The 124,170-nt window shown below is 46.0% G+C and overlaps 3 protein-coding genes across 3 annotated transcripts; 2 read left to right on the forward strand and 1 right to left on the reverse strand.

Moving 5' to 3' along the window:
* Positions 1-26,470: 26,470 nt before the first annotated feature.
* On the forward strand, positions 26,471-77,826 carry LOC311199025 (kinase suppressor of Ras 1-like; the record flags this gene model as incomplete). The annotated part of the gene is made up of 5 exons (XM_084273070.1): positions 26,471-26,731; positions 62,909-63,049; positions 73,628-73,775; positions 75,846-76,317; positions 77,700-77,826. The coding sequence occupies 5 exons, from the start codon at positions 26,471-26,473 to the stop codon at positions 77,824-77,826; spliced, it is 1,149 nt and encodes a 382-aa protein (XP_084129196.1).
* Positions 77,827-79,460: 1,634 nt separating this feature from the next.
* Positions 79,461-95,019, forward strand: LOC311199139 (kinase suppressor of Ras 1-like; the record flags this gene model as incomplete). The annotated part of the gene is made up of 14 exons (XM_084273184.1): positions 79,461-79,597; positions 80,471-80,554; positions 81,107-81,168; positions 81,275-81,381; positions 81,671-81,839; positions 84,022-84,076; positions 84,749-84,794; positions 85,749-86,128; positions 86,874-86,970; positions 87,451-87,584; positions 87,977-88,108; positions 88,399-88,534; positions 88,856-88,989; positions 93,034-95,019. The coding sequence occupies 14 exons, from the start codon at positions 79,461-79,463 to the stop codon at positions 93,110-93,112; spliced, it is 1,752 nt and encodes a 583-aa protein (XP_084129310.1). The 3' UTR covers positions 93,113-95,019.
* A 1,442-nt stretch (positions 95,020-96,461) lies between these two features.
* On the reverse strand, positions 96,462-113,490 carry NOS2 (nitric oxide synthase 2; the record flags this gene model as incomplete). Its single annotated transcript, XM_084273243.1, has 26 exons — positions 96,462-96,959; positions 97,517-97,711; positions 98,448-98,596; positions 99,194-99,315; positions 99,737-99,824; positions 100,161-100,371; positions 101,090-101,253; positions 101,878-102,056; positions 102,460-102,538; positions 102,789-102,921; positions 103,394-103,568; positions 103,658-103,707; positions 103,864-103,968; positions 104,224-104,368; positions 104,679-104,761; positions 105,112-105,306; positions 105,953-106,054; positions 106,786-106,960; positions 107,540-107,679; positions 108,064-108,205; positions 108,600-108,691; positions 109,120-109,282; positions 111,214-111,362; positions 111,450-111,572; positions 112,155-112,251; positions 113,384-113,490. 26 exons carry the CDS (start codon positions 113,488-113,490, stop codon positions 96,846-96,848), a joined length of 3,477 nt encoding a protein of 1,158 aa, XP_084129369.1. The 3' UTR covers positions 96,462-96,845.
* Positions 113,491-124,170: the final 10,680 nt, after the last annotated feature.

The raw sequence follows: 124,170 nt of genomic DNA on the forward strand, positions 1-124,170 counted from the left end.
GCCTACAGACCTCAGCAACGCACCTGCCAAACACCAAGATAGCCTAGAAGGGCTACAGGCCACATGGCACCAAAGGGAGGTCTCAAATGTGCCAAGTGACACCAATTCAAAGGCACTGTTCATTCAGCCCTATTAATCAAGTGAAGCAGCTACAATTAGCACTCTCAGGAGAACAAACACATTTTTTCTGCTGTTGCTGTAAATCAGCACTAAATCTGCTAAATTTGCTAATGCCATTTCTCTGGTCTCACTGCTGTCACAGGTGAGTTTTGTCTACTCTGTAGAGAAGCCTCTCCTGACTCTGCTCCAACACAACCCAAGCTCAACGGTGCAGTGTCACAGCAACTGGATCAATGAATGACCAGATCCTAATGAGTCACATTCGTAGCAAAAAAATACCTGCCATAAAGAAAGGGAAGCTTGATATATTGATGTGGGGATGAGCGTCTTCATCCACATGTGCCTGTGGGTCATACTGCTGGCCACCAAGGTTTATTGCCTGAGCCTGGGAAAAGCTTGGTGCTTATGCTGCTGTACTTGGCACAATAACCTTGTTTCTGGAGAGGCGGCGACTGTGTGGGTGTTCACTGTGGTGTCCCAGGGGAAGGTACAAAGACCACTTGATCCATAAGGTGTATTTACTGTGTCCAGTGGCTCATGAGATCTGGAAGTGGACTGACCTGCTCACAGGTTTGTGTTTGGTGAAGAGTTGCCAGAAGGGCACTCAGCCAAGGAAGTGCTGCATGTTCTGATGTGAGCCACGTGTGCTAAAGGCTTGAGCCGCCCAGTACCAGCAAGCGCCCTGGCCTGGCTTGCCTGCTCACTGCTGCACTGCAATGAATACACATGGCACAGACCAACCGCCTTGTGCTGGCCAGGAAGGGGCTCTCTGCAGCTCATCTGCATAATCAGACCTGGAAGGCTTCATTTAAACAAAACTGCTACTGTCTGCAGAATGGTATGCAGGCCAGATCATGAGCTCTTTTGGCTACAGACTCTAAAAGAAATTAATTCAAGATGTCCATCTGTGTGGATGTGGAACTTCTTAAATTACCCTTTTCCTATGGAGTTTTCTGCCCACAACAGCAAAGCCAGCACCAGAACCCGGATTCCCCTTTACAGAGAGTCTCATGTTCAGCTGGGAGGATGCTTTGGGCAATGTGATGCATGGTTCCCTCTTTTTAGTATCAGTTCTGTCTAGTAATTCCTAAGAAATGTGGTGTTGAGGGTTTTTTAGTCTAGTCTTTTTCTTTTATCTATAGTAGTTGTTGGCTTCAACAGCAGACGTTATTAACTGCTTATTAATCAGAGATAAAACAGTATTTTGAGTAACTATCTCCAATCATACTTCAATCAAAGTGCCAGTAGCATAAATGGAGAAATGTAAGGATAACAGCATTGAGAATGCTTATGGAAATCTGTAAACATTTGAAACATCTCCGTTTGTGCAAGACAGTAGCATCCAAGCCTTTGATAAACAAGTCTCTCTAGTCCAAAGAACTCCTAAGTTAAACAGACAAGAGACAAAGCTGTGAACAGAGATCATAATCCCTCACTTACAGGTCAATAAATGAGGCACAGAAAGGGAGTCCAAGGAAAACTCTGGCCAATCTCAGAATCTGATTTCTCTGCCTGCTGTGGTTGGACAGTACCTTTGGCACATGCCTGTTGTGCATCTCAGAACAAATATCAAACACAAATACAGTTCTTTAAAGTCAGTCCACAGGGAGTGCTCCAGAGATTCTACTTCATCCATCACAGATGTAGTTTTGCTGCTGGCTTGATTTTCTCTGGGCTTTCAAAACACTAATCTTATGCTGTCACTCCAAGTATCAGTGCTTATAAAACCTCAATTTCCAGAGCAAAATGATCTGAACTGACCCTCATCTCAAAGCAAAAGCAGCAAATTTTTGTTGTATTTCTAGATAAATGTTTGAGAACATGGTATCTAATTACTTCTGTACCAAAATCAAGAGGTAACAAGGTACCTGAATTGTGTTGTGCTATGTTATTTTTAAGGCCACGTGCTCTTTCAAGTTAGGCTCAGCACCGTACACTGACCCTCACCCTTGAGATGAGTGCAGCTGGTAGCCCTGCACCCAGCTCTGACCCTGGGTGCATCCTGCTGAGTTTGTACTTTCACGTGTCACCTGGGCTGTGACCTCGTCAGCTTCTCCTGAGAAGCTGGCACCGCTCTGCCTTGCTGTGTATTCCGTAGTCAGGAGAAAGGAAGGAGAAGAAGCCCTCTCTAAATAAACGTCTGAAGAGTTACAAACTGTTAGGATCCGTGTGTGCAAGGCGCCTCCTGGCCAGGCCGGGCCCCTCTCCGGGTCTGCAGTGCTCTCTGCTGGGTGACACACGCTATTGCTCACCGGTGGGACATGCAAGCGGCCGCTTCGGTGCAGACGAGAAGCTGCTGCCTTCCAGCGCGTCCCTCGGCTCGCAGTTCAGAAGAAACCCGGGGAGCAGCGCGCTGGCGACTTCAAGGTGCCACCTGCCCCTAAGCGCAGCACAAAGAGAAATGCAGCCCGAAGCGCAGCGTTCTGGGGGCCACACGCGGCGGGACCCCGCGGCTCCTGCCCGCCGCCGCTCTCTTTAGCTGCTCTTGGCGGCCCCGCAGCTCTGCGTGGGCACCGGGAAGTCGGGTGCAGAGCTGGTTCCTCGCTCACCTCCGCGGCTCCTGGGAGAGGCCCTGATGGTCACCGGTGACCACCCCGTGGCTACACACGCAGGTGGAGACCTTGAAGTTAGAGTTTTATGACCTCTTTGGCAGGTAATAAAACCCCAAGGGTGTGTTTGCTGGGGATTTGCAGCTTGGCCTGGCTTTGGAGATAGGGCTCCTGCAGCAGCTCCACTCTGCATCCTAACAGCCCTTTGTGCCCCTGATCTGTCGGCTTTAGAGAAAGGAGACGAGCTGTGTGGGATTCTCTATCCTGTTAGTGTCCTGGCTTCTTGTAAGTCACAAGCTGCTTGTGTGCACTGTACAGCACTGAGTAGGAAAGAGTTCTGCCCAGGCTCTGACTTCATTCCTCCTGTTTAATTTGGAAAGAACCAATTCACGAAACACAAGCTGTCCCAGCAAACCAAGTAAGTGTGAGACTTCACTGCTTTCTTTTCCTCAACACAGCTCTTCAGTCTCTCACCCTCCTGAGACTAAAGGTCAGTTGGGCCACAGGTGAACTGCTGCCCTGGCAGAGGAAGAGGGAGGAGATCACACGTGATGCACACCTTTCCAGCCTTTCTTAATACACTGTGTGTGTGACTCATCAGAGTGTGACAGCAGCCTGATGGTGACTAGAGATTGGCATCTATCAAAACTTGCTTTCCTCTTTCAAAGTTGTTCCCTGCCATCTGCAAGCAGTATTTTTATTGGCCTGTGAATAATCGTGCTTTGTTTGGTGGGGCAGTATCGAGAGAGTCTTTTTGCTGTGATGTGTCCAGAGAGCTCCAGCTAAAGCTGCTTATTTTCATCACTTCTGGGAAAGACCAGCCTGGCTCCCAGCCTAAGGAAAAGTGGAAAAACTGCTCTTCCAGCAAGTATTGAGGAATTACTTTCTGAAATTGTCCCAAACACAATGAAGCCATCAGTCACCACTTTATAGTTTCCAGCTTCATCATGACTCTGTTCCTCTGTGACACACAGATGACATTTTGGTAAAGAATAGATGTTTTGTTGCAACTTTAACATCTTAATGTTCTGTTTTGCTCATCATCCCCAGCCTAACTCTTGTAAATAACTTGTTTCACTGCTATAAAGTTCACAGTGCTTTTTCCAGCATGACAACTGTGAGAAAAGGAAGTTCTATTTTTCATGCAGGTAATGGAGTTCCACTTCCATCTCTGCAACCATCCTCCTGTTTCATGTAGCCTCAACATCCCGGTGACTCAGCTCTTAATCCCATCTCATCACTTTGTATGTGACCTCTGAAATATGTGCATTCAAATGACTGAAAAGTGACAGGAAGCTGACTTAACTAACACTGTGTTCTTGGTTGCCTTCTGCTGGGACTCATGCAGTCATTACCTGCAAGCTTCTTTTATTCTTTTTTTTTTTTTTCTCTGAAGTTGTGAAGAATTTGCTTGTTTTCTGTTATTAAAGTGAAAGCTGAGGTTTGCATGACACCATGTGACTCCAGGAAATGGGGCTTTTAGATGAAAACATGGTAACACTAACTGTAAGGTTGTGAGACCAGGCAGAGGAGTATGAGGGACTGAGTTACTCAGGTGACAAAGGCAAGGTCTGGAGGTCAGGGCTGTATCTCATATGCAGGCACTCTCTCTCTCCCTGTTCCATCACAATAACTTTCCATAGGAATAATGATTTTGTTGCTTTTTAAAGGATACTGTCACTTAGATTTCAGCATCGAGCACTTTCCAGCATTGAGTAATGGAACTCTGGCCAGTAACAGGGAGCAAGAATGTTTGCTTCCATCAAAAACAAAAGTTAAGGGCTTGTGTTTTTTTTAGTAACCAGTACTGTCACCACTTCTTTCACACCTTATCTGAAGTAAGCCAGGCGGTATGGCACTGATCTCATCTGATACAATGCTGAAATGTCTGTGCTGAACAGAGATGCAATCAGGGTTGTGCAGACACTGCCCCAGCAGAACAGTATGACAGGAGGTCACGGAAGAGAGCAGAGCACCCCCTTTTTGCACAGAACTAGCACATCCCCACAGCCCTTGCACACCTTCCAAAACAGCCCAAGCAGCCTATTTTTTTCTGTAGGTACAAGGTACTTCAGGGGGCTTACATCTCCTGGAGGCAAAAAATGGCAAAATTATTCATCACAAGGGCTGTATTTTCAAATGTTTCTTTGGGTTTTTTTCTAATATGGCAGTGTGGATGTGAACAGCTGCTTCCCAGGCTTCCAGGCACAGGGCTGGTGCATTGCTGCTCTGATAAGAGAGGAGCAGTAGGAAACACCATCAGTGTGAGGAGACAAATGAAAACCAGGCGGAGTAGGAATGCAGAGTCTCTTGCAATACCTGCATCAATAACGCTGTGTTTTGCTCAATGCTTATCACACTCACACATGGGGACAAAGAGCCTCTTCCTTGTTGACAAAGCAACCTCAAGCTTGCAACATCACACCCATCATTTCTCTTTTAGAAGTTTCCTTAGGGAAGTGCATTTGGGAAGGGTTATAATTGGGCAGTGCTCATGGTCAGGAAAGAAGTTCCAGGAATAGCAGGTATGAAATCATGTCCCTAGCCCACATGCAATCCAAGGGCTATTTTTAGGGAAGAAGCCTAAACCTCCTTCTACATCATGATACCTCTGGGAGACGGAGAAGTTTGAAACACAGAGAAGCTGGGGAACTAATGCAAAGACACCAAGTTTGTCACATCAGAGATGTAACCGTATGTTTCCTGTATCTCTGGTTGATACCTGCGTGGAGGTGTGTACTGTGCCTTTGGGTGACATCTGCACCACAGAGCTGTACGTTCTTCCTCTAACAACAGAACAAACAGGGCTGGGAGGGAAAAGCCAGGATTGTAACAATGCCTCGTTTCTAGGCAAATGTGCTGATTATTTGCAAACCCTTAATTTATTAATTGAGAAACAGAATTAATGAGACTTCTTAAACCACTCACCTACTAAGAAAATGCTAAGATCCATGTAAGATAATGCTTTCCTGTTTTTCTTGGCATTTTAACTGAGGCCCAATACTGGTCACCATAATTATTTTTTTTAGTTAGAACTTTCATTTCTTTACTTTTGCTCAGGACTCACCTGCTGGGCCAGAAAGACCTGGTGTGCCTGCTGGAGGTCAGCTTCTTTAAATAAAAAAGCAATCCAGATCAATGTAGGATTACAGGGGACTAAATCTCCTCATAGCTAATCAGGGTCAGTGTTCTTATATGGCAAAACTGCCCTGAGGTTTTAGTTTGCAATGAAATACCTGGCCTCTTGTTGGCTGCTGGGTTCCCCTCCCAGTAATGGGCTTGCCCCAGGACTATTTTGCTTGTCACCGAGTAGTGAACTTGGTCTGAAAGGTTGTGCTGCACAGACACCCAGGATTCCAGCAGTCCCAGTCCACTGCCTGCATAGCCACTGACTCAGGAATACAGATGCACCCCCAGGTGCTGAGCCCCAGAGAAAACAGGAGCTATTCATTGTCTCCATGCTTCTGACAGAAGTAGGAACCCTTTGCTTAGGCTGAAGCTCAACAGAGGCACTGAGTCAAAGCAAATGCTCAGAACTCAGTTCAGGAAGAATCTTTACATCAGGATTCCGCCCCCTCCAGACACAAGAGGATCCCATGGGGTGCCACAGATCCCTTACCGCCCCAAGAAAGGATGGATGCTGAAAGTGACTGGGGACTCTGCCTGTGGCTTTGACCGACACATCTGCCTGCTAGAAGTAGACTTCTGATGAACCCACTGAGTTGTGAGCGAGCTCCCAGCTGGCTGCCAGCCTGAAAAGACTTCAAAGCTCTGAGCTAGGCCCAAGGGTCCAACATCCTCTTCCTCCAAGCTCACACAACACCTGTGTTTAAGCCACGGTCACCGCCAGGAGCTCCCTTTCCTGACCAGAGAGGCTGAGACCTACACATCAGGGGCTGAAGGCAAAGCTGTGCCAAGAACATCAAAGTCAACTTCTTCTGGCAACTGTAACTTTGAGGAGAAGAGGATATGGCTTATGCAGGACATTAGCACTGATTTTAGAATAGCTGTGTGTAACAAAAATAACAACTTCAACAACAGGAAACAAAGAAAGCAAAGATCTAAACCCAAAGTTCTCCAACAGAGAATACATTACAGCATGGGACTCCGTGACAAGACTCAAACCACTAAAGCACCACCTGAAAAAATATTTCATCAGGACATCAGAGGGAGTAGATCTCTCTTAGAGACTGTTACAGTGTAATGGAGATGGTTTGAGGTCACCCCTCATGTTCATCTCCACATTTTCACTATTGGTAGGGGTGGAATGGATAGGTGGGGATAGGTAACATTCCCTTCAGCACAACTGATCCAAATCACCTGGAAAGCATCTTATTTCACTCTGACCACAGTGGGAGAAACTGTACACTCACACAAGCAGTGCTGAAAGGAAAGTAGGTTTGACAATGGTTTATGCAGGTTTATTTGTCAAAACCACTGCTGATTTACTCCATCTTCTTCAGCACCAGAGTCTCTTGCTCCTAAGCATGTGATATATATATAGAAAAGTGTATGTAGAAAACAGTATACATATATCTGCTGTTTTATATACGTACACAGAGTGTAAATACTTAGGGACAAGAACCATTTTCTTACTCTAGATCTGTCCATAAATATATTCCCCAGTGACTTAAACAGCAGGAGGCAGTCCCTGACAGAGGATCTTAGGGCAAAACCATGAATAAATGCATGGCACAGTGAAGCAAAAAGAATTCAGGTTCATCCACAACAGGTCCACAGGAGATGCAAGGGGTTTGTGTAGAAGAGGGACTGGATGCAGGGAGAGCAGCTCGCATTTTCCCACACTGTGACTATTCCCTGTGCCTGAAACAGCATTTGGATGCAAGGGGCAAGAGGACAGGGAGCAGAAAAGGTCTGTCTGACTCTCAGCTTGCTTACACTGCTATTACTCCAGAGGTTGCAAGAGGGCTGCTCTTGATTTACGTGCATTTAAAGAAAGCAGATCCTTTCTCTGTCCTACACATGGCTCAGTTAAAGGACAGAGGGGGATCTCCAGTTGTATTTTACAGAATTCATGGACAGAGGTAGATAAAACACTGAATATAAGGGGGAGAAAGATGTACACCCACCCTCTCCCTCCAGCCCCGTGGGTACACACACGCATGGAAACTCCGCGGCTGCATGAGTCCCTTTCTCGAGGCAGCGGCCCCCGACACCCGGAACACCAGCGTGTTAAATTCCTCTCATGAAAATAGCTGTCTCCCGGCTGGATTACATCTTTTCATTTCCTGCCATTGTCTGCAGTTCCCGCTGGGGAGCCCCGACCTCCACCGCCCGCCCTGAGCTGCCGCAGCTCCCCGCAGCAGAGTGGAGATCGCTGGGGCACTGCTGGGGCGATGCTGGGGCGGTATTGGGGCGATGCTGGGGTGATGCTGGGGCAATGCTGAGGTGATGCTGGGGCAATGCTGGGGTGATACAGGGACGCAGATGGGGCGATGCTACGGCGATGCTGGGACTGCTGGGGCGCTGCGTAGCCCCGCCGCGCCCCCTCCCCTCTCCCCGCCCGGCTGCAGAGGGCACCAAAGCCTCGGGAAGAAACCCCGCTGCAGCTACGGGAAACGCCGCTCTGCCGGGGGGCAAGGGACAGAGCCCAGCCCAGCCGCTGCTGCAGCTCCCAGCTGTGTCTGCAACCGGACGGGGATATCCTGAATCCTGTTATGAAACGCTCCTGCTCCAGCACCATCTGGCAGCGCTGCTAGAGCGGAGCCTGTGGTACCAAAGAGCCTACGCCGCTGTGCAAGGGAGGAGAGAAGAGGATTTACAGCCCCGAGGACTTGGTTCATCTGAGTAGTGGCTGCACGCCAAAACCAGTAGCAATAAATGCACTGGCCCAACCAGCTCATTCTTACTTAAGTAATTTCCCGGACTGGGAGAAAATGCAGAATTGTGCAATGTTATTGAGTAGCTGTTTTCTCACTGTTGTGTCACCTCAAGGCACAGGGGATGTCACTAAAAGCCGTGTCTGCTCTGTATCTCTGAGAGAGCTGAGGAAACCTCAGCAACTGTGGGTTGCTCTGACCCTCTGGCCTAGGGAGGCAGAATCCTGGTGTGAGAGATGAGCCTGAGGTAGGGGCTGTCACCTCCACAACACTACTGATGGTTTGCCATAGCAATGAACAAAAGCTCCCATAACATCCACAAAGGCATAAAAGGGGGTTAGGGGTTCACACGCGCTGTTTTTCAGTGAAAAGGGGGATGCTGTCCTGACTACTCTTCTTACCTGTGCAGCTGAATGCACTAGGAAGCAAAATGATCCCCTCAAGAAGGACTATCTCAGAACACATCACAGTCACTCTTCTGACAAACGATGACACAGCTAACTAGCTTCCCTCCTGGCTGACCAGTGCTTGGTCCAGCAGAGAACTAAGCACTTGGTGTGAGGGAAACCAGCCCAACACAACGGCTGAGAGTCTGAGTCTGGTTTTCTCTGGGTTACTGGAGGGTGCTCTTCAAGCTATATGGGAGAATGGGTGAATAAACCACATCTGCATTTAGCAGAAAGACAATAGTTTAGAGACAAGTCAATCGGGGGCCTTTTCAACACTTGAAGAGACACTGGATCAAGCCCATAGGGAGCAGGAAATCACGCCACTCTTATCTGCAACATCAGTGCTTCGTGTTTAGCAGCCTCCATAGATAGCTAACAACTGTTCTGCAACTCTCCATATGGTACAGAAGTGTTTATATGCTTTTCCCCAGCATCTTTAAATAGCCCTGTTTTGTGTGAAAATTATTGAACCCTTTACTACAAATTCCAAGTGGGAGCCAGGTAAGATCTTGGTGCTGAACATCCCAAATGTGCCAATATTTAAAATTTTCACCTGAGCTTAGCAGCCAAGGACCTTCATTCCCAGTGCAGAAAAGGACTGCATTTTCCATATGACTTCATCATTTACTCCCTTTGTGACATCACAGCAGAACACTTATCTAAGTAACTTGATAAATCCTTCAGGGTTGGGTTGGGGTTTTTTTCCACTTTTAAATCAGTAAGAGCTCCATTGTTGCTACAGATAAGCAGCTATTTTGGGTTATTTGAGTGCAAACTGCAGATAAGATGTCTCCTGGGGGCTGCTGTTGTCTCTTTTTGCTAGTGGCTTTTTTTCTCTCCCCCTCTTTAATTGAGAGTTCTTTATGAGGTTGTTCTGATTGTAAAGGGAAAGTACAGTGATCACAATGGCTTCCACAAGCGTTTGTGGAATCTGTAGTGCTCTGAACACCCAAGTCTCGCATCCATGTGTGAGCCAGCACACCCTGGCTAGCTCCAGCACTCCTGCAGAGCGAGCTGGAGGCTGAACACATTCTGAAATGGCTCCTGCCTCTCTGTTAAAGGTGGCTGTGACACAGAAGCTGAAAACCAGGGTCCTTGCATCATGAAAATGGATCCAACTCTGTATCAGCCCTGGAAAACACTGGTTCTGTGAGCTTGCTGCAAGATATATAGGAAGAGAGTCCTTCACCTTCTACGTGCTGAAGTTAAAAAATAGGAAGTCTAGGTTTTGACAAAGATAAGAGGGACTCAATGTCAGTGTTAGGAATGGAATAGTCCTGCAAGCTGTGGAGGAAGCATTAGCCAGAAACACCGGATTCATCCAGCAGGTCTGATTCCTATGATCCAGCTGTGAGGAGGTCACTGCGCCTCCTTGCTTCCCGGCTCTCCGCAGTGCAGGCTGATGTTGACGTGCCTGGCCTAACGTGGAACCAGCTGACTTGCTGAACACTAGCAGAGAGCTAAAGGCCATTATTTCTGGAGCTTAGAACTCTTCAGCTGAACCATACAGACCACAGTCTGAGTCAGGTGGATTTCATGTGTGTCCAATCACTTGTTTTTCCTGTATGCCAAGTAATGTCAAATCACAAAAGTAGCATGAAGAGCTGGTCTACAAACAGACATTTCTCTCTGCATATGAAGTTTGTGTCAGAGTTATACCATGCTACGCTGCTTTTCATGTTTTGTAGGACCAGAAGGGAGCTGCTCTGACCACCCAGCACACATTCCCTGGATAACTCAGGTCAAAGCTTTCCCCAGTGATGCCCTGACTACATTCCTGTCCTTTGCTATCATGGTCCCAGGTAATAATCAGAAGGGAGTGCCCACAGTCACGTGGGGGATGAGCCAGTCCAGTCTATTTCCTGATTTTCAGGGTCAACAATTCCTTACATCACATCTCACTGCACGCAGAGTGCATCCCAGGCTACCAGGTGAACTGGCTGCAGACCACATTCAGCTCTTCCAGAAGCTGGCAGCTGCAGACAGACAGACAGCTAGCTTCCCCTCCTCTCTTCCCCAGGTCCTGTAAGGTTTTGGACAGCACTTGTCTCTGAAGTCAGTTTAGGGACTAGCCTACTAAGACCTCTGAAAAGCTCCTCTAAATAGGAGTCCTTGTGATAAATCACTCCTAATTAAATAATCAACCTTTTCAAAAACCTTGTGAAAGAAATAGTGAGGTAAGCTTTATCAGCCCCAGTTTACAAGGAGATCACAAGATTACCTGTGAGATATGCCCAGAGCTACATATCACATACATCCAGAAGGCAAGCCAGGACTGCATTCCTCTGTCAATGCCATGCTGTAATCTCCAGAGAGTGCGCTGCCTCCAAAACCAGCCTCTATCATCAGCACCTCACTCCCTTGAAAGAGTTCTCTCTGTTCTTCCCCTTTCTACATTACAGATTCTGCTCCTTTGAAACACACTGGAAAAGACAGCCCTAGTACTGCACTGGACTATGAGCAGGTCCATCCTCGTCTCAGGTACCTGCAACACATAGCAAACCTGCTTTGCACCTTTGTAGGGCTTACAGTGAGCACCCATGAGAATCACACTGACCTCCAACCACAAATTCTCCCAGCATCCCCTGATTCAGGCAGTTTAATTGAGCACTGAAGATAATCAATTTCAGTTGGTTTGTAAGCATCTGATTTGGGAATTCTCGTGATTTGCTGATCTCTTTATCTCTGTCCCACAGAGCCCCATGTGCATGGCTTCATGCCCTGTTATTTTTCAGCCTATTTTTCCAAACTGCTTTCCACTCTTCACTCCCACCCCCACACCTGCCATCAAGGAAACACCTTCTATATCTGTGTATCTCTTGGTGCCTGCAATATTTTAACTTAATTCATCAGGGATCTGTATTTCCTGATAAGAGCAAGGAAAACTTTTCTTCTAGAAGGGTAGTGTTACAGGAAGTGGAGGTGATGCACTGCTGCAGCAGTGTTCCCTATATCCCACAAGATAGATAGCATTTCTCATCTCTCCAAAGGAGAAAAAACAACACAACAAGGCTGTCTTAACACGTTTATAACTCTGTCTGCATCCTAGAAAACAGACACCCTGGGGAAAAATAAAAACCCTAGCAGATATGTAATATTTTTGCATCTCTTGATATTATTTCTTGTTGTGCTATCTTTTTTTGATTTCTCTGCATGTAATTGCCTCAATGTATATACCTTTGAAGCACCTACCTATTAAAAAAAAAGGCTTAAATAAAAATACTCTGAGCAGCAGATGCACATTGCGATGACTTTGCTAAGTGTTATGCCTTTCTATTATTCACAAGCTTCTACCAGTCTGTTCTCAGCAGGAATGTCGTCTGTAGGATGAAAGGAAGCAACAAAACAAGAACAAAAGTCAAGTTTCCCTAGCAGCAGAGTTTATGGGCCTTCTAATGTGTTGCTTTGTCCCTCTCACAGAATAGTGATAGTCCCTGCAGAACAGAAAAATAAATTATGCCTAAATTATGCACTTTTATTGTTTTTCTTGTGTCCCCAGTGAGGGAAAGCTATGTCACTCTTGACTGCATCTATGTAGAACATGTAGACTTAGAACCACAGACCCTTGGGAATATTCTGTAAGGCAGATGAGTCCCTAACATAACTGACACACTGCTTTCCACATGGTTATTTTTCACTAGCTCGAGGTGCAAAGCCCTGCATTCTTTTCCCACCTCAGCTGCTAATACATAACTTCACTTTTGCTTCTCCTCTGTCACTCCCAACAGCTTCTCTGGGAGCACAGCTACTCTATTTGAGGATGCTGGCTTGTGCTGACTGCAAAAGCCTGGATAACTTACTCAAGGAACAAGCAGAAGAGGGGAGAGCCATTCATTTCCAGTTTACCTCTGATCTTGTGACTGAATATGATTAGTTGGGCTAATGTCAGATGTGTCCTGTAATTTCTGTGAGCAAAAAGCGATTTGGATTTTGTGGTTAACTGCATGCTCCCAACAAAGAGGGTTCTATGGGCAAGACATTATTGAGAACTTGTCTCTGGTGTCTAATCAGTAATGAGTTCATGCTACAGCTCGGCACTTTCATCAAAAGATCATCTTCCTCAAACAGGCAGGTATTTAATTATCTCTAATATCTCCACCCTTCTAGGAAATTTGCTTGAAATTAATAAATACTTTATTAGGGAGTCACAGAAGCTGGCTTGATTTACCCAGTGCTTCTGTAGGGGTAGGCAGATACCCCGTGGAAGAGAAGTTCATGTGCCTCTGCACCGTGTTCTGGTGCCCAGTCTACCTCTTACCCATAATTCTGACACACTTAGTCAGTGGTTTGGACTGAGAACTGCCTCTGTAATGACTAATGTAATCAGAAGCCAATCTTGATTAGTCCCTCTACACATCACTGTATGAAAAAAAGAGCATTAAGTCTGGACTGCTAAAAGCTAGGTTGAAATGCTTTGACCGCATCAGAGTAACAACAATTAACAAGGCTAAACGTCTCCTGTCATAGCCTATTCCCAGCCTTCCCTCCACTGCTGCACTAAGCAAAGCAGCCTGTTTGTTTTTCTAGCACAAGCTGACCTTCTGTGCAGTCAATATCTAAAACACATTGTCTGAGAAGAGGGAGTTCACAACATTGAATTATGCAATTATCTGAGTGCACCCAAGCGTTTAGCAATGCAGACTGCATCCATTCCTGCTGACTAGTTGTGATTTTCAGATACATTGGAACCGGCACATCTTGAAATGCCAATTCTTTGCAGATGGCTGTATCTGCTCAGCAGAGCGCTGTAGGCAAAACTCCACTGTGATATTCTGAACAGCTCTCCCGTTGTGTAGCTCTGGGGCACATGAGTGAGGGAAAGATGTGAGCAGAAAGACATCTACAGCTCCAGTTCTGCTGTTTTCCAGATGGGCTGAGACTGATAAGTGAAGCTGGGCAAGTATCTGTAACCACCTGAGTGTGAAACCTTCCCGGTTTGAAGGGTATGGAGGGGTCAGGGTACAAAGAAAGTACAGTGAGCATTGGCTGGGCTACAATTCCTAGCCTCACAGCATCGATCAACAGCACATGCTATTTCAAAGATGTCTAAGGCAGCCAACAACTGCTGAAATTCTACAGACATACCACTTTTTAACAGAAATACAGAACTGAAAAGGACCATATGGGTTCTTTCATAGCTTCAACACCTACACACAATTATTAGCAAGTCCAACATCCCAATCACCCTTCATGGAAACACTTGAATGGTCATGGCTTTGATATTTCAGATTTCCTATTTTAATGTGCATAGTTTAGGGTAAATTACAGTGTTAATCGTTTAAGAGCAGCTTTTTTTTTCATGTTTTGGTAAAAGACAGGCAATATGACTGAACTAGGCTTTTGGGTTTGGAGAAGCATGCAAACCTCAGAGATGGTGCAGAACTACAGAGCTAACAGCTTGAAAAGGCAAAGAGTTTTGAGGATGGATGGGAGCTGTTCTGTTTCAAATAGCTATGACTGCAATCCTGTCAAAGGAGAAGAATCTACTATTAGAAGTCCTGACTTCATGTAGCTCAATGAATATGTGAAGTAAATCCACTAAACCAATGGAATTATTTTTTATTATGCTCACTGACCTTTGCAAAGGATTCTGGGAAGTATAGATGTGGATTAGATCTGCCCTTTTCATCCTTGTAATTTAAGATCCTAAGTGTTCTATATGGTTTAAATAGAGGTGTCAGACAGAGGAACCATTATCATCTCTACTTCATGGGGGAGGCAGACAGATTAGATGATCTGCCCATGGCTATTCTTTCTGAAAGAGCCAGGAACTGAACCAGACTAGTCCAGTCTCAAAGTCTCAATGTCTCAACCACAGGGTCATCATTCCCTTCCTTGAAATGGTTTCTGAAATCATGATTATACTGACTCGAGGCCAAAGTAGTGGAAACATGTACTTCCAATAAACCGCAAGCTACAGTTACGGGCTCTTTCCTTGCACTGCCTAAATAAAATTTCAGAATATTTCCCTTAGTTCTTCAGGGCATAAAACCATATTCTGACCTGAAGAGGAGACAGATTCACCAAGATGAATCTGTTGGTTTTTAAAGCCATTTTCAGTTTTTAATGAACAGGACTTTCCCATGGGAAAAATACACAACAGGCTGCTTTGTGCCAACATCTTCCTTCCCTACAGCTATGACTATTCACAGGGAAGAAGGGAATGAATCTGAGCAAAGGACACACAGAAAACTGCATGGAATGCTGGAAACATGAGCACCTGAGATGTGAGAGACACCACGCCAACCCACTGGTTCTTCAGTCCAGGTAGCTGACATATTCGATTCCTTGCACTCTGTCACATTCCTCTCATGGCCTAACGTTATGCTTTGGGTTACTCCAGTAGTATCAGTAAATTATGTGGGATATCACTTGTTGCATTAGTGTAATGTCAGTGACCAGAAACTGCAAAGCTGGCAACTCAGAATCTCACGTGGAATGTTTGGAAATATATTGGCTATAAAAAGAGTTGAGAATAAAAACAAGGAAGGAAGCAGGAGAGGCACGCAGATGGCTGCTGTACGACTTGTGTCACTTCACTCAGAAACAAATTCCTCCCTGTTTTTTTTAGATATCTTCACAAAGAGGATGTGCTAGTATTACTTCCTGACACAGGCGGCTTGTTATCGGTGTGTATGACGAGAGACAGCATTCCAGAGAGGCAAAGGGCTGTGTAAACTACTTGTCATCCCCAAGTACCGACAGATCCAACTTTCCAACTGCCTCTACATGATGATCAAGCAAAGACTAAGTTTTTTCTCTTCCTTCAGATGAGTGTCTGAGCTCCCATAGGACACAGCACATGGGAGACAAGGAAAAACTTTATTTTCTTAAAATAACTATTTTCTATGGGGTTTTTTACAAGGTTTTTTTCCTTCAGAGAGATTTGCCTCTCCCTTGTTGGTATGCTCAGAAAACAGAGTGGCACCAATTTCAGGTCCCCCAGAGTGCCTGATTTCTCAGTCAGCAGCTGTGAATCATTTGGTATTTAGTGATATGCAGGCCATTCAGCCTTGTGGCTTCTGCTCAGAACCTGACCCTGAGCCAGCTGAAGGCAGGGGGAATGTTTTCCCTGGTTTGAATTGGACCTACACAGCTACTGATGGACATACTGAGAAGGTAAGTGCCTTATGGAATTATGAAGTCTTCTGTGTTAGCTTTTTCAACTCGCACTTCTAATGAAAATAACTCAAATTTTGGGGTGCACAGAGATTATTTCAATGGCAAAGGCTGAGTTTCTTCCACCTTTCTTCCATGAATGGAGTGAGACAATAGAGATTGCAAAAATGTACTACAACAAGCATTGTTTTAGCAAAATATTTATGCCTGTGATCATTTGTGTCCTCTCCAAGGCCTGAAAGTGTGCTCAGGCAAAGCCTGAGAAGCAGTAATTAAAATTAACTCAACTTCAGTGTAAATGTTTCTTTCTAATATTGACTACTGTAGCACTTAAGTATGGACTTAAAATTAACTCTACGCTTACGCAATGTCCTGAATAAAACCACTTTCCTGCGCTGAGACCTCTGTCCCTACTGTGATTGTGATCAAGTGCTCAGGTCTTGAGTGTGATACTCTCCATCAGAAAACAATGGGGACTTTTACCTTGTGAACTGCAGAAGCAGGACGTAGCCAGGGCCAGCTGACTATTTCTCATCTGATGAATTCTTTGATTTTGCAGTGAGAGCAGAGGCAGAGAAACATGTGACCTGCTGGATCGGCTAAAACTATGCTCAAATCTGAGGGAAAGTGGTAAGGGTTTACTTTGTCCTTTCCTGTACGTTTGCCTGCCATGAATGCAAAGGGTTTCCTACTTGGTGCTGTGGGGTGAGCGCCAGAATTCTCAAAACTTTGGCTCAGCTTCTGCTAGCATTCATGTTCTGCTTATCTCGCTTCCGGTGCAAACCATTTCCAGAGATGGTGTTACTGAGTTGATGATTGTGAAGGAAACTGAGGAAGAAGAGTTAGCAGAAGCCCAAGAGACTGAATTCAAATGCTGACAAGAACTGGCCATGACCATTTTCTCTCCAGACATTAACAGCAAGATCAGAGTGTGTGTGCAGAACTGGGGCTGCTGAGCCCTACCACGCAATAGCAGCTAGAAATAGGGTAGTGAGACAGGCTGTGCTTTCTAGCACTTTCTGTCTAAGGAGATTTTTCTAAAACCAGAGCAATGCCACTCATCCCAGATACCCGTATGAGCCTCAGCAACAGTCAGCTCTTCTTTTCTGGGAAGCAGGCAGAAGAGCAGGACTGCAGTGCTGGGGTTGCAGCAGGACTCCACACCAGACCGAAGCTGCAGAATGCAGCTCAGGAATTAAAGCTTGACCACAGCAAAATGAGAAACAGTTCAGACCTGGATTTCTATACCACCTTGTTATCTATGTGCCCTGATTCAGCAAGACACAGAAGTGTATCTCCAAGCCTGATTTTAGCTTGGCAAATCCAGTTTAAAAACCTTGGCTGAGTCAGGGCCAGTATCAAGAGCTATTATAGCTCAGTTTTAGAGCCCTGCATCCCCAGAATGTTCCATAGCACTGAATCAGGACCAGGAAGCACTTGCAATGATCAAACATCAATATAACTAACAGTATCTGCTAGTCCCTGCTGCAGGAAAAGACTAGGAAAAGTGTCAGCCCCAACAGCTCAAAGGCTTTCTGACACCAAAGGGATAAAAAAATCAGCCTTCCTGGCGATGGTTTTAAACTGCCTCTATTTGGCTCAAATGGTCTGTTCTACAAGACATCATTCTGATTATCATAATTACATGTTTAGGAACATACATTATAACCACAGAACCAAAATGGAGAGTATTTCTAACATGGCATGCTTTCAAAATGAGAAACTTAAGTCAAATGTTAATGCTGGGTTTTATAAAGACCTTTGCTGTGTTCCAGTAGACTGCAGAATATGTGGCTCACTGTTTTCTGTAGCATCATCAGAAAAAGATTCATCTGCCTGTACGTTTGTGCTTGGTGAGTAGTTCAGGTTGCAACTATCTGCTGTGGGAGAACTAAGCATCTGCATGAAGCCCTGGCTCTTTACACTGAGACAAATGCTTCCATTTAAAGGAAGTCTTGCATAAGTCTTTCACAGAAAGTTTAGGCTCTATTACTACTTCTTGTGCTCATGCTAAGGTATGCTATTACCTGGTTAAGTCGTGGCTGCATTAAATAGCTTAAATATGATAGGACTACCATAATGCACAGTCTGAACTGTCTGTGGAGTTCAGGCAGGATCTGGATGGTACACGCCTGTAACGGCAACTTCCAAAAGATGAAGAAGAAAAATATATTTGTTCACTAAGAACTAAGGTGTACAGAAACAGCCTAAAGGTATTTCAAGGATGTCTCTTCACTTCTCTTTGACCTGACAAACTCCTGTCTGATCAAAACTGTTTACTATTATAAACATACCATCAACCAAAGACTCCTGGTATAAACATCTAGTGACTGTCAACTCCCTAATGGAAAGGAAGTATCATGTGTGAATATGAATGGTACCTTATTGGCATCTCTTGCTACCACAGTCAAGACAACAAAAAATTTGCAATTCCCAAGGGCTCACAAACCAAGACATAAACCTCCTTTATGTCAAGAATTTGGCCTGCAACTCAGCAGAATAAGAAAGTTTTTTGCCTTCTACTTCCAAGCTAAGATGGCAGATTCTTCCTTCTGCCTTTGTTTTCATTTAAGTCTTATGTGCCCTCTCCTCAGTCATTCTTTTAAAAAAATGCAGTGGTCCAGCAGATGCTCTGTCACAGTTTCTCTGTGCCCTTCAATATTTTCCTCTTAAACTTGACCCTCAATGCACTGGCTACCTTGAGACCTGACCCAGTTTTACACAGCGTGGTACACAGAACCCCTGTTCCCCAGGGACCAGCACTGACTTGAGCAGAGCCCTACACACAGTTTATATTGCAGCTTTGGGTCTCTGTGTATTTCATTCCACCTGCCATGTGGAATGAAAGGAAGGGGTTAATGTTTTAGCTACTTTGGAAAAACAGGGTGCCACTGTGAGCCAGAATTAAAATGAGAATGAATCCAGGCTACAGTTCTTTAGGACACAAGGTATTTTCTATGGATCCATTTTTGTCTCTTCTATTCAAAATCCCACTGTAATATACATTGCAAGTATTATATTGTTATGAAAAAAAATTAATGAAGTTCAGCACTGTAATGAAATCTGCTGGATCAGAATCGAAGAATCTCCCCTTAAATACATTTCTCTACCAAACAACTAAGCACTACAGTAATCACTGTGAACAAAGAAAAAATGCCAGACCCTAATCAGCACGCAGCAGGGATGGGTCATGAACATTTATCTTTCTTCTCACAAGCCTCCCGTGGATAAAGGAAATGCCCTAATACTCAAGGCATCTTGGACACCAGATGGCTGATTACTAGAAATTTTATGAAGAGGAAGGAAGTAAAGAGAAACAGCCTGAATTTTCATGGTACTGTAGGGACAGAGGAAAGGAAGGCAGAATGAGGACCTAATCCAAAACTTACCGACTGTGAAGACAGTGATTTCAAAGGACTTTGAATTGGAACAGAAGACTTGTGTTTGCTTTTCCTTCTACAGCTGAGCCAGTTTTTTTCAGAGGACAAGTTTGGGTTTTTAAATATTTATAACAACATTGCTAGCTTTCTTTGGACTATCTAGAGGCTTTACATAGACCTGATCTCCAAAAGCTCAACTCAGTAGATTGTGCAGAATTCCACCTCCTATGAAAGAACTCAATCAGATGCATTTGGGATGATCCTCTAGCAATATGATTTGGTCCAGCCTGGTTTACGGTGTCTCCAAATTAAGCAAGGTGTGAAAGCCAGCTCCTTCTATTTTTAGCTTCTGTGGGCTTTGTGCAGCTCTTCTAGGACAGAGATGTTAGTCCCTAGAGATGGCTACATTACAGAACTCAAGACACGTGCACAGGAACCCCTAAAGGAAAGAGACCTCACAGGTGTTTCACAAGTAGAAGATGGCAGTAGCTCCTCCCCGGTACCACATGCTCAATGGAGGGACACAGCAACGTCAGAAGTGCAGCTGAATCCTGGGAAGAATGCGGATGTTGGATCCAGCGGTCTCTGTGGTCCTGCTCCTCCCATGGAAAGGGATGTCGATCATCCAGCAGGCCCTGCTGATCCCAGGACAGCCCTCTTGCCAGGTATGTGATGAGAGACATAATGAATTGCTTGAGAAATGTATGTGGCCACCCCACTTCTGAGGCATTGCGCATGCAGATGTGGAAGAAGGGTTGCAGAACTGGAAGTGAGGCCTCCCACAGAGCCATACAAGAGCTGGTGGTAAAATCTTTGTCCACACAGAAGAGGCAACGTCAGGAAAAAATTGGCGGGTTTTTTCCCCTTTTATTAGCAAAACTGGCATTGAGTCAGAATTTTGCTGACAGAAGTAGGCACACAGGGGTGTGAGGAGTAACATAACTACCTTGCCAAAACCCCAAGTGCAAGACATGCCTGACACAGGGCGTGCACAGCTGAATCTGGACTCCTGTCCTTTCTATAGGCCTGGCACATCAAACGAATCCCAGAGCACAGGGTATAATGTGAACAGATGATTAACCGGTCCAGGTCCTTTCCCTTTATTTAAAGCAACAAGAAAGGGCTTGGGGGAAATGAAGCTAATAGTCATGTGAGGTAACAGCTCTGAAAAATGTAATGATGGACCTGGAGCCTTTTTTCACATGGATGAAAGAGGGGCTGTTGTGGTGCAGTTCAGCAGCGTGCTAATGACAGAGGCAGCGGCAAAACCAACTAAAACCTTCAGCCGTGTTTCAGTCTCAGGGCTGTAATCTCCTTATGCAATTCACTTGACAAAGCTCTCCTGTGGAATGAGAGCCTGCTTTTTCCACCACAGTACAGATGCCATCCCTCACCAGACTGTGGGTGACTGGCATTCATTTATTATTTTTATACTTATAACATTTAACCAAATAAACGGGTTATTTCACTGCAGATAACAAACACAAGGCAGCTCTGCTTGCTGGGATGGGGATGCTTTTTTTAAGGGAAGAGCAGCTGCTCACCTGCTGCAGTGTTTTGAGACGTAAAGCTGCCTAATTATTTTTTATTATCCCTGTGTTGTTTTGTTAACCAAATATTTGTCTTTTTGCCTCACACACAGCTAATGCCAATATACAAATTGCACAAGGGGATTATGCCAGCATGAGTCAATCTTGGGTGTGTTTATCCTCGGAGAGACATAAGCCTCTGTTTCTAGAGGCGGGTGTTTCCTATGCTTGTTAGACCTATGAATATCTTTCGCCAACAAAATTTGTCACTTTTCACTGTTGGCATGCCTGCTGCTAGAACAAACCCCGCAGACTGGCAGGCCTCCAAGTGGGGTGGGGGCTAAGTCCTCGCTGACTACCATTATTTAGTATTTACATTACAGCAGAGCTTAGAGGCTTCTAGCTGAGATTCAGGCGTTGCCATGCAAGCAGAGAGTAAAAGACACTTCCTGCCCCAAACAGTTTATAGTCTAAACAGAAGAGACTGGTGATAAATAGCAGAGAAAAGGCAGCGTTATTGCAACACTGCTAATGCTAAAGCAAGCCTGCAAAACCCACGAGATTGTTCTAAAAATAAATGTGATAGGGTTTATTTGCTTTACAGACTATTAAAATTTGTGTATTCCAGGTTTCTTAAAGCTATAAAGTTTTTCTTTGCTGTAACAGCTGCAATTCTTGCTTACTCACGTGACTCCAGGAGGTGACGTCTTGTAAGATGAACACGTCAATCCAATGATCCTCCTTTTCAGTCCCATTTCCAAGCTCCTTTCCATTGACCTGTCTACACAAAACATTGAGTGAGTGTAGCCACACCGCTAGTTTCTTCTGTCCTCCATTTGTGGAGCAAGAGAAAATTAATTTAAAGAATGACAGGAATGTTTAATTTTCACACCACTACATTATTCTCAGCATACAGTTGAGTTTCTTGTATCTCCCCATGCATGGCTCATTGGTATGTACTACTGTCAAGCCTGTGGATTTTCTGTTATATGCCTTGAATTTGAGCTTGTCATTTTGACTGGCAGAAGACTCCTATTAAATTCCTGGGTTCCCTGATGACAGGTAATACAAAAGAAGGAAAAAATAAGCAGACAGAAAGGAGGGGGTGTTTTGTCTGCCCAAGGTGGCCTCTGCTGTCATTTGTGCATGAGGCTCACCTAACAGGCAGCTGAGCAGTTAAAGGTCTGTGGAAGAAGTGGACCTATTCTAAAAATTTTCTTCAAGCTACAGGCCGAATCTTAAACTGGTGTGAACTGGTTTGGCTCGGTTGCAGACAATTTAAAAAGAAGAAAATGGGGAGGATTTGTCCCATGACCACCATGTCACTATCTGCACTTTCTCTGTATATCCTACAAAAGAATATCCAGCAGCATGTCTAAAAATAGGTTGCAAATGTCTCAACTTCGCAGCAGACAAGCATGCCAGAACTACTGTGTGTTATTGTGCTGCGCTGCAAGGAGAAAGGAATACTCTTACTGTCTGTGTAGGAGGAAGCTTTTGAGGGGAAAATCATCGATAATAAAGGCCTCTTTCATCTAAAACGCCTAACATTTCAGCTCTTCAAATCCTAACAGTGCATTTTCTTAAAACAGGTTTCTATTATGTGTTAAACACATCAAATAGGGTAATTCAGTCTCATCATCTAAATTCAGTGTTGTGATAGCTGAATGAAATTGGGGCAAGCTAGCTAAAAAGGTAATAGAAGCTTTTCAGAAAAGCAGCATGTGAAATGCATCAGTGCTTTTCTCTCTTTGGAAAAAAAAGAAAAAGAAGAAAAAGGTCTTTGCTTTTGTCCAGTGAGCTTATGGTACTGGGCTGAACACTCTTGATATGGTCTACAGGGCAGGACTTCCTAGAGACAATGAGCAAGGTTAGGATTTTATTGTGGTGGTTTGCAAAGGAAAATTCTTGTTCCTGAGAAATTGGTCTGTGTGCTCAAGAGATCTGGGTGGCAGTGGGGAAGAGAAATCCTTTCAGTTCTTTGGTCAGTGGCTGAACCAAGGATTTAACAGATTTCTCTGATTCAGTTTAAGCATTCCACGTTTTATTGTTGTTTTCAAAACCACTGTTGTTTTTGATATGCAAAAAAAAGCCAATGTATACGTCACACAGGAATGAAGTACACAATGTGTTTGTGGTTCCCCTATTCAATAAAATAGTGGCTGCTTTCCTCTGCAGAATGCAGTTCTTACATCTGCCACACACGCTGTACAGTCAAGAAAAAGTCCTAGCAAGGGCATCAATAAATGCGTAATAAGTGGCATAAGAAACGTCACTTCCCCGAATCTCTGGGCAGAACAGCTCATTCAGTTTGCTCACACAGTCCTTCTACCATTGTCCAGCCAATGTATTCTCTTCTCTAAATCCCTGATAAAGCACAGTGGTTTTATCCCCATTTTCTTATAGATAGAGAAGTGTGATTCTAGACAACTAAACTTTAGATTATACACACAATTTGTGGTGAAGCAGCATAAATTTAATTGCCAAATGACATGCTTTCCTCCCATTTCTGTGACTTGGTTTTCAAAGAAAAGAGCATGAAAATGAATCCAAACAGGATCAACATAGTCAAATTTTAAATTGTCTTTATGAGGTGCAAGATGCTGGGAAATACAGCTCACTAGGCACAAACAGCAGCTGGAATCACACCCCATTCTGAGCTGCACTGCCCAATACATGTTCTCAATACAGACCTCATACAAAACAGTGTGTTTAAGAAATTAAATAAAGACTCTAACATAAATGTATGTGACAGGTGAATACAATCTGTGTCCCATCATAAGAACAGTATATAGGGATGCTCTGTCATGGCTGGTTTTGTGGGTCTGGAAGGAGGGATATGCTCCCTGTGAAATGCTGCTGGCCTTATCCACGAAATCACAAAACTTACACTACTTCCCCACCCCTATCTCCACAAATGTCTGCTCCTGGCACCTCAGTGTCACATCTGTTCAGTGGTCACCCTGGATGATGGAGAGTGCAACTCTGTGGGACACCCAAGATTGCAGTCCTGTGCTAGCACAGGTTCATCTTGGCATACAACAACGGCTTCCCCGCGGTTCAGTGTGTGCAGCTCTGCCTCCTTCAGCCTTGCTTCTGGAGTCACAGCATTTAGCTAGAGTGAGAGCTGCTCACTCCCACATAATCTGCTTCCACTGAAGGGCACTCAGAGACTCCCCGTTTCTCCTGCAAATGCGCTGGCCTGGGGAACATGCAAGGCAGCAGCAGTGCTGAGCAGGGACGTGAATGCATGGCGTGTGTGGAGTGTTTAGTCAGCACATTTTTCCATGCAGGCCCGGAGGGCAGTCTTGTACGCTGGGACTGGAATGCTGCCCACTTATGGTAGCCAGTTAATGAGGCCGGCACTCCCAACGCAGTACACAAACACTTGCAGAGAATGCCAAGTATCTTGTGATGCACAGCCCACAATTTTCCTAGTTTGCTTTCTTACGAAATACACTCAGTTTCTTGTCTATTAGCAAATGGATGTTCTCAGATGGGTATACCAAGAATATCCGTAAGAATAACATCCCTGTTGTCAATGTTTCCCAGTCCATGGTGACCTGTATTTTAGGATTCCAGTCTGTCAGAGTTCTAAAAACTAACATTTCCAGTGCTAAACTTCCAGTGCTCCTAAGAGACGAGGGGGTAGATAAAGACTTTTGCAAGGTCAGAAATATGGAGGTGATAGGCAAAATAAGTTACTTTCCTAAAGCCATGGGACTCGTCAGATGGCAAACTAATTAAATCCTAATCCAGGAGAGCCCTGAGTGTGTATGAAATTTACAGCATGTGAATAATGACAAGGAAATCAAATACTTAACCTGACCCACATTCATAAGAAAATTACTAAACAGCATATGCCACGCTACTTGATGCAAGTGCACATGAACTAATGTTGATACCAGTATCCATCTAATCATGAGAAAAACAGCTCAGTGTCAGCTGATTTGCCCTGCTCCACTGTCCCATGTCCTATATATTCATATTGTTTCACTTTTTTTTGCATAAAACTCTCTTCTGTATTGCTACATGTGGCTCAGATGTTACTTCAGCTTTTAAGATCTGGTGTCAGCCTAGTCCATATTAGAGTCTATCTTCTTCTGTCAGCAAGATGCAACCAAATTGCCTTTCTGGATCCCTCACATCAGATCAACAGTCCTAATTCTTCTCATAATTGGGAGATGTATGATTCCTGCACTGACATCTCACTTCAGTGCAAGTCCATCAGTTGGGGTATGCGACCAAATGCACCTGCAATACAGTCACCTGTGCCACTTTTCTAGTGTTTTTGTTGTGAAAGCTGAAACCACAGTGGTCCCAGGAGGCCATAATAAAGTTCTCTCCTGCTCATGATATGAATGAACCTGTATGACTATTGCCCTCAAGTGTTTACGTTCACTAAAAGAGGTTTATAATAATGCCCACTAGACCTGCGCTTATTCCTTACTAGGTAAACATTTATGTCAAATAAAACAGGTACCTCAGCAATTTATAGAACATTTGGGAGAGGCTATTTTAGGAAAACTCCCTGTGGCCTTAGTAAGTGGCTTGTTTATAGCTAGCATTTGGCTTGTGCTGGTGCAATGGCACAGATGTCACCAAGTGTCAGTGAACTTCGTAGCTGCTCACACCATGCCACAGACTCCAGCCCCAAAGGCTTCTTCTGTGCATGGCTGCAGCAGGCCACACTAGCTGCAAGCACACAAGGGGCTTCTGTGGGATGGTGTGAGACGCACACAATGCCACTTAGTGCTGTTTTTTACCCCTGGACCTTCAGGTTCTTGTGGTATTTAGTGTCCACAAACACACAGATTGTCTCATTGTGCTGTGCACCATCGTTCCTTCCAGTGCCATGACACACGAGGGGCTTTGCTGGACCCCTCACCCATGGTGTGAGGCCGCATGCTCCAGGCCAGGCTCTCACACCCCCGGGTGGGCTGGCCAGGCCCAGCACTGCCCCAACCCTTTTTCTTTCAGTGAACCAGTGTCGGGGGCTTCTCCTACACGTCCTAACATAGCTGCGGGAAGGCTGAGGTGGGCTGAGAGAGTGGTGAGAGGCTGAGGCCGGTGGAGGGAGGCGCGGTGGTAGCAGTAGGAATACTGGGGTGGGTACTCAGGGGCTGAGGAGAGCGGAGGGAGACGCTGAGAGGGGCAACGAAGGGCTGAAGCGCGGGACGGAGAACTGAGGCGCGAACCGCAGGGCTGAGGCGCGGGAGGCGGGCGCTAAGGCGCTGAGGCGGGCGGAGTCAGGCGCTGAGAGGCTGAGGCGGGGCGGGGCGGGGCGGAGCGGCCGCCGCGCCCCCTCGCGGAGCAGCAGCCGCCGCCTGCGCGGGTCGGCCGCGCCCGCGGTGCCTCGCCAGCGTTAATGCGCGGTAATTGCCCGGAGAGGGGAGGCGGAGCGAGCTGCCGGTTGTCCGCCCGCCCGCCCTCGCTGCTGCTCCCCCCGCCGCCTCTCCTCCCCGGCCTCCCTGATGCCGAGGAATGGATAGAGCGGCTGCCCTGCGAGCCGCCGGCATGCTGGAGAGGAAGGAGCGGAGCGGTGGTGAGGCGGCGGCCGGCGGCGGCGGCGCGGGGTCCCGGGCGGGCGCGGCGGCGCGGGGCTTGCCGGCCGTGCGGAGCACGCTGCAGCAGTGCGGGCTGCTGCAGGACCTCATCGACATCTCGCTGTCCAACCTGCGCGGGCTCCGCACGAAGTGCGCCGCGTCCAACGACCTCACCCAGCAGGAGATTCGCACCCTGGAGGTACGGGGCTCGGCAGCCGCGGCGGGGCCGGAGGGGAGCCTCGCTACCGTCCCCCGCTCCTCACCCTGGGGCCGAGGCCTGCCCTTTCCCCTCAGCACCGGGAGCAGCGCGCCCTCCCCGGTGCCAGGGCCGTGCGGGGAGGCGCTCGCCCTCCCATCCTCCTTCCCTTGCTCCTTCCCCCGGGTAGAGGGGGATGCGGAGGAGTCCGTGGAAGGGAAGGGCAGCAAGGGAGGATCCCCCCAGCCCCTCTGCAGCCCTGTCAGTAGAGGGTTGACCCCCTCCCGGGCCCGGCTGGCCGTGGCAGGCCCCCGCGCCCAGCCCTCCGCCGCTGGAAAGGCGTCCCGCGGAGCGAGGTGCCACGGGAGAAGGGGAGGGCGCGCCCGGAGGGCGGGCGGGGGAGGACAGGTGCGGGGAGCCGCCGGGCAGCCCCGCTGGGCCGCGGCGGGCAGGGGGGCGGCCCGGGCTGTGCCCTGAGGGGCCGCGGGAGCTGCGTGTTGCTCGGGCGGTCATGCCCTGCCGCCCCCCGCCCCACTCTGCGCCCCGGGGCCTGTAGCTGGACTGTCGTGGCGCTGCGCGGGCAGATGCGGTGGAGCTGGGATCACAGGTGACTTGAGGCCCCGCAGTAGGAGGTGGGTCGCCACCGCGCCTGTCCTGGGAGGCTGGATGGACCCACGTTTTCCCTCAGGTCTCCGGTGTTTGCTTTTGAATGCCCCTGACCGCTTCCCCCGGCCTGGCATTATCCCTGGCTCGGTTTCACTGGTCGAGTGGGATCCTCCTTTCCCCTCGGTCGGTGTGGCTGACAGGCAGCATCACGGCCCCGGCTGCAGAGACGTTTTGCTGTTTAGAAAGATGATATGAAACTCTTTAAGCACAGAACATGTGCTGTTGTGATGCTTTCAAAGAAGGGTTGAATCTTCACGAGTCTGCATAAGTGTTTAGAAAGGCGATGCAGAGTTAGTTTTGCTTCGCTCCTTTGACCTTTGGGTACTTAAATAACATTTCCTTTTACCTTGTATGCAGGTAGCATTTCTCTCAGCAGAGCAGACAATCCCACCCCCACCCCCTTCTTTGATAGAAGGTTCATGTAAAGGCTCCTGGTTCTTTATTCCAGCCTGATACTGGAGGCTGTGGAGCTACAACACTGGGCCTTTAGGAAGAAAGATCATTACATCAGCGTAACGGTAACAAATGTGTATGCTGCAGAACCCACCATATGAGATATGGAGGTTGGGGGGAAAACATTGCAAAACAATAGGTGGTAGGTAGCATTTGGCACAACCTCTTGGAAATCTATCATTCTTCCTTTTTTCTTCCTCTGCCTCTTTTGTGGTTTGTTTATTTTGTGGGTTGTTTTGGTTGGGGTTTTTTTTTAATTTGTAGCACACTTTTTTTCTTTCCTCATGTCACATCCAAATAGTGTTTAAAAGGCTATTCTTTTTAAAACAGTGTTTGCGTATGCTTTTGGCAGCCCTGCTGCCAGCATTTTTAGTATTCAAACAATGTCAATCAGCATAATTTTTGAAAATGATCATCAGTATTTTGCTGGTGGACCTGTTTTTAAAGGAAGCCTTTATTCACAAAGGTTGAAGTCCTGCTATCATCTTCAGGTTCTTCTTAAAGCAACAAAAACTGTTTCTAGTGACAGTTGTGGAGCCTGTGCATGCATTCCTCTTTAACATTTATCTGGTTAAACAAATGGGAGTCAGATTCACTGGTGATCATAAAATTTATGATCAGGAAAAAGTCTTAGCTGAAAAAATTCTCTATGATGCATGGTCCAGTACATGAGTTCTCTGGGAATTCAACCAAGTACTGGATCTCTGCCAATATGCGAAGCTACAGGCATGGATATAGACTCCATGCCCTTTGCTCTGTTCAGTTGCCTGTACCAAAATACATGTTGTTGAGCATAGCCTGAGCCTCGTGCTTAACTCCCCGTGCCAATGTGCAGTGGGTTTGTCCGCAGGCACAGAGTAGAGAAGCAGACTGTAGGAGGTGAGGGTCTGTGGTTGCTTCCCAAAGCTGTTATTTCCCATGGTGGACCAGAGGGTGGTGGGCTGCCTGTGGCATGATGCGGTGTAATTATTGTGCCTGATTAATGTGTCAGAAATACATGTGTGGCTGGAGGCGTTTGCCTGTCGGACCATGTCGGTAAGGATGGGTGCTCCCACAGTGCAGGGAGCCAGTGGTGCTGATGGGCAGACTGGTGTGCGGCTCTGGACAGGCTGTAGGCAGCTCCTCAGGAGTCAGCAGTTTAAGCAGAAGCTTGGAGGTCTCTTGCCTTGTGGTGGGTCTCTGGGTGGCCTTGACACGTTGCCGAAAGGCTCTGTGGGTCATGGTTAGTGGCTGCTGGTGGGGTGGTTGCGGGGACTGCAAGCCTCGTCTGTACTTTGGGTTTGAATCTACACGTGTCTTCTGTTCTCATGTAGAAACTTTATCATGGGAAAAGAATGATGAAGACTTAGATGTGTCAGTATAACTGGTAAACTATAGCAAAGCCACAGGGAAATGATAAAACATGAGAGAGAGAAAGGCAGCAGACTGGAGGCAGGAAGTTCCAGTTTGGGAAGGGAGTGGACTTGACTCTGGAAGTTGAATAAGCAGCTCCTGTGGCCAAACACCAGGCTGCACATGGGTGATTTGAAGACAGTCCTGTATGAGGAGGCAAAAATCAGTTTATTGATTTTACTTTTTTGTTTTTATTCAAAGGGAGGAAAGCTTCCATGATAAAATTTGTGTACAGCTCATACATCTCTGTAAGTTTTGTAATGTCCAGTTTTGGTGTCAAAACTGTGAACTTAACAGGTGAAGGGATGCTTCCTTGAAGACCGTCTTCTGTGCCAGGGACCCACAGGGATTCAGACCACCTGTGCACAGGAGTGAATGCCATTGGGTTAACGTGGCTGTCTGAACCCCACACCCATGTGGGTCAGACAGGGTGGGTGTTCATTGCCACTTCTAATCCCAAGGTTACCACAGCCCTGAAGTAAAGTTCTGAAAGTAGCTGTAATGTGAAGGGAATCAGTAGTTTAAAACAGCAGTGCAAATCCATCAGAATGGCTGTGTCACTTTACACTTGAGATGCTAGCTTGGTCTTTGGCATTGCTTCCCTCTGTGCCTGTTCCCAGTGTAGATAGCTGTCACCTGTACCGTGTGATTCATAATGTGCCTCCTGTGTTCCAGAGACAAGAACACCAACGTAACCAAAGGTATTTGAGTGCATGCTTATGGCCCTCCCTATTTACTGAAGTGCTTTAAGCCCTTCCTCATTCCTCTTGCCTATAAGGTATTCTCAAAATAAAGCACATGGTAGATAAGGATTTCAAGCTGGGACCTTGACAGGTAAAGATAAGCACTCACAGTGGCTCAAGTGGGTGCAGGGAGAACTTTCTGTAATACAGAAGTAAGGTGGGGGGGAAGGGTGATGGGAATTGCTTGCAAATAATGTGTTACGTGAGCTGACCCTGTTTCACATGTAGGAAGGCCACTTCTTAGAAGGGCAGGGAGTTTCCCTGTAGTGGAAAGTAGATTGTGTTAGTTTGGTTATTAGCAGAGTAGGTTCTCTGATGCCACAAGGTCTTGTATTTTTTTAAAAGGCTTTATAGGTTCTGCCAAGTAAGTGCTTGAGTGTTTTTCGTTTTATGCGGTGCTTTGGTATATAGCTTGCTTTCAGTTCTGTCCTAGCAGGTTTACTCACTTCTCCAGTCAACTACAAAACTGAAATGGAAAATAATGGTAATTTTAACCCATATGTAAGAGAGCAAAAAAATGTCTTGCCATGTGGTGAGCATCCAACATTGCTCCAAGTATCCTTGCGAAGAAACAGCTCAGTCTTCACTCTGTCCCTGGGCTCATACCTTGCGTGACTCTTAAACTGGTTTTGCAATATTAGAAGCATCTTATTTTTAGCTGCATTTCTTTGTAAAAGCAGTTTCTTTCTGCGTTCACTTCCCTGGCTAAGAAGCTGACAGGGGGACTGGATCTGACATCTGTAGTGAAGCAGATGACACTTTAACACTGCAGCTCTGTAGGAGGTGAGGAGGAGAATGCAGCCCTCGGTGCTTGGTGCAGGGAGGGTTCCTGTGGCTTCTCTTGGCTTGGTAAGCTCTGGCAATTACCAAACTAAGTGGCACACCTTTCTCCCTGCCAGCCTTTAACTGTAGCACAGATGGAGCAGGACCAGGCTGAACTGAGACCTGGAGCGTACTTAGGTTGCGGATGTTAATGACCAAGGCGGAAAGAAAATACTCCTGAGAAGCAGCTACAGTGTTTCTGGCATGGGAATTGCCTCTGAACTGGTTATGGTTTGGAGTGTTGGGGTGGGGTGGTAGCATGCAGTGCTGCCATCTGTCTCCTTTTCAAAGACCCCTGTTTTCCTTCTCTTTGGCTGGACTGTCTGGGGTAGAGACATTCTTGGCCCTATGTGCAAAGATGACTTTGATTTCTTCCTCAGGAATGCCTTCTGTTCAGCACCCTCAGAAAACATACTGCCAGGTCAGACAGCCTGACTCCAGCTGTGCTGTGTCACAAGTAAGTCAACTACTCCACAGATCAGTCCTTCATACTGGCTGAGTGATACCAGTGGAGTGAGTGTGTTTGAACTTGCTTTGGCATTATCTCGAGTCATTTGGCAATTTGGCTAGAAAAGGCTTATCTCCTCCCAAGTGATCCCTAAGCAGAAACAAATGCTTTGGAAATGGGGGGGAGGTGTGACAGGAGAGGAAGAGGAGTTGTAGTCGTCCAAACTTGCAGACCGAAAGCTGGGCATGTGGTACACGTAAGGAAAGGAAGACTGTAAACTGGAAGTAGTGGGAGTAGTGAATTTTTCAGGCCAAGCTGCAACCTGTAGCCACATGTTTATAATCCTTGTTCAACTCAAAATACTTCCTTTTCCAGCAGGTCTTATGTAAGAGAAGAAGAAAGTCTCTTACTTCATCTTAACTTTTTGCATCTATGCAACCCACTTGTTTTTCTTTAAGGTGCTTTTTAGGGCTCTTTTGGGTTTTTTTTCTTCAATTTGTGTGCTTGATTGTTTAAGATTGGCCTCAACAGAGGTTCTGTTTGACTTGGAAGGAGGGGAGCTGTGTATTATGTACAAGTTTGTAGACATCTCTTCTTTGTTACAATGTGCCTTTGTATATGATCACATCATAATGGAACTTCGCTTATCTCCTACCATTGATTTTGTATAAATGTTGACATAAAAAGTCAGCAGTAGTGTTTTAACTTACCTGGAGCTTCCAGGACAAGCTCTGATGAGTAGGTTATCATAATTACAACAAGGGATTCTTCACTTTTCTGTCAAGGTCTGTATGTACTTCTCACCTTGGGCTGGGGTCTGCAATGTGCTGTTTGGGAAGCAAGAAGGGAAGTATCAGGGTAAGGCTTTGTGCAGCCTTTGTCTCTCTCAGACTGTTTCTGCGGTTGCTGGATTATGTTACAACAGATTGACTCCTGCTCATCCTCATGGGGAGTCTCAGCTTGGAGACCCTTTTTCAGCAACTGAACTCCAGTGAAGAAGTTCAGCAGGGCCTGGAGTAGGTGCTTCTGTATGTACACGCCTACACACACTCATGGGAACCCACAGTCTCCTGTGCCAGACAAGCCTCAGTCTCTGTGTGCAACTCCTGATATTTATTGCATGTTCAGAATTGATCTAATCAGTGAAGCAGCAGAACTTGAACCTCAGCTGTATCTAGCTAAACTCATGGATGTGACCAAGGTTGCACAGATACCTACTGAGCAGAACTTGGTCTGCTACTCAAGTTCACAGACTAGCTGTTAATTGCATTTTACACCAGGAAAACCCCGATTCGTGTTACAGCTGCATACTAGTGACAGATTTACAGCTATGAGTCAGCATGGTGGTACACAAATTTATCACCCAGTTTTATGCAGAAATAGGAGCACTTAACAAAAGAAGTCATGTGACACTAAATTTAGGAAACTGTTAGCTTAAAATTAAATTTTTAACATCAGACCATATAATCTTTCAGGTGCTTGAGGGTAAAACCTCACGTTTCCTCTAAGGCTAAGATTTCTTACTCTTATTTTCAGCCTCTAGGGAATTTGATATGTATATATTTTTAAACTAAAAGGAAAATTGTAATGAAAGTGAGCCTGGCTAGCTCTCAGTGGCTTGGGGCTGGAGGATGTATTGTCCAGATTACTGCTGTGGATAAAGGCACAGAATGATGTATAGATGACACCACCCAGAGATACTGACTCAGACATCTCTCTGAGACTTCCCTCCCTACTCATTTCTCACTCCCATGGAGTAATCCCACACAGTTGATGCTACCAGCAGTGCAGTGTTGCCATGGCTAGTAAATCAGGGAACAGGGATTTGTTGCATCTGGAAACACACCTGTTCCAGCTGAAATGGGTAGTTCTTCCAGGATTGAACTTCTGAGGTGTCATGGGCACTCCGGCTTCTTGGTGGGAACCTGGACCTAGTCAGAGGCTAGCTTGATGTGATTAAGAAACAGTTTGGCAATCTGGCAGTTATTCCTTCTTGGCAGAGCTTGGGTAAGAGCAGGCAGGGGGTTGTAGTCTGTGTCCCAGAATCTAAGACAGGATCGGTTCCAGGTTCAAGTAGAGAAAGGGTACTGGATGTACACTGGGAGGACAGCTGAGCGCCAACAAAGCGTGCAGGTGGTCTGGTAAGTGTTTTGCCTTAAGCCGTTGCTGCACAGAGCTGCTGTGCCACCCACAGGTCCCAGAGGCATGTCCCAGCCCGGCTGTACTCCCACTGTACACTGAAAACATGAAGTCATCACTGCTGCAGTTGTGCTGTTCACTTGAACCCAGCCTAGCTGACAGCTGCTGGTTCTGTGGCTGAACCTAGGTAAAACTGCTTTTTTGCATGAGTTATTCCTGAGCTGGAAACTCAGACTCTAATCTCAGGTTTTAATCTCTCTGGGCATGTGAGTGTAACAGCTCTGTCTGGTAAGAGGTGTCTTTAATTCATGTTTCTCTTAAGTGCAGCGCATGTACCTTAAGCCTGAGCTATTGGAGCTGTAGGTAGATGGATCTTGTTGGACAGAGGAACCTGAGCTTAAGTCTGTTCAACTAGCAGCATGACCACAGAGTGAAGCTTTAAGCTGCTGCTGAAAGCAGTGTCGCTGTGGGAATGCACAGGTGGTGAGGAGCAGGCTGGTGGCTTTGCTCCTAAGAAGCGAGTGGGGTTTTCTGTTCTTGCTTTTTGTTTTTAGGAGTTGGGGGAAGAGATACTAGATGGACCTAGCTGGCTGCAGAAGCATGCAAGTGTAGCCTTAGCAGAGGGATCGTGATGTTTGGCGTAGCAGGCAAAGCCCACCATAGCATAAAGATGCTGGGGTGGAAAAGACTAAACTGGAACTCAAAGCCAGAATGCTAACTTACTTTGGCTCTGCTTGAGCCTTTCCAAGCATTATTCAAGGTATCATTCAAAATACCTACAATTACTTGCTTCCTACAAAGTGAAGCCAATGGCAGGTACAAGCAGCCAACTTTTGAATGGAATTCTCCCCACCTAAATACAGGCTGAGAATGTTGTAGTTTGACTGGCAGTGCTTTTGGTCAGCCAGAAGTGACTTGGGGAAGGGGGCGTAACAGATGGTGCATGCAGAGCGTTGCTTAGGTGGCTGTGACTCAAACACACTTTCAGTGCTTTAATGAATGAGAGGAAAAAAGAAAGAAGCTTCCTGATGTGGTGGGGTTTTTTTGGTTGGGTTTTATTTTTTTAGTGGTGACTTTCCTAAAAAGACAAAAGAAGCAATTTCGTGTGTTTCTTTTGGTTATCCTTGGGAGGTGGTTGGAAGGGCAGTGTTGAGGCTGGGGCTGAACCTTGTTGCAGGCCCAAAGCATCCCCTGTCTAAGAATAAAATTGGTGGCTCTCTGTCATTGCCTTGAGGGTTTTGTTGGGTTTTTTGTGAGTGTGTTGTCGTCTTCATCTCTGTCCCCTTAGACAGAGATAAGGGATGCCCTGGCATATCACAGTGGAAAACAAGCCACTGACCAGCATGTCCTAGTTTTGAGTTTCAGTAGGGAGAACCTGCCTTGATGCTCTACCTTTCGAAGGACAATTCCAGGTCTGCTGAGACTCCTTGCTGGGGCTGTGATGTGTTTTCCTCTGTGCCCAGGGAAATGCTACTTGCCCGAAGTTAGGGCTGTGCCTGTCCAGGAGGTAGCTGAACAGTAATTACTCTTCTAATGTCAGCGTAAATGGAATTACAAATACTCTTTGCAGAACCTCCCTGGATATTTGCTTGTATAACTCAGAACAGTTGCAGTGAAGCAGCTTCATACCCATTAGCTGTTCCCTGTCTGCTTTCAGGGTTCTGCCTGCAGAACGGGACCTACTGCATCTATCTTGCTTTTGGTACTTTCAAATTAGGATTTAAAGTTAAAATACAGCTGTCTCATCTCAGGAATGTTTTCTAAAGTGAACAGAGGCTAGGACATGCCTAGAAAGAAAATCTAATTTGTACCTTGTGCGTCTTGGGGAAACATAGAAGAATCCCAGGTCACTAAACCAGTAGAATAAAGAATGGTGCTTTGATCAGAGGCTACTGAGTGCTGCTGGTACAATGATGATTAGCTGTCCTGAATGGAAGAGCTCTAATAGCAGTGGCTGTGAGATGGACTTCAGAGCAGGGATTAGCATGACAGTGAGGAATCTTGCTGGGATGCAGCAGAGCCAGGCTCTGGTCTGGTCTGGTCAGCCAGTGCCCCAGCCCGACACTTTTCAGAACATCCCTGAAGATTTTCAGAAGCCTTTTGCAAGAAGTTTAGCAGTGCAGGGAAGCACTATCCTGCCCAGTTCTCTCCTTACGTGATTCTAAACCATGGGTTTGTTGATTTATCAAAGAACTTTCACTTCTGTTTGAAGCAATCTAAATTTAGAAAGGAAGTCTTCAGCTTCTCATTGCTGCTGTGCGTGTGGGCTATTGTTGAGGCTTGCAGACTCCAGTGTGAGTTTTATTTTTAGCTATTAATGATGCTGAATAAACTGGAAAGAAGAACTAATTGTTTTACAGATTGAGAACTTCAGCCAGGCATCACCACTGAAAGAGATTAGATGGTAAATGGATCTGTCAGTAAGTAGTTACTGGAAGATGTGTGTCAGTGCCCCTTAGGCTGCCTTATGCTGCTCTAGGAAAACCTCTCCACACCTGTTTCTCTACCCATCCTTAAAGCATGGAGAATTCTCCAGGAACAGTTCTCCAGAGCAGTGTTTTCATTTTGCCTTCAAAGTAACATAGAGGACTGCATCTCCTGCTTCAGGATACAGTTGCACGGCTCCACTGCAATAAGCAGAAGTAGTAAGTCTTCGTTGCTTAAAGCTTCCTGACTCTTTTAGATTTCTCCTGCTTAAAAGCTGTTCATCTGCCAAGCAAAACATTTAAGTTTACAGGCCTTCTGTCTTTCTGACTAGAACTGAAACTTTCCACAAAGTGAAACACTTCTTATGAAGACTTGTAACTTTAACCCTCCCACAATTTCTGTAGAGACAGTTCAGAGCACCTCCGACCAATACCAGTGTCAGACTCTCGTAGTGCAGGTGCAGATCAGATGCAGTATATTTTCCCCTCTCATTGTAGTGAATTCTGGAAGATGTGCCCTTGCCTATTCTCCCTTGTTTTAAGGAAATAAATGCCAAAAACACACATGAGACTGATCCATCTACAGAGGTTTGCATAGGCCTTCAGCGTGCTCCTTTTGGAAAATGGTAGGGTTCTTTTGGTTTGGTTTTTTGTTTAGTGTTGGGGTTTTGTTTGGGGTTTTTCTTTTTCTTTCGAAATGCAAGGGTGTCTCTCAAGTGCTCTGAAAGAGGAAGGAGGTCATTGTGTTGAAGTCAGCCGAGGTGAGCACAAACACCTAAGACTTCTAGCATTTGCTCGTACAGCTAAGCTGAAGAAACCTCAAACTAGATATCATAGGGCTTGTCAACCCCATTTGTATTAAGCTAGATTGTGTGTTAAAACTGGTTTGGTCTTGCTTTGTGGGTCAAGCATAATATATGTAGAACCACTGGCTGACAGCTAGAGGCCTGATTTAAGCACTGCTGTATTGGTGGCGTTTCCTATAGGTATAATGAGGCAGAGTTTCTATGGGTTACCTCTCGGTGCACCCTAAATCCCTGGGCCATTTGCTGTCGTGGCTGGTGGCTTGAATGCAGCCTGTGTGAGCCAAGGTTTGGAGGCAGCAAGGGGAAGTGCTGTGAGCCCAGATCTTCAGCTACGGCACTGAAACACTGGCAGGATTTGTATGGAGACCGCATTTGTAGGGAATGCAGTCCTGTTTTGGGGGAAGATGGCTTTTCGAATGATGCTGAGTGCATCTCTGTAGCAGTTGTTACCAGTTTGCATCTATCTAAACAGGCCTTATCAGTTACCGTCTGCCAGTCTGTAACGAGGCATAGTGAACTTTGCACCAACTAGCTGAGAACTTCACTAGGGTGACACTAATACTTCGTTTCTGATTCTTAGGGTAACTAAATCTCTTAACAGAATTCTGCTACTAAGGCATGCCCCAGTTCCACTGATGTCTTCTCTCCTTATGTTTTTTCTATTATGTTGTTCAAATTATCTCAGCTACCGAGAATAACTAGTCTGTGGTCTGAGGGAAAGAGCTTTGAAGTTAAAGGACAACTTGCAAACAGTCAAATGGGAGGTAGTAGCGTCTGTGCTTTGATCTGAGCAAGAAGAGAGTTCTTCGGCAGCAGCGATGCAGTGGTGATGCAGCACTGCTCTGGGCTGAAGTCAGCGGTAGTGTTGGGATATTCCTTCCAACTCCCTGCTGTCGTGGGGTCAAGCTGCCTTTGCTGTGTTGCTTAGTGAAGGATCAGATCCTGCCTGCAGCATTTTATTAACAGTTTTTTCAGTGTCCTTTTGAACTGTTGTGCCAAGAAGGGTGAATTGAGAGAGATTCAACTTCTGGCTTCAAGGCACCCAATTTTTCGTGGCAGCACAGGGAAGACAGTGCAGAGCTGACAACGGCAATGTATTCCTTCTTAAAGCCATGTACAGAAATTACTTTGATTGTTGCTGTGGCAGTCAACTTTGTGATGTAGTGGTGCAACTAGGAGATGTTTAGAATGGGGGTTGAGGAAGACTGAGGAGAGGAAGCATCAACTGGTGCTGGTGTCTCTGGTGGCATTCTTGGTCCCACAGGAACTGAGCAGTAAGAGCTCTGAAACACACTGACCACCTTCTGTTGCAGATGCTCGTGCCCAGAGTTAAGGATTCACACACACAGGTCTTTGGGAAGAGAGGGAATTAAAATGCCTGTTACCTGTCTAGCTCCAGAGGCTGGGCTTTTTTAACCCTTCGCTTCACTGACCTCAGCAGCCAACTAGGGCAGTTGAAGGTCTGACCACGATGCTGGCTTTCCCTTGCAGGGGCAAACACAAAACCCCTTTCCAGGTAGACTGGAAGTGGAGCTTCAGGACATGGCTCTCCTTGTTAGAGACTGCTGCTGTAGGTCAGGAGGGCTCTGAGCAAGCTGCTGGGGAGCTCGCAGGTGCATCGATGCTTGCTTCAGGCTGCTTTTGTTGTGTGAGCTTAGCCAGGACTAGCTAAACCCTGGGTCCTCTTCCCGGTTCTCTTAATGTCAAACACTTCTGCTTCTTAACCTTTCCCAGGCTGGGCTCCACTGTGTGAGCCTGTGCATCCTGCTTGTGCCTGCAGTCTGTGCATCCTACCCCTTTGCTGTCTACCCCATAGGCCTATCCAGCTGCTAACCTTTCTGCGTAGCACAGGGCTTTGTCCTCTGGATGGAATCTCTGGGACAAGCAGCCTGTCCAGGCCCCTCAGCAATGGCCTGACTCAGCAATTCTGCATGGTTCTGGCTTGATCTTTCCTGCAGCTGTAAAGCCAAGGTGCAGGGGGGAAGGGGAAACACATGGTCTGATCCTGCCCCTCCCCTCCGCTCCTCATGGATCCTCTACATAAATAGGCTGTCTCAGCCTTTTCGGTTTTCCTGTATTCCTGACAAGAGCCTGGTGTGAGGTCTCTTCCGTGCCAAGCATGGCCCCTTTACACTGCAAAGAATAAAGTCTCTGCATTCAGACTGTGTTTTTCAGGGTGGGTTAGCAGCATTGCCTTTGTCAGCTTTCCTGACAAAGCCTCTGTGGTGTGGGAACAGTATTGGCAAGCGCTGCGAGAGTCTCCACATTGCTGGAATTCTTTAGAGAGCTGCGAAAGTCGGAGCCTTCGGCCCCCAGTGCAAGTAGCTGTGTCCCTGGGATTCCACTGGCACAGGACACAGGGACACTTGGAGTGCTACCCCGATGGGTGAGGGATTTAGAAATTTATCAGTAAGAGAGGCTCATTTCTTTGGGGGAAAAAATATTGTGAGGGTTTTTCCTCTAAGAAGTCCTGGCACCACCTTTTTGCAGTACTGTGGATTAAATACTGAAGCGCCTTCTGTTTACCAGAGGTACGGTTTCCATGCTGTTGTGCAGATGGTTTACAAGCTGTCTAGGGATAAGACTTTCCAAAGTAGATGACCTTTCCGTCCTTAGATGATGGGCACTCTGGGAGAGGTACTTCACAATTAACTTGCATGGCAGCCCTTGAGAACTGCCAAGGAGAAGGTTGAGTTGGCTGTGTGTGAGGTGGTCTAACCATTTCCCCCTTAACAGAAATGAGCATGTACTCGATCCCTATGCAACTGACTGCAAATAAAAACTGATGGCAGCTTCTTTGAGATCAGCATGGATAACATGGCAGAGCTTCGCTTTGGTCCCATCTAGCTGCATGGAATTGTGTTTTGATTATTTTGAAAGCTGGTCTCTGAGCAATAGATTCCCTTACCCTAACTGGGACAGGCAAGCTCAGATACAAAGCTGAATCTTCATTTCTGCAACTAGTGGAGGAGTACTGTGGTCTGTCGTCCTCTGAGGTTGCAAAACAGTGGGGAGAGCTTTCACAGCTTAAAAGTGAGAAGTGGGCAGAAGGAGCCTGGTTCATCAGTGGTCTGTGCCCTCAGGAGGGATGGCTCAGTTCTCCTGAGCTTTCCAAGGCACTTAAGCAGTTGCTGGGGTACAGGAAGATTTATTTGTAAAATGAGGACAACTGCACTTAGTGCTAGCAGAGCACCCTTTGTTCACCCATCATAGTGGTGACACAAAATAATTTCATTCAAGAGGGTTCGGATCCTTTTCATGTAAGGATTTCATGTAGATTTCAGGTCAAATAGGACCTGTTTGCTTTAGCTAAGGAGCTGACCCCAAAGCAAGAAGCATTTTCTGCATGGTCTCTGATAATTTGGGCATCACAGTGCCCCGCCATGGTTCCAGGTGCATGTCCAGCAGCTCACTCCCAAGTGAGTGGCTGGGAAAAAATCTCTTTCCTTAATGACTATTGTCCACTTGAAGGGCTGTCTTCCAAATCTGTCTAGAAATGGTGTGGGTTGGGTACCTGCCAGATCTCGATTTTAATATCTTCTGATGTTGCTTTCATTTCCATTTTTGTTTATGCCTTTGCTGTTGGGGAATGGGTAAGCTGGTTAGTGATACATCCTCAAAATAAACCTGTTTCCAGGTGCTGGCAAATTGGGCTATAAATACGCATTTGTGGCCAAAGGCTGGCATGAACTCTGTATGAGGAAGGGATCCTCAAATGTGGGCTTACATGAGCAAGAGCTATTCCTCTGGGTGCCTGCATTGCTAACTTTTTGAAAAATACTGAGGATCATATTGGAGCAGTGTCTACCTGACTTGACCAGAACTTTGCTGCTCAGAAAAGCCAGCTCAGTTTTACCATGCCCAGTGCCTGGGACCCAACCTGGAGGCACGTTTCCCTTGATCCCAGGCGGGCAGCAGTAAGCATGACTTCCAGGCTGGGCTGGCTGTCTCATCTGGAGCTCCGCAGCGTGTCTGGGGCTGCTGCTCTCCAAGTTCGACCTACTTCTAGAATAGGATTTAGGGCTGGTGGTGTGACATGGCAGAGTGCAGTCTGCTGTAGTCTGTAGCATGCTGTGGTCTGTAGTTATTAGGATTATAACATTACTCCTCTTCAATGGCAGCAGAGAGACCTAAACTCCTTCAGCACATCCTTAAGAGACGTGCCCTGATTGTACCCTGGGCTGCAGAAACACTTTGTTTGGGGGGGTCTGTGTGGGAAACAGCAGTGTCAAAGCACGTGTGGTTCATGCACGTCGTGTGAATTGCACATCATGCAGTGGAGTACAGAATTCTGTATATTCTTCAGTAGGCTCTTGGTTTCAGAGCAAAACCCTGAACTGGGCGATACACATTGGAACTTTGGGGCTACTGTAGGTTGATACTTAAACCCTGATGTACATGTTTGCTTTTAACTCAGGGGTAAGAAATAGAACACTTTTCTTCCTTGAAGGCTTAAAGGTGTGGAGCACATCTGCTGTGAGCCGTGTTCCTTTATCTTAAAGCACTTAGGATTTGCAGTAAGGTAGTTATGTTCCTGTAATGTATTTTCCAACCATTCTTTAATCCCTAAGATGTATCTTTCACAGCAGCTTTAATGCTAGTGGCCTTGCAAAGTGTTACAGTATCAGGCATCAAGTACTGTACTCTGGAGTGGCTTGACTGCCACTGACAGTCCTCTCTGCAGCCTTTATAAAAAAAAAAGTCTGCTGTTTCTGACCTGCTGTCTGCTGCTCATGACTAAAACATGCAGTAAAGACTTTCTAACCTGTTTGCCTAAAAGATTAGGTGCTTGCTCTACAGGTGCCCAAATGCCACTCATAAGGACAGCCAGTACTCTTGCTGTCACTTCTGCATTCTGCCTTTGGGCATCTGGAATGACGTCCAGAACAGCCAGCAGCAGACAGGTGGAAATTGCCACAACTCAGTACAGATAAAGGTACCTTTTTCTAAATTATTTTCTCGTGCTCTGATGAGCTTCTGCTTGCCATCTGCCCTTTACACAGTTGTCATATCGTTATCTGTTCTTTCAGAGACAATTTAATTAGATCTTCTTTCAGTAGGTTTTAATCAAGTGTTATGGGGTTGCTGGTAAATTATTTACAGCCATATCACTTGATGGAACACTTGGTCTGCTAAAGGTATCACGTAAGTGACACATCCCTAGCAAAGAGTACAGTTGGCTTGAAGTTAGAACCCTGCTTGTGTTCCTTGGGGTTATCCAGTTGATGGTAGACCAATGTCAGGTCATGTGAGCCCAATTTGCTTTACAGTAGCAGAAACTGAATGTGGCTGTGCTGAAAACAAGGGAGTTGGAGCAGTTTAAAACTAGGGTAGGAGCTGAATTTAGCTGTAGTCTCTGCTGGCTCGGTTCTTTTATAAGTGCTTTTCAAGGTTGAATACCTTAAACAGTGTGGCCTTGACCCTCACTTGAAGCTCCAGCTATTTTAACAGAAGTGCTGTTGTACTGTCTTCAGACTTGGTCTGATGTAAAGTGAGTGTTTTTAGAAGGGTACTAAGAAACAACACGCAAAGAGCAGAGGAAAATAACCTGAGAAAGTGGGTATTTTTAGAATACAGAAGGATTCTTTCTCTGCTTTATATCACCTGTGTCTTAAGGTGAACATTTAGCAGCTCTAAGATATCCTTTCATTGTGTTGGATGCTTGCTTCAGCAGCATTACTTTTTTCCCAGTTCAGCTCACATTCTTTGTGAGAAAGCCCCAGCATGGGAGGACACCAGCCTGCCTCCACCCAAGTAAACCTGTAAGTTTACAGCAATAACCATCTTCTCTTCATTGTTTGCACAACCTCTGAAGTCAAGTGCAGTTGGAAGATGTATAATCAGTGTTACAGAACTCTCACTTACAGAAACCTTATTCCAGGTAGTTACTATACTTGTTTGGCATTTACAATGAGCAGAAGCTTGGGTGTGTTTTTAGCACTTAGTTCATCTACAGCCTGCACACTGGGGTTTCATTCATTATTGGAAAATTACTAAGTACTTCTGAAGATGTCTTTCTTGCTTCTGTCAAATTCCTTCTAGTGTAGGATTTAAAGGAATAATTTTTCAGGTTCTTGGTGGTCTCTTCCTTCGCTTGATGGACTCATAGTGCTGAGGTAGAGAAATACAGCTCAGTTGAAGCTTTGTCATCTTTTGCAGAACAGAGGACAGTAATATAGCTTCGTTTTTAAAGCACCGATCTCAACTGAATGTATAGAGAAAGGATAGTTGATACACAATGGAAGGCCATATCTGACATCAAGCCAGTGACCTGACCCTAATTTTATTTCTCCCATACATATGGTAAAGAAACATGTCTGGGTTGGCTTACCCTGTGCATCTGAACTATAAAAGCTGATGCAGAAGTTGTCCAGGCTTTTAGTTGTGCAACCAAGTACAAAATTTGATGTAGTGATCTTGCACAATATTTAAGACTGGGCTTAAAGGGGAGTGTAATGATTGTTAGAGTCCTGTTTCCAACTACTCTGCCATTGCTGGTTGTCTTCCTTGTTCTTCTCTTGCAGTGTCAGCATTGCTGCTCCAGCTCTTTCAGCCCCTTCATGGCATCCAGAACAGACTAATTTGTGTTTCTTCCTTTTGAGCCATATATATGTCAAGAAATTTCTCACGTGATGCTCTCATCCGTGCACCAGTAACATGCACCTACTGCTGCCCTTGGCCTAAATAATACTCACTGTGTAAAGATGTCGTTTGTTCACACCTAGCTTTAAAATCTCTGCCACTGAAATGATTACAGGAAGGCTTTCAAGTCCAGTGACTCCTGAGGTCTTTCTGTGCATTTTTTTGAGAGTTTGAACCTTTTCCTGAGGCTGCTGATGAACTATCAGTATAGTTAGGAATCAAGAACAGCATGTAGGAAAGGGACTCTGATTACTCTTTCAGTGGGTAAGTGCAGATGTCTGACTTAAGGAAATGGTGTTCAGGGAGGTCCTGGAAACCCCCCAAGAGACCAATAGACAATTTAGCAGGTCATTATATCTCCTGTGAGATCATGATTTGTCATGAGCCTTTTGTGAAGGAAAAGGCTAATTTACAGTCTTATTGTGTAGCTCACTGGAAGTGTCCAGCGTTTTGAAAGGCTCAGAATGAACAATGTGGGTGAGAAGTTGTGTACTCCACAGTTCCCCCGGCAGTAACAGGGAAGACTGCCTGCAATCAACCCATGCTCTTTGATCCTTCCTCATTCTCCAGAAAGACCAAGGACAAGAAGGAAGTTGTTTTTTTTAATGGTTGTAGGTGAAAGCAGAGCACATCACTCTGGGTTGACTGGAACTGAAAGCAGTCCACCTATTCCTGAGAGCCTTGCTACTAGCCACAGTCTGTGTAACCTCTCTTGGCGAGTAGCTCAGGCTCACACGTTTTGGAGAAAGTGCTTGTAGTCTTTTTGTTACTTGGTATTTGGGAGACAGGCTGATGTGGAAGTTGGGGTAAGAAGGGACATAATACAGTAAAACCGCAGTGGTAGTTCTCACCTCGGAGTGGCAGTTAGAGATGGGTGGTTATGAGACACACAGAGCCTCAGCAGCGCTTATTGGGATCAGATGTCTGAAGCTGTATAGTAGCTGGCTTTATAGCCTGGTCCCTTCCTTTCAGCTGTTGTGTGATCCAAAAGTTTTCTCCTCTCTTTCTCCCACTGCTGTGCTGGTTGGTTTCACATCTATCATGATGGGTCTGAAGCTTTGTGCAGCTGCTGGAAGAGTGTTTGCCTTTGCAGCAGAAGGCAGGTCGCTCTGTGTCACTGAAAGAGTGCTCCCCTCCCCCAGACTTGGCTGTTATTTATGCAACGTGATCTAACCCAGAGTGGCTGGGAGCTGATGGTCCAGAGTTCATTTCCAGTTATTATTGTAGTACAGTCAGTCTGGTTAGAGGTACTCATTTCCAGCACGAAGCATATACCCTTTGAAAGCATAAACAAACTCCAGATCAGTTTTACTTAGCTTCATGGACAAGTGTTTCAGCTAAACAGGAAGAGCCAGCTAGAGTTGGAAGCACTGCAAGGAGCTGATTCAACAGTCATCCATACTCCACTAAGTAAGGTCCCTTCCAAGAAGCACTAAGCTCTGAAACAGTGGTGGAAGATTGTCTTTTTAGTCTCTAGACACGTATTGAGTACCGTTCTTGGCACTGCCTCAGTATGTGTTGGAACTCCTGATCTAGGGCATGGCTGGCTAAAGCATACGTGGAATGACTTTCTAAGGTTGGGGGTCAGACCTCATGGCCCAAGCAGATGTGGTTATTCTGTCTTTAATGGCCTGAGCAATTACACCTGCTGTCACAGCCCTGTTATGGTATGTGGGTGTAGCTACACTGGAGTTCCGTCACCCCAGCTACCACTAAGCCAGCTAGTCATATTAACTCCAATGTGGGTTTTTTTTTCCTTATTTAGGGTACTACTGGAAATCCTTCGTAGACAAGATGATCCAAGGCCGCAGCCTTGAAGGCAAATCTGTTCAGAAGTTGTTGGTGTGGCCTCCTACTTTGGAGGTTAAAGAGGCTGAACTAAGTGAAACGCTACCAACTAAGGTCCAGTGCTGGGGTCCCACCTTTGGTGTTGGTGTAGTCCCAACGTCAGTAATCCGATTGTAACTTTAGCCAGCGCTGAGTCAGTAAGGGTGCTTGGCTGCTACTGTACAGCCTCCCTCAGCTCTTATTTTGCTGTCTGCCAGTAGAGTAGTCTTTAGATTTGAGGCTGCAAAGACACTTTGTACAGCTCCGTTTCGGTACTTGGAGATAACATTACTTGACAGTAGTTGCCTTTCATTGGCTTGTTCCAGGTATAGTAATCTGTATGCTGCCCTGGGAAGCAGGGGGTCAGGCAGCTCATGGAAACAGTCAGCACGTAGGCTGTTAAATTCAAAGGCAGAATTTAATAGGGCAGCACAGCCCCAGTGGGGAGTTGGGCAAACAGGTCTCACAGGTTCCCAGACGCAGTCCTGTGTGAGCAGAGCACCAAGGCTGCAGGACCTGGATGCTTTGGTAGGAGCTGCACGGATGCTTTGTAAAATGAAAGTTTAGCAGTTGAGGCTCCATCAAATACTAGAGTGTTTAAGCTTTGTTTAACAAGAGTCCGTTGGAATAGTCCCTAATTGGAGTTCTTTGCAGGTAATTAAATTCCTCCTACTGATCCATGAAATTCAGTTTCTAACCAAAGCTAAAGAGCTTTGCTTTGGTCTTTTCTGTAGAGAGACACCAGCTTGGATTTTGTGATCCAACCATTTCTGCCCTGTTCAGGGAGCAGAGATCACATCCTGCTTTGTCTCTGTAGAGGAGACTCCTACTCTTCCTGTTGCCTCCCTCATTCTCTTCGTGTTCTTGCAGAATAGCAGGGGGAGTAGGAAGGAAGGAGAACTGGTCCAGTACAAAACCTCATTCAACACACAGTCAAAGAAACCCTGCAACTGAGCAGCAATTTTATAGCAGTGAAATGGTGCAACTTGGGCACATAGCTTGCCTTGATAACTTCAAAACAAAATCAGGAAAAGGCAATAAATACAGCCTTTCTGCAACATCATCCTTCTGCCTCATAGCATTTCCCCACATCTTCACGTTAAGCCTGAACTAGTTCAACTAGTCCTTTGTTCTCATTACCACAATGCTGACTCCTCAGCAGGATGGTCCTGGGCTTTCAGAGAGGACTTCCTACATGGAACCCACTGCAGGAAAGTTCCTCTGCTGTTTTCAGCTAAGTGGAATGCTGTTCTCCCTTGTCCCTAGTAAATTTCTCAGGCTGTTAAATTTCCCAAATCTTCAGCCTTCTGCAGACCCTAAAGTGAATGCAGTAGGAGTGCGAGTACTTGTACACCAGGAAATGAGGAGTGTTTGGGAGAGGATGTGATTCTTCAGTTGAGGGTACCTTGAGCAGTGTTGGAATTTGTGTTCATTGTACTGTAGCCCTGATGTGTGATGTGCTTACCACGTTGCATGGGAGTTGGTCTGGGGATGCATGGCTGATGCAGGGCATGTCTTGGACCTCGTGGCCCAGGGTCTCTGTTCCCTTATGCTGTCTTTCCATTTGTAAATCAACCACACCTCACGGAAGTTTGCTGGATGTTCCTGCTACACAGGGAGCAGTAGGAAAACCTGAGGGCACCTGGGGCTGTGGGAAGAGAGGGAATTGCAAAGATAAGCTGAACGGGTTTATATGTGTATTTTCTGAGAAGGAAACAAACTCAGTGTGATTCCCCTTTACTACTGACATACCCAGCCCTGGAGGAGAGATAACACTTGTGCAATCCACTGACTCCATTTTATTTTTGAATTGTTTTAAGAGTCTTTTCTAGAGCTGAGCTGGGGGTGACCCGCTTTCTACTTGGCAGCTGAATCTCAGTTATGCTTGCACAGAGTTTTTGTGCCTGTATTTTGTGCTTCACTGCATAGTACGTAGCGCTCCAGAAGCATTCTCTAAAATTGATGAGCCAACTGAAAAATGTCTGATCCCTGCTGCATGGCAGAACACACCAAAGTTTTTCTTTTTTCCTCTTAAAATCTGAACTATGGAAGCTTGCTTTCTAACTTCAAAGCATTCTGAACAGAGTGGGCTTTAGTGTGTTTTGTTCTTTTTGACAATCCTAAAATGCAATCTCATCGCAGCTTGTTAAATTAAACCTTTTTTTAAAAGATACTGTCAGAGAACGTGGCAAGTTGCCACATTCCAGTTAAGCAATTTCCTATAGCTGACATTTTTTTTAAGAAGAGCATAGTTTTCTCAGCCATCTCCCTCCCCCATTTCCACAGCAAGAAGCAGAAAAACCCTATAATGCAGAAGCCCCCCCACAACCCCCACTCCTATTAATACTTCAGATTGGGAGTGAGTGCTCTGTAGGAAGCTGTGGATGGCTGATGTCTGTCAGTGCACACTCTGTGTTGTGATTCATTGTGTAGCGTGAAGATCTCCTGATTGTCAACCTCTGATCTCTTGGAAACGTTAATACAGAGTGGGGGGAATGTCTGATACTGAGTGTGGTGTAAATATAAAGTACTCTGTTTTAGTACTTCCTGAATGGATTGCATGGTTATAATCCAGGTATAGAGCAGAGCCCAGAACTCTTATAGCTGCCTACCTCTTAGCTGCTCTGGAGAAATGTGTTGCTGGTGTATGACGTGCCCGTACAAAAACAGCGGATGAAGGATGGGGTGTGCAGTAGTACAGAATCTGCTCCCAGGGGCTAAAGCCTGTCCAACTCTGTGATGCTAGTTCTTAGGCTTCTAACTGTTGGCAAACAGCTTTACATAAGGGAATAAGGCTTTTAGTGAAGAGTTTTTGGTCTTTTTCTCACTCTTATATGGCTTCTCACGGGTCTTTAGATGCATTCAAAGAATCCACTGCTTTTTGCAGAGAAGTTGCAGTGGAAGTAGCGCCATTGGCAGTGGCTTGGAGCAAACCCTGCTTCTCATCATGAGAAGAGAATGTGGAGCCAGCACTGCTGTATCTGATGCAGTGGTTCCACTTGAAGGCCGTGCTCCTTTTTACTGGGGCGAGGGGGTCTCAATAACTGTGCCGCTGAGTTGAGTGGGTGGCTGCTTGTCATGTGAAATCAGGGTTTGGCAGGTGCATTTAGAAACTGGGTAACTGATTTAAGAGCTGAATATCTGCTGAGTAATTGAAAAGGAAGAAGGGCAGGCAAGTCCTCAAGGTAGTGAGTAATGCTATAGTTTCCTATTTTAGGGTGACTACGCTCAGTCCCCTCCCTTTCTCTTGTCAATTGAAGAAACTGATTGGCAGTGGCAGTTTCGTAGAGACAAGATTCAGCATGTGGGTTTTTGCAGACAGGATATGGAGCTGGACTCCAGAACCTGAAACACGAGGCTGAGGACCAGCTTGGGCAGCCGTATGGCTTGTATTGAGCTGCCAAGTACCTGTGCTTCAAACCTAACTAAGCAAAAGGCTGTGGTGTCAGCTGTGCTGTCAGGGTTACAGGTGGCACAAACAGGACCTAATCTGTCATCTGGGAAATGGCTCTCAGATGGCTTCAGTATTCCTTGAATCAGGTCACAGCTGGAAAGCTAGCAGTAGTCTGCTGCTCATTATTTGCACATTCAAGATGATACTGTAAGCAGTCTAGCTGAATTTATAAATTCCTTTTGCCAAAACACAAAAAAAGGTAAATAAGACTTTGAGGAAAGGATGGAGGTTGAAAGCTGGAGTGGTTTCTTTTGTTTTAAGACACTTTGGGTTCAGAAGTGGAATACTAAAGAAGGATTTCTGATACTGAGGGAATCCTGGTGGTTTGTTCCCTCATTGTGTGACTGAGCAGACGTACGTTTTGTATCTGTGGAGATGCTCGGAACAGAAGAGCTTGGGAGGAGAGCTGATTCACTCTGTTTTCTAACTACTGTCTGAACCAAGTGTTAGGAAGGCTGTATGTGGGCACTGGCTGTGCTGATGAGATAGGGAAGAAGCTGTCTGCTGCGCTGCTGGGCCTCTCAAATGTTTGTAGGGCTTCACTGTATTTCTGGCTGTGTTACTCTGGAGAAGGGCTGTAGGAAGAGTTGCTCCCAGCAGTGCTTTATATCGTGCTGGCAGGAGCTGTGGTAGAGTACCAGCAGCATTTAGGCTTCCACCATGCAGATGTGGTGTCTCAGTTGTGAAACGCATCCTGGGGATGTTAGTGTTTTCAGTAATGCTTAATTGATTCATGTCCCTTCTGGAAGGATCAAGCCAGAATACTGTAAATTTGAGAAGTCTGAAAAAAGCATTGCTGTATAATGGTGAAAAATCTCAAATGAATTTGTATCCAGCACTCAGAACTGTCAGTTTGCAGGCAGGAAAATACAACATAGAATCCCTTTGTCTTTCCCCCTCCTTATTTCCATGACAAAATGGCATACAGGCTTGTTACAATGGCTTTTTATTTTCTCATAAGCAGTCATGGTTTTTTTCTTGTTTCTGGTTGCTGTCGCTCAGTGGAGTCCATGCTCAGATGCAGTCATCTGAACAAGAGATTGAGCACAAATCCCCAACCCAGAGGCTGCTGAATTTATTCTCCAGTGGATAATCAGAGGAGATACTTTAAGGCAAAAGGGATATAACTAAGCGCATGTAATATGAAAGGGCGGGTGAAGGAGTGTTTTAAGAATGTTTCCTAAGGAGAGTGTATGGTATAAAAGCTGAGTTATGTACAAGTTGTGAAGCTCAGCAGATGAGTTGATTGAAGAACAAGTCTATAAATCTCGTGTAAGAAATGTAGCTTCAGGCTGATGCTGGGATTGTTTTCTGTGTTTTGGGGTAGTCAGGAGGTCTGGGTAGAAGTGATGGCAAATACTGTCCACAGGCCTTTTCCCTGTCCCCATTGGAGAGAGAAGTCAGGCTCAGATCTTTCACAAATTCTGCCTAAAATCATTTTTGACCCACCCCCACAGCCCACCTCCTTTTCTGGCGAGGCACAGACAGATGTGCTCTAGGGACTTTCGGGGAAGGTCACAGCAGTAATGGGTATTGTGTCCGGCTTCAAGATGCTAAACCTGGAGCCTGTTGTCTTGGTACATGTGTGTCGATTTAGATCTTTCCAGTCCATCCTATGGTGCCAGGAAGCTCTTGTAGTATTGGCTGCTGTGTGGCTGTTGGCTGCATACGTCTCCTCTGGACTTTTCCTTGTAGAACTGTTTCTAGGTCAGCAGCTGGATTTTCCCCACTTTCTAAGTAGGTTTTGGTGAAAGTCTCAGTCACACAAACCCTTCTTTTCTGGGGTGGGAATCTGGATTCAGGTGTGTCTGCTCTGAATACTCTATTTGTACCTCCCCACGATTGAAACCCCGTGCGGTTACTGTAGGCAAATGTTTACTGGTGAGACAGAGCCGCACAGAGATTTCTGGAAGAACAAAAAGCCAGCACTGAGCCATGGCAGCAGCTTTCTCATGCAGTGTCTGTGAAAAGAGAAACACGATCTCAGGCTGTGCCAAAATAGCTCCATTCTTTCTAGCGGAAAGCTAATAATTTGGAGCATTGCACGGAATAAGGTTTCTTAGCTCGGATTTCCCAGGGTGCAGAGACACATCGCTTCAGCTCGGAGACCTGCAACCTGCTCCTACCCACAGTTTTAACTTTTTTCTGTGTAAACCTCTTCCCCAAAGCCCAGCCCAGCAGCAGTTTGGGGAAGTGTATGTGTGTCGGAGGGAGGGGGTGGAGGTAGAACTCTTGAAGTGCTCAAATAATTGATTCAAAGGAGCAGAGGATTTGATTTTGTTGTGTTTTCCTTTCCACTGCTGATAAGCCCAAGTGCTGCAGAGACCAAGCTGCTGCTCTGTCCCTTACCCAGCCAGTACTGGAGGGAATGGAAGAGGCAGGAGGCTTGTGAATGTTCCTTAGTTTATTGAGGCTTCAGAAATAGAACTGTGTAAGGCCAAAGGGAGATGGTTGGGAGGGCAGCGGGGAGAGAAAGGTGGAAAAACCCCTTTGGGATTGGGGACAGCATCCCGTGGAGGGAAGGAGCTCAACTCCTTCAGACTGTGTGCTAGGAACTTGCAGGCTGGCCATGCACGGTGTTACCCAGTCCCTCCTGTCTGAGAGCTGTGGGTACTCAGGACCTTGCAGGATGAGGCTTTCAATGAAGAGGAAAAGGAAGTGCAAGAATGTGACGGGGACCTAGAATTAGTCATTCCCTTCCTGACCTTGCTGAAGGAAATGTCTGGCTTTATATTTTTTGCTGTAAACTACTTCTTATTTGTGCTGCAGGTTCACACATGCACAGGTGGTTGGCTGCTTCTCTCTCTCCTCCCACACTGTACAATCAAACATTGTTTGTATGTTCTTGTACAGATAGCGAGAACGATCAGTGCAGCCGTAGAAATGATGGAGGATGTTGTCTTTAAAGGCACTTTAAGCATTGAATTCTATATAGATCCATGAGTTGTAACACAGCCTGTACCCCCCAAAACATGACCTGGTGTTTCCTCTCCAGATTCTGGATGTTTTGTGATCTTTTCTCTCTGTCACTTGCTGCTTTCTGGCTGCAGTCACTGTAAAGCCGGCGGGGGACGTGGGGTCATTGTTTTCTTTATGGGCGGAGAGATACAGCAGGTTTGCCAAGACACTGAATAATGATAGGGAGAATCACAGTATTAATAGTGTCTTTGGTTTGCGTTCACCTCTGTCTAGCTTCATGGGTTACTGCAGGCAAATTGGGCAACTAACAGTTTACCTGCAGTGCTTGGAGAAGCCTGTGTTGCACTAGGATCTGAGCACCTCACAAATTCCTCCCTCCTCCCCATCTCACTGAAGTAGTAGTACTGTGTATGCTCTACAAAGCCAGGGGCCGAGCCTTGAAGACTGTAAGATGTGGAACCATCAAAGTATGTAAGCTCCTAGCATCACTGTTGGATGATACAGGGGATGTGGCCTGCTGTGCTTTGCTTTGGAGCGTGCAAGAAGGAGAGGAAGGACCTGAGCCTAGCTTTCCCCAGCTGTTACGAAAGTTTATTCAGGGCTGATCTTTGCTTGGAGCAGGGAGAGTGAAGTCTTTGATTTGTTGAGGCTCTCCAGGTTTTTCAGCACTGTTACAATTCAGGTCAGTGTCTCAGTGGATGTAGAATCCCTGGAAAGATCTCAGGAGATCCTTTCTGCTGTCTTGCTAAAGGCAGGAGCAGCTCTGCTTGGTCACCTTCTGACAGATGCTTGTTAATGTATTGTTAAAAACCTTGGTTGAGGGCCAAGGCTTGGTTGAACTAGGCTTTGCAAAGCCTCAGCTGTTGAGGACCAGGTTCCGGACTGAAGGTGATACTTGTCCAGATGGTCGCCCAGTTTGAGCTGGCCGAGATTTGGTTCTGTGTGAGCAGACACAGGATGTGGGGACCCTGTAGAAGGAGTCAAAGGAGTGAGAACAGGAGGTGTGCTGTTCTTGGACAGAGGATTCTTCACTGCAGGGCAAATCTGTGTGCCTGTGAAATGGTGCGCACACACCTATTTCATGAGTGGGTGTGACCCTGGACAGGTCTGTGGGCCAGCCCAGAGTAATGATCTCCTTCAGTGTCCCCTTTGTGCAGGAGGAAGCATTAGTCACTTGTGCTCCATGTGGGAATACAGTTAAGCCTGGTGAAACATGGCTGAGCTGAGGAATCTGGATGGGTGCTGGAGAGAAGTCTGAGCTGGGAGGGTGCCGAGCTGCAGATCTGATGTGGCAGCTGCAGGCTTGTGCTCAGCAAGCGGTAAGTACGGCTCTTAGTCTTGCAGAGCGTGCTCAGAGTTCTATTGCAGTTGCATGTCCTCAGGTTATAAAGGAAGGGGAAGGGCTTTCATTTTTAGTGTGCAGTGGGTGTGAAATCTGTGATATTTAAGCAGAGGACTGCTCCTGCAGCTGCATCAGGCTCAGATGCCTCCCTGGGATGAAATCTTTGAGGAGAATCGTGTAATCAGGCACAGGGAACCACTCGGTTGTGCGGTTTCATCCTCCCGTTCCCGCTTGTAGCTGTGGAGGCCTTAACTGAGTGTTTACTGCTCTGTCTGCTGGGATTGTGAAAAAGAAAGGAGGGGAGAGAAAAGGGGTGGTGTGTGGCCTCCAAGTGACCCAGAAATGATGCTGTCTGCATCATCTGACAAAGCAGAAATAACACTGTAGTGTTTGGGCAGTGGCTATTGTGTCAGCCTGGGGCATGACTGAAGGTTCAAAGGAAAATCCATCCATCTGGTGTTCATCTCCCTGTCCCTCTACCTCTCTGTACTTTCATTTACTAATTTCTGGGTTTTTTTCCTCCCCCAGACCAACCCTTGCCTGTACGCTTTTCTGCTGGCCTCTGCTGGGTCCTGTTTTGCAGGGTTTGTTTAGCAATGCATTGAGAAACTATTTCCTTTTCTTTTATAAGCAAAACCAAAACTCCTTTAAGTCAGCCCAGACACCCAGGTTCTGCAGAAGCAGCAGCTGTCGGTTGTGTCTCTGCAGAAGCTGCTACAAGCAAGGCTGGCATTGAAGCTCCATGCACAGACCCTCAGCACAGTGCCCTGTCCATGGCATGGTCTGAGGGTGGTACCCCCATCGCACAGCTCGTTCCCACCTGTGTCACCCTTCTGATTTCTCTGCTGTTCAGAGGACTCAAAGTTCAGTCTGTCGTCACTTGTTTTTAGAACTGCTTCTTGACTTTGTGTGGATTGGTTTAATCCTTCCTCCTCTGACTTTCTTATTTTTAATAAGGCCCTACCACATGAGGTCTTGTGAGTTTGTTACTGTTCCTAACCTGGTTTTGGCATTCAGAGCAGTGGCAGCGTTCTGCATGCTGGCCTTTTCAAAGCAGGCTCTGTCAGTGGCCCAGCACAGCGGTGACCTCCATACTGGCTGCCTCTGATTGCACTTTCATAGTGGATGGAGAGGTGGATAGGAACAAGACCCAAGGAAGTGCATACTCTGGCTGCTGTTGTAGCAGGACCAGACCTGGAAGCTGAACTCATGGCTCAGGCAGGAGTCTGATCACTCTGCCACACTTCTTGATGAATGAGTCAGCTGGGTTCAAGGAAGTGAATGTGGATTCCAGAGACTGCAAGTCAGAGTCTGACATGTATGTGAGCTCCTTTTCTCAGATACCATCTCAAATAAGCAAATTAATCTGCTACCAGATACTTCTTCGTAACGTCTTATCTGCTAGCTTGGTTTTACTGATGCATGCCTGCTGAAGATACATGGCAAAATATCATTCTTGAATGGATTCAACTCTTGTCTTTGGGGGCAAAGCCATGTGGGTGAGAAATACTGACCTCATTTTTTTTAGGATACAGATAATTGCTTGCAATTTGTTGTGCATCTTTGCTTCTTATTTTGCGTTGTGAATTTTGTTCCTGTGCAGCTGTTGTATTGCATTGGAAAGAGCTGCTTGAATTCCATGCTGGATTCAAGGTGGCTCTGAAGTTTGTGAGATTAGAAGGCTCTCCAGCCACATCTTGCATCATCTGAGTGTTCTTAATAGAAGCGCAGATGGGAAGGATGGTTTTCTGTGTGGTCGAACAAAACGTTCTAGGAAGAGGTTTGGATGAGTTTTCACTGCACAATCAACATATGTTAAAAGGGTACAGACCCACTCTCTCCATTTCACCAGGGAGATTTTGTTTTAAACCAGTCAAAAAAAGGCATTGGGTTAGTTCTTCCTATACTGGAAAGGGAACAGTCCACGTTGTCCTAAGGCACCTTTATACGTATACATGCAACAAGCTAGTCCTCTGAACACAGAGGGGAAATGAGAATTTCATGGGACTTTGCTCCTCGGTGATGCTGCGATCAGATGATGATAACAAGTCAGATAGCTGGGGGCATTCGAGTGAGTCAGCTGCTTCAAACTTCAGATCACAGAAGGAACGGCTCAGTGTTGGGTTGTGCAGCGTGCAGGAGTTGCAAAGACGGTTGGTTTGCTGTTGGTTGGAGGGTGTTGTGGGCTGTTAACTTTGAATCCGAACTGTTGAGGACGGGTGGCTGAACAGCGGCTATGCAGGCGTGCATGAAGAGGCTTGCCCTGTGTCTGCACATCCCTGGCCAAGCTGAGACTGGGAGCTGTGTCTTGTGATGCTTCATCTGTCAGCTCCTGGCTCTGCGGAGTCTGAGGGACAGACCAGAATAACCGCAGCACTATTTCCCACGGTGATTCTTTGGCCTTACTCTCCTCCTCTCTGGTCGGCCACTTTGTCCTCCTGTGTTTCTCTGTGTCCCTGGCCCCAGATAAATGTTGAGGCTCAGCAGCACTCTGGTCACAGATGGGGATGGCCATGTTACTGTGTGCCAGGGAAGGTTCTTCTCTGGGATTGCTGCATTTCAGGCCAAACTGGAGAAACCAACCAGCTTTTGTATTACTTCAGTGTTTGCTGCTTTGCACCAATTGGGAATTCCCCCCAACCCCCCACCCCATTCCTGTGGTGTGTGGGTCCTGTGGCTCTCTGGTGATCATCTTCCCAAAGCCCACGAAAGAGGGTCTCTCCGTATGGCAGTTCAGAGACAGGCCTCTAAGGCTGAGAGGGAGGTGACACCCGTGTTTCAGAAGTGCAGGACCTTGCCCTGATGGCTGCTGGGCTGTACTGGGGGGCGAGCAGCCACATGAGCCTTGTGCCGGCTGGCTCAGGAGGTGGTGGTTCGTTGTGTGGCCGTCTGCATGGGCACCATGAGTGTACATCACAGGTTCATCCCCAGCTCTCAGCTTTCATACCTCAAAGCAAGCAGCCTTGCATGCAGAATGGCTTGCTCTGTGAAAGTGAAACACAATTCTTTCCCTTCCATGGGCCAACTCAGCTGCACATTTTTTTTAACTCTGCTGCCTTTGAAGTAGGTGTCCTGAAGTACACTCATGCTGCTGGGCTCTGAATGGCTGCTGAGATCTTTATCGGTTTCTCACATGGTTGCTGAGCATGACTTCAGAGACAAATTTGGCAAGTCAGATTCTGACCTTTTTGTGTTCTCTTCAGTGCTCAGGTTGCTCAGGATTATTTTTTTGGTGTGTCTGACTTTTTGGGTTTGTCTGTATGATGGCACTGGGGAAAAGAGAGACGAGTCAGCCAAAGGTGTGAAGTGAATCCACTTTCACTGGATGCCTTAAAATGACTCATCTTACTTTCCCCAGTGTCCCATGCAGATAAACTCTGAGCTCAGAAGTTTTGCCCTCTGTTTCAGGAGGTAAAAATGCAGAACCTGCCCCGTGGTATGAGACACTGGTCCAGCTAGCACAGTGTCCCATGACAGAGGTAGCTACTGCCTGCTCCCGCCGAGAGCGCACTCGAGCCCTCTGGGTCCTGTTCTTGGCAGGAGGTTAATAGAGAGGTTCCTTCATGATTAATTCCTGGCTGAAGATAGATGATTTGCGTTTCTCTTAGCCACGTGTAAGAGCTGGGTCATACATTGATCTGATCCTTTTAAAACTTAAGCTGCTGGCTCATTAAATTGCAGGCAGTAAGTGGTGGTAGCTCGTCTTCAGCATCTTTCTAAGTGCTGCTGGAGTCCATGAGATTTCATCTCCTGGGAGAGGAGAAAATACATTTGATTTAGAACATGTGCTTGATTTGTTGATTAAATAATGACAGCTGTTTGTTTGGATATGGGAAAAAAACCCTCTTCTAAGCCTTGCGTATGTTTCAGGTCATGGAGAAAAGTTGCAGGCATCAGTGAGCAGGACATTGCAAGCCCTGTGAAAATGTGAAAACAATGGCTTTTGGTTGTGAAGGGCATGGCTGAATCTGACTTAGTCTGCAACTGTTGATACTCTGAAGGACTCTGCTATACCAATGTGTCAGCAGAGTCCCTCTGGCTGTCCCTGGGTTGTTTAAGGTATAATTTCCATTTTGTGCCTCAGTTTCCCCTTTTTTCTGAATTGAAAAGACTTGTTCTCACAGCATATACAGTGTATTCCAAGATATGTGGATTAAAAGCATGAGGATAAGATAGGGGAGACTTAAAAGTGCAAACTCTTCAGTACTCTGCTCCTTTCTCCGTGATTATTTGGATCAACTGCATTGAATTCAGACCGATGGGTGCTGGCCAAGTGCAAGGGCTGCAAGTAGGTTTAATGTCCCTGCCTGTGAATGACTTCTGAGGTAAAGTACCACTTTGTAAATGTGAGTAAAGCATAATTGACAAGGAACTGAGGGACAGTTTACCCCCATGTGCATGAAACTTAACTACTCTGCTTCAGGGCCGTAACTGGTGGCATTCTCTGGCAGATTTAGAACATAACTCCTGTTCAGGTAACCAGGGGTCAGACATACTTGGGCTGCCATTTGAGGACTGAGCTCTTCCAGCTCATGCTTGCAGTACCTCCTTGTTTGCCAAGGACTCCCATGTCCTGCACCCTGATGTCAGCAAACTAGGGGTACAGATGCTGTTGCTTTCTTGTGATGTGCCCGCAGGAACTTGGGCGAGTTTGGGATTTGTTCAGTCACTAAAACTCCTGACTGCTGGCTTGAGGTCATGGATACAGGCGAACTGGTATCCCCAGAGATCTGGTGTTTGCTTTGTATAAATCAATTTTAAAAAAAACAAGCCTGGCAGTTTTTCTCCTAAGCATGTTGGGCCTGATCCTCACATGAACTGTAAAGGGATATCCATTAAAAAAGTGCTCTAAGGAGGAGAGAAACGTGCATCCCAGCCCGTACCTTGGTACCTTGCAATGTGTGTGCGGTATGTAAAGCAGAAGGGGACCGGGCACCCATCTGTCAGCTGCACTGGACAGAGGAGGAGGGCTCTAGATGGGCTCCAGTTGCTGCAGGCAGCGATGTACTCCAGCTGCTCCGTATCCTGCGGCTGTTGTGGTTCCTTCCCACCTCTGTGGGTTCAAGGCAGTTGGAGAATTGCTGCTTCTCTTGGCTTTGCCATTTGCAACGAGTAGGATGTGCTGTTTGGCGGACAGGCAGTGAATAGCTTACTACTGGCTTTATCTCTGTCTACTTTGTGGTTGGAGACCTGCATGTTGTTTGTGGGTTTTTATGTGCGTCACTGAACCCAGAAGTTTTATTATATTCTCAGAAAAGGGTTTTGTAACAGCTCGGCTATTCAAGCCAAACCATGTAGTTTAGCTAGAAGTCTGGGCAGGAAATAACAAAATGAAATTCATCCTAGGGGAGAAGCGTGGTGCACGTAGGGTGGGAAGAGAATGCAAATACGCTATTTATAGGACATGGGGAAAACAAATTTGGACTTGAAGAGTAAATGTGAAGGAGTTATCATGGGAAAACCAGGCTTGGTGATCTGAGATACTCAGCTCTGTGCTGTCAGACTTCTTTTCCATTTGTGAGAGTTATATTTTTGTTCTACCCCAATGAAGAAGAGAAGCCTGACATTGAAATCTGTGCTGCACAGTGCAGCATGGCCCTTCCAGCAGTATCCTGATAGGAGTTTATGCCACGGATGGGACTTGTCAAGTGAAAATATTTGAACCTGTATTTTTTTAAGCAGTATGAAAATAGTTGAAGACAGCTCCTGCTCCAGGGAGTTTATGCAGTACAGGCAGAGCCACGCGCAGGGGGAAGAGGAGGCAGATAATTGAACTTGCTCATGGCCAGGCAGCAGGTCTGTGGCAGAGCTTGGAGTGGCATCCGGCTCCCTGGGGCAGAGGCCTGGTCTCTTACTCGTTAAATGTGGTGCTTCTGGTCATATGGTGACACAGGTGAGGAGATCGTCTGTGGGGAGGGCAACAGGAAGGTCCTTCCTCAGAACAGCGTGCTGTCCCTGTGATACTGCAGACTGTCAGAGGATAACATGGGGCCGCATAGCTATTGGTGTAATTTCTTTAACTTAATTTGTGCTTTTTAGTTTATAAACAGACGGTAAGTGCCCCTCGCCTTCCACTGTGGCTCTGGGAAGAGATTCCCGCACCTTCTCTTGCCACTGTCAGTGTTTGCGGTTCCCTGCTTTATCCTGGGCTTTATGTTACTTTTAAGGCATTTGCATATAATTAGCATTATGTGTAACTAGGCATGGAGTTCTGGCTTTATAGAGTATGCTGATAGCTCATCCTTCTTCCAGGAAAGTAGATCGTGCCTGGTGGGAGGCCCTGCGTGGAAACAGCAGATGCCAGTCGGACTGAGGAGCCAAGCTGCTGTTCTTAGGCATCAGCTTGTCTTGCCAGGCAGTGCCAGCTTCAGAAGCACTTTGCAAACACTCATGCTCCTTTCCCTAGGTGCTCAGCAGCCTTGAGGTATATGCCCAGGAATGGGGAAGGGGTCAGGTGGCCCAAGGGAAGAAGCGGTAACATACCCCAGAACCCTGGGAATTCTGCATACCACCACCTACGAACAGCTTTGCCTGTGGCTGGATTTTGTGGTTGCAGTTTGTATATCGAACTGCATACTGTCACAGACCCTCACTTAGAATGGCCTCCAGAAAAGAGAGTGCTCGGGTGATTTCTGCCTGCCTTCCCCTTTCCATGAGGTATCTATGGCACAGCAGGGAAGCTGTTTCTGATTTACGTAGGCTGGCTTGTGGTGTACTGGGGGCTATCGAGTAGTCCTCAAACTTCCTGCAACCTCTGTTTTCTGCCTCTTAGTAGGGCAACTTCCCCCTCTATTCCTACCGGTTCTTCACCACTCTTATTGCCTCCATCCCTGCTCAGTGTTCTTTGTGAACTTCATGTGTAGCCCACGGCTTGCCAAGATCCCCCCTTCTTTTCAAAGAGGGGCACATGTCTTCCCTCGTTTCTGTCAGGGCTTCAGCTGTTCTGTTCCTGTCCTCAACTGCAACAAAGTCAGCTCTTTCTTGTTCTTGTCTCTTCCTCCCTAATGTCTTTCAATAGAAGGAGCCAGAGTTGCAACATGGTACATTTGAAACAGAACCAATAAGCATATTGAGTGGAGTGAAGCCCTAATGATGAGAATGCCAGTCTTTCCTGTTAAAAACTGATTTTTAGGACAGACAGGCAAAACTCACAGTCAGGGTCCATGGTCATGTTCAGTCTAAACCATGGAGCAATTGCTTTAACCATCAGAGATGGTATTCCCAGTGTCTCACCTGGCAGGGGAGTCACCTCCCAGCTGCACACAGGCTGGTTTCTCATGACTGGGTAGGTCTTCAGGCAGGGCTGCACTGCGTCTCTTGTGGGCCAGCCGGCAATACTGCATCAGAACGTGTATGATATGAAGCCAAACGGCAGGGAAAAACTATAGGGGGAAGCAGGGATGATTTAAACCAAGTGCTTAGCAGGAACACACTGGGAAGAGCATCTTCAAGTTCATTTCTGACCTGAGTGAGAGAGCTCATCGGGTAGGTGCCTGTGGCGAAATACGTATGACAGTGAGAAAGCAGGAATTGAGGCTGAGCCAGGCAGGGACCTCGTGTGTGCCCCTGGCCTGCCCAGAGCAGAGCATGCTGCAAAAGAGACGTCCTAATGTATGGGAGAGCACAGTGGAAGGCACAACTGTGCAGGAGCATGTACCTGGCAGCAAGTTGAAGGATACAGGTACAGGCAGGACAAGCTGCCACAGTGGTTAAGTTGCAGTCACATTAGCATCTGGCATGATGCTGAGGGCGTGAGTGGGCTTGTCCCTAACTGGCAGTGTACAGGCACAGGAGCAGGGCTGTCCATGGTGCCTGGGCCTCTGCTGAGCCTCACTAGCTCATCCCAGCCCAGCTGGCTTTGGCATTACCGTGGCTGTCCATGGGGGCCTGTCCTCCGCTGCTCTGCAGCATGGTGTCTGGCTAGAGAAAGCAGACAAAGGGTGGAAAAAAGGAAGTGCTGTCGTCCCCTTTCTTTAAAAAGAGGTACTGAGAACAAGTGAGTGGGATTTCCAAGGTAATTTCTTTTTGCATCTTGTGCTCCAAAGCTGCATTAGGAAGTTATGGTTTAAAGGTTCCTCTGATTTCAGCTGGGTGGTCGGAGCGTGAGGGCAAAGGGGCGGTTGGTTCTGCTGGGACGCAGCAGTCCATCCATCGCACAGCTGCCTCTCCTGAGACTGCTGCTGCTTTGCATTTCTGTATTCATCACATGAAAAGCTTCAGTCACTTTTGTATTAACCCACAGTTTGAGAAATCCCAAACATGATGGCACTGCTGTCTGAATTCAGGAGTGTGTGGGCAGAAAAAAACTTCTTGTTACACCTTATAGTTGTGAGGAGTCAGATTGCTCATAAAGCAAAACCCTCAGGTCCCTTGACAGGAAAGCACAGGCAAGAAATGCTTTATCAATAGCTGCTGGCTTTCTCGTCACACAGACCTGGTGGTTCTGCTGCAGCCACCCTCCAAGAAACACCCTGTATCTTGGTCTGGGGCTGCCACCACCACTTGTTCCCCACCTGCAGCTGAAGCCAGCGGAAACCAAGTGATGCTTCACCTGGAAATAGCTTCATTTTGAGGTTGTGGCCACAAACATCCAGCTAGATGTGCTGGACTGTGATACCAAGGTGGGGGTCACTTCAGTCAGCCCTTGCTGCAGCCCACTGCCATCACCAGGGTGGCTTTCAGGGGTTGGCCTGTGGCTACCAGGCTCTGGCCATGTGCAAAGACTGATACCCACAGCAGTTTGGGTCCCAAGCTGTGGCTATAGCTATAGCTGTAATCTCATCAGCCTGTTTTAAAGAACAGCATTAGCAATGTGGTAACTTAGCAGAGTGTAGTTCCCCTGTGTGAGTACTGGTCAGTGCTTGTTTATGGTTTCCTGCGTTCCTGTGCATGGTCTGGTGTTATCCCCTGCAAAGCCTTTGCTTATTTAGCAGGGTTGTGTCTAAGAGCATGTGGATCAACCTCATGATTACACATTTGCAGGACTGGGTCGCAATAAACAAACTGAGAGGGAGAAGGAATTTCCCCCTTGAAGTAAAACAAGTGCTTCCCATATACTGCAAAGGCAGAGCTGTGTTTGTCCCAGGACAGTTACTATGAAGCAGCTTTCCCAAACTGATGAGCAGGCCACAAGTGTTACGCTCCATATGGGGGTTGTTCTGTTGAGATCAAATGCAATGTCTATATTCCCTGTTATACCTGAAATATTTTGAGTAGAAGCTTAATAGGAGAGATGTTATAGTAGTTAGATAACTTGTTTGTTTTTTTCCTTTTCATCTGTAGTCCAATCTTGTCCCAAATGCTGAAATGTGTTGGCTGAGAACATGTTTCAGTTTATCAACCCCAGATCAGCTAACTTTGTTTTGAGATGTTAGTTTGTTAGGAAGGTTTTGAAGCTTAAGGCTGCCCCATGGGAATGTGTGACATAGTGAGAAATCTTTTGAGAGTTTGATAAGCAAACATAACTTACAAATAATAATCCTTGTTTTACTTCTCTCTGTCTGAAGTGATGCTCAGGTGAGGAAAGCTTCCAAACACAGCTTTAGAATAGAAGACGTACAATGGTCATCTGATCCCACTGGCCTTAAGACCATTGTTTTTCATGATGATTTTATAATAGGAAAGCCCATCAGATAACAGGCTTCGGAGTCTTTGGGTACTTCGGCTCTTCCAGCCCAAATGAAGGCCAGATGTGGGACAATACAACGACCATACGGGATGAGAGGCAGTAGCCCTGCCCCTTAGGCTGGCAATACCTGCAGCACCCAGAGTGTGGTTGCAGGTACATGTGTAGTGCTTTAAAGTGAATGTAATTAATGGTTTCAAATGCTTTGGATGTGCCTTTCATATTTTGGCATGGCACCCAGCCTCTGCACAGAACGGGTTTGGAGGAGAGTTCTGCAGTGTCCTGAATTTCAGCAGAAGGCAGGAGTCAAGGTGCTGTGTGTGAGGAAGGTGCTGCCCTGAGTGCACTTCCCTGAGGCCTTGCAGGAGTGTGTCATTTATATGTGGTGAAAAAGCCCTGCGTACAGACCAGCATCCCCTTCAGCTCGGACCACATATCCCAAGGAACTTAACTCTTTCCTTTCTGTATCCCAACAGGTGAAACTGATTGACTACATCCACCGGCAGCGGCAGTGTAAACTGAGTGTGCCCCTGAACGACAGGACAGCAGAGCTCAACAGCTATCCGAGGTTCAATGACTGGTTAGACATTGTCAATGTGAGGAAAGAAGTTGTACAGGTAAGGGGAACACAACCCTTGGCACAGAGCGTCCTGTCCTTTAGAGTCGTTCTAGCTGCCTGCTGGGCTGAAGTTGTTTTCCTTGACTTGCTTTCAGGCAAGGTGGGAGTGTGTGGGCACACAGAGGGACCTTTGGTGGGAAAGTGCTTCCTCTGTTCACATTTCTTGATTGGATGTGTCCAATATACAGAGTTGTTACAGCCTAGAATGTTCTAATTTCTGAAAGCATACGTACCACAATTGTGAGTGAGTAAAGGTCCAAAGATAGCCACTAGCTCTGGGTCCTTCTAAACTTAGACTAGCCAGAGGGGTCAGAGTTTATGAGTTTGTTCCAGGCTTGAAACTCTGCGGCCTCACACAGCATTCAGACCACAAAATCAAGTGGACCACAACCCAGTAATGAGCAGGTGGCTTTTGATCTGGATTTTGACTGGGTGGGAGTCTTTGCTCGGAAGCGAGAGAGGGATTTTTCATTTTACCTCCCCTTGTTCTCCCACTCCCCCATGGGTGAAGCCTCTGGTTCAGACTGATCCCAGAGATCATTCCATCAGTGTGAAAGAATGGAATGAATAACTCTGCTGTGGTGGTCTGTTGGTGGTGGGCAACAGCTGCTCATGCTCACAGACCGTGGCTCCTTCTGATCATTACAGCTTAATTCTTAACATGTAAATTGCTGGCAGCTTCTTTACTGCACAGACTAACCGGACACTGCTGTAATCAGAAATGACTGGTTAAGCCCAGGCCCCTAGCTCCTGGCTCTGGTGCTGTTTTTTTTTCCCTGCCGCTGTGTTTCAGTGGTTCCTGGGCACTGCAGGGCATCAGATTTATTCCCTTGGGTCTGGGCTGTGCTCAGTTTCCCCTGCCTTCTCCATACTGGGGATGGTTCACTGCAGTGTAACATTAATGGTGATATAAGTAGAACTCAGTCTGCTGATGGCTAAACAGAGCAGAAAAGGTTTTTTCCATTCTCTTTCCCATTTTTGGCTCTGCAGGCCAGATCACAGTGTTCTCATTCTGTTTCCTTTGATCCTTACACAAGCAAAAATTTCTTGGACTTCAACGATCTGCCCGAGTCAAAAATTCAGCAAATTTTCATGGACATTATTCCAGCTTGGTCCTGATGTAGCTGAGCAGACTCTGGGAAAACAGGATGAGTTCAGGAGCGAGTTGTTCCTTTTATTCACTGCTATTTATTCTGCATGCAATGCTGCGTGCTGCCTTCCAGCCCTGCAAGGTTTTGGGTAGCACAGCTGAACGTGCAGCAGTGGCAGAAAGGAGACAGCAAGTGACAGAGAGGACAGAAAAGCAGCCTGTTGCTGTGGCCAAAGTGCCAGGCTCACAACTATTGTTGGTTTCTAAGGTTACTGGAATTGCCTGAGCCTAAAAGAATGTCTTTGTAGCTCTTTTTTTAAAATCCTTTGTTGTGCCTGCAGAACTGGGGGAAGGGGCAGGGGGGTGGACAGTTCAAACCTGTCACATCCCGGTAATTCGGGGAGCACACAGTGTTGAGACTGCCCTTCCCTTTGCGTGCTCACTGGGAAGTGCCAACAAGTTCGGTCTGGGTCTAAGGCAAGAAGAGAACACATTCTAGCTGTTGCCTGCTGCTGGCATGCTGTCCCGGTACCCTCTGCCGAGCAGTGACCAGCATCATAAGCTGTGTCCTCCTGTTCTCTGGGACACAAATGCAGGCAGCATAGACAGCAGTGTACCCAGTGATACTAGCTGCATGGTTGTCTCAGCCTTTGAAATTTCCACATCCAGTTTGTGGAGCTGCAGACAGGTTCTGATTCGGCTGGGCAGGAGAACTGCAGCACCCATTGGGTCATCACGATGATTTTTGAGTAGGCATGCTGGAACAGGCTGTGATCCGGGGGCAGTGGAAATAGCTGCCAACTGCTCTGCTCCTGCAGTTATTTCCCACTCTGCTGTCTCACTGCTCAGAAGACAGCAGTGCAGTTAGTGTTTGAGGCCAGGACATCAGCAGGCAGGCAGGGGAGATGTCTGTCCGTCTGTCTGAGCTGCCTCTCAGAAGTGTTACAGGGATCATGGGATCGTTCCTGCTGTTGCTTAGATTTTATACAGCACGTGAACTGCAGCTCAGCTGAACGCTTTCAAAATGGAAATCACTGACAGAAGGAGCTGCAATAGGTTAGTTATTAAGAAATACAGAATGGTTTCCCTGAGCTTTATGCATGTTACCTGCCTTGTGACTGGGGAGGGGTGGTTAGGGAGCCTTCAGAGAGATGACTGGGGAGGTTGGACTGTGAAGACGGGAACACCTGAGTCCTGTAACCCTGGTTCTGTGGCTGCTGTATGAGATACCCTGGGGAATGCCTTCCCATCTCAAAAGTCCTGTCAGCTCACTTTAAAACTGGAATAGTCATACTGGGTTTCCTTCTTAATGCTTCCTGAAAGTGCTACAGAGAGAGCCAGCCCCACAAACGCTGTGGTAGTGTTAGGCACGCAGCCCTCTGTTCTTGAGGCTTTCAGGCTCTAGATCTAGTTGAAGTGCTGAGTACCTGTAGAGTCTTAGAGCTCCAACACAGCCTTTCCCTGGCCACCTCTGAGGCCAAATAGGTACGATGCAGAAGGTGAGTGGCTCTCTTATGGACCACTGCCTGTTCGTGGGCCTCTGCATTTTTAAATGGTTCTGATTCCCTTTGCGTTTCTGGTGTTGCTGCAGGGAGTATTTCAAGATTGTGCTAATCTGTGACATAACACCTTTGAAAAGCAGCCTAGTTGCTGGCAGTTTCTTAGCTCAGGGTTAGAGAAACAACAGTCTTTTTCTTTCTTTCTCCTTCTCCCCCTCCTCCCCCCTCCCCATTCCTCTCCCAAATAAAGCTGCCGTGCAGGGAAGCACAGAAACTCCCAGGCTCTCCTGTCAGAAATAGAGCACTGGCTCTAATTTAGAATATCTGCTGACTCCTCTAGTCCAGAGTGAAGACTATTTTTGCTCAGTGACTTGCTCTAGACATTGTGAAGCTTGAAAGCTCTTGCTGTTATAATTGCTGTCTTCTTGTCGGGCTCCTTTCTTTCTTTGAAAACCTATATTTAAAACAAGAATAATGACTGCTTGTGAAATCCGTTAGTTCTGAAAGAGATTATAGTAATAACAATGCACTGTTTGTGGCGTTGGGCAACAGCTAAAACTCCTGTGAACATGGATAACAGTCAGCCGGTCACGCTGCGGAGAGTGAAAGGGCTGTTCTCTGCGGACCTAGCAGACTTGGAGGTAGGTGGTGAAAGAAGCTTCAGGTTTGTGATCCTGTTTGCTCTTGTGAATACACAGCTGAGGGGTAAGGAAGCTTTGAACCCCTACCCCAACTTGTGCTATTTCCGTTTCTTTGTTGTGCAGTTGCCAGACAGCTTTTATCGTAGGAGACAGTGGCGAGTGTAGAGCGGGCTCTGCTGAGGAGCTGGGCTGATGGTAGTCTGTGACTTTCTAGGAAATGCTGTAGTCCTTTTTTTTTCTGGCAGTGTGTCCTAGAGATTTATTGTCACTGTGTGCCTGTAGTTTGACACTGTAAATGATGCATAAGTGGATAAATGTGGTGGTTTGAAATGGGGAAAAGAGATACTTGAACTGAGAACTGGATAAAGCAGGACAAGGAACTATACAGACTGAAGATACATTTAAGCCATGTAGTGGTCTCCAGCGGGTAAAGGTTGCTCTGAAAATGGATTTAGTTCTAAGTACACTGATCTGGATTTTTCTGCTCCCTTTGAGAGTCTGAGTACAGAATTGAGTGAGGAGTGGGAGGGAAAGGGGATATGAACAGAGCACTGTCCCCATGCAGGCTAATGGAACAAGTCTCTTGCTATTTACTAGGTTCTGGGCTTGGGGCACATCTACCAAAAAAAGAAGATAAAAGCAGAAATCTCCATTGGTTTGTTTTCTTTAGCAGAGAGAAAAACCCTCTCTGCCTTTACTGTTGTTCTTCCCAGACACGCCACTATTATATTTGTTCCCGCATATAACTTGTCACCATCTTGCAAAGTAACTTAAGAACATAGTCATCTCCTTATCTTGGGAAACGTGTCCGAACCAGCCCTGCTCCCCATGTAGCAGGGGTTCCAGTCAATCAAGTTTGGAAAGCTGGCTTTAGCCTAGATAACTGTCACGCACAGGGAGGGGCAAACCCTGCCGCTGGGAGCTCTGGCTGCAAGCTGGACTTTGCCAGCAGTGAGACTCTGTGGGGACAGATGAAACAGGACTGCTGTGGGGTCTGCTTTATGGCTGCTGCTTTGCAGGGATCTATTTGACTCCCAATGCATGTATCTTTTTTTTTGTAATACTTCCTTTTTGCTCATGAAACCTGCCTTGCTCCCTGATTAGCATTAATGCCAAAGGCCTCCTTTCTTGTAGGTAGTCAGGAGTGGCTCCTGAGCAAGTTGGGAACAGTGCTCAGCACTGGGGAGCAGAGGGGGAAGGCTTGTGCCTTGAGTAGGAACTGTCTGCTAAGGGTCTCCTGCTGCCCTGTGGAAATCTGTAGAGGCTGAGGCATTGCCACAGGTCGGTTCTGTGAGCCTGTGGTGGATGGTTGTGCTTGCTGGGGCTGTGGTGTGGCTTGTAGCATGCTGAGCCGGTCAGGCATTGGAGAAAAAGTGTGGGGTTTGTGTGTGCATCCTGACTTTGGTCGGGGGAGTAGGAGCAGCAGATCTGCCTCAGCTGATCAGGTTTCCACAGCTGTATCCTCTCATCTTTGTCAGCATATCTACGGGAACAGGCTACAAGGACTTTGGCCATTTGCTGGGGATTTCCATGGGTCTGGCAGCAGAAGCTCTCACTGGACTGCTAGATAGCAGAGCTCCTGAATGTGCTAATTGTGTGCATGCAAATTAACTCTGTCCTGCAGGCTTCCTGGACCTAAAACCCCCATCTCCATGCTCCAGCTGAAGGACTTTCCCCAGCATAAAGAGCTCTTGGGAAGTATTGTCACCAACTGCCAGGGTTCCCTTCTCCTGCCAAGGGTCTGGGGGCTGTCCCTTGCACAGCCTCCTTCACTGAATTGCTTGTGGCTGGAGGTCAGCGTGAGGCTCACGCTGCCCCTCAGGATCTGCAGCAAAACGCTGCAATCGCTAATCCATCTTCCACAGAAAAGTAGTAAGTGACAGCAGCCATCCCTCCTGCAAAGAGCAGGGATGCCTGGGCATGTCAGCTCCTTTCCAACCCTCCTGTTGTGTGAGAACAGTGAAGAGGGAGATGTTCTGTGAAACTGTAGCCTGCGTATGCTGACAGCTTCATGCAAGCTAGAGATTTCATGCGAGAGGCCCTCTAGAATGCCCCTAAAATCTCCAGAAATGTGCTAATACGGCAATTTTCCAGTACTTCCTTCACTGGGTACCAGAAAACCAACAGAAAATAACAGCTAGCAGGCACAAGATGTTCTTAAGAGCATCCTTACATGCTTTGCTTAGAGCTATCAGTGGGAATTTAAGCACCTTATGTAATGGGCTTTCTTCTAGCATCTGCTGCTCTACGGGAGGATGATTGGTGAGGGAATGTATTGATTTAAGAGGAGGCATTTGGGGCCTTGACAACTGTCCGGCTTTGGAGGAAGAGCCACGTCTACTAGGTCGAGGAGCAGGTCAGACTGATTTTGCAGTGCCAGCAGCAGCATTAGCTCCATGGGCTTATCTGCAGGGAGGAATCTTTACCAAAAATAACCCATCCACTGTGTTAGATACCAGCATTTTTGCCATGTTTTAGGGATTTAAGTTGGACACCAGACAAGATTAAAGACCTTCTTACACTATTGTGAACTTTTCACCCTGAGTAATTGAGACTAACCTTTGGATGCCTTCTTGGATACGCTGTGGTTTACTTTTCTCTTCTTTAAACATGTGTACCATGAAGTGCACAGTCTGTAAGTCTGATAAGCAGGACTGCTTTGTAGAGCAGTCCTCTTGCCTATTGTAGAGAAGAATAATTTCCTGGTTTGGGCTTTTTAGCATCATTTCTGCTGAGCAATGTGTGGTGAGTAAGGCTTTAGATTTTGCTGGCAGTTCTGAGGTGCTGAAAGATTGAAAGCAGGTCTATCTCCTCCTGCTCTTTCTTTTTAATCTGACATTATTAGCGTAGTATCTGAATCTCTTGCAACTTCCCTGTCATGGCAAGGTGTGCCCAGGGAGATGGTACTTAGCTTGGCCCTCATGCAAGCCTTTAAGCTGCGTGTTTTCTAAAGCCACACCACCCAGGAAGAAGCAGGTAGAGAGAGGTCTGTTGGACCTGTATTCCTCACCCTCAGTGCAGAAGATTCGGAGTAACCTCTTTGTAAGGGCCCAGAATTGCACTTGCACCAAGGAGGTTGGAGCCCACCTTGTGTTCTGCAGTGTCTGGGCATTTGGGGGGGGTGTCCTTCCCCCTGACCCAGCAGCTGAGCCAGAGCATTGGCAGCAACAGAGCCTGTTTTAAGAGCCGTCTTGAACTAGTGACCCTCATCGTTACCACATTGGCTGGGGGGCTAACACTGAGCTAAATCATATCAGGCCAATCTTACAGGGATCAGGTTGGCCAGTTTTATATTAAGCCACCACATATGTGCAGCACATGAGTGGCTGTTTAAAGAAAGCCTCTTACTTCCCCTCCCTCCCCCTCTTTTAAGGCTTATTTCTTTTGTCGCGTGTTATGGGGGCTGGCAGCAGGTTCAGAAAGTCTGAGCTCTCCCAGCTCAAGGTCATTGGGATTGTTTGAATATAATCTCCTTTTCTGTACTTATACTTTCCTACAACTTGCTATTCTGTCTTTCTAAAATTAAACTACTGAGCAGGAGGAGAAGGTTGGGCTTTACGTGCAGGACCAGGAAGGGGGTGAGCTAGCGGCAGGCCAGGTCCTTCATCAGGGCTCCTACCTGTGTGATGAGGTGGTGCTGGGGAGCAGAGCAAAGCTGGCAGCAGGGAGCTGGGGCTGCCCTTCCCGTGCATTTGAGCCTTGAGGGAACCATTAGAGCTTTTCATGGCAGGCCACGTGCTGTGTTCAGTTGGAGTGGGTGAAGGAAGTGAAATCAGGCAGTTAGGGGTGATCAAGCCCTCCATAGCAAGTGTGCCCTGCAAATGAGTGAGACAAAGGAAAAAAATGCCCTGATGCTTTTAAAAAGTGCAGTAGTTTGAAATGTTCTCTGATTTTTTTAAAAAAATAATTGTTCTCCAGGTTTTTCTTGGCAACCAGGAAGGCCTGAAATTGAAATTTGAATGGGGATTCCTGGTTGCAGGGGGTTTGGTCTTTAAAGAAGGAGAGCACTAAACATCATCAGACTTGAAAGACGAGGCAATCTTGGACAAATATGTCAGCAAGTTCTCTGTGCCAGCCACCATTTGGCTGTCCTCCCCCCTGAGAACAGAAGGATGTGTGAGGTGTGATCCCTCTGTGCAGGACCCAGGCCGCTCCGTGAGCACTGCAGCACACTGTCCCCACCGTCCTCAGGTTGTGAGCTCAGCAGTTGTGTGCTTGAGAGACGTGAGTGTGCCTGTGGCTGCAGCCAGGAGCTGAGGCCGTCCCGTGTACCTCTTACCAGGGGTAATTCCCCTGTCACAGCCAGATGATCTTATTTGGGGTGAGTTAAAATGGTCAGTTCTGCCTTACTGATACGAACCAAAGCACACACTCAATATATACTCAGTTTTTCCAGTCCAAAAGCCTCAAACCCCAAAAGCCCATCTTCTGCTTCACTGGGGACTGACTGCACAGGCACAGGGCTCTTGTCGGAGGTGCGGTGGCATCTGCCCGAGGTAACTGCTGTACTTTGCCCCTGAGAACAGACTGCAGAAAACCTGACTGCATCCTGGCTGCTCAAGCGGACATGGGCTCGCTCACCGGGCTGGTTTCCCTTTTTCTAGCCTGTGTGTTTGGCTATTTTAGGCTGTTTTTATTTGTATTTGTTTTACTGACTTTCCTGTGATCTCTAAATGGGTCAGGGAGAATGTTCTTCAGTGTCTGATGCCATGCTTGCTTTTACGGAGCATTGTGGCTCACTAAGGTGTCTGCCAACCCAAGTGTTTGCTGCTGGGCCCTGATCCCTCCTGCAACAGCTGCTACCTGGAGTGCTAACGCTGCAGGCCAGTGCACTGGTCCGCTCTGGATCCTGCCACAGGGCAGGTGCCGGGGAAACCAGATCCCCAATGCTACTGGGACCAGTCCCATGCCAGTGGGTGTGCTGGCTGTTGAAGTCTGGGCTGTGGAAAAGCTTTGTGTTCCCAAGGAATCTTAGTTCTTCCACTTCACTGATTGACTCTGCTAACAGCTCTAATAAGTTACTGGTTACGTTTGTGTTGTGTGAAGGATGGGGGAGTGAGGTGGTATTGGGTAACGTGACTTGGTAACTTAGAGCGGGATCTGGAATGACGCTGCTGCTTAAAACGGTGCCTATGTAATCTGGGTTGTTTTCCTAATGGGGAGTGGTGGGAGTGAGGAAATGTTTTGAGATAATTCAGGAATGACATCACTGTAATCCTGCTTACTCCAAAGACCGTAAAAACATGAAATAGGATAAATGTTGTTGTAAGGGATGGTGTCTTTCCCTTTTGCTTATTGGTGAAACATATTTGTTTCCCCAGCTCCAGAGCGCTGGGGCACCCGTGGTGGTGTAGAAAACTCTCTTCTGTATTATGCTAAAGCTTGCTCCATGTTACCCCCAGTCTGCCCCTTTTCGAGCTCCTCGTGTCGCTGTGAGGCTGACGTCCCACATGGCAGAGCTGCCCTTGTGATATGGCTGAACAAAGATGTGTCTGTGAGCTGCCCGTCCGCGTGCAGGGCCAAGGAATGCAGCGGGTGCTGGGGAAGTAACTGCTGGTAGGAATGATGTGGGTTAATTCAGTTATCAGCCCAGGTCAGCTGGGGCTCCATGTGAGCAAACACCAACTGGCTTCGTGCTGCGATATTTGAGTTGTGGAAACCCATTCCAATTGCAGTTCAGGTGACCTGAGCCCCAGGTTATTTGTCCTTCGGAGTATCAGGTGGGGAGTCCCAGGGGAGCAGACTTAGTGCTGCCTGGCTGCTGGCATCTGCGTACTTCCTGTGGGTTATCCACGTGGAAGCCTTTCAGGGACAGGCTTTTTTGGGCAGGCTTACTCCGGCACACCTGCACCACCAAGATGTTGAAAAATGAGTAATAACACCCAGTATCAGGTGGGCTCTCCCTGCTTTTCTTACTCTGCCAATATTCCAGGAAAATCACCCAGACTTTGCCCTGACACGGACCTGCTTTGAGCTTCCTGCACATTTGCATTCTTGGCCTCTCCTTGAGTCAGCTGCATTTATCTGTTCAGGGCAGTGTCAGAAGATGCAGGATGCGTTTTGTAGGCTTTGGCCCTTTATTCTTTTTCTTTCCTCAATGTGACAGTCACTAAAACGTAAATTATTTGATTACCCTTGGTATTACCACCTACAAAGCTCCAAAGGTTGGGGCTTTTTCCAGCACAGTCACAGTTAAGATCAGAAGCCCTGTGTTAGATCCAAAGGCTGGGATCTGGATTAAGAAAGATGTGATTGTTAACGGGCACCCAGCAACGCTGGAAGTTGGTTTGTAGTCAGATGCAGGGCTCAAGAATCCGGAGGATTTAAAGCGTTTTGTTTCTCCAAGCAGCAAGACACACTTTTGAGCTTCCCTTTCAAATAAAAGTTGAAACCCTTTTATATAGCTTGTTTCCAGGAGTTGAAACCTTCGGAAAGAGGCCAAATATTGTGAAATTTGTGATCTCATTGTGAGAGCAGGCAGCAGTGAGGTTTGTTTAGGCAAAACTTTCAGGGAAATTCCTGGGTATCTGGGCTAAATATCCTGGTTTTGTTTATTAACCACAATTGCTGCAGACTTCAACTGGAAACATTTGAATGGGGAGGAGAGAGGCAACACAGCTCAACTCCATGTCAGGAAATACCAGATCATTCCTTGCATCCAGGCTCTTGTATCTTTTGTGTCTGCCAGATCTACACCTGGTTACTTCGGGGCTGTGGGGTACTAGGATGTACAAGGAGTTCTGTGAGAGGGGTAAGGCTGCTTCCCTAATGAAGGACAAGTGGCTTGAGGAGGAGGTTGCTTGCTATTTGTCAAAACACTTCTTTTTGTTGAACTCAAGAACTAATTTTCCTCGCTGCTTTTACTTCTCGCTTCTGTACTGAAAAGCCAAACATCTTTATCTGGCTTTTCTTTTTCTTCAGGTTTTAGGCTTGTTTGTTTCTGACTGCTGTCTGTAATGAAAAAGTTAAGCTTTCATTAGTAGCTTTTCCAAAATACTGAGTGGAAACTTCCCACAAGGAGAGAAGGATATTTCAGTCACCTCCAATCCGAACTTAAATGCCAGAGGATGACCACAACACCCTAGTGATAGCCAGCATGTGCTTGGTCACTCCTGATGTGGTGAGGAGAGCAAACAGCATTTGAGCCCTGCTGAGATGTGCAGCATGGCTGGTACTGACCCAGTGATCCTTGAGATGCACGCTACCAAAATGAGTAAATCATGAGTCAGACCAGGCAGTGAGACAGTGGCACTATTTAAAGTACATCAGAATAACAAGTTACAGGCTTATTTATATATGTGCATTAAAAAATATATGTATCATCTGTTGCTTTTTTTTTTTTCCAGAGAATACCAGAGGAGCTAACCTTAGATGCCTTACTAGAAATGAATGAGTCAAAGGTGAAAGAAACAATGAAGAGATGTGGTGCCAGAGATGAGGAGTGCTCCAGACTCAATGGGGCACTGAGCTGCTTGCGGAAGGTGACTGAATCAGGTACACACTGACTCGTTCTTCTGTGGAATCAGTTTCTCTGCAGCCCAGACTCCATCCTGCTTCCTTTCAAATGAGACAAAAGCCCCTAGAGAATGTCTTTGGGTATATTCTGTAGCCAGCGTCAGGTTATGGCCCTGGGATATACGTGAAGTTGTGGTCATCAAAAGCATCTAGAACTGTGGATGGGATTTGGTTTTGACAGCGTGTCAAATAAATGAATAAATGGAAATAAATGTATGTAGAAAAATCCTCCCCTACTCAATAGGCTATATTGCCTTTCTGTTCAGAGTTGTGCCTCTGGTTAATCCTTGACGTAATGAATACAAGCAGATTTCTTGTAGGTAATCCCTTCCCCAAGTACTGCTGAGAGGGAAGGTGTGATGTGTTCTGGCATTGCTTTCTCAGAAGCCCAAGTGGTGTTCAGCTCAGTGCTTTGGAAGAGAAGAGCACTGCTCTGATAGCCCTGAATCGCTGCGTGGCTCAGAGTGTGCCAGTCGGTTCACCCTAAAACCGTTTGCTGCCTCCCACTTCTCTGACTGCTAGAACTGATGGAACCATTACCTGATTTCCAGTAGCAGATTCAAGAGCTAGAAAAAGCCCTGATTTACCTTGAAATTATGGAAAGAAGGGTACTGTGTCATTAGAAATGTGTACGTTCAGCACACAAGTGGGTCTGACCAAGTTACTGAAGATCAGTGAAGTTCAAGTTTCCCCAAGTGCCGTTTCACCATCTCCCCCCACCTCACCTCCCAGGCTGTGTTCACAGGCAATGTAAAATCAGTTTGTATGGGAGTGTTTCTCACAGCACACGGGCACTAACGTACATCAGATCTCTCTTTGTAGCAGTTACCAATCTGTCACTGAAAGGTAATGTTTCCTGTTGGTGTTATGACAGTTCATACCATTTGCAAGTCATAGAGATTAGTTCATGGAAAAGTCAGCAAACAGCTCAGTTTCATACTTCCTTTTTTGTAATCTGGGTTGTCAAATATTCCCCATTCCTTGTGGCAGAGTCAGCTGCCATTCAGAAGCCATGGCATTCGCTCATTAGAAAGAGATGGTGCTTTTTACATCCAGGTACATCATCTCTCTTCAACCACTGACTGGTCACCAAGACATTGAGCCCTGAAGATCTGACTTTTCACTGTCACTTAAGTCATTAAGGAGACATTTAAAATTAAGCCACAGAGTTACCCTGTTGAATTAAGCATCTGAAATTACACCAACGATCTCCACAATCCCACATTGCTGCCTTTGTACCTTTTCCCCCCAGTTTATATCCAGAATGGGTGTACAAGCTGTGCTGGACCTCTCTAAACTACAGGTTTTAAGTGGTGTAAAAGGCAGTGCTGGGCTCCACCAGTGGATTCAGCAGGATCGGTGGTTCCTTTTTGTCCAGCTATCTGTCCCTGCTAATACAGTCTGAACAAACACAGCAATTCTGTGCTTGAGTGCTGCTGCTGCCAGGCAGGCTCTAGGCGCTGCTTACATGCCAGAGAGACAGAAAAGTGGCCAAAGGATTATCAGGACCTCCTAGATGTAGGAAAAATTAAACTCCTTGTATTTCCAATCCAAATGCCTTTCTCATTTTAAGTAGCACTTAGCAGTTCTGCTGGCTCATAGAAAGTAGTTTCCCCTTAAAGGTTCTGCAAGCAGACAGTGCCAGGCAGGATGTACAGATTTGCTGAAATAGGTTGGCTGCAAAGCTGTGTAGGTGTGCAGTGGGATGAGAGTGCCAGGTGTCTGTAGGTATCTGTGTCCCGCTTTCTTCAACAGGGCTGCAGTCTCTTCACACTCAGCCCAGCCAGGGCCTAGGACCCGGGTTTGGCCTTTGAGATACATAGCTACAGGTAGGAAAGAAGGGTAGTTCCTGCTGTTCTCGTCTCAAAGGTTACTTTAGGTGATGTCTTAGGTGGGTGTCAGGGGAGGGGGATGTAGGCTGGCACCTTGGCTAGGCCCGAAGCAGGGGAAAACCTCACGTTGCAGCCCAAAGCGGCTTGATGTGGTATGTGTACATAAGGTGGCTTTTCTTTTGAATCAGTCGCTAACAGTGCTATGGTTGGTGCTCAGGTGGGGAGTTGAAGGATGATGTGCTGATGAATCTGTCTGAGGCACGCCGAGAGAACAGTTCCACAAACGCAACCGAATCCCCCGGCTCCTCTGCACCCACGTGGACTCCCTCTGCACTGCACCTTCCCAAGGGCAGCAGCCAGCAGGCCCGTTCCGTGTCAGTCTCTGCGATCCCATCTTCAGATTCTCTTCCCTCGAGTCATGGACCTTCTGTCTATGCAGAAAACCTCCTGGACCCTTTTGCATTGCCTGCACACAGTGGAAGGTTAACACCAAGGACTCCTCATAGCATCACCATCACTCCACCAACCACTCCTCAACCCAAGAGGCGGCATAAGTTGAAGCCACCACGGACTCCTCCTCCCCCTTGCCGGAAGGTTTTTCAGCTGCTACCCAACTTTCCAACCCTCACAAGGAGCAAGTCCCACGAATCACAGCTGGGGAACAGGATAGATGAAGTCCCACCAATAAAGTAAGTATGACACTTGCTCCTTCCCCATGGTCACTGGTGGGCTGTGTCCATACCAAAGGGTGTTCAGTGCTCCACATCTGACTCCAAAGAGCTGGTGTCCAGCTGCCTTGCCATGGTTTTACTGTAGTCTGAGGATCTATGTCAGTGGGATACTCCAAGATAACCACAAAACCTGCTGCTTGATATCTTCTTAAATTGAAATGTATTTGAAATGTTTGAAATGGCACCTGCGGGGGTGGTTGGGGTGGCTGCTGCTGTTCAAGGGCCCCAGGTAGATTTTCTCAAAGAATCTTGTAAGCAATTCCACATACTGTAATTCTCTGCTGTCCTTAAATGTTCCTCACAGTTTAGGTGACTGGTATCCTTTTATGCTTTTATCTCAAGACGTACATTAGCTGCTACCTTGAGCTTTAATATGTGTTTATTACAGCTGTAGCTCCACAAGAAGATAGAACAGTCTTAGGTTACGCTTTTTTTTTTAACTGATCTGAGCTTCAAGATACACTTTTTTTGTATAGACAGGATGGAAGGTATTAGCCTAACATTTAATGAATAGGTGACACTGGGAATGTAGAGTGCCTTCCAGAGACCCTGGCTATACCTAAACATTGCAGAAACTTGGGTCAGCATCCAAATTCTGTAGCAGGCACTGGACCATTACAACTTACCCTAATTCTAAGCACCTGGAAGAGTTCAACTGGCACGTTCTGCTTGGGGCCTCCCTCAAAATTACCGTTTTATAAAAGGGAAGTAAGCCCAGCTCAGAATGGAGTTGAGATTTCAGGTGTGAGCATTACCAGCAAAGGGCTGCACTTTGATGCTGCAGTACTGATTGACATGAAAGAGTTCATTTTAAGTCCATGGCCTGGTGAGCAGGACAGTGTTCTTCCACTCTGAGCGCAGCTGAAGTGTATACTGAAACCTGCAAGCTGCTAAACCTTGCAAGCAAGGAGTTTCCGTGTAGGAAAGAATGAGAGAGATGGGTTTGAACTGGAAAGATCTGTGGCCAGTGCAGAGTTTTGGTTTGAAATTCAGTGGTAAGAACCTGGTTTTGCTGTGATTCAGGTCCTGTCACTTAAGTCTGATGGGAAGCGCAGACTTATGCTTCAGGGAGCCTGGCAGCTGAGCTGTGCTGCCCACCAACATCTCTAGCCTGTGAGCCCAAGTTCAGGTGCACCCTGTACCCCTCCCAGGCAGGCTGGGGGTGCACCCCACAAAGTCTGCCCTTTGCAGGCAGGAGAACAGCAGTTCTGTATTGGGAGAGCCTGTGCAAAGCCAGAGATGTTTGGAAAGCTGACATCAGAGGCTGCAGGAAAGAGTTTCTGCTGTGTTAAAGGGTGTAAATATGAATGTCTAATATAGTTTCTTTTTTTTCTCTCTAGGTTTGGTAAGAGAATTTTATGGCAGTGTCTTCGTTACCAAGAGCCTGTTCTTGTCAACTATCCGTTGATCGTTCCTGTGCAGCCCCTGGAAGCCCTCAATAGGGCCTTCAGTCCCAGCTTCTGTTAACTTTAAGGGAGCTTGTCCTGCTGGAGAACTGCAGGATGTTTCCGTGGTCTTTGTTGTACCTGGTACTTCAGAGGACAAAGCAAGGAAAATGAATACTGATGTTTAAAGGGTTAAAGTGAGGGGTTTGGGTGTAACTGTTTGGGACTTCAGAAAGCTGTTACTGGTGCCTCTTGGTATTGGAAGTAATTTCATATCTAACCATTTAGTATCTTTGGATATTCATTGCCAATATCTCTGTAGTGAAATCAGACAGTTGTGTGCAAACGCTTCAGCGTGTGCGTGAATGTGGAGTGTCTCCTGTGATGCTGAAGAGTCTGTACACATGTTTAAGGGCTTGCTGGGCTGGGACTTGTGCTTTTATCCAGTAATTACCAGTGTTGTTTGGTGTGTTAGCTACCCTGATGTGATGGTGTGTGTCTCATAAACACAGCCTGTCACCTAGGGAGCTAACATACAGAGATGGGGCGTCTTCGAAGGTGTCTCACCTTTTTGTAAAGTATGAAAATCCAGATAAGCATGTTATGGTACGTGTATCTAATTCCCTTTAGAACAGAAACCCTAGGAGTCACTTCCAGAAACGAAAAAGTATAGAAAGAAAATTGAAAAATGAAAAGGCAAGTGGGGATCTGAGCATTTCCACGGCGAGGGGCAGAATTTATCCAATGCAGAAAAAAAGCATTACAAGAAATTCCAGCAGAAATGTAGGAATTTGGTGCTTCTGTGCGTGTAATCACATTGTCTGTTCACAGATCTATACTGGAGGCTCTTCGAAATCCCATTCAATTCCAAAACTCATAATATTCATTAGACCCTTCATGGGCCAAGATGGCTTTAGCCATCTTGATAGCTGCGTTCTGCTTAGCTCAGCTGACTGTACGTTTGGATGGCCACACTAGATCGGCAGTATTCCTTGGAAAAGCAGCTAGCCATTCCAGCCTGTTCTAAGCTGATGAAGACCACAGATGCCTTTAAAAGTTCACTGGCATAATGATAAAAAAGAATCTGGTGCCATCTAGGGTCAAAGAGAGAGACTGGCTTTTTGTGAGCAGTGACCGTGTCCGGCCTTGAAGCTGCGTTGCTGCCTGCAGACTGAAGTTTTCTCTGGGTTTCCAGTGTGGCTACAGATTTAATTCAGGAAATATGACAGAATCGTAGTGTTGGAGAGGTTTTGGGAAGTTGTGTGATGCAGACAGTGGAGCGCTGCAGTGGCACTGTGAAGTCCAGGTCTCCCTTTCTGCACGTAGTGGATAGCTAAGTGATCTCACATAAATCCTTTTGTTCTGGGCTACACTGTCCCAGTCTATAAAACAGAGATGATAATTTTCATTGTGAAATTCTGAAGTCTCCAGGCAGTGCAGGAAAACTGGGAGATGGTATTTTTGGTAATCCAGTTGGGAGTAAAGTCTGACTTTCCACTTTGCGTTGAGGTCTGGGCAAGTCTTACCAGATGGACTTCTGTAACCCCTAGACAAGACATGGTGGTTTAACAAAAAGGAAATTATGATCCTGTCACTAAATCTCACCATATGTTGTGTCCCTGTGAAGACCAGTAAAATAGTGGTGTCTGGTAACTTGACAGCAGAAGGCAAACTTCTCTGTGCTCCTGGTAGTGTGGTGGCTGCTAGTCCTTGCTTATGGCAGCCTTCGCTTGGTTTCTGTCTGAAATGGTGAGCACCACTTGTGATAAACTGTCCTTTTGTTCCCCATCAGAACTCTCCCAAGGATCCCCTCAGACGGTACGAAGAGACTTTGGCTTGGCTGTAACGCACAGGTAAGCAGCACTTGCTGGGGGAGTCACAAAGGAGATGGGGGGGGCAGTCCAGGGCAGTGCCCCATGTAGTGCTTTGGAGCAGGGACAACCTGAACCTCGCTTGAGGTTGGCTCAAGCACCTCATTTGCCAAGTTCAGGTGTAACTGTGTATTTCAGCTTTTTTTTTTTTTAAAAAAAAAAAACCCAACCCAAAAAACATCAGTCACTGATGTGACTTGAAATCTTCTTTGCAAAGCCCATTCACCCCTGATTCTGTCCTGAGCAGTGTAGCAGCAGTCGCAGTGCTGTGTGTCTGGGGTGCCAGGACCACACACCCCTTGTGCAGCAGTGCCTTTTCCTGCTTCCACTGCCTGCCTGGAAAGAGCACACACTTCCTTTTTCCTCCCTAATGGCTTCCTGCATTCCGCCTTCCCAGTGCGGAACCAAAACTGGGCTGGCCAGTTCTAATGCCAAACCAACCTGTCTGTTTAATGGAGAGTGCTGGCTGCCCCCAGAGTACTGCTGAACCGCAGTTCTGGTTTGAGGGGTTTCAGGAGAAGCAGCAATACTCTGGATGCTCTGCTGCTTGGGTGTCTTTGCCTGCATGGGGCTCCTGGTTGGTAATTGCTGTGTGTACCTGCACCCCGTCCTTGCAGACACCCCTGAGCTTCTCCCCGCCCTGTTCCAGGAGCAGAGAACTAGCAAGCAGAGCTGGTGCAGGCCACCTTTGAGATGCTTCTCATCAGAGATGGAGAAATCTTCTCCACACCACCCCTTGCCCTTCTTGGAAGGGGCTGAAGAAGTATACCCTGTCTGTGACTGCCTACAAACATGGATTTTCCTTGAGGCATCAGTTATCATAACTCCCCCACCCCACCCTTTGTCTCCACTTAGGTTCTCTACGAAGTCTTGGTTGTCTCAGATTTGCCAGGTCTGTCAGAAGAGCATGATGTTCGGGGTGAAGTGTAAGTACTGCAGGTGAGCACATGGCCAGGGTCTTCTCCAGGAGAACTTTGCATTTGATTCATTAAAGTCTGCCAGCGACAGGTGTCTCTTGACGCGGTGCCCTCTTACCGGTGGCATCGCTTTTCAGTCAGCTTCTGAACAGCAAAGGGACGCTGTGGCACAGCCAGTGCTTGGTTGGTGAACCGAATTTACTCCCCTGCTGCAGGCTTCTTAGGAGCGAATCTCATAGTGGGAGCTGGGTATGGAAATAACAGTCAGGGTGTTGTTTTCACTTCTCTGGGTTGTTAGTCCAGGCGCTGAGATTTTAGTGCTTGGCTGTTAAGTGTAGGATGAGAGTCAGTGAAGGTAACTGTGTTAAAAATAAATCAGATGCTAAGATATGTATACGGCGTTATTAGCCTAATGACACACATAATAGGATTCTTCATGTGAATGTGCTGCTCAGGGGCCTGGAGCATTCCACAGCTCCCTCCGAGATTAGCATAAGAGTTACAAATTAAGGGTAGGCTTCCTCTTTTTGGGAAAGAACAAGTTGCTATTTAACATGTAATGTTTCTCTTTCAGATTAAAATGTCACAACAAATGTACTAAAGAGGCACCTGCTTGTAGAATATCCTTCCTTCCCTGTGAGTAATTCGCTCCAAGTTTTAGCATTTCAATGTAATTGATGGTATTGCAAGAATGAAAAGTCTGATTAAAGCTTTTTTCTCCCTTCTCAAACCTGTTTTTCAGTAACAAAAATAAGAAGAACAGAGTCTGTCCCTTCTGATATCAATAATCCAGTAGACAGACCAACAGAACCACAATTTGGAACTCTTCCCAAAGCACTAACTAAAAAGGTACGTGGTGACCAAAGGGTGTCTTGTGTCTGTCAGTTGCTGAGGAGCTGCAACAAGAGCAATGAGGGGTTGGAGCAAGGATGGCACCTTGAGCTCTGGCTTTGCAAGGACACTTTGATCTATGATATTTCTTCCAAACTGTAGTGGTGCACGGCCCCAGCTGCCTGCCCACACAGAAAATGGGTGCTTGGATGGAGGGTGGGGACACGTTTCCCTTCTCTGTTGCTCAGTAAACTGAGGGGGATTCTTTCTTGCTGTTCTCTCATGAGTGGCTTCCCTTGCTTTGCAGGAGCATCCACCAGCAATAAATCATCTGGACTCTAGCAGCAATCCTTCTTCTACAACCTCATCCACACCATCTTCTCCAGCACCTTTCCAGTCTTCCAACCCTCCCAGTGCAACGCCTCCCCCAAACCCATCTCCTATGGGCCAGAGGGATGGACGGTTTAACTTCCCAGGTAAACTTAGCTTGTTCTGGAGACCTCTGCCAAGATGGGAAAGGCCTTGCTGCACGCAGGGCCTGGCCAAGGCTTTGTAGATAGTTGCAGGTCTCTGAATCCATGGTTGTGTTGAAAGCAAGGTGTGAAGGTGTGTCCTGTTACCTGATAGAAGAAAATGATCTGCTCTTAAAGGCTTTTAAGCGATATCAAGATAACTTTGCAGGAGACACATTACAGAGTGCTGGCACCTTTCTTAAATGATTTTCCTCTTTTGTCCATTATTGAAAAAACACCAAAAGCCACCCACCCCTTCCAATCCTTTTCCCTGCCTTTTGCCATTGTAATGTAAAATGCATGCTGCCTGCTGCGTTTGGCTCTGAATCCCAAGTTCTTAAGGTAGAGCAGAAGGTGAAGGTGAGAACAGAATCCACACTTGTCTTTAAACTACTGACACACACATGTGGTGGTGAAGAATTTGCCCTGTGTACTTCACAGAGTAAAGATCCAAATGTGCAGTCTGTTCCAAAGTCGATAGAGGCAAGAATCTCTGACAAGGCCAAAGATTTACATAGAGTAAATTTAATTCCTTGGATCTGGAAATGAAGTCACGTGCTGCTCAGTAGCTGCTGTGTGGCTTTCAACAGTGCTGCATCTTGCATCAAGCTTCTGGTCTGTGAGTGGAAGTTGCTCTTTTAGCATACACAGCAGGTGCAGGGCCAGCTTAGTGCAAGGATGCTACAGCAGCTACTTTGTGGTAGCACATACTGTTCAAATTCACTGGAATAAAAAAATGCTTGGAAATGGTTCAGAAGCTTCAGGTTCTCTGGGGCATCCCTGAACAGCTGAAGACGTGAGTGTGCACTGAGGCAGCAGCTTTTACCTGGGCCTGCCTCTTACCAGTCCTGTGTCCTCTGAATTCACTTCTGCCACTCGAAGTCTGAAGGTGGTGTATTAGTAACATAGCTTTCATTTGATGAGTATCATCTGTCACAGCCTTCCAGCCATGCATGTGCTGAAGTTCCCCCCTCAAGCAGGCTGATAATCTACTAATCTGTTTCCCAGCAATGAGTTGGGACTAATTCATTGAATGCTATGGGGCACTTACTGATCATCCTCTAACTTGTTTGTGTTTTTTTTTTTCTCCTGATAATTTTTTTGCTGTCCTTTTAAAAAAAAATTTAAAAAAAAGCTGCCTACTACATTCAGCATAGACAACAATTTGTCTTCCCAGGTGAGTTGATTGTTTTAATTCTACTAACCAGCTTCTGCTGCCAGAAAGTAACTTGTTTGAGACCTTCTGTGTGCTGCCCAAGAACAACAATTCTGCTTTAAAAAGTGTCTAAACCAATTAAACAATTAAACTATTGCTTATCTTGGTAGCCAGTTGAGGCCTCTCTCTCCTAATGTGAGGCAGTGATGTGGTTTATGTACCAAGGTGGAACTTTGCCTGTTTGGGTGTAAGCACAGCTTCCTGCTGTGGAGTTCTATCCAGAGCCACGTTCCTTCTAGAAAAAGGCTCATTTTGGGGTTATAGATGTAACAGGTCATAAATGGAGCCATCAGCTCAGGAATGCTGAGCTCACCTTTATCGACTGAGACTCTTTCCCTGGGAGGTAAGAAGGATGCTACACTATTCATACCTGGATTTGCACTTACAAACTCATTTTCTCAGTCAATGGCTCAGTTTGTCAACTTAGAAACAGCTTGTTTGTTTCCAGACTGAGAATTGGTGATGTAGGATGCCTGGTACAGAGGGTTTGTTCTGAATCTTGGAAAGGTTTGCATCCCAGGCTACATTTCGCCTGCTCTGGGGGGGATGCTGTGCAGATGAGGTGCTCTCGCAGTACACGACTTGCAGTGCAGTGGAGTTCACACCCTTGTTCTGTGCAGATTTAAGTGTTACTGATTGTCCCAGGCAGTTTGAAGGCTTGTGAGCAGTTCCCAAAGCCTGACCTGGAAAGGCATTGCCGATAAGGGGGTGGGTGGGAGCAGTGCTGGGCTCAGCCGCTGTGCAGGCATGGAGGTGCAGGAAAGCTGAGCCCATTGTTAAATCACCAGCTGTATAAAATCACACGGTCTGTGCTTGAGTTTACATTATAATACCTGAAGAAGTAAATAATCACTATTGCAGTGTGAAAATTTCCAATCTATCGGAGATGGAAGTGTAAAATATGTATCTTAAATGTTTCTGCTTTCCCAGAAATCCCCAGTCCTGCACAAGTAGCACAACCTCCAGAAGCTGCTGCAGACACTAAGTAAGTATGGGTGGAAATACCTGTCTTTGCATAGGGTCTGCCTGCTGATCTTCAGTGTGAAAATGAACTTAGCATCCAAGAACTCACAGGATGGGCAGTACTGGTGTTCCCAGTCTTATAAAGCTTATTTTAACTCAGTGAGAAGATAACACCTTTAATATCTAGTTATGGTTATGTGTGCATTCCTGAGATCAGGAAGCATCGATGAAATAGAAGTGATGGAGTTTGATTAAAAGAGGGTGGTACACTCAGCTGCAAGCAGACATCTTTTTAAGGGGCTGAGTTTTAGGGCATGCATGCAGAGTTCTAGCTCGTATTGCCAGCTCTCATGATTGCTTCTCCACTGTGGGTGTTTGAGCAGTAGGAATAGGAGTATCCGTTACTGGAACGTTGTAATAATACAGCCACACCACTGCCAAACCAATTCCAACCACTTAGTCATTGAAAATCACTTCAAAGTCTTTGTCCCTTGTTTGCCAAAGTAAGCTTAGAAAGTCCTTATCTGTTAAAGGGAGTAACTGTGTTTTTCTCTGACCTATTCTAATGCTACCAAGCTCTGTTATCCTGTTTGGTTCTTGCCACCCTACTAATAGCAAATGTAGCAGCCCAGGTTTCTAACTCTGGTAGATATGCAAACATCATTTTCACTGTGAACCTCTTTTCTCTTGTTAGTGCTGATCAGCAGCCAGACGCAGGAGGAGTGGAGTGTGAAGCAGAGGTAGGCTTTCTGCTTTGCCCCTTTGTACTGTCAGAAGTGCCGTGTTTAAAGTGCAGTAAAAAAACTTGTGGCCCTGGAATTCTGAATGCAGCATACCTCAGTTCCTGCTGCAGCAATCTCCACTGAAAATCGTGGTTTCTGTGGCCAAGCTGAAACAATGAAGGACGTGTAACAATACTTACTTACCTTCTTCTAATCGGGCTAAGATGGTATTTATCAAACTTGTGGCTCAGCCAGCTTGGCACAGCTGCTGGAGTTACGAGGTCTCAATGCTGCACAGACCTCACGCGTGTGCAGGTGTTACCCGTGATCAGCTCAGCTCGTGGTAGATCCCACAAAGCAACAGCTTGTGTTTGCACAGCACAGCCTTTTCCCATGTACTCCCAAGAGTCGTGCCTGAGCATGTGTTCAGCTTGGAGTATGAGCTGAACTGGGTTTCTGTGGGGACGAGCAAACCAGTAGGGACAGAATCTGATTTCAGCAGAAATTACTGGATCAATTTGGGATCAAGCTGGTTCTTTTTTGGAGCACTTCTCTCCACTGGGAGAACTTTAGTAATCTCAAAATATCCCACCCTGCAGCCACATTTGTTTGAAGAACAAGTCGGCCCTTGACCCTTCCTTTTGGGAAGGTCAGTAGCATTTTCCTCCCGCTCCCAAGACTGAAGGCCAGATGGTGGGAAGTGCTGAGTCCCTGGATGGTAGTGCTGGTTCTGCAGATCTATCTCAGTGGGATAAACCTTTCTTGTCCTCACCTGCGTGTGCTAAAGATGTATGTGTGTTTGTAGCCCTCTGAGATGGCTTTCTCCTCTGAGGGGTATTTCTAGAGCTGTGGTCAAGTGCGTGTGTCCAGCCCCCGAGTTCTCAAAGTCGCCTTTGTGCTGGCTGGCATAGGCTGCTTCTGCCCCTCAGGTGAACCTCTCAGCACATGTTTCCCTTCTCCCTTTCTAACCAGATAGAAGAACCAGAGACTAATAAATCAGAACCTGAAGATGATGACGATGAGGTGGAGGATTTGCCAAACAGACGGCCACACTTGCAAGGGATGATTTATCGCAAGCCTAGCCAGACCAGCGTCTACCTGCAAGAATGGGACATCCCCTTTGAACAGATTGAACTGGGGGATCCTATCGGCCAAGGACGGTGGGGGAAGGTTTACAAGGGGAAATGGCACGGGGAAGTGGCCATCCGGCTCTTGGAGATAGATGGGAACAACCAGGATCATCTTAAGCTCTTTAAAAAGGAGGTGATGAACTACAGACAGACCCGGCACGAGAACGTGGTACTCTTCATGGGAGCGTGCATGAACCCTCCTCATCTAGCAATCATTACCAGGTGAGGGTAAAGCATCTTTGTGTTATGTTTGAATTTTCATATATTTACATAAAACATATAATAATGATTTTATATATCTAAAAATAACCAGTTTACTATACTCGGGAGGTGGCAGACATGAATACATGTGTGTAGCCCAGAGTTTTGGATCCTTGGGGTCTCTCTCTTTTGGGAGCTGTAACTTCTGGGCATTTTCATCTTATTTTTGAAATTTTAAACAATAAAAAGCAGGAGAAAAAAAATCCGGAACAGGCTGTTCCTCTGCCACCTACTTCCAGATGGTTCCAGTACAGCAAAGTGACAGTACACCAATGCATGAGGCAGCAAATGCAACAGTTGTGTCTGTCTTTCTGGTCTTCCCAGGGACTCCTGCTGATGAGGCAAAAGGATTATTTTTTCCCCCTTCTTCTGTTTCCAATATTTAGCATTTAGCCCCTAATGAGGCTTTTGGGGATGTTCATGTGCAGGCTGAATTTAAGTAAGGCCAAGGGTATGCCACTGTCAGTTGGCGCAGAGGTTCTCAGGCATTTCTCACTGCTGGTTCCCAGTGGTGCTTCCTGCTGATGTGACTGGTAGCACCAGCAGCAGACACTGGTGCTTGGATTTGGAAAACTGGGCTTGAGGCATCAGAGCAGCATAGCAGCAGTTGGCCTCTGAAGAGACACATCAGCCTTTGCTGTACATCCTTGAGCGTGGTCAGTATGTTAAAGGCCTTTTTAAGGATTGTTGTCCCTCTTCCCTGTAGCTTCTGCAAAGGAAGGACGCTTCACTCGTTTGTGAGGGACCCCAAGATATCGCTGGATATTAACAAAACCAGGCAGATCGCACAGGAGATCATTAAGGTAAGGGTGCGTTAGCTAAGGGAGATATTCACTGCCTGGGCAGCTGCTGCAGGAGCTTGGAGGTGGCAGATCTGGTGAGGTTCTGTGAGCCTCAGTGTCCCCACGGGGTGTTGCTGCAGGAGCTGCTCTCTGTGGGCTGAAAAACATGCTGGGAAAAATCATGGGCAGTGAGCTGAGGGCTGCAAGGAGAGAAACAGCTTCTGCTTGTCAGGAAGGAGCTGGGGAGGGAGAATTTAGGTAAAGGGAACGATGCATAAAGGTGTGTGGGCTGGGTTTCCTTCCCGCTCTGCTCCGTATCCTCACTGCAGCTCAGTTAATGCAGTAGGTGTCATTTCTGCCATTCACTGTTTTTCAACCAAAGAGAGTCAAAGTGCATTGGAAAGCAAAGCGTGCCCGTGGCTTGGGGCTGGTAAATAGCAATGAAAGCAAAGCTTACCTCTCTGCAAAAGCAAAGCTTACCTCTCTGCATGTGTCTCCCAGGGCATGGGATACCTTCACGCGAAGGGGATTGTGCATAAGGACCTGAAGTCCAAGAACGTTTTCTATGACAATGGGAAGGTGGTGATCACTGACTTTGGATTATTTGGCATTTCGGGTGTGGTTCAGGAAGGAAGGTAAGTGGGGGTTTCTGTGCTTGGTCTAGAATCATGAATAGTGATCAGATGGGGGAACACTAGATGCCTCACCTGGCACAAGTGAGGAGCATTGACTGCTTTGGTACATACACATGGGTTTGGAATACGCACTTCTTCTAAGCCAAGTTCTTTCTGCAGTCTCAATAGCACAGAGTTAGAAAGTTATGTATGGAGTAGGGCTCAGAACCAGCAAAACTTCCAGGCTGACACACATGCAGCTTTTAACGTGGCAAGGAAACCAGAAACAAAAAGTCAGAGAAACCACTTGAGTACATGAAGTCAAGGCATTAGATGAAGCACGGATGTGGTCCATGTGCTGCTGCTTGGGGGCAGCAGCAGTGTTTCAGAACGCTTCCTTCTTTTGAACACAGGAGGGAGAATGAATTGAAGCTGCCCCATGACTGGTTATGTTACCTGGCCCCTGAAATTGTTCGTGAGATGGCCCCTGGGAAAGATGAAGACAAGCTGCCATTCTCCAAAGCTGCAGATATCTATGCCTTTGGGTAAGAAAAGAACACCTCAGAGTACCACGGGAGCTTGTTAAATGAGATTTACTACAGGCCTGAGCCTTGCAAGTCAGTGTTCCCCTTCTCTCAGGCTTGGGATTCTTGCTGGGACATGTTTTTCTCACCTATGACAAAAGTCACGAGTGGGAGGGGTGTGAGGTGGAAGAGATTTTCTGCACAGCCTCATACACCTCCCAGAGCTTATCTGGAGAACCTGGAACAGGGTTGGGTTCTGCATCTCTGCTTTAAGAGCAGGCAAAGGCTCCATGTGTCTGTTGGTGTTACAGGACTGTGTGGTATGAGCTCCAAGCAAGAGAGTGGCCTTTCAAGAGCCAGCCTGCAGAAGCACTCATCTGGCAGATTGGCAGTGGCGAGGGAGTGAAACAAGTCCTTGCAACTGTTAGTTTGGGGAAAGAAGTCAATGTAAGTACCTCCCTTGCAGGAGTCCTTCTGTACAGTTATTTATCAGGAAAAGAGGGAGCTGCTTAAGGGGAGATGTGTTTTACTGTTGCTGTGAAGGGCAGGAGGGAGGTAAGGGTAGAAGGGGACACCAGATACTGAGCCTCTGCCTGTGACTGATACAGAAGTGGACATCCAGAATACCTGGAGACTGGAATGTCCGAGGCCTCTGTGAAACAGCCTCTGGCTGGGCTCATACAGCCCTCCGAGCTCCATCGCTTGCCTGGTCTGCACAGTTGGGCTGTGAACCGAGTGGAGATAATGAGCCACAAATGCCCTTTGTAGGAAATTCTCTCAGCGTGCTGGTCCTTCGATCTCAGCGAGAGACCCAGCTTCACTGTCCTCATGGATATGCTTGAAAAACTGCCAAAATTGAACCGTCGGCTCTCCCACCCAGGGCACTTCTGGAAGTCTGCTGAGTGAGTATTTGCTGCTCGTAAGAACACTGACACTGCTCAGTTTGCCAAGTGGTCATTTCTGTGCTTTGTTTTGCCTTCCTGGGGGCTGTCAGAGCTCCCGTGGGAGAGTACCCTCTGTGTGCTGTTCTGCTTTCCTGGTTACTAGGAAATTGGGCAATTAAGCTTGCAGGCTTCAGACAGTTAATTTCCTACTTCAACCTTTGCATCTCCTTCAGTAGATCAGTAGATCTGTATCCAGCTTTAGGGGCTGTGCTGAGCCCAGGGCAATAGCATCCCCACTGTTGCAGCTGGTACTGACTGAGGGAGGGAAGGATCAATGAGTGAACCATCCTTTCCCTTCCAAAATGAACTGACATGTTTTAGGAGTGTCCTGACTGCCTGATCTTCAAGGAGTATGTGGGGAAAATACCCAACATACTCCCATGTGCGCCCCCTGCCCTCCTGGGTTGGCACAGCAGCATTAGTCCTGTCTGGGAACAATTGACTTCTGGGGAAAAACCAAAGTACGTGGTAATCATGTGTCAAGTGATTCAGAAACTCAGAAGATGAAATAATCAGACAGCTCAGAAGGAGTTGCAGTGTTTGGAGTGTGTAAGTTGGGATTGTGTCAGCATTTGGCCCAAGGAAAGTTTAAATCATGAGAAGTCTGCAGATTGCGATGCTTTCGAAGTCAGATTCTTTGTTGCAATTGGGGAAGAAAAGCCTGGTCCCTAAGCGTCAGTGTGGGAAGAGGCCCTTCAGAACGCACCTCCCACGACACTGTTAGGACACACCAGACCAGAGTACCAAACTCATGGCAGGTCAGAGTGGATTAGCATAAAGCTGTGAGGCCTAAAACTTGAAGCCTCTCTTCTTGTGAGTAACCAGCCCCACGCAGAGAAGGCTGGTTCCCAGTTCCCCCCAGACCTGAGCAGAAGCCGAGGAGGTACAATTTCCAGAGCCCAGAGACAGAAGCCCTCACCCCAGCCAGTGTTCAAACAACTGACCAGTTCTGTGTCCATTGTCTCTTCTCCACTGCTGACCACTGCTACCCCGAGTAGCTCCGATCGGCCGCAGTGGAAGACGTGTACAGCTGGGTGAGGCACAGGGTTACGTTTTGGTGAGCTTAGTGGTCCTTCTTGGTCGGGGGATATCGAGTGTGTTTGCAACCAGTGCCCATTTGCCACGTGCTCTGCTCACCCTTTATTCTCACTGAATCTCCAATTTTCTCCTCCTCATTTTTGTGGGTGTTTAATGCACCCCTTTCTTCCCCATAACCCTTCACCACCTTCCTGCAGTACCTTATCATCACTAACCAAGTGCTTTGCTGCTGGTCTGGCGGCTGCTGGGGCGTTTTGTGCTTTGGGGTTGTGGCAGTTCTGTGTTTTGAAGGAAAATTTCACCATTTCTCTCTTGTGCAATTTCCCCAACTCTTCTGCTGGGTCCCTGGTGCAGCGCAGTGGCTCGTGGCTGCAGAAAGCAGAATGGCTCTCTTTGTCCATGCACTGGCCAGGTGTACCCCACGATCATGAGGTGCAGTGAAGGGCTGAGGTGGCCTTACACTCTGTGGCAGGGACACAAGGTGACTTTGGGTGCACTGGCTGCTCGCTGCCCCAGCAGAGCTCCCAGCTGTGCTTCGGTCCTTCTTTAAAATAAAAATTTAAAGAGAAGCTGACAAAATCTGAGTCAAAATGGACCTGAAGGTAACTGCTGCTGCTTCTGTGTCCCTGAGAAATATTTTTTCCCCTCCTCTGGCCTGAAGCAAAGCAGACCCTGTTGCCAGGCTCAGCCTGCCTGGCCAGGCCTGTACCCAGTTCCGTAGCCATTCCTGAAGCCACCAGCTTCACTTGGGACATCTCCTGTTTTTTTTTCCCTATCTTTACACTGACCCTGCCCAGTCCTTCAGCCAGTTCATGTTGTGAAGAGAGCGGCTCTTGTGCCACGAGGTCTGCGTGACCCACTGTGTCCTTGGGCAGGCTTTTCCCTCTCTGCCAGATCACACTGTGTTCCAGTGCTGTGGTTCTGTGTGCCAACACTCCCCTGCCCGCGTCGCTCTGCAGTCAGATCCGCTGCTATTGCATCATGAGCACTGACAGCGATGTGACATCTTTCACCTCCCTCCCTCCCCGGTCAGCACAGAGCCAGCTGGGCACAGGCTGCCTGTGCTGCCCAGGCAGGCGGTTGCGCTCTCGTGCCGTCCTATGATGTCTCCTCAGAAATGAGCTGGAAGTGACTCTTCCCGTGGGGCGGTGCAGGAGGGCGCTCGGTTCCGCAGCAGTTTGCCAAGTGATTAGTTTGGATTAGTGTTTCCATAGAGAGTTGTTCTTGAACAGCCTGTGGAGCTGCTGAGCGATGTAGCTACCCTAATTATTGTCCTCTGGGTGGATGGACCGACACCCCCACAAGTGGCTCATGTCAATTTGCATACATTAATGCTCTGTCTTCGCTCAAAGCCATGAGTAGGGGAGCAGTACTCTGTCAGTGTGAGTTACCAGCGCTGACAGCTGAAGCAGTGCCTGTTGCAGTGACCGTGTGGGCAGCTCCCTGGCCATTCATCCCTGGCAAACAGCATCCTGTTGAAGTGCTCCAGAGGTTCTTTGCAGCTGTGTCAGCCGGAGCCCTGCTCAGGTCACAGCGTTCCTGTCCCCCTGACAGACCCTTTGAGAACCCTGCATTAACCTTGTGCTTTACCCTGGTGTGAACTTTGTAATCCGCAGTTCTCTTGCTTTCAGTAACTGGAAACTAACGCTCATGGTGTCTTTTTCCCTTCCCTCCCATATTTCTTGTAGGTTGTAGCTACTGGTGCAATAACGGGCTCCACCTTGCATGCTTCCATGTGTTGTATCCTAACCGGCAACTTGGACAATCACCTTCCATTTAAAAAAGCAAAAAACAAACCACGAAATTAACCCATGGACATAATCAACACTTTACCCGAATCCTCCTTTCTGCCTCTCTCCACTCGGTGTGGGCTGTTTGCTTCCATAACCACTCCTGTCTGCGAGAAGTTACTGTCTAACAACGTGGCAGCCTTTCACTTCCGAAGCGTTTCAGCACGCTGTAACCTCCTCCTGGACAGGCTCTGGGGCTCTGCTCTTACCGAACCAGGCGCAAGTGACCCTGAGGGCCGTGCGTCCTGCCCGGCGGGTCGGGGGTTCCTGACAGCGGTGTGACGTGCACACGGCCGGTGGGTCTCACGAGCAGAGGGGTGCACATTCCTGGGTGCTGCTTGAGGTTACACCTCTTGTCCTTAGCACTGTGCTGTGGCTTTGTGACTGAAGGTAATGGGGACCCTTTGCCAGGCACTGCTCCACTGGCACCGCAAACCCAATGCGAGTCAAAGGGCAGATGGTGCCGGTTCTCCCTTGGGACCGGAGCTGGAATTGAAGCCGGGGTCGGTTTTACCAGGGGCTGGATGAAGTTCTTGGGTGGCAGGGCCAGTCCCGTGGGACCAGGCGGCACGAGGTGTCCAGAGCTGACTCGTGCAGGACAGCTGGGATTAGCCATGGTGCTGTGTGAGAGTGGAGGGAAACAAGAGGAACCCCTCAGGTCCTCCTCCCCTTGCACGTCCGGTGCTGTGAATGTCATGATTTGCCTCTGTTTACATTCCCCCATCCATTAACCGTCTGGCTTGGCACTAAGGCTGTCGCAGATCCAGAGGTAGTGCAGCAGATTCGTGCCTTTTCTGAAAGGGCCTTTCTTGTTCTTTGCTGCCCCATGACTTTGAGAAACTACCTTGTTTTGGAGGGGAGAGAACAGGGACAGAGGAGGATGTGTACCAGGAGCCAGGAAGGTTTCTGCTATCTTCAGTGAGGAGGAGCACACCCATGTGCTCGCTGCCTCGAAGGTCTCCCATGAGAGCTCACTGTCAGGCTGTCCTGCCCTGCCCTCACCCCAGCCCGTGCCCATGTGTAGAAGCATTTTGAAGGGAAGAGGTTTCTCGCTGTGCTGAGGGTGTGAGGGTGAAGGAAAAGAAAGTTTTAGGTGCACTGTAGCTTTGTGAGAAAAATTGCCAGTGAGTAACTGTCTCCTCTCCCTTCTCCCCTCCCTCCCTGCTCTTTTCAGCATTAACAGTAGCAAAGTTGTCCTGCGTTTTGAAAGATTTGGCTTGGGCATCCTGGAACCAAGTAACCAAAAGATATAGCGTGGTGTGTAATTGTCTTGTGATAATGTTGTCTGCCTGCTTACACAAAGCATCAGAACTCCTCACCGACTGCTCTGAGCTCTGGAGCTGGTGCAGCCCCAGCCGAAAGCCGCACGACCGTCAGCACCGGACGGGACTGTTCCCGCAGCCTGAACTCCGCCTGAGCACCAGCAGTTACTTACAGAATGTTTACATGATACTTTTGTGTGAACTCTATTTTTTAAAACACCACAAACAGTGAATCCAGTTTAACTACAGCCATGCTCAAAGAGCACTCAGAGAGGAGGAGCCGGTTCTGGTTCTTGTGGCCGCAGCAAACAGGAGCTGCCATCGCATGTGGGAAAACCATTGGTGGTTTTCCCACAGAGAACTGGAGCAGCCTGGTCTCGGACGGCATTGGAAGTCCCACAAGGGGCTGGAGTTCTTTTGTTAAGGTAAAAATCAAGCTGCCGTGTTGGGCTTTGCCCAGGCCCCTTTGCTAGGCACGAGTCAGGTAATTGTCCCACAGATGTTCTGAGTGACTTTTAAACATGTCTCAGAGAAAAGGAAACACTGCTTTGGGGGCAGCCTATGGCTTGCTCTCTTGCCCCTCTTCTCTCCCCCAGCTTTATTCTGCAAACAGACCTGCCCCGAATGGAGTCTTCACCCCGCACAAGGTGGCTCTCTGAGGCTTCCTCCTACTTGGACTCTTACAGCACTTTGGTGTCTCAGCAGCTTTAAGCTGTTCCCCAGCAAACATGGTTTCAGCAGTGACAGCGCACGGACCTACATCGGGGAGAAGCTTTGCACTGGTGCTGCCAGGAACCCACCATGAGCCCCGCCGCAGGCGCCGATGCCTTGGAGAAGTGTGGTGGCTGCTGCTGGATGCTGGTCGCTGCTTTGTAGCCTGCGGTTGTAAGCAGCCTTCAGGTAATGCAATGTCCGAGGGGGCAGCAGCTCTGGGGCCTCCTCACTCTTTATTTTGGCTGTCATTGTGCTCAAAGTGTGGCCTGAAAGCTGGGGCACCCAGAGGTTCTCTGTGCAGGAACCACTTGCCCAGCTCGCAAGTGTGCAGTCACAGAGCTGCTGCTGTGCAGCCATGCTGGAGCCACCCGCACACAGCGGGACCGTCTCAGTGTTCTTCCCTAGGGCTGGCTGGGAGCGGCACAGCCAGTGCTGGGTCGAGACTTTGCAGCCACTGAACTGCGTTCGCCCTGCTCTGGGCAGGGCTTTCTCCTCCCCCAGCCTGCCATCCCTTCTGCTACACTCCTGACTGTGCTGGGTGCTGGCAGGGGGTTCATCCCTGCTGAGCATGGCCAAGCCGCTGGGAATATTGCCCTGCTGCTCCTCTCTGGGGCACAGCAGGGCCTTCAAAACTGCCTTTAATTTGGGATTCTCATTGAGCCTGACCTCTGGTTTGTGTTTAACACCTGTAAGTTGCTGTTGGAAGCAGAGCCTGGGCCCCAGAGACTCTTATCGTGGCTCTGGGAGAACACTGGTTGTCCTGAACTGGTTGGTGGAAGACGCATGACCACAGCTGCCGGTCATGTGTACTCTGTGTCCCTGGGTGCCGGTGTGGGGCCAGGGTCGGTGCACCTGGCTCTGGGGAGCTGCCCGCGGCGCTGGCTGGGCTGTGCTGCTACAGAGGCCGCGTCAGTAGTGAATGTAACCGGAGTCTGTCACACAGTGAACTTGGACACGTTTTTTTTTTCTTTTCAGATGTGATGTAAACTTTGTACAGTAAGATTTTTTTTTTTATATTTTCTATCAACTGAGTGTCTTCCAGAATTGCTATTAAATTAATTAAAAATTGTTAGTATTAACAACAGTTTCTGTATTAGTTTATGCAACCAGGAAAGAAGAAAAAAGCGTGTGCTCTGCTGATGAAGTTCTGGGTGTGTAGGAACCTTTTGGGTGAATAAATCTTTGCTCTGGATCAAGCAAGTGTAACAAAATTGTGGTTTGACACCCCTTTCCCCCCCTCCCCCCCCATCTTACAGCCACGTTAAAAGAGGAACAGATGTCTGTAGTGACCCGGCCACCCCCTGGCACTGTGCAGGATACTGAAGCATCATGGACCAGCAGTGGCACTGGGGCTGCACAGCCCCCACTCCCAGACCAACAGCAGCCAAGCCCAGGCTCCCAAGGATGCGCTGGGTGCCCTCACATGCTCTCTCCTAAGCAGTGGGGGATGCTCCCTGGTTTGAAGTTGGGATTTTGGGGAGATCTGGTGAGAAAACCAGAAACTGGGGTGGGGGGTAGGAAGAAAGCAGCGTGGATGGGCAGAGGTGACAGTCCTGCTGCGATGTGCTGCTGTGCAGGGATGTTACCGGCTCCATCATCACTTTCACTGCCATCCCAGCACTGACCTGGTACCTCTAAGCCATGCAGCTTCACACCCATGTATCCAAGCCATGTGTTCCTTCCCTTCCCTCAAGGCAAGAGATGTTAATTAATCACAGGTGAGAAGCAAACAGGGGCTGTTCCTGGGCCAGAGCAATGTCAGACTGCTCAACATATTTCAGAGCCGCATCCGTACGGCTGGGCCCCACCTATGATGGGAGCATCAGTGGGATGCTCGACCAGCACGGGCCCAGGTGACTCCCTGCGGTTCAGCATATCTGGGGCACAGGGCAGTTTCACCACCAACCTTGAAAGCAGCTGCAGACCCAGGCTGAGGGGTCTGTGTTTCAGTGCCTTGGCAAGGAGCCCCTATTAAATGCTGAATTCCATCACAGCCATGTAAGTTGGGCTTAAGTGTTAATGAAACAAGCCATTAACTGCTTCAGCAAGTGTTCATCTTTAAGTCTCAGGCCCCAGCTCAATGAGGTGCACAGTCATCTGGGTAACTTTAAGGCCCAAATGGTTCTTCTGCCTCTGGCAGAATCACTCAAGTGCTTAAGCCTCAAATCCTTCACTGACTGGGGGGCTGTAAATGACACTTTGCTGACCACAGAACAGGCTGTTTCATCATCTCTAGGATTTTAAAAGTTGTATTTTGTGTCTGGTTGCTTAAATGGAGTTTCAGTTTTTATCTTGGAATAGAGTAATTACCCACTGACCTTAACATGTGCACTTCATCTTCCCCATTTATTTCTGCAGGAGAAGCAATTACACAGAGCTTCAGCTCTGCACTGCCACTGAAGTTAACTTACAGCTGCAACCAATTTAAATAAATTCACAAAGAATTAAATCAGATCTCTGCTGTTCTTAAGCCTTCCTGCTTCCCTGGCTGGCAGCTCCCAGCGGTGCTGAAAGACAGACTCTGGGGACAGGCTCTCAACCTGAGAGCCAAGGTACCAACCCTTGGGTTTTTGGCTAAGCCAACAGCAAAAAGGCACAGGAATTGCTTAATCCAAATCCCTTGTTTGTCTCAATACAAAAGCATATTTTATTACAAACACACCGAGCACATCAGAGCACAGAATTCCAGCAGACAAAGTGCTTTGGAATTTCAGGAACCTTATGCCACAATTCGGGCTCAGGGACCGGAATCCCACATAGCCGAATTCAGCCCTGATGTCTGAGGCACAGGCCTCTGAAGGGATGCTGCAGGGGGATATTAAAAAAATAATTTGCATATTCACTATTAAGATAATCTATTAAAAGAATAAATAATGAAAAAATTAGTATTTTTTCTTAATTAAGGTTGAAGTAAAATCCTACAATCACACATGTGTGTGGTTTCACACATGTGAGAAAGAGGATTTGACCCCTTGTTTATCGAAAATGACAGCAAATGTGCAAATACTGCCTAAAATGTGGCTTGTTCTGTTCTTGGGCTGGTGGGTTGCAAAGCTCTGTCACCTCTTTTGACTTCATGGGGGAATACAGCCCCAAATATATCCTCATGGTATCGCTTCTGGCTCTGCAAAAAAAGAAAGCAAAGCCAAGAGATTAATGAGAGGCTGCGGGTTCCTCCTTACATAACAGTTAAGTAACTACGAGGTCTTTTACATTGGTATGACCGGTTCTGTGGGAGTGGACTTGTGATACTGTAAACAAAGGGAACGCTGGGAATGCCAGCCACAGCTCCAGGCAAGGTCTGGTAACAAGAGGGCCCTAAAGAGCCGGCAGACCCAGGCACGTGTTTGCAGCCACGGCCCTGGATCTTTTAAACTTGCTTCCCTCTGCTGGCACAATACAGTTGGAAATACTGGGTGTTCCAGACAGGCAGCAAAGATCATGTCCAGGACCCAAAGGGAGACGCTGGGGAAAACAGTGGGTGCAAGAGGAGAACATCCCATGGCATCACCCTAGCCCAAGAGAAACTGCTCTTTAAATCTTGGGGGGGGTGGACTAAGCTGATCACTGATGCATTCTGCTGAAAAGAAGCTGCTGGCAGCCCACAAGATCTGGAGTGTGACTGTGAAGACTCCTGTGACCTGTCTGAAGGGAAAGAAAGCCATGCAGCTCAGAGCATACCTTCAGCTGGAAGAAATACTCCTCTGCCTGCTGCTCACTGAGGTGCAGGTGCTTTGCAAGCATCCCTTTCACAGTCTGAGCAACATCCTTGGCCATGCGTACGTCTCCACAGACATACAGATGCCCTTCCTCCTTATGCAAGAGGTTGCACACTTTGGTTTCCAACTTGCTTTGAAGAATGTCTTGAACATAAACCTTAGAAACAGGAAAAGGATCGTTAGATGAGGTTTCTTAAATGCTGCTGTGGCTATTGCTTTTTCTTAATTCACTGGGGAGTAGGGTTCTGAACGCCCTGCTACTCCAGCTGTGTGCTGCACCACAGAGAGAGGAAAGATGTCTCCATGCTGTCTTTACAAGCCCCAGGTTTGGGGGGCAGACCCGTCTGCTGATGAAACTAGAGCAGGCTATGGTGGTTCCTTTTTAGAACCAGTTATAATCACCAAAGTCTCCCACTTTGCCAGGAGAGTAGGATGGCTAGCACAAGGATAGTTTAAGCACTGCTGTTTCTCCAATCCAGATTTCATCTAAACAGAATTAATTTCCAGGGTCACTGTGATTGAAGTGGTGACAAACGGCCAGAGCCAACTCATTTCCAACGCAGGGCTAATCAAATCCTACAACTGTAAGGCTTTGAAAATGTTCCACCTCCCAGTTTCAAAGGGTGTTTGCATGTAAAGTTTTGGCTGTATGTCTGTCATGCCTCCCTGCAGGGCAGTGAGGGGTTATGTTTCCTCAGCTTGCTCATACCGAAGTGCACAGTGAGATTCTCCTTTGTTTTGAAGGAGTGGGGCCTCTGTCACCTGTTCACAATACACTGAAGCAAAATGTGGACATTTTCTAAAAGAACATTGTTAAACAGAGCCCAGACCTTAACTGGAGGGACCATTCTGAAAGGACCCAACCCTTAAAAGAACCAGGGAGTCAGCCTTACTTTAGGTTGGCCAGGTTGCCTGGAGTAAGCAGTGTAGACTTCTTTCAAGACTCCCTTCCTCTTCATTTCCTCAGTTTCTTCTTTGTAGATGTGATCCATGTCTGGCTGCCGGCAGCCAAACAGCAGTGTCATATCCCCAGCCTTGATGCCTGAAACCAACATCAGAAAGTTTTTTGTCTTCCCCAGTAAAGCCTGTTATCTCCTGTGACTATTCCCAGAGGACGCCGCTGCCGCAGTAACTACCTGTGTACAGCCGCTTTCTCCTTAGCCTTCCTCCCTAAACATCTGAAAAGGGGGGCTGTGTGTCTGTGTGTGACAGCTTGAGGGTCCTGCAGTAGGACTGAGACCCTGGAGAACCACGTGGAATCACTGGTTGGAGCAGGTTCCCCAGGCAGGCTGTATAACACAGGTGGGCTGAGGTCTCTCCTCTCCATAGTGTGGCCCCTGTGCGAGCGCTGGGACAGGCGCTGAGCGTACAGTGATTACAGGGACATGTACGCTGCTCCCCCCAGGTGACCAAACATCTCAGACCCCCAGAAGGGTCTCGAGGGGGATGGAATTATGAGCTGTCTCCGCGCAGTGTTCAATCAGTCCTGCGATGACCAATCCCTACAGCGTTGACCTGGCTAATGTTTCTGGGCATCTCCATCTGTAGAGATTTTGTTTGGAGGACTGGGGGTGCCTTGGATGTCTGTTGCAGCTGGATGAGGTACAGCCTCCCCCCTCCCAGCAGTCCCCATCAGTACCTTTCTTTTCCAGCTCATAGTGACGCTGCTGCCAGAAACTTCTGAAGGGAGCAATCCCTGTCCCCGGGCCGATGAGAACACACGGCTTGGCTGGCTCCTCTGGAAGCTGGAATCCTGTACCTCTACAGTGCAAAAACATGTTAATTAGGTAACGAGTTTTATCTCAGTTTCCTGAATGATTCCGAACAGCACAGCCTAAGTTAGCCATTTGAAAACTATAATGGGCTTATTATGGGGTGACGGTTGCTTCTTGTTCCTTAGCCCCATAGTGGATATGAGGGCAGTGGGGATGGTGTCACACAAAGAGAATTCTTTCAGAATTTTCTAAAGATTTATGATTTTACTCCATGTAAGACATGGTAAGGGGGTCTCATCCTTGGAAGACCAGGAGTTCCCTCTCTTCTCTGATTCTAAAACTCAGATATTCCAACTTGCACTCAATTGAAAGTCATGTGCAAACAATGAAAAAAAAACTAAGTGAACTAAGAACTGCTGTTTGGCTGTGGGTTTTTTTCTTTGTTCTTTGTGCTGTCACACACCCACCTGCGTATAAAGCACGGGACTACTTCATCGAGAGCCGCTGTATTCAGCCATGTGCTGCACACTCCATGGTGCAAAGGCCCTTGTCCATCTAATCAGAAAACAAAGGAAAACACCTCTGTCAGTATTCAAAAGCTCTCTGCTTTTAAAAAGTACAGTTTATAATTAAAATTATGGCTTTTAAATAAGTTTATATCTAGTAACGATTTATAAAACAAGGATCCACTGACAATGATGAAGGATTTTAGCAAATCCTGACACAGTATGAACATCTGCACTACAGTGCACTATCCTGCATGATCCCAGCACGGACTCTTTGTCACAGCTACACTTCATGCCATACAGCACACACAGGTTTTTTTCCTGAACCATGATGAAGCCTAAATATCACTTAATTAAGAGAGAAATGAAAACAACAATTCCTTACCTCTTGTCCTGTAGTTTACAACTGCAACTGTGAGATGAATCTCTCTGGGTGTCATGTCACAGGAGGAGCTGATAGAATAGTACCGGGGTTTCAGGAGTGGCAGCTGAGTCAGTAAGAAAGCTGTTGAGACCTCAGCAGAGGGAAACTCCTCTAGAACCTCCAGGATGTTTGGGCTGTTGTAAAACTTCCATTTATTGTATTCTTCTGTGCTCTAAAAGGCAAATGTCACCATCCTGATGTTACAGGTTCAGGAGAGCAGGGATGTTTGAAGTGTCACATACAAATAAGATTCATGCTTTACACTCAGATCAACCACAGACTTCAAAACTTTCCCTAGAAACACTGGAGTTTCCTAAGAAACTGTTTAACTTTTAAAAACAGAAGTATGGTATACATGCTGTAATCTTCTCAGGCACCAGCTCACTCAGTGAGCATGCAGAAACTGAAGTAGAATCTGTTCCTCAGCCCCCTTGTGATAGGATATCCACAAAACTGTACGGGCTTGGGTCCTGATACCTCCTGAGCCTGGCTGAGCCCAGCAGAAACAAACACAAACCACACCTACGAGCCGTTGGTTACTTAAAGTGACATCCTGACCCTCATGGTGACAAATGCTGACAAAAATATCTACCAGCTCATCTCTGCCCCTTATCTGCAAACTGAGAGGTTTTATAATGGTGTGTCATTAGAAACAACCACAAGGCAGGCAAGACACCAGACCTGAAGAAATCTCTCGATTCCCACGCCCAGGCCAAGCCACAGGACCGCCCATTCTGTCATTGTGGTTGGCTTTAGAAGTACCCAGAACAGAGGGATAAAGATCAAGCACCATCACTGCAAACGGTTCTTAATCTTTTGCTTCTCAGTAGAAGGGCATCAGCAGATTGAGCAGACAGCACCTCTAACATAAACAGAGCCTTAGCACTTACCTGACATAAAACTTCCAGTCTCTGTTTGTCTCCTTCTGCTGTTACCAGCTGGGAGAGTTTTTTTAGCAGTTGCTGGGAGGGTGGAGTAGTGATATCAAGCAAGTATGTCAAAGCCTCAGGGAGTGTGCAGGCCGGAATCTTTTTGTCGCTTGCCCAGTAGCCACCTGGAAATGAGGGAAATAAAAGAAGGCTTGGGAATTCTGGCAGCATGTGACAGTTGCAGAGCTTTGCAGAACTTGCTGTCCTTCAAAGGACGACAGCAGACTCGGTTGCAACATGTCTGGACTACAGGGCCCTTCTGAAAAGAGCTTAGTCTGAGGTTTCAATCTTTTTGTGAGGGGAATCTGATGCAGAGAACTGCCTGATAACAAAGCACCACTTTAAAATGAGAAGTCTTTCATTTGAGGCAATAATCTTTCTGTGTGTCAGAGTCCTGTGCTTTAGGAAGCCGTTGCTACTGAGATGGAAGACAGGCATGACATGTAAATCCATATCAGGACTGATACATAGCAACAATAAGGAAACTGTTGATAAATTTAATTGCAGTCAATGGCCAATTCAGCAACTGAATTACAAGCAGCATCAACCTAGGATAGCTGCCAGCAGTGATAAACTTACATGGACTGCTAGAGTATGCAAAACCAGAGTTGAGAATTATAGGAGTAACTAAAGGCACCAACATAATCCTATTGAAACCTAAGAAAGGATAACAGATGCAAATTCAGTCTATGAAAACCCTCATCTGTCAAACTGCCTTTGCTATTTTAAATAAGAAAAAACCAACTCACCATCAGCACAGGTTTCCAGTCTGATGGTCTGATCAGCTGGAGGGGCATCCTTGACATGAGCAATGAGGCCATGGACTAACTCTGGCTGATTGCCTGGGAAAATCCCGATGTGCTCTCCGGGCAGGTAGTGCACTTCCTGATTAGTCTCACAGGAAAGTTTAACCAGAACGGTGACTCGGCTGGATATTGAAAAGAGATCAGAGAGCTCCTGGTTACGTCAACAGGGTTTCCCTTGAATTGCACAGAAAAGTAAATATTTGCCTGGCATGAAGTGTACCAGCCAAGGGAAAGGGACCAGACACCTGAGATTCCACATTTAGTAGCTATCAGAGGGACGTAACACTAAGGTTAATTATTTCCCTGCACCCCTAGAGACTCTACTGGGAAGTCAGATCCTATCTGAACCAGAGCTAAGCCTGTGTACTCTTGTGATAATGATTTACTTCTATTAATGACGGCACAAAATCCATAAATATTTCTTAGTAACTGCAGTGAGAAGATGTTTATAAACCAGGCACTTCAGAAGTTCAAGCTTTTAGCAAAATGTGGTGTTACAATATTCAAAAGAATGAAGTGTCATACCTGGATTTTGAACTCTGGAGATTCTGCCTGAATTTCAGCTTCATTGGAATTATTTCCTTGGCATGAATGTTTGCAAGTGCTGTTGAGAAAAAAGGACGTGAGTCATGGCAAATTTGTGATGAGCCTTGCTTAAATTGTCTGCAAGTAATATGCAGAAAAGAACTGAAATGCTCGCCCTAGGATGTACTATAATCAACTCAGGCTTCTTCTGACTGCTTTATCACATACATTCTATCACCTAGCAAAACCAGCATTACTTCTAGAACACTCCCAGTGCAGAGCTGTCTGAAGCAAAATGGACAGAGGAAGGGGAAGGTGAGGGGTAATACCTTTAGCCAGGTCCATGCTTTGAGAGGTGGGCACTATCCTGTAAACCTTAGGATCCCAGTTTTCACCAGAGGTGTAGATCTCAGGCAACTGAATACTGTTTTTCCCACGGATGTTAAAAATGTCACAGGCAGTCTAGAAAAAAAGAGAAAAAAAGGACTTTGTAGTAAAAAAAAGCAATTGTTAGTGGTGTCACAGTCCTAGTGAGGTATCAGTTTTGCAGACTGCTATTTTTTATTGATTCTGTTGAGTTCAGTGGTGTTGTACAGTCTCAATGAGCCCAGTAAAGTTCTGCTTCTATAGCAGTATAGCTACAAACCGAGCTACTTCCAAAAATCCTGATGTTTGATGCTGCCACCCTTGATCATACCACACATTCCATTACCCATAAGGTTTCATGGAACTTTATGTGAATATTAAAAAGTAATCAGAACGGGGCCAGTTCCCTCCTCAGCTTAGGCAAGCACTAGAGCAGAGGGGAGTTCAAAATGCGGATAAAAACCCTGATGTTTTCCTTCATTTCCCCCCATTTTTCTGGGATGCTGGTGAGTCCTGAAATAAAACGAATGAATGAACAAACTACAACATAAGCTATCAATATAGTCACCTTGAAAGCACTGACTGCCCATGTGTGAAAGGCTTCTTCCTGCCCATTGAGTTCATCTCCTTCGCCTACTGGAGTGAGCTGAGAAGCCCCCAGTTGGGCCAGCTTTTGGTCAATGGCATGAGCAAAGGCACAGAACTCTGGATACATGCTGGACCCCAAACCAAATACAGCATACCTACAGAAGGAGATAAAAATAGAACTGCTCTGTTCTGCTAAACAAAGTGCAAAAGGACTCAGTCACAGGCAAACCAAAAGGATTTTTACCTAATTTTTTTTCTCAGTGATTTCAGGGTGAGTAAGGAGTTCTTCAGGTTCTGTATAAAAATTCATAAAATAGTTAAAGTTAGAAAAATACTCTGATTTATACAAGAAGCAAGTACCATACTCAAGTACATATGGTAAATGAAAGGGCTGTCTTTGGTCTCAGTCTGTGACTCAAGCCTCACAAATATTTAGGAGGTGAAAGTTACCTTTCCATTATTTGGAGAATCTCCATTTCCAAAAGTGCTAGTAACCACTAAAAGGAGTGTTTCGTTTTCCAGGTCACAAATGTTGTACTCATCCATGCACAGAATCTGGAAGGTAGAAAGCTCATGAGAAATTGCTAGCAGACATCAAAACAAGCCTTAGATATCGCTGTGATTGTCAGATGACTGTTACCAAATGACAAGGCATTGTGCTAAATTAATTGAAAAATCAAAGTTCTGGTCCAACTTATATTTACCTCACATTCAACACACAGGTTTTAGAGAATGACAAAACTTGCAGAGGCTGATAAAACCAGCCAAACCCCTCTCAGCATTTAGCATGGACAATTTATACTTTCTTACTTTAGTGTTGAAGGCACAGTTGAACAAGCTGCACAGCTTGTTGGCCAGTGTTTCAGATTTCCCAGTCTCTGTTGCATAGATGACCGTGACTTTAGACCTGGTTGCCATTGTTTTTTGAATGAGTGAAGATGCAAAGAATACAACCCTGGGGAAAAAATAAAGCAAACCACATATAATTTTTAATGTATCCACACAGTAATTCTGATTGATTCCCAAACAAGCTAGAAAAGTTTGATCCTGAGCATGGCTTTTCCTTGTTGAGAAGCAATACACAATAGATAACCCTGAATAAGAATCTTAGATATGAATACTACCTAACTGTGGACAGTTAAGTCTGTGATTGAAATGATTCAAGTGATTCCTACTGTAATAATTGTTTTTAAAAGAGGAACAGAAACATCACAAGACTAGAACAGCCGAACAAAAGCAGGAAGACTTGTATTTGAACAACTTACTTTGCCAACATGCTAAACTTTATTTCTTTTTTCTTTGGCCTCCTTGTCTCATCGTGCCAGACATGTGTTTTCCATGCATCCACCTTTTAAACAAAGAAAAAAAAAAGTCAAGCTTCAGGTAAGAAATGTAAAATAATAAATACACAATTTGTCTATCTTTGAAAGGGCCCAATAGAGCAGAATCTGTATATCCAGCCCACTGCGTGTAAACACTGGATCAGTCTCTGTAGCATGATGTTGCATTTTACTTACAGCTTGAGAATTGAAGAGAGCTAGTGTAACCTTCCACAGCTCAGTAGATACTGCCTGCTATTTATGATCTCTAGTGAGCTTTCACTAACCAGGGGTTTTCTATCAGGCTTCTTCAGATCCCATACTGTCACCCGCACTGCTGAAACTGTCTACGGGAAGAATTTTTGTTGGTAATGTGTACCTGGTAGTAATAGAAGGGAGTGAGGACGTAATTCAACATCTCCTGGTGGAAGACAGGAGTAATGCTCCCTGACATAGGAGGCACGATCCACACCCAGTCAGCCGGGCAGCCTCCTCGCACACGGTACTCGTTCTGCATGTACTTCATGAAGGACTCGGCAGCGGAGTGGTGATCCATGATGGTCACGTTTTGTTTCTAGGAGAATTGCAAAAGGAAAGACATACATTAAAAAAAACCCTTCTGCTCTTCTTCCTGATGTAGTTGAAGTAATCCTTTTGCTTTGTTTAATATTTCAAGGACTTTATTCAGTGCTGAGAAATAATTACTATCAGCAACTGTCACAAGGATACAGATCAAGGCAGCCTTTGGGTAAGGACTCTTACGTCCTTTTGTTGGGATTTTTTGGACATCAGCATTTTAACTCTCCAGCACTGGGAGTCCATGCTGAAAAGCCTCTAGTTCATTTTTACCTATCTTTCATATTGTTATGATATGTTAAATAAACTGTGATTGTAAATAAATACATTAATCCAATGGCTTTACATAGATTTTGTCACTTAGACATAGGTGTTAAAAAAGATGGACAATCTCCCCCTTAACTTACTTTTCTTTTTCTCTCCCTTCTGCCTTCAACCTGAGATTTTTTTTCTGGCAACAACAGGAAATAAGAATTCCTCTATTTTCCCAGGTGTAAATCAAGAGTAACTCTATTGGAATCCCACTGATAACCTCCACTGAGCACTGTTCCAAATACTCTATTTGTATAGAGCTGGTACAAGTGAAAGAAAAAAGGGACACTCAGTAGACAGTGTCTCTCCAGATACCACACTTGTTGACTTACTTGGAAGCTATAGAGCACAGCCACGTTTATCTCCACAACAGCTCTGTCTTTCCACAGTGACGAAAGTTTGTTTGTTTCCAGTCCCATTCTTCTCCCTACCTCCTATATGTGAAAGAGGTAAAAGCAGATTTACTACGTGGGACCATGATTTCCCCACCTCATACATTACTATGCAGGAAATAGTACTGCAAAGGGGGAAGAGTCAGTCTCATGCTGGGGAAAGTTTGGCAGCAGAAACACCTGAGATTAGAGGTAAACATGAATCATGGAGTTCTGGTTCGTGAGGCTGTTTCAGTTTGATCAAGGGGGAGCGGTTCTCTCCTGGACTAAATGGTTCAAAAAGTGGAGGTATCTGGTTATTGGTCATCATTGTTAATTTGTACTGGTAGGAGCTTATTATGATCTGCAGCTAATCACCAGCATCCACTGCCTTGTCAACAGTAGACAGGAGCTGCCATACATACACCTCTGAGAAATGCACAGGCAGGAACCAAAATTCCTCACTCAGCAGGACTCAGGGTAAGACTGGGGAAGAATTCCCTTTGGACACCATGTTCTGTATTTTTTTACAGTGGCAATTTCCCCATTCTACCCAGCTGTTCGGAACAGACGCTGTCAGGACACAATAAAACCAGTCCCACAGTCTGGCAGTCACAACCTTGGCAGAAATTGAAGATGTCTCACAGCAGTCAGGCTGCTGTGTCAGATGAGCACTGAAGTGTTGGTGTGAAGTAAACACCACAACTGTCCCAGTGAAGACAGGTAATGTCTCCTTTTTAAAATCACTTCACCCACCCCATTCCCTCCCGTCGCAGACCAGCACTGCAGATTACCTGGAGGATGTTGTATCGCTGTACATCACACAAGTCGCGCACTCCTATCTCTGTCCCCATGTACCAGCCATTGAAAGGACAGGCAGTGAACTCCAGGCCTCCCACCTCAAGAAGCATGTTGGCAACAGCAGGCAGCGCATACCACTTCAGATCTAACTCCTTAAACCACTCATACCTGTTAAACAAGCATTTTGATTTATTATTTTATGTGCCTTTTCCTCCTTTAGAAGGTAATCAGAAAGCAAAGCCCAGGAAGATAAAGAGCACTAACTCAAGCAGAAATGACCCATGGAGCACAGTGTGCAAAAGCTCCCAGCAGTTCTGATTGCAGAGCGGCACTGCCTGCTAAAGATATCACAGAGGAGTATTACAGGCTTCAGCGACGGCACTCCAGTCCCAAAGCAAACATGAAGGAGGAAAACAAAGAGAGAATGGCAATAAACTTGTTATGAGTGCAGCCACATTTCACGTGAGCATTACGTACACTGGCATAAGAAATGATTTTTTTAAATTCTGAATATGATTGAAATGTAGATTGGGGGAAAAAAAAAAAAGGTTTACAAGAAAATTGCTATCAGTTTCCTTAATTTGAATCTCATTTTATTGTTCCAACAGGCATTTTACCTTTTGGGACAATTTACCATAATTTCATCCTAACAAAGAAGTCACAAAACGACTGCCACAGGCACAGCCTAATAACCTGCCAAGGTGAGGCAGAGACAAACATGCAGTTATCTAAACCTCGTGTGCTTACCTTGGATGCTCCATTGGCACTTCAAGGACAATTTCTGGTGGGATTTCAAATATTTCTGGGTCTTGGCCATTTGCTTGCAGAACAAGTGGAACTACATCAAAGCGGCCATATTTCGGCTTCCACCCAAGCTCAATGCACAGCTGTCAAAAAAGGAAGTTCATTTGGGGTTTTTTTTTTTAGGATCCCCCTCCCCCTGGATTTGAAGATAGAAGAATGTTAACCCTCTAAAACCTGCTGAGGTAAATTCTAATTGATAAAGGTTCTCTCTCCCATTCCAACAATGCTGAGACATGTTCAAGCTCTGATTGTGCCCTTGTCTTCCTGGAGGCATCAGCTCACCCCAGCCTGAGGCAGAGGGGAGTACTTGCATATCAGAAATTACTGCTCCAACCTGCACCTAGAACCCGAGGGGTTGAACATCCCATTCACTCCTCACCACCACGCTTCCCTCCCACACAGAAGAGGAACACAGAGATGGGTTAGATGAGGGGGCAGCAGCTGAGGTTCTGTATGTAGCACGGTACCTGTGTGAACTCCACGCTGGCTGGGTCTCCTATGACAGACCCATCTGGCATTTGGTATCCAGCATATCGGACGAGCTGGCTGTTCCAAACACGAAAATCATGTTTCCCATCAGTCCTCTGGGGAAAGATAGTGATGGCTGATCTGCCCAGAGAGACAGTCAAATCCCGTTACACCACAGCAGAACATCAAACATATTCTAATTATTAACACATCAATTGTTAAGCAATAATTTCATATTTCAACAATAAAAATCAATAGATGCAAAACTATTATTTCTCCCTATCTACCTCCCTGTATCTTCAAATACTTTCTTTCCCCCAGGAATTACAAAATACTGTGCAGCATCAGTGATGAAAGCTACAAAATTTCAAACTGGTTGATGGTACACGAGAGGAACATGTAAGTACCAGGAGAACTAAGAGCAAAGACAACTTCTCAAAATATTTAGATATACCATTTCAGACCATACACAGAGTTTTTAATCAAGATCTGGATGTGATTTTTGTTGTTTGCAGTTAAAACTGAAGAGACTTACCTTATATTTCCATTGTTTGTGGCATACTGAATATGACGACAGATATGTTCAAACATTTCCTTTGCTGTTTTACAATCACGTGCATCAAATACCTGTTTCCAAAAGAAATGTAGAGAAGAGAACTGATTTTGACTCAGTAATGAAAGCTCATTATTTTTTTCTTATGCATTTAAAGGAAGATTAAGGAAAAAAGTAAAATAAAACCTAATGTTTCTCAATTTAGTAGCAGCTCCACTAGGAGAGGTTGATTTTTATTGGTTTTATGTGCATCATTTTCACATGCAACAATCCACCAAGGACTAGGACACACACCTGGTTCCACAGCACGGTTAGTTCCTACTCTAGCACTCCTACACGTTTTCATTCAACTACAAAGCACAGAACTACAAAAACCTGTTTTCCTTATGCACAGTCCTCAGTTGAGGCTACTGCATATTTTACCAACATGAAGGCCATTCTTCTGATTTACAGCAGATGACTATTTGGCCCATCATGTCTACACCCATACATAGTGCCACACCTGGAGATTGGACCACTGGATTCTTCCAATACACCTGGGTGCGTTCCTCCAGGCCTGCTTGGCAGCAAAGATCAGTTCATCCTGTGTCAGGTGGTAGGTTCCTGTTGTCTCTATCTGCTTGGTCACCGCCTCCAGACGGAGCAGGTGTTCTTCTATTTTTGGCCTTTTGAACAGGAAACAACCATGGAAAGAAACAATGAGGATTTCATACTTAGGATTGATTTAAATTGCAGACATTCTTATGTTCTGGGCCAAGAGCAGCACAGGCATTGATTGCTGCAGCCATAAAGCTTTCGAGCATCCTTTTGCATGAGAGGACTTGTACATACATTGCTCATTTTATCTTCCAGGATACAGGTAGATTCCCAGGAAAAGGATCGGCATCTCTGTAGACTGAGGTACGGGGAGTTTGGCTAAATGCTGAGAAACTCACCTCTGTTATAAATCTGCACTCTCTGGCCAACATAAAATTCTCTATCCTTCATGAAAACATTCATCACCTCGTGAAGGCAGCAATTCTCCCTGTGCTTCAGCTGTGAGAAGCCACGTCCCTCTGCATGTCCCCTCCCCTCTACTGCCTACACTCCTGTCCCCAGAGCTGTTATCCAGTTCAGCAGTCAGATTGTTATCAAAGTGCAGGTGGCATTCTTGGTACAGGGATGAGCCAAGTGCATAGGACCCTGACTGTAGACTGCTGAGAATCCTTCCTGGCTTCAGAATTTAGAACCTATCCTTACTAAGTGCAAAGGACAGAGCTTGTCAGCCTAATGAAGAAACTACGCACTAGAAAATTAAGCAGCCACACCACCCTTTCACTACCCAACACATATATAGATCGCTCACAAGATTTTTGGTGTCACTTTTCAGTTTAAATACAGTTTTTCTAAATTTGGAAAAAAAAAACCAGGTCAAACCACAGGCAAATTTAAATTAGAGCTCCAGCCCAGAAGTAGGGTTGAAGCAGCCATCGTCTCAGGGCTGTATTTTCACAGGGACACAGTTCTTCTGAGCTAAGTTGGATTTTTGCTCCTAAACAGAAATGCTGAGCAAACAACTGTAAAATTACTTTGCTTGGTAACAGAGAACAAAGTCAAAACATTAGGAAATACTTATCACAGCCCAGACAAAAATTGTTTTGTTGTCTTACAGACAGAATGAAAATAGTGTGCACTGTCTGAGAGTCCTATTTTCAACAAGATGAAAGATCAAGGGCGAGCACGTAAGATACTGTAAGTCAGTGTGATCAAATAGCCACAAGCAGAAACACAGAGATGTGCAAATGAGTACAGCCTGTGTGCAAGACAGGGACTTTCAGAAAGATTCTGATGGAAGACAGCTTTGTAGAGGAGTTCAAAGTCTCTAAAGAAGTAGCCATTATGTCACTGAGTCCCTTTGAAAGTCTGATAATGGTTTGATAATGGTATGTGCAAAGATTAAATTGTCACTTGAAAACTTTGTCACTGAAAACTCTTGGCCCTCAACTGAGCTTCCAGCTTTTCCTGCAACAAGCTGTACTGCACAATGTCCATTTCAGTGAAAATGCAAAACTCTTTGCAGAAGCTAAAGCATCCCTCCAGCATGCTCAGTAAGTTATGTTGATGACAGCACAGAGCAAGGTTGCAAAGCAAGAGCCTGGCCTTCCAATCTTCAGCTAAAGCCTTGAGAGTCAAAACAGAGAACAAAAGAACACAGAGAAAAGATACTTGGAACAACAGAAATAAAAAGCTTTATCCACATTATTCATGTCTAAGGCTGATCTGAGTAGGAGTTAATCCCAGTAGTATCCAGTACTAAACCAGACAGTAACTTTCATAAGAGTCCTAACCAAGCTGCTCCTTACAACCACAACATGATCTAACACCTTCTGAAGGGATGGGGCTCTATATTCCCAAAACCTGAGACTGCTAGATAATAGTTTGCAAAGTGCAGTAAGGCTTTTATTTACCTTTTCCACTCATCCTTATCTATAGTTGAATGCATGCTATGTAACGGGATAGTTACTGACAGCTGTGAAGAAATGAAACGCTCCTACAGTCTCATGGACAGACAGACAGACAGACATTTATACTATAAATGAAGGTAAAGTTGGCTTACTCTTTAAATGAATTGTAGTACTGTTTGATAAAGTCTATTGCCTGAGGTAAGAGCTCAGCCGATGGAACTGGCCCATCTCTAGTGCCTCTCACCAGGCCCTTCGGGGTCATGAGGGCCCCTTGGCAGGCTTTGGTCCGGCAGTTGATAACCTGGAAACAATAAAATGTCAAAACCCAATGTTGCACTCTATCTTTTCAAAGTTAAGAAAAATCACTGTTCAGGTTTCCATATCTTACCTCCTTTGCTGTCAGGTGTAGTGTGTCGAGAAAGCTGGATCCATTTTCCATGTTTCTTACTTTTACATGTCTTGGGCACCTTGAGATTTGTTTTGAAGATTTGATACCATTTTGGGGAGGGGTCTGGACAGAGAAAAGATAAAAATACCATCTTCAGACCTACGAAATATTGTAACACTTCATTTTATATTTTATTTGACCATTAAAATGCTACAAATGAAATTCAAGAAGCTGGATGTAAATGTGATCATCTCCAACGTGAGTATTTATTCAGTTGAGTACAAAACTGTTGACGTAATCCAGTTTCATGTGAAATGAAAAGAAAGTATTTTTTTACTAATCAAACAACATCTGCCACTGCAAACACCTTCTCAGTTTCTGTAAGGCCTCTTAACGTAACAGTGAGAGTGTCAAGAAAACAGTGAACCAGGGCATTTTAGAGAAAGGGCACTTCTGTTACGAAAGGCTGGGACTTCAAAGGCGAATGAAGGAATCGCACCCCATTCCCACTGGGTCACCTCTTTCCCTCATTTCTTACCAAAGCTCCTTTTTGTTCAGGAAAGATCTGTCATGCAAAGCTCTCACAGCAGTGCTAACCTCATGCCACCCCAGTTAGTCCTCACACAAGAACTTTGAGAAGTTTTGAGCAGCAAAAGCCCAGCCCATGTGAATTGTTAGCATCAAACAATGACACCAGAAACTGACCTCTTCCCCATCACTGGCCTGTGCTGACATCACAACAGGTGCCACCGGTATCTGCTTCTCACTCAGATGATATGATTTGGCATCTTCAATCTCCAAGCTTTAAAAGAGAGAAAGACAATTCAGTATAACACAATGTGCTTGGCTTTTGTTAGTTTTACCTGCAGCATCAGTAGGCAGATGCTCAGAGATGTCTCTGAAAGATGTACCAAGTCAATAAACCAACTGCTCACAGCAGCGGGAAGGGTACTGGGGACTAGAAGTCCATCGTAAAGCTACGATTGTCCTTCCCAGATTGCTATGTGGGAAGGAAAACAACTGATATGCCCTGGACTGGTAAAGGTTGAGCCTCATTGCTGAAAGCTAAACAAAGGACATCTGTACAGTTATGATCTGGCCAGAAAACACTCAGAGGAATTAAACAAAGAGGTTGAGATCTTCAAGGAAATTCTTAACAATTCCAGGTAGGTGCAGTCTCCAGCCTATTAAGCAAATAGCATACTTTTATATTAATTTCCTCTGTCTTCTACATGAAGTATTTCTTTCTGAACTCCTACTTTTTGATTTGGGTATCAGGTTTCAGAAAGATGTTCAAAAACACCCAAGAGGCATCCAGACCATGAACTCCAAACAAAGCCCTTAGTTCAGAGAAGTCAGTGATGTGCTGTTGCCGGCAGAGCAGATGTGATCGCCGACTCCTACTAGTCGGCTTCATGTCTTCACAACTGAATATAAACCAGTTTGCACAGTGACAGGACAGGGTAGGGAATGGGCAGAGAAAGAAATGGCAAGCAACTGAAAACTGAAATAATAGCCTGAAAATGGAGAAATTTAATATGCCTGTACAATTTATTTTATACAGTGTCCTATATAAATTGTGCTCCAGAAATACTTTACCAACATGATTACAGCATTAATAATCACTTTGCTAGTTTTTATAGCCTACACTTGCCTCCTAAGTCCTAGCATCCACACCCCTCAATAAATTCAGAACTACAAATGAGAAAGCAAGATGATTTCTTTTCACAACGGTTGTATAACAGACACAAAAGCTTAAATGTACTTTACCAAGACAACAGCAGCTGGTGACCCCCAGGGACAACTGCTCTTTGGTTAATATTATTGCCTTGGAAAGACATTACAGGTTTCTTCAGAACCTGTGCTGGTTAATATCTTTCCTTTTCAAATGGAAGAGATGCTATGAAGCCACTAAAAGACAACGATGTACTTACTCATGGATTTTCTGAGTCTTCTCTACGTTATTATTGACATCCTTCTCTTCAGAGGACTCGTTCTTAGCAGCACGGGGTCTGAACACAAACTGCCACGGGCACAACATGTTGCACGCCTTCTTTCGGATTTTAGTTCACAGTATTGAAATCTCTCTGCGGTGAGAACGCTTCTGAGAAGGGGAATGGCAAAGTCAGTGTTTGACTAAGCAGCTGGTGAGTTTGTTATCCCCTTGAAAAAATAGCACTCTAACAAACTCACCAGCCCGCGTTCTGATCAAATTGACTTCCTGTTTTAAAACAAACAGCCTTAAACTACTGAGACCAAAACTTTACATACTGAGTTGCAGCCATGTCTAACTTTAAAATACTGGCAAAAGAACATCCCATGCCCCCCAGTTGTGTAAAGCAGTAAACACCTGTATTTAAGGTAAGGACATACATGCTTTTCTTCTACACTAAGAACACCTTGGCACATGTGTGTGTGAGTAAATTCTGCATTTTTCAAAAGTTTGTTAAGTCTTATTAAATGTTAATTGACAACACTATCTGATAGCCAGGAAAAAGGACATGAAATATATTACTGTGTTATTCACACAGTGATGAAAAGAAATTGGTGGGTGATGTAACCAAAACAGTTTGCATTCTTCTGCCAGAGACACACAGAGTCTGAGACTCGGATTCTGCATTGTGTAAGATACAGATGTATAGCAGGTACTTGAACGTTATATATACAAGAACGTACAAAGTTGAATGCTAATCATTTGAACATACACTTTCTGCTAATTTCTAAGACTAAAATAGTGTTTCACACCAGGGAAGGTGTGACAGGAGGAAAAGAGCAGCTAGTGTTTGAATCTGCTTCATAACAGACGTTTCCAAAAAAGCAAAGATCAAAAAAGAAAATACACATTGCCATGTATTCCTGGTGCAAATTATCTCTCCCTTTGTTACTTTTAGTGCTTTTTCAGTAGAAGTAAACTTTATATTGCTGGGCTCCCAAGATGCTGCCTGCTATAAAAGCACACAAGGAAAGACATGCATGCAACTGTCTGCAGTAACTGTGAAGTGTCAGGACTGGTGTGTAATGAGCATTTCTCTACAGCTACAAAACAGGAATAAATCTAAATTATGCCTCTGCAATAAAAGAGATGCTGCAGTGTGCCTATACATTTTTGTAAAATATGAGGGTACAAGAGAGAAGGAAAGGACAGCTAGAGAGAGAGAGAGAAAAGACAGGAAGAAAGTTAGTAAGAGAGAAAGAAAAAAAGCAACAGAAAGAGGGGGAAAAGGAAAAAATAAACAAAGGCCAGAAAAAATACAGAAAAAAAGATTTAAAAAATTACAAAGATAAAGTAAGAAGGGGGAAAATAAAAATAAGAAAAAGGAAATGGAAAAAAAAAAGATTAAAAAAAGAGACACTTTCCATTCCCTGGCATTCAGAGGAAGAGCTTGCTTGCTTTTTGTGTTCTCCACAACAGGGCTCTTTCAAGAACTTTTACAATATTGCCTGTTACCTGCACAAACCTTTATATCAGCAGAAAGGGGGATCAAGTTTTCAGAGCAGCAGGACAACCTGTAAATAAGCAGGAGACCGGTTCCAACACTTTGCTCCTAATAGGGGAAAAAAAAAAAAAGTTTGTTGTAAAATGCTTTGATTTGTGAGCTGCAGTCAGTGGAGGGCAAAGCAAACACTCAGGCACAGCGCTGTCTTACCGTGCTTTTGTGAGGGATTGTTCCAAAAGGGCGAGGAGACAGTCTCTGTCAAAGTTTCTCTCCCTTAATCTCTCCTGCTCTGTGTCTCTCCTCTGAGGCAAAAGCATTTTATACTCCAGGACCATTTATGCAAAACAGCAGAGTAAGGCCACACATGGACAGTGGACAAAAGGGGAATCCCAAAATGTCCCGTATTTCAGAACCAAAGGGTGTGTAAGCTGATGTGCTGCAGTATTACATAATATGTGTGATGGGAGGGAGACCGGTGACTAGTTCCTGATGCTGTGAGCATCCCCTCCTCCCTGCACGGTGTCCTGTAACCTTGATTTCCCCGTGTGCTCAGTGATAAAGACAGTGTAGCACATTGAACACTTTTTACAACCTCATGGGTGATGTTAAAATAAAATAAAAAGATGACCCTCCCTGAAAAACCCTTAGGGATTTTATCACTGGATGGCCATTCCCCTACGTGTTTAATTGGCAGCAGCAGAGAGGAACTCTGAAACTTCTGTAAAAACTTCAAAAGAAATACTACAGAATTTTTATAGACCTCGAGGGTACAGACCAGTAAAGCATTTAAACAGGTGATTAAACATAAACATATTACTTCCTTAAGTTCGATCAAGTTTTAAAGGTTCTTTCTCAACAGAGCATTTGTAGAACCTCTTCCTGTCCAGAGCTCCCTGCCCTGCCCGCTGCTGCCGTGAGCTTTGGCCCTTTGGGCTTTTCCAATGCAATGGGAAAATTGGATGGAAACTGCAACTCCTTAAGGTGTAAGTGACGGCACAGTTTCAGAGGTGTGACTGCCAGAAGGACAACTAGCTGGTGGAGATGGGATTATTGAGCTGATTTTTATGGGCATTTACATAGTACAGAACTGGGTTTTGCCCTGCGGGGTGAAAGCTGGGGCGATCCCGGAGCAACAGCAGCATGCACTGCTATCTGCTGCCAGGCAACTTGGAAAGGCTGTGGAATGCCAGATTCTGGCACAGGCTGTTTGTTCAATGATATTATGCATGGCTACTTTAAGAAACTTTAGAGCTGTTTTTAAGTTACAAACACCTCTTATGAAGTCAAAATCTTTACAGTGTTAACTAGGTGGTGCAGAAATCAGGCATAAGGCTGCAAGAGAAACAAGGAAACACACATTCCCTTTTCACCTGCCACATTTTTACAGAACAAGGCTGGGCAAGGCATTTTCTTTTTTCTATGCCTACTCTATTTAAAAATGAACATGAAGTACTTGCGCAAAGCAACCCACCAGGTAAGCCAAGTGGTGCTCACGTGTGGTCATGCATGAATACACCTGTATATATCCCATCCAGGGTTGCTAGAGATGAATCTCTTGAAAAATAGACCCGAGTTTTCTGTAGTTTGAGCATTCATCTGCTTGGCTGTAACCAGACCCCACCTCTTTGCATTCATTGCCCATGAATGTTCATGCTCAGATTCATTTAATTTTTTTTTACGTGGTAATGCCCTTCCTATCACTGGAATTATTCCTTTGTTTAATATATTCCGGACATCTAATCATGTGTGACTCAGTGCTATGCCACAAATTTCTGCCTGAGGTTGTAACTGCTTGAGTGTAACTACAGGTCTATGTATCTCAAGGGTCAAATTGAAAGTGCTTGAACCAAAAGAAAACTCCAGAGTTCCAAAAACAAGGTTACATACTTCTTTGCATCTGGTGTTTTGACAAGGTTTAAAAATTTTCTTTGCATCTTTCCCTTTCTTATTAAATCTGACTTCTATTTTCTACAAAACATGGGGCATGTCAATGTCTAGCACTGTAAAAAAGAACCTATCTGTGTAGAAATTTAAGTTAATTCAATTATGTCCGGTGGTTTCTAAGCTTTTATTACTCAGTTTCCTTAATTTCCCTGTGCTTGGAGACTGCCGAAATCAAGGAAAGGCTACACAGGGACTGGATATGAAATATCAGATTTGGAATGGCCAGAAGAGGAGAAACATCTTCTTTCCTCAACAGAACTGTTTAAAGGCTTGGCTGAAGTACAGTCATTCAGGGAACTGCTTAATCACTCCAGTTTTTTAAACAGGACCTGCTCTTTCACTCACCAAAATAGATATATCATAAGAACAAGAGAGCACCATTTGTTTCTTAGGCAGAGTCAGATTATCCAGCTCACAGTGCACTCCTACAAATCCTCTACACTGCTTGGAAAGTTCCTCCCTCAAAGAACAAATTCTGCACATATTCCCTAGTTTCGTGCAGCCACTTCTGCCTCTGCCATTACAAAACACGTGAGCTCCCTGCTTTCCTCACATTAACTGTGATGAAAGAGGTGCCCTTTCAGAGCAGGGTGCCTGACCTCTTCAGTGCCACTCTGATGTGCTGCCATTGTGAGCTAAATTTTGGGTTGTTTCTGAAAATGTGATGGCTTGTAGCCTCAACAATAAGCTCTCTGCAGTTTCATTCAAATCAAGTGACATTCTTTGATTGAAATATTCTCCATCAGCTCAAGAAGTAACGCTCCTAAAAACATTTAGGAAAGAAGCTTTATTTGTAGGCTGCTCCTCTGAGATCAGGACGGTTTGAAAGGGCTGATGTTCCCAACTTCCTGGAACCCTAAAGAGGTGATGGTCAATTATTTCAGTGTTTCAGAGATCACCAATGAATTTTTCCCTAACTAATCTATTTTCTGTCTCCACAATGACCCTTCAGAAGGGTTGCATACACATCATGAATTTGAAACGCAGTATTGCTGGCAAGACTTCACATGCTCTCCCTGTGATGAGGACAGACTACCACATCTGCATTAACAAGCAGACAGTTCATGTTGTGCATTTCCTTTTCTTCAGGAAACTACCCCAACTCATTAACTTCACTGTCTGAACAGAAAATGCAGTCTTGAAAGTACCAGCAATACACAATCATTAAACAAGGGCTGGAAAGCCCACCGCCATGGCACCTGGCCCTCCCCTCACCCTATCAGGAAGATCAGCTGTAACTAAGCTATTTTTGAGCCAGCAGAAAACAATTACAAGCCAGTATGAGGGGCAGGACTCCCAACAACAAAAAGCTGCCTAGTACTTGAGATAAGAACCCACGGAGTAAGGTGGGTTAGATCTAACACCAGTTAGATCACAAAGGACGGTTTACATAATGGGAAGGGACTGGTGCTTTTCACTAAAGCACTCACTGTTTTCCAACAACCACTGCGTGGTACAAACACACCGGTACAACACCTTGTTTGGTCCACTGAGGACACTTTCTGGTCCTTTTGGGAGCAGCACTTCTGGGCTGAGGTGCGTTCCTCTCTCCTAGCTTGCTATCCCTTAACTGTAGAAGAGACAGCAACACCCACCTGAGTGTCTATTATACACTTTAACCGTGTACTTTTAAACTGAGGTTAAAAAAATGCATAAATAATGACAATGGTTGAAGGTTTGCATCACAGCGTGGGTGCCAGACCACCCGGGGTATTATCTACAAGCCTCAGTTTGCTAGCAAGTCTGGACTTCTCACCCAAAAATGAAGGGAAGGGAAAGCCTATGATACGTGGGTTGTGAGTCCAGGAGCTGTAGGATAAGAATGTTTTAAAGGTCATAGATGACGCACTTCCGTTGGTCTTATTTTTCAGTACTTGTTAACCTGTGTTGCTATGATCCAGAGTCAGTTCTTCTGAGTGGAGTATAGAGAAAATGTTCTGTACTCAAGAACGGAGAGAGGAATACTGACAATCACCATTTTGGATGTCACACTTGGAAGAATATCACATTTAAACAACTTCGACTAAAAATTTCCACTTTCTCAGCCTCTGCTTAGTTAATGGTCTGACAGAGACATGGAAAGCAAAACTGGTAAATGCAAAAGTGCAAGCCTTCATCTTGCCACATTTAATTTAGAAAGTGAAAGAAATATAAAAATAATTCTAAGGACACTTGTTTCCCTTGTGACACCCCACCCTTAGACACACAAAATGCTGGTCCTTGGAAGCCAGGTCCCAGTCTTAGAATGAAGATGTATGCAAGGAAACAATAGAGATGCTCACCAGTTCTTCCTGCCTTTATGCTCTGGAGCCTCAACAGATTCACTGGTTTTATTGGAAGCTTCTGGTAGTTTCTGACAAAGGAAGATAAAATTAATAATGACTGTTAAAAAAAGGCGTTCCCAAATATCCCCTCATACTGACTACAGTTAATTCTCTCTTTCGCATTAGCTTGGTGCTTCACACACACCTTTCCCCCAGTTTGGTTTGGATATTCCCTCAAACTGGGAGATAGCAAAATTTCTTTGGTTTACTGTTTTGGTTGCTTCCAGGATTTTAACCTATTTACCATTAACTGTAGCAGCTTCTTCAAGTTCTTTATAAAGCAGGGATAATAATCTTCTATCAAAAGCAAAATAAAAGACTCTGATCTAGGCACTTTAGAATATGCTACTACAAGTAGGATCCCAAATCCACTGTCCAGACCCCTTTTTAGTTTGTGCAGGTTGAAGGTGTATTAAAACAGCAGGGTAGGGTGAGAAGTGTAATGATGCATTTGCCCACTCCCGCTCGAGACAACACGAGGCTGTGTATCAAATGATGGCAGAGTGGAAAAAGGAATGATCTGAGCATCCGAGGGTGAAAATGAAAGTTAGGGAGAGCGTTTAATTTACTGTTCTGTGCCAGGAAACTCGTCCCTTCCTGTCTGACAGCTGTAAGAGTGAGGCCAAATTCAGAACTGCAGCAATAACAAAATCCCCTCCTCAACCACCCTCTCAAAATTCCCATGTGTGCAAACAGTGACAAGGAAGCGAAGGAGGGGCTAAGCAACCAGACCTCCAATAACCAGAAGTCTTTGTGCCTGGGTGCACGTTGCCTGAAGCAGAACTTCTGAATCGGCAGTGACTCACCCGCAGCATCACAGCTGCAGCAGCAGAGGCCCCAGGCAGGTTAGAACACAACAGTCAAGTAGTGACTGGCAGTTGACTGGGCATAGAAAGCGGTGTGTGCCAGGCTGCAGACCCCACACTTCTTGGCATCAGGTCAGTCTAGTTAACCTGTTGGTGATATCACTGGCTGAAGCATAAGGAAAAGCTGGCATTTGGATAGGGAAAAAGGAAAGAACAGTGGTTTTCATTCAAAGATATTAAAATATTGCTAAAACATATATAAAACAGTTCCACAGCCTGAAGGAACACACAGGCAGTTGTGTTATTTCTCATGGGATGTGTCAGAATTATCATTAAAACAACGTACTTCCCTCGAAAACACTCCAAAAAGGGTGAAGTTGAACAGAGAATGATAGAGTTCAGAAGGCTCATTTAGCCCCTCTATGAAATACCTGAATAGAGTTACAAGCCTCTGTTGTCAGGGAGGGTGGATCATGTTCTTCAGCTCAACAAGACTCGAAAAAATCACCTGCAATTCATACCAAATGAATGTTAAAGTCAGTCTGGGCAATGACAAGGGCTCTAATCCTGTGTTCCATTGCTGATTTCTGAAATGTGGGGTTTTTTGCTTCTTACCTTTTACATAGCTTTCTCCTAAATGACTGATTCCACATGTTTATGTTATGCCTTGCATGAAATATGAACAGAGACTCCTTATTCAGAGTTCAATGAGCTCTGAAAAAGGGTATTAAGTTTGTTGGAAAATCCACCAAAATCCCCAGAGCCTGAGGTTTGCACGTAACTCAGTCTATTTCTGCCACGTTCTCCTTTGGAAGCACATAGGCATAACACTAGAAGAATGAAAATGGCATTTTTGCTTAACACTAAAACACTCAGGATAACCACAGATGCAAACAGAAGCAACAGTGCTCCAACTGGGTTAAAGTAGTAGGAAGTTAAATCATCAGAAAATGTTTGATGATTCTACCTGTGCCAAGTCAGAAAACATGCTTCCAAGTCCTTTATTTTTCTTTCCTCACAGCTTTTTTATTATCATTCCCGTAGACTGACTGGCAGCACAGGCAATGACAACATTCACAGCAGTTTCTTTTTCATTTTCCTTTGGGCACTGAGCTGAGATCTTTACCTCTGGAGCTCTCACCAACTGGAAAACATGTTTTCTCTGCTGAAGCATCACTAATCCTCCCGTCAACCTTTCCCACAAAACATCTGACATGTTCAACTGTAACATTTGCCTTGTCCTCTCAGTGACAACGTTTCTCCTTCTTCTGGATTTCTCTCACCCTGCTCATCCCCCATCCGAGTGCCTTCCTGATGGGCACACTAACACTGCTGTGTGCATTTTGAAGAGGTACTGACCATCATTTCTTTGACCTGGGTCAACAGAAATCAGCCGCAGGCACAAGTTCAGACATTGGCTGAAGTCTGTTCCCAAAACAAGTGTTCATATTCCCTGCAGTGCTCCATCCCAGCCAGGTAATTCTGGCTCTGAGGAACATGGACCAGTTGTGGTACCCAGAGAAGGACAGTTGGCTGAAGAATACTGAAATGAATTCACAGGACATTACTGTCACTGCCAAACCAGCTGAACTCTTGACAATGTTTGCGGCAGCTGCAACTGCTGAAGCAGAGGATCTGCTTAACACTCAGAAGGAATCAGTGGGCATCTTGGTTGGTTGCTCCAAAAATCTTAAAAAGGCTCCATTAAACAGCACACATCAAATAAAAAGGAATTATTTCAATAAAAGGAAACTATTTCAAGAAACCTGATCTGCATATTTACCATCTTTCTATCACGTCATGCTTCTATCCAAGTCCTGGAATTTTTTTCTTCCTATTAGATTTCTTCTAAATGATGAGCGGGGAATTGCTCTTTAAAACTGCCAAATATTTCTGTCAATACTGTCCCAGCCTGCTTATCTGTTTGATAAAAAGAGGGATTAAATGCATGGGTAGATGACGAAGGAAACAGCCACATTTCCCATATCTAGGCGTGCTAAATCTCATTCTGCTGACAACATTACTGATCAACCTTCTGCACCCACCCTACTTGTGGTTTTTGCCTTCCTCTAATGAAGCAATATTCTGGAAAACATCAGATCTGGCAATAGATGGCTGAGACCAGCTCTGTGCATCCTGTTTTTAGTAGGTGACATTCCATTCTCAAAGACTGCTTGGGCACCAAAGCACTTCTCCTGGTGACCTTGCTTCTTTCTTTGGGTCAACCTGCTTTGACAATTGATCAGAAGCATCTTAAAAATCTTGTAGCTTTTGTGACAGTCTATCATGAACTATGCTACAACCTCCATACAAAGCCTAGCAGAGAGGCATTCATCACACAAGGGTCCCAAATAAAAGTTCTACCACTTTCTGGACTGGAAGATTTTCTTTGATTCTCTGGGTCCTGATACATTTAAAAAATATTTGATGCAAACTGGCATATTTGGTTTTGGAAAAGGAGATGGGGCTGTTTTATACAGCTTCTAAATGTAAATTTTTTAGTCCATGTGGGATCTGTCCTTTTCTCCCTGATTAGAATTAGCAGTAAAGCCTTCCTGCCTCAGGCCCTGCCTCAAGCATGCGTCCCCTCCCACTCCTACCAGCATCAGAAGCACACGTTTTCAATGAGTTCAGTTCCCTTCACACTGGTCTCTCATCTGCTACATAAAACACGAGATCTCTGCTGGAAAGGGAAAATAACTTGCAATGGCCACGACAAGATTTCTGGAGTCTGTCCCATCCTTTGGGGTTTTTTTAATTGACATATATAGCACTGTTGAAACCGTTTCAGTGAAAGTCATGTCCTTGCTGTTATTGCTGACCTCCAAGACATTAACTTTTGCCTTTGTACCAGCCTTACACTATCCAGTTGCACACTCAAGCATCAAGCTGCGGTCAGCACGGCTCAGCCTACGCAACATCACAGCGCATTCAGCCGCTTTCCACTGCTTCCTGCACAGACAGACAATTTTATGGATCTGCTTAATCTTTATGGGCCTATTTACTGCTCAAGTTTATTTTAATGACTTCTTGTAAAGCACTACTATCAGGCTGGTCTCACTTAAGCCTGTACAACTTCCAGTGCCTATGGAAACCGAGACTCATTTCAGAGCTTCCATTAAGAATGAAATTACCTACCCTGTGTGAGTGTTAGGAACACCAGCCAGTGCTAGAGGACTTGTGGGAATGAGCTTAAGGCATCTTCTTAAGCAGCAACTACCTATCTTCCCCTACCAAAAAAAATGCTCTTCAGCATTGTCAGTCTTTTCAGTTGGTTTTACTTGATGCTGAGATACGAGTCCAGCCAAATACTTACACACTGAAACACAATTTACCCTGTTAGGCTCTATTGAGTATCCCAGAGAGTGAGCTTCTGCCCATCTGCCACCAGCTCCATTTCAGAGTAAGTCTTTGGAGCAATTTAGGAATGGTGTCTCTTATCACAAATCTAAAAAAAGACTTGTTCCAAAATATCTTCTCACTGCATCTTCTATGTTGTTGTGGATTTTTTTTTTTCATTTCTTTGTTGATCATCCAATGAATACATGAATTAGAGAAACATTCATCCTAAACTGTCAGTCAGCAGGAGCCAAACAGTCTTTAACTTGCAGACTCCTACTCGGGCAGTGCTGTTAAAACATGATGCTTCCTTGTGTCCTTGCTGTGTGGTCTCTGTTCCATGCAAAAGACATGTTTTAGGAATATGTTCACATATATTCTGACTAATTCTCCATCACTCAATAAAACTACTGCTTCTTCGTTTGAAACTGTCTAACAAGTAAAATCAACAAGTAGGTAAACTTTAGGCAGCTACAGAAACACAGTACACTGAACAGTGCTGGGATTTATAGAATATTCCTCAAACATAACTTCTATAATTGAAATAAAGTCAGTAAAGAAACTTAGATCATGCATAGGATTACAGGAAAACACAGGTTGGAAGGAACCTCAGCATTTCATCTAGTCTAAGCGCCTGCTCAAAGCAGAGTCAGCTATGGAGTCAGACCAGGTTGCTCAGGGCATGATCCAGGTTGGTCTTGATGGCTTCCAAGGAAAGAGACTGTACAACATATCTGTGCAACCTACTCTACTTCTAAACTGTCCCCACGGAGAAAAGGTCTCTCCTTATACCCAGTTTGGACTTCAGCTTCTGCCCATTGCTTCTCATCTTCCCACCATGCACCCCTGAAGAGCCTGGCTCTATCTCCTT

The sequence above is a fragment of the Gallinula chloropus genome (genome assembly GCF_964237585.1).
Source record: "Gallinula chloropus genome assembly, chromosome: 19".
Classification (NCBI taxonomy): Eukaryota; Metazoa; Chordata; class Aves; order Gruiformes; family Rallidae; genus Gallinula; species Gallinula chloropus.